Source organism: Gobio gobio (assembly GCF_949357685.1).
Source record: "Gobio gobio genome assembly, chromosome: 25".
Classification (NCBI taxonomy): domain Eukaryota; kingdom Metazoa; phylum Chordata; class Actinopteri; order Cypriniformes; family Gobionidae; genus Gobio; species Gobio gobio.
This window is the reverse complement of record NC_137121.1, coordinates 41,469,929-41,587,285: the sequence shown is the minus strand read 5'-3', so window position 1 is coordinate 41,587,285 and position 117,357 is coordinate 41,469,929. Positions and strand designations below refer to the sequence as shown.

At 41.5% G+C, this 117,357-nt stretch overlaps 3 protein-coding genes across 6 annotated transcripts; 2 read left to right on the top strand and 1 right to left on the bottom strand.

Annotated features, from left to right (window-relative positions):
• The first annotated feature begins 3,526 nt into the window (after positions 1-3,526).
• Positions 3,527-19,792, top strand: trim44 (tripartite motif containing 44). Of its 4 annotated transcripts, none has more exons than XM_079808763.1 (6): positions 3,528-3,992; positions 7,839-8,321; positions 11,472-11,549; positions 14,092-14,406; positions 15,743-15,762; positions 18,206-19,792. In XM_079808763.1, the coding sequence occupies exons 2-6, from the start codon at positions 7,875-7,877 to the stop codon at positions 18,285-18,287; spliced, it is 942 nt and encodes a 313-aa protein (XP_079664889.1). In that variant the 5' UTR covers positions 3,528-3,992; positions 7,839-7,874; the 3' UTR covers positions 18,288-19,792. The 4 variants fall into 4 exon arrangements, with proteins under 4 accessions (XP_079664891.1, XP_079664889.1, XP_079664892.1 ...); XM_079808766.1 differs by having other exon boundaries at positions 18,211-18,383; XM_079808764.1 differs by having other exon boundaries at positions 3,796-3,992; positions 7,842-8,321.
• Positions 19,793-25,520: 5,728 nt separating this feature from the next.
• ldlrad3 (low density lipoprotein receptor class A domain containing 3) lies at positions 25,521-70,994 on the top strand. Its single transcript, XM_079808862.1, has 6 exons — positions 25,521-25,732; positions 54,485-54,631; positions 64,045-64,170; positions 65,487-65,621; positions 66,234-66,618; positions 69,824-70,994. Exons 1-6 carry the CDS (start codon positions 25,678-25,680, stop codon positions 69,999-70,001), a joined length of 1,026 nt encoding a protein of 341 aa, XP_079664988.1. The 5' UTR covers positions 25,521-25,677; the 3' UTR covers positions 70,002-70,994.
• Positions 70,995-82,811: 11,817 nt separating this feature from the next.
• On the bottom strand, positions 82,812-88,356 carry LOC307121308 (histidine N-acetyltransferase-like; the record flags this gene model as incomplete). Its single annotated transcript, XM_079808827.1, has 4 exons — positions 82,812-82,983; positions 83,126-83,229; positions 85,808-86,032; positions 88,168-88,356. The coding sequence occupies 4 exons, from the start codon at positions 88,354-88,356 to the stop codon at positions 82,812-82,814; spliced, it is 690 nt and encodes a 229-aa protein (XP_079664953.1).
• Positions 88,357-117,357: the final 29,001 nt, after the last annotated feature.

Sequence of the window (117,357 nt, the reverse complement as noted above, 5' to 3'; positions counted from 1 at the left end):
GTCAACTGATTGCGCCTGTAGGTGAATGCAGGGATGTTCAAACGGACCCTTCTCTCATCAAGCAAGTCTCGAATGGTGAACCCACGGTCCGCCATGACCTCATCACCAGCCCTCAGATAGTCTAGGAACCCACTGTCCATGGTGATAAACTTATCGCTGCTTCTGCCAGCATAGGCATCAGATATAAACATAATTAGCCCATTAGGGGCCACAGCGACGAGATATTTCACAGTGTTGCGTGATTTGTACTGGCTGAAAGTGTCACTTCTTGAGTCGTGGTTTGTGGCTCTCTGCATGGCACTTTCGGCACAGTCAATGATGCAGGTGGTTCGAGGGTAGTTTTTCTGAAATGACAAGGGCATGGTGGCACGAATGGTCTCTCTTGGAAGCCAGGGGATCAGGACTTTGAACTGTTCACCCATCACGTCAATCCAGTGACTAATCACAATGCTTGCCATGGATGTAGACACATTGAAGCGGTGAGCAATATCTCCTAATATTAGGTTTAGTTTTATCTTCATCAAGGTCATCAGGATTTGGTCAACAACGGGAAGGGTAATTGATGGCTTACTGAAAGGCAACAACACCCTCACCAGGGTGAAAAATTGAACCATACGCACTCCTGTATACAGCCGGGACCTAGCATCATCAATGACCGTTGTGCTAGTCACAGTAGGGCCCATTTCTGCCTCGTACTGTGTGGCCTTGTCTACTTTAACAGACTGTGTTGTTGAACAGTACATGTGGTCAATTTGTGACGGATCCTCCCATTGGGTCTGGGCATCTCGAAATTTTGGTGTAGCAGGCTCGGCCTCACAGGCAGGCTGACAGGTTTCAGGAGCATCTAAAAAAGGGAAGAGAAAACATTGATGGAGCAAAATTAATGCAGGCATATAGTCCTCTCACTACAAATATCACAATGGCAAAATTTGATATGTGCAGGCACCGGCTTCAAACACCACAAGAACTCATCATTCTCCAGGCATTTTTCATTAAACTTGAATTTACCCATTTTAAACTAGCTAGGAGGCTGTTCAGATAGCTAAAGTTCTACTTGCTTTCTGCTACCTTAATTCTCTCTGATACGCAGAAACCAACGCACTGACCGTAGGAAAATAGCAAAATTAAATGTTTAGTCATAGCCTCTTACATTTCAAATTGTAAAACAGTGTCTATGCCAAAGTGTTCTCAATATTTTGGACATACCACACCATAATCATTACCTGGTTTGAGAGGACTATTTACACATGCACATCATGGTATGTAAGGTCATAGTTGTATTCATACACATACACATCATGGTATGTAAGGTCATTTTTTAGAAAATGAAAAAACTTCATATGGGCATTAATTTATGCCAGAAAATAACATATATGACCTCCGAATTACGGGGACACTAGTGTCGTCATAATGCTGGTGAGTAACCTGACATTTTGTCCTTGTAAACCATATATACAAGCACACACACACACACACACACACACACACACACACACACACACACACACACACACACACACACACACACACACACACACACACACACACACACAATTAATGATGTAGCTATCGTGGGCATTGTTTGTCCCATCTCCAAAACAATCTGCCTTAGCAAAATATGGGTAGCAATGTTAGTGTATGACAACTTCTTCATAATTAACAGTATTGTCAGCTTCATTACTAAAGTTGCTGAACTTACCCTCAGATTCAAGTCTGCGTTTTCTTTTGGCAGTGGTCTGCTGGGTGAGTTGACGCCTCTTTGGCTGGGGAGGGCGATTGTATCCCAACCACAACTCTGGGAAAGGATTATCCTTGGTTGGTTTTTGGTCAACAAAGTGATAGGAACAAACAAAAACGTTGCGGGGTGGTTTCTTTAAATTCAATGCCTTCAGCCAGGTCCTTGATTCCGAGTCAGTATCAGGCTTGCGAAAAAATGTAAACAATGGAGCGCATGGACATTGCCTCTTCGTGGCTGGTTTGTGGTCGTAGCACTCTCTGTCTAACCACTCGTTCAGGTGCTTTCTCGAGTTTTTGCAACCAACTACCGCACACGTCGTTCCCGAGCCACTTTTCTTCATGTTGTAATTGTTTAACGTTATATCCTCTTTGTAACTGCGATATCAGTGCTTTGTCGGCACAACGGAGCTAGCTAGCGAAACAAACCCAGCCCGCCAGAACGGAAGTGGATTGCATCGATGGGAGGAGTTTACGATGTTGAGCGGAAACGGCTCAAAAACTTGTGTATTGCTGTGCAGAGGTAATTCACAGACCCAAAATCTCTGTGTCATGATCCTGGCTCTTCTCGCTTTCTCCCTCTGCTGGTCATTCTTAGACTCACGCCCTTCCTCCGGGCACACACACATGCATACACTCACTTGGATTCACCTGCCCCTCATTAGCTGTTGCCATCACGCTCATTCTTTCCACACCTGTTCCCCTTTTCCTCCTGATTGGTTTCTCTACTTCTAGTCCTTGTTGATCCTTTGTTTTCTGGCAGATTATTAACTCTGTTTACAGATGTGTCGGAGCCTGTTTTCACCTTCCCCTGTCTTGTCCCATCTGGTCCACTAGACCTTTATATCTACGAGATCTGTTTATTTGCTTTTGCTTAATTTGTTCATTCAAAATGTATATATTCAAGCCAAAATTAATTAATTTGAAAACAAAACAAAACAATTCTCACTATTAACTAGCTTATTAGCATGCATTTTAGGATATCGGCTGTTTATTGTTGCAAATATTAACGCCTTATTCTGCATGATCACATTGTACATCCCTTATCATACCCAGGAATATAGGCAGGTTTATAATCAAAGTTCAAAATCTAAATTTTTATTTCTGTGATCTACATGCATTTTAAGATGTTCTGAAAGCCAAAAAAATTTATAACAGCTTGGAAACCATGTCAGTGGGCAGACATTTTCATCAGTGAAGAAAGTAGTAAACATATGGTTAACTGATATATGTTTTATTAATCAATTTCGTAGACATGTTAATTTACTGAAGGCTACCAGGAAAGCTAGGTAACTATATATATATATATATATTATAGATGTGTTTCCTAAAAAATATATGCATTTTTTAGGAACATGTCTACAAAAATATGCCTTGCCTGTATTTCAAGTTGATAAAATAATTTCAAATCCATATCACTTTATTTGTAGCCGCGTGCACCCTCCCAGGAGAATCACAACCGCACGATCTGCCTGCACTGCAGTCGTCGAGATGGATTTTGAGGAGTTGAAGAAAAGATTGTATATTGGATAGCCGCAATGTGGAACTTTACCAATTCCCCACTCAGTCAAATGATAGATAGAAAACTGCTTCGTGGTGTTGAGGAATTTTTTTTTAAACTGCTGGTGCCGCCCCCCATGTGTCATGAAAAAATGGCGCCCCGGGCGCCTGCCCGGTTTGCCCGTGCCCAAAACCGCTACTACCCTGGGGGTAAGCAGATAAACATCACATTTTCATTTTGGGTGAACTATCCCTTTAAGCACAAGTTGAAGCTCCGCCTACTCCCAGCAGTCACACACAGAGAGAGAGAGAGAGAGAGAGATAGACAACCAACCAACCAACCAACCATTTTGGAATTAAAGAGAACGTTAATCCAACATTAAATCAACTAAATAACAACACATATTTAGAGAGCCGAGTATCCTTCCATGGTTTTTGTCCTGCTTCCCTGTCTGCTGTAGTTGGTCTCTGGATTTCAGCTTGTTTTGGAGGAACAGGAAGTAGTGAAAAAAAAACCTGCCAAAGCAAAACAAGGAAGTGCAGGCAGTGTGAGCAGCAGCACAAGTCTGAGATCACCATGTTTTGTGTTACAACTCTGTGAAAACAGGGAAGTCAGAAAGAATAGAAGTAAAATTAACAAAACAAAGGGCGAAAGAGCAAAAAGCTGCATTAACAACAACAACAACAACAACACAGCGGGTCAAACGCCTGCAGCACAGAGACAAAGGAAACAGAGAGTCCACTTCAGAAAGACAGAGGTAAGACCGAGGAGAGAGAGAGAGACAGGAAGATAAATGAGTGCACGTCATTAGCCCTCTTTCTCGAGCCTGAGAGGAACGCCGCTGAAGCTAAAGCCTTTTGTGTAGATATCTGTGCAAGTGTCCGGAAGGTTGTTGAATGTTTGTGGCTCCTAACTTCCTCATTGTGCATTTCAGCAAGACAATACCTCCCTCAGGTTGATTTAGAATAATAGCATCTGCTAAATGACTACTTACTAGGACTGGGACTTCATTACCTTGCCTATCAAAATACAAAGTCCTAACAGCTTAAATAAAAGTATTCGTTTCAGTCTCTCTGACCACAGACGTTTGCGCAGTAGTGTATGCTACACAGCTAACCAGTATTGTGTAGGGTTTTTTTCTTCTGAAGCCTGTCTAACAAAGAGTTGCAGAGTTAGTTTTGAGTTGACAAAGCCAAACAGATCCGAGCAACTTGTTATACAACATTCTCTTATAACACTTGCTGTGAGCAATCTCTATCAAGAGTTTGATCCTGAGTGCATGATTACCTCAGGAACATGAGGACATGAAAGTGTGTTGTTTACAGCGACAGCCAAATGTGCGAGGTGGACAACTCCATTACTTGAGTAAAAGTGAAAGTAGTACTGGCCAAATGTTACTCATAACATGTTTAGCCTAACTACGTTTTGGCATGCTAACTAGCGTCATTGTTGAACCTTACCTATATGCGTTAGTGGTGTATCCACAAGGATATTAAAAAAAATGGACTAAATAGAGCTCTCTTTCGCGTTGTAATGCTTCCATATGTTGCTCTTCTCTTTCTCCTATAGGTTTACATTTTTGAGAGTTTTATGAGACATGCATAGCCAACTAATGTAGATTAGCACAATTCATGAGTTTTGACTGGATCTCTTCCCTAACATTTTAATCTTGTTTTTAATTGTTGACAATGTCAATAGATTTTTTTTTTGTAATTCAAAACTGGTTTTTGTCCGTGAAATTTTTTTGCTTATTCGTCAACAAAATTAAATCTGTTTCATACTGAAACTTTAGCTCTAAAAGCAGACAATTTCCATTTCAAGCTTTCACCAGAAATAGTTTAGACACCTGAATATATGCTTCTGGAGGTTGGACGGCAAACAAAGCAAACATTTAAAATGAAAGTAATCTTTTCATCAGTAGTGAGGTGCGCGCAGAAACCGCCGCCGTCTAGTTTCCCATCAACTGGTCGGTGTTCAAATTCTGGGAAATCATTGAACTTCACCTGACCCTACAAAAGAAATTACTGATAGGCTGTGTGCAAAAACACAATCACGTTTAAAAGAAGAAGAAAATCATCCACTTTAAAAGCCGCAACCTGGAAACAAATTTTCGACTTCAAGGATAGAATTGTAGTGGAGTGAAAGTACAATATTTGTCTTTAAAGTCATAAGTTTCCAGAAAAAATAAGTACAGATACGCGAAACGTTTCCTTAAGTACAGTGCTCTGTTACTGTCCACCTCTGTGTGCGAATATTACCCCTTATGCTTTTGAATCACTCATGCAGTGTTTTGATATCATACGCTGATCGGTCTGCACAGCGCCGGTGCATCTCGAACAAGCCTGGTGTGTGTGTGTTTCCTGCTGCCTCGCTAGCGTTGCTGAGAAAGATGAGACGTGTACAGTGACGTAAGACTGGCTCTGTGGCGGCTCTCTAGCATGTGGAAAGCCAAACCGGTTCTTAGAAGGCTTGTCAGTCGAACCAACTCCAAACTGGCACTAGCACTAGCTCTGAACTAGCACCCGGTTCATTCTGGTGGAAATGCAAAGCAATAACACAATTTTAACATATGCCTTAAAATACAGGCAAGTTATATAATGTAAATAATATGTAATGTAATTTCTCAATGTTAAGTGGTCTCTTAATTTTTTCCAGAGCTGTATATATATAATGAATGTAAATTATATAAAGTCAGATCATTTTATCTCAAATGGGTCATTCCATGTCAAATCAATTACATTTTGGAAACTTCCCCGGCTTAAATTTTTGCTTTTGTTAATATTTTTCCTGTAGAAAGACAAACATGAATAGTGATGAAAGCCAGAATAGTAAATGTCTCAGATGTGTATTGACGGAGTAATAACTGTTGTGTAGAGGAGGGTCAGAATGAGTTTCCACCTGAGATCTGGAGCCAAATTACAAGGGTGTAAACATGATGTATAGATGTATTAGTGAAATCTGTTGACTTTATCAATCGTTGTTGCATTATCTGCCAACGGTGACCGTTCAAACATGGGGAAAAAGCACTTCTGGTGTTTCTTTGCCTCAAGTTTGCTCGCCTGTAACTCAAGAAGTATTAAAGATACCTTAATATCCTTGTAGATTCTGATGCTTAACAAACAATTCTGTTGGTATCATAATTTTAAAGGCCCAATATGGGCCAATCCCAGAGATATGGAGATCCTAATGCGGCTCCATGAGTGAATTGTACACATTTTCAGTGGTCAAAAACTAAATCTGGGTCAGTTTGCATACAGCTGATACTTTTTTTTCTGTTAAAGATGAATATCTGAATAACAATTGCAAAGAACACACCTGTCTTAAATGTTCTTTTCCCCAATTTGTCATGCCTGTAACTGTAAATATATTCAAGATATCGTAACATCCTTCTAGATTCTCATTCTTAATGAACGTTTCTTTTGAAATCCTCATTTTTAAGGCCCTTGATAGTTCAATGCCATAGATATTGTGACCCCAATGTGACTCCATGTCCAAAGTTTTGAATTTTACCCATTTTCAATAGTCAAGAATCAAATGTAGGTAACTTTTCAAACGGCTGATAGTCATTGTGTTTAAAGAAGAATGTCTGAAGAACAAATAACACTGTAATTAGAAATGCATTCTGTTTCCCTCTATCAAAACAACTGAATAAAACACACATTTGGATTTAGACCATTGAACATGTACTCATGGATGGACGCGTTGAGATCTCCATATCTCTGGGATTGAACCATCGAGGGCCTTTAAAGTGAAAACACCAAAAGGAAAGTTTATTAAGAATCAGAATCTAAAAGTATATTAAGATATCTGTAATACTTCTTGAGTTACAGGCATGCAAACTTGAGGCAACAAGAAGTGCTTTTTCCCATGTTCGAACGGTCACTGTTGGCATGTAATGCAACAACGATTGATAAAGTCAACAGATTTCTCTAAAAGATCTACCAATCTCTGTGTGAAAGTAATAAAATAATGCTGCCATCTTTCTAAAGTCATTTTTTGGCTCCAAATCTCAGGTGAAATTGTGATCCTCCTCTACAAAACAATGGATTACTTACTTTAATATTTATGTTTGTCTTTATACGGAAAAAACATTAACAAAATAAAAAATTTGAGTCGACAATGACCCAAATGTATTTTCCCGTGAAGTGTGAGTGTTTGAAGCCTTACTATCTGCTGATGTGTATCTGTTAAATGATGCATATAAACAATGGGGTTTATGACTTGGATTACATAGCAGATAACAGAGGATATCTTTAGCCCTCTACTGAGCATGCAAAGGTGACAGAGGAACAAAAACGGCTTTTAATATTTGATAATGGAGAAAACTAACAAAACCCAGAGTGCCAGTTCCCTTCTGGCTCAAATATAACGTCAGTGTAATGAAGTAGATATACAGTATATTACTCTTTACTGTACATAAGCAAAACCCACTCATGGGTACAAGTGGAAAAACATCAAACAGCTGCCAGAGGAAACATGATGGGAAATGGCCCAAACTAATTACAATATACTCCATAGCCCTGCTTTGAGTTGAGTGAACCGTCCACATGTTACTGTCACTGCCCTTTATTTAGTTGCATTGTCCTTTGCCCACTCCACCCAGAAGCTCCCTGTCATCCCGTTCCCGTCTCCCACCGCCATGGACGCATCAGGAGGACGCAGGGACAGCTGCCTGAACGAGGAGAACTTGCCGCAGATGGACGGAACATGTGACGTGTGTGAGCCGGACGAGCCTCAGCCGGCCGCTTTGGTTTGCACGCGCTGTCGCTTCGCCTTCTGCAGCAGCCACGCAGACACACACTCGCAGAGCACAGGACACCCGCTCCACCCGTACTACGCTCCGGAGCCCCAGCCGTCAGAGAGCGCAGCGGAGGGAGCCGCCGCCCCGGAGGAGCCGCAGAGCCACACTGGAGCAGGGAAAAGAGAAACGGTGACAGTGGAGAGGCTGAAGTGTAAGGAGCACGATCAGGAGGGGTCGCTCTACTGTAAACACGACCAGCGGATCATCTGTGTGGTGTGTGCGGTGCAGGGGGATCACAGAGAACACGAGATCATCACCCTCAGAGAGGCATACATGTGGCAGAAGGTCAGTGAACACACACACACACACACACACACACACACACACACACACACACACACACACACACACACACACACACACACACACACACACACTCTCACATTCAATAGGCGTAATGGTTTTTATACCCTAACCCAGTATTTTCTATCCCCCTACACTGCCCCTACCCCTAAACCTACCCATCACACACACACACACACACACACACACACACACACACACACACACACACACACACACACACACACACACACACACACACACACACACACACAGTGCCCCTAAACTATGGGGGTAGATTTGTTGCATTATTCCAAACAAATAGATTGTTATCCACAAATAAATGTAAAGAGATTCACAAAAATGAAATAAATTCACAAATAAATAGAATGAGATCCACAAATATATGCAGGAGTTTCACAAAAATGAATTAGATTCACAAATAAATACAATGACATTTGTGAATAAAAAAAATATCCACACATATGTTTTTATGTCACAAACACAATTCTGCCTTGCATTCATTTGTGAATCTCTTCCTGTGCATTTGTGAATCGCTTCCTCTGCATTTGTGGATCGCTTCTTGCACATTTGTAAATCGCAGCACAGCGCGTGGATTTTGAAACATTTCTAGCGTCTACACTCAAACAAATCCACAAATAGGTAGACTCCACCCACCGTCTACTTGAGCCAATCAGATAACGGCCATATTGTGCTGACCAATCGTAGCACATTCTCGCTCCAACCAATCACGTTTTGTCCAGAGCCGTTAACCACTCCCATAGACTTAAAGAGTGTCATGGAGTGACCAATAATAGTTCCAGCATTGAACCCTGAACCCCATTCATTTCAGTGTAGGTTATCTCAAGCACACTCCTGGCAAACTGATGAAATTACTGCATATTTTGAGATTTTATGACATTAGTTGACCTCTCAGGAATTTTGATAGAAGATGTATTTTGTGAAGCACGTTAGAGGTAATGTTTAGTGTTATATAATATATCGTTAGACTTCAGTTAGATAACGTGAGCACCACTGCAACAGCTACTATATCCAGATGCTATCTGTCATTTCAACAGTTTTTAGATTCTCTGAGATCTTTCAGTCAAAAGCGTCTGAGAGCTCCATGAACCACGTGACCGCGCGTGCCGCTGGGAGATGAGAGCAGGTCGTTTTTCAACGCCTCTGACTTTACTCGTTAGTGCCACACCACTTTTTATTGTTTGAATTGCGTTTTAAAACTTAAAAAAATGTAAACGCTTAGACTTTGTTTCATATCAAAAGCAGGTTTGGCAATTTGAGAGCGAGAGACGCGCGTGAGTGACAGAGAGACGGAGGGAGAGCAGGGAAAGGAAATGCAGCTGAACGTTTTAAATAGCGTTAAAAAAAAAGTTTGTCTATGTGTGGGAAACACTGTGATTGGTTATTATTTTCAACAGAAATGCCCGTGATTGACTACAATACTCAACGATGTAATATCATGTTGTACTGTCATGACCCAAATAAAATGACCAGATCACTCAAAAAAAGATTAACGTTGTCTTTTCTTTATCTCTCCCCAGAATAAAATGCTACTGTAAAGCCTAATCGAAGTCAATGCACATATTGTGTTAATATTCGACAGAAATCGCTGCAAATACAGTGAAAATGCTGTCTATCCTGCTAAATCCTATTAAAACAGACTGACAGCGCGGAGATGTTTAGAACTAGTGAGAGCTCTATGGCTCTAGTCAGCACAATATGGCCGTTATCTGATTGGCTCAAGTAGACGGTGGGTGGAGTCTACCTATTTGTGGATTTGTTTGAGTGTAGCCGCTAGAAATGTTTCAAAATCCACGCGCTGTGCTGCGATTTACAAATGTGCAAGAAGCGATCCACAAATGCAGAGGAAGCGATTCACAAATGCACAGGAAGAGATTCACAAATGAATGCAAGGCAGAGTTGTGTTTGTGACATAAAAACATATGTGTGGATATTTTTTTTATTCACAAATGTCATTGTATTTATTTGTGAATCTAATTCATTTTTGTGAAACTCCTGCATATATTTGTGGATCTCATTCTATTTATTTGTGAATTTATTTCATTTTTGTGAATCTCTTTACATTTATTTGTGGATAACAATCTATTTGTTTGGAATAATGCAACAAATCTACCCCCATACTAAACCTACCCATCACAGGAGACTGTGCAGTTCACTTTCTGTGAAAAAAACCTTGTGTGATTCATAAGCATTTTGAAAAGTGAGGACATGGGGAACGTCCTCATATTTCACCCTCTTTTTGTAATACCTATGTTATACCCATGTCATTATACACATTTGTGTCCTGATATTTCACAAAAACATACACCCCCCCCCCCCCCCCCACACACACACATACACACACAAAGACATTAGGACACAAATACGGTTAGTTTACCAAAGAAATGTAAATTGTGTCATTATTTACTCGCCCTCATGTCATTCCACATCAGGAACACTGTTCTTCAAATTGTTCACAAAAAAATAAAAAATAAAATAAATATGATTGGAGCAGTTTAATTCCAGTCTTCTGAAGAGACGCAATCACTTTACATGATGGACATATTTTATTCACAAATAAACTGATCAGAGAACATACATTCTTGATCGAAAGTCTTACTGGAGTAAATGATGACCGAATGATCATTTCTGGATGAACGAACCCTTTAATGCGTTCAGTTATGAGCTGCATGCGACACATTAAGGTTAATCATGCGCTGCTTATTGAATGTAAGCGTGCAGAAAGACTTGCCTCTCCCTCAGATTCTCACCCTCAAAGGGAAATCCTGTCATCATTTCCTCTGTGGAACTCAACAGAGCACCCAGAAGGACATAAAGATGTGTGAAATTAATTCAAACTGGTATAATTCAAGTGATTTAAAGCAATGCAATTAAATTTTATGATGAACAGTGCATTGTGTACTTTTGTTTTTTTAAAGGTTGAATATCTCCAGCATTAGCTGCGCTTCATCTCCACATTAGTAACTCATTTTAATGTGTTCAAGTAAATGTTGATGCGATGTCTGGTTTATTTATTGAGCCTAAGTGTGCAGGGACCGAGGCCATGGAGAGCGCACACCAGCAGAGGGACAGTGGGCCGCAGTGCTGAGTTCACGTGTGTTTGTGTTTCAGAGCCGGGAAGGCATCGACCTGCTAGAGCACACGCATGAAATATCAGAGCGGATCAAGGCCAAGTGGATCAGCCCAGACGTGAGTCACGCTCATCGCATTATCCTTCTGCACTTAAACCTCCACACCTGTTGCTACTGGAATACGGAAATATTAAGTCATGAAATGGGACTTCTGATGTGTGTCTTTAGTCCGAATGAATTCCATCATAAAAAGAGCATTTGAGTGACGGCAAACGGAGCAGTAAAGATGCCTCTGGTGTGCGTCCTCTCATTGGGAATGGTGGAAGTAGCAGTATATTATGATTGAAGAACAACAGGGAACCAATGTATCAATAATAAAACGGAGTGTCAATTTACACTAAGTGCAAATAGTGTGCCTTGTTGGCAAGTGAGTAGCTCTACCCAACAAGGCCTGGTTGGGCCAAACAAGATAAAAAAATACATGTATTTCAACGTCTTCAGTGGCGTAGTCAGTAAAGAGTGAGGCTCGAGGTTTTGACGCGATCGACATGGGTTCGAATCCGCCTTTTGCGGAGCTCGCTCTTCTCCCTTTCCCCTCACATATCACATCGGAAAGGCATTTACTTTCAATAAGATAATGTTCTAAAAATGGAAATAAAGTGCCTAACGAAATGTTTAATAATAATAAAAGCATTTATTGGGTAGGGTTAGAGGTCGGTGTAGGGAGGGCTTTTATTGTCCCGTTATTGTAACCCCTCCTGTTCGAACCACCCACTCCAAGCGGGACTCAAACCCGGGTCCGCCAGCATGAGAGTCGGACGCTCTAACAAATAGGCTAAAGGCTGCCACCTCTATCGTCAGTCGCTAGAGCGTCTCTTGAGATCAGAGGAGTAAGGTTTACTCGCACAGCAACTACTAGCTGACCTCCGTTAAAAATATAATAATTTACACTCTGTTATTATTACATTCTGTTAATGTACAACAATACTGAGGAGCAAAAAGTGTGTATCTGTCAAAATAAAGTATAAATAGCATCTAATTACTGTTTACACATATTGCAAAGAACTGCTACTTTTACATGGTGCAAATAGAATATTCAACTAATATCACTATTTTCCTATCATCTACAGTTATTTTCACTGTAAATATCATCTATGGCTAAGAAAATGTTATTTTCACTTTTCACGCCCTAATAAAATCTTTTTACACTAGGTGCAAATAGTTCACCATATTGGCAGACGCTATTTACACTAACTCCGCCCACTGATGTCTGATTGGGCCAGACAAAATTACAAAGATTGTCAACAGTAGCAATAGAGTAGAGTTAAGGAGCGTGGTAGAACGTTCATGCAAATCAACCCGAGTTTGAATCCGCCTTTTGCCGAACTCGCTCCCATCACATATCAGATCAGTGGACATTTATTTTCAATAATAATGAAGAAAATATTCGAAAAGTGAAATAATGCGTATAACGTGTGTTTAATAGTAAAGTAAATCGGTTAGGTGTTGGGAGGGCTTTACTGTACCAATAAGGCGGAATCCATTTAATAATTGAAATAAATAAAATCATACTCTCTGTTATTATTGCATATCGTTTAATGTACAGCAACACTGAGGTGCAAATAATACCTGCCACTATAAGTGTGAATAGCATCTAACTACTATCTACAGATATTGCAAAGAAAATCCTTTTTACATAGTGTAAATTAGGGACGCACAATATTTTGTTTGTCTGATATATGTTAATTTTTAATGTTATCGGCCCGATAAGACAATTTGGCCGATATATTAAATAATGTATATTTCCTTGACACTTCTGATGTGCACTGTTCACCATTATGGTTTTGAATCGCTTGAAATATGATTGAAATCACTTCAATAATGAAAACACAGTTCAGTGCTACATGTGCAGTCTGTCATATCGGCTACATAACGTCACGAGAACGTTATTATAACTGTGTGTTTTGGACATGGCTTTAATGCTGAGACTTTTGTTTTGGTAATCAGACTCTCAAAAAGTATACGCAAATTTGGTTTTAGATTTATCTCCAATATATCGGTTATCTGCTATCAAATGTAAAGAATTATCGATTAGCGTATCAGCCAAAATCAGTGCATCATCGACTTTGATTCATATCAATGCATCCCTAGTGTAAAGAGCACATCTCTAAAAACATGCTATCATAGCCGCTGCCTAATAATTGAGCTAATGCAAACAAATCTTCAAACATTTTCAACCACCTACTTGTTTATGGAGACTATGGCAAAGCCAGTGGTCATAATTGTAGTCTTGAGATCAGAAACAGAAAGCAAGTTTCATAACTGACACATATGGTAGGTTAATGCAATACAAACAAATGAGTTCAGAGTTGAGGAGAAGGCTTTATCGGGAGTTGTCTGAATTTGGTTAGTACTTAATTTTAAACAAACTGCAACGTGTTTATGAAGACTATAGGCGTCAAGCCAATAGTAAATATTATAATCTAGTCCTGTGGTCATAAATCTGTGAACACGCTTGTATGTTTCATAACTGAACTCCTTTGGAGAAAGCATAATTTGTCATTCCTGTAGTTGCCTTAGCGCTCCAAATACTAATTCGACTCGTTACCGCTGCAGATGATGAGGCATTGAGTAAACTTCTCCTGCTTGTGTGCTCATAGAGGAGTGCGGAGGAGCTGGAGAAGTTCGTGAACGAGCAGTTCGACGAGCTGCACCGGCTGGTCCGGCGGGAGGAGTGGCGCGTCCTGCACCTGGTGGATCTAAAGGAGGCCTTCCTCACTGCCCAGGCCGGCGAGAAGATTTCTGAGATCAGTGCCCACACGGAAAAGCTCCAGGAGGAAATGGACTCCATCACGCAGCAGCTGAGCAACCTGGATCAGATGGAGCAGGACGGGGTTGCGCCCATGTCCCTCGCCCCGCTGTTGGCCAACGCACCAGCACCTCCACCTGAAGCTCTCCTGGACCCCGTACCACTGGTCAGTCGAGTCCGCTTTACTAGTGTAGAGCTTTTCACAAATCACACACACCGATCAGGCATAACATTATGACTGGGTGAAGTGAATAACACTGATGATCTCCTGTTAGTGGGTGGGATATATTAGGCAGCAAGTGAACATTTTGTCCTCAGAGTTGATGTGTTAGAAGCAGGAAAAATTGGCAAGCGTAAGGATTTGAGCGAGTTTGACAAGGGCCAGATTGTGATGGTTAGACGACTGGGTCAGAGCATCTCCAAAACTGCAGCTCTTGTGGGGTGTTCCCGTCCTGCAGTGGTCAGTATCTATCAAAAGTGCTCCACGGAAGGAACACTGGAGACCCGGCCACAGGGTCATGGGCGGCCAAGGCTCATTGATGCACGTGGGGAGCGAAGGCTGGCCCGTGTGGTCCGATCAAACAGACAAGCTACTGGAGCTCAAATTGCACAAGAATGTTGTTGAAAGAATTGCACAAATGCTTCAGGAATGGTTTGAGGAGCACAACAACGAGTTTGAGGAGTTGACTTGGCCTCCAAATTCCCCAGATCTCAATCCAATCGAGCATCTGTGGGATGTGCTGAACAAACACGCCCCGATCTTTGGAGGCCCCACCTCACAACTTACAGGACTTCAGGGGTCTGCTAATAACATCTTGGTGCCAGATACCACAGCACACCTTCAGGGGTCTAGAGGAGGCCATGCCTCGACGGGTCAGGGGGACCAACACAATATTAGCTCATAATGTTATGCCTGATCGGTGTATATGGAAACTCAGACAAATTTGATAGTCAATGTATCCAAAGGACATTGATCAAACTGTGAAAGCAATATAAGGTCAATTCTGCACAACTAGTTACTCCTGAAACCTGGCATTGTGGGACTAATAAATAATGTTGGCTTTGGTAGAGAGAGGAGCAACTCTGGTTCTGGAGATTCTCTGTCCTGCAGAGTTTGATCAAACACATCTGCCATGGCTAGCAGGCAATGGTAACAGTCTCTCCAGGAACCACTTGTAGAAATCCAGAAGCCCTAAATGGGGAAGAAGAGTGTTAGATAAGGGCTGCAATGTACTTTCACAGAACAGGCATGACCAAAAGCTTCCGTATGGAGATAATAACACACTACTGTATGAATACACACTTTGGACACTGTCACGTGTCATCATAATCGCAGAGCTGGTGTATTTACAGTATGTTGAGTATTACAGCAGGGAAAGGCAACTCTACTAGTCTCAAATGCCATTGTCAGTCAGGACACGCAGGTCCTCGTGTGGAGTGTGTGATAGAGCAGTAGAACAGGGATTGCACATGAATAACTTATTTTCTTTGCTGTTTTTCAGATTCCTGATTTGAGACTAAGGTAAGGGATTTGAATTTATCTGTTTCTGTATAATATATGTGACCTGTGCTGGCACAATGAGTGGGAATGCCCACAGGATAATTATGAGCTGCAGGCAAAATCAGTGGAAAAATGTGGCCGTTTTTAATAAGGTTTCACAGTATCTTTACCTTGTCCTTGTTCTGCCCGCTTCTTGAAGACTGGCCCTTCCTCTCAGAATAAGCGCAGCTTTATGAATATTAATGACATGAGTCTGAACCAATGAAATGTGATGTTCAAACTCATGCTCATGTAAATGAAACCCGCACAAAGACGACTCAGGCAGCTTGCGAACCTGATATACAGAAATACAGCATTTCAAAATATCTGTCACGGCGAGTATTCACACACACATCATGTGTTCTGTCTTAAGTGAACGTTTGGGGAAAAACATCTGATGTGTATCATTATATTAGATCCGTGCATGTCAGTAGCTCTTCATATATAGGCTGTCTGTTTCATTAATGCTAATCAAACAATTGTGGCATCATGGAAATAACACTGAATATATATTTTTCCTTTGTGTGTGCCAAAAGTTAAGGTATGGTTGCTGGTGACTTTGTTTTGGAACCTTTAAAGGTGCAGTGTATAGTATTTAAGAGGCTCTATTAACAAAAATGCAATATAATATACATAACTATGTTCTCAGTGGTGTATAAAGACCGTTATGTGTTTATTACCTTAGAATGAGCTGTTTGTCTCTACACACACCGCGGGTCCCTTACAGTGAAGTCGCCGTGTTGCGCCGTCATGTTTCTACAGTGGCCCTAGAGGGACAAACCTCTCTACAGAGCGCTAGTTACTCTCTGCTGTCTCAGATGACCACATTTTTGTCCTGTGTCGGCCACCGTACCTTCTCTATGTGAGCGGTGGGTGGGTGCAATTCACAACCTCACCACTAGATGCCGCTAAAATTTACACACTGCACCTTTAACTCGATTTTTCTCAAACTTGACTTTGCTGACTCTATCAACTTCAAACAGGTGTAGCTCAATCATATTTTGATTATAATCATACATCATTTTGAAGGTACGAAAATACAATACAATAACTACAAGGCAGTGTGTGAGGCCATTATCTCATCAGAGTCCACAGGATTGACTGTCTGATCAGTCCTTGACCACTGTTATCACAGGGCTCTGTGACTCACCAGTACTTCTGAACATTTCATTGTGAATTTGTGGCCAAGTTTTACCCCTCTGGTGCTCTTCGGTCATTTCTGACTGGAAAATTTAGAAATTTTAAAAATCACTGCTTCATCAGAATGATATGAAACTTGGTGACTTTTCTAGCATTAGGTATGTTAACACAGAAAAAAATTGGGGTCATGATTCAAGCATGCTAATTGGTCATTAAAAAAAAGAAGCGTTCATTGTCTTCGGTCCGACCATAGGAAATTAATGGGAAATCGGCAAAAACACAAAAATTCTCCGAATATTTGTGTGTACAATCTACAAATCGGCCACAATGCTGAAAAAAGTCATCAAGAGTGTGACATTGACACATCCACACACAGACACTCACACACTGTATACATTATTATTATTATTATTATTATCATAATGCATAAACTAACACTTTAAATCACTATTTCTGACAAAAATAAACATCTAAAACTTTAAAATAAAAAGTCTTTGAGATTTTTTAAATATATATTCAAAAATTTATTTGGAAGGCCTAGACATTATTTTAACCTGAAAAAAAAAAAAAAAAAAAAATATATATATATATATATATATATATATATATATATAAATATATATATATTAGGGCTGTCAAAAGATTAGTCGCGATAAATCGCATCCAAAATAAAAGTTTGTGTTTACATAATATATGTGTCGGTACTCTGTTAATTATTATTTATATATAAATACACACACAAGCATTTATATATTTAAGAAAAAAAATGTTTTATATATAAAACATTTTATATAAATATATTATAGATTATATAAATGTATATACAGTATATACATGCAAATATTTTTAAATATATACATGAATGTGTGTGTATTTATATATAATTAATAATTAACAGAGTACACACACATATATTATGTAAACACAAACTTTTATTTTGGATGCGATTAATCGCGATTAATCTTTTGACAGCCCTAATAAATTTATAAAGTGTATTATTTTCAATGGCAAAAAATAGACCATAATTATTGCATAAATATTAATAAGTACCATCAAATAATCTCAAAATACAAAAGTAAATTGAAAAAATATTATTGAAGAAAAATAAATCGCATTGGTTTTACTGGGGTGGAGGAAGTTTAATTTGTAGGTGTCCGGTCACTTATGACCGGGAAGACGACCAATGCAACCCCTAAACGAAGAGCACCAGAGGGTTAAGTTCCTCTGTGTTTTGTTAATGTTTGATTGTAAATGTATAATTCATGAGTCTTCCTTCCGCTTCCAGAGCAGTCAATCACAGGATGGACATGGAAGATCCGTCAGGAGATGAAAAGAGAGGAGATGCATATATCGGACATACTCCCTAAACCCAATGGCGATTGGGTCGCTGTCTCTGGCGCTCCCCTAAGTAAACCATGACTGTAGCTGAATGTAAATATGCTTTATTATAACTGCTTATTTCAAAAAACAGTGTATTTCTTTTTATCAAAGGTAATAAAATAAGACGGGAAGGCAGAAAGAAAGCTGAAACACTACATTCTGAAAGGCTTTTTGTACGTTGTATTGTTTTAAAGAAAACTATCTCTCTTGATAGAATGCCTTTACCCTGTTCTGCTGTAATCTTCAGATTTCCGCTGGTGATTGATGAAGTCCGGTCTCACTCACACACACACACACACACACACACACACACACACACACACACACACACACACACACACACACACACACACACACACACACACACACACACACTCCCCTTCCCCTCATCATTCTGTTCCAGCGTTAACATACAGGATTATATGTGTGGTTCGTTGTTTCATGCATAGTTTCTAGTCCATTTGTCGGCTCCTTTTATGTTCATTTCCCTGGGTCACTGATGTATTCCCTATCCTGACCGTACACTGCTGCTGAACCACGTGTTGCGTTTGCATGTCAGTGTGTTGGTCTGGAGGCGGATGTTGTACATTTTCCTCCCCAGTTTTGCTGCGTCATCTCTATGACAACTAAACCATGCTCTGCTTTGGGAAAACATGGCGTTATATATTTGATGTGGTCAGGAAATGTACTTTTAAAAGTAGTGAAGTACAATACTGAGTTACTTCCTAAAAGTAATTACCGTTGTTTAGTTACTTTTTATGGAAAGTAATACCTTAACATTACTTTTGCTTCTTTTTCACCTGAGCTGGGCTTGCTTGCCTTTTTTTAATAACAACAAAAAAGTTCTCCTTTTGCTTATGTATGGGACCTTTCACACCAGAAGTGAATTACTTAAATTTAACAGTAATGCGTTACTTGAATAAAGTAATATGATTATTTTGTGCGTTGCTTGTAAATAATGTTTCCCCATATGGTCTGTGATATTGACAATGAAATGTGTTCCAAACTTCTGCTTTTGTTCCTGTAAAGAAATGATTAAAATTATTTTGACGTTTGAAGGCTAACGGGTGATTTGAACTATTGCTCACTCATGGAGTCCAAGGCTGAATCTGAAATCACCCCCTATACCCTACATAGGGCACTATTTGAGGGGACAGCCATTTCTAGTGGTGTCTGTTACCATAATGGACGTTATTGAGTGCACTCATTCAATCCCACAATGCACCGCAATAACGAGTGCGATGTACACACAACAGCTGTCCGACTTCACGCACTCGTTTTCATTCACTCCTTCAAGTGAACCGTATTAGTGGACTAATGTAGGGAATAGTGAATGAGGCTTGAGGGGGCGATTTCAGATTCAGCTCATGAATGCGAGTTAGACTCCCAGAAGGAAGGTTTGAGTTCTGGCTCAAAATACACACATTATCTGCTTTATTTCTGTCACAGTTGTAAAATAATAGGCTTTGATGATGTAAAAATAAATAATTTTATATGTATATATATATTTTTTTTTTATCCTGTGCACAGCTTCAAAATAACTTCAGAAAATGAAAAGTGGGACATGCCGAGGTCCTGACTCTCTGTGCTCATTAAAAATCCCAGGATGTCCTTCGGAAAAAGAGTAGGGGTGTAACCCCGGCATCAAATTTGCCCAGTGGCCCCTGTCCATCATGGCCTCCTAATCATCCCCATATACAGTATATATATATGATTGGCTTCATCACTCTGTCTCATCTCCACCATCAACTGGTGTGTGGTGGGTGTTCTGGCACAAAATGTCTGCCGTCGCATCATCAGGTGCTGCTGCACATTGGTGGTGGATGAGGAGATTCCCCTTTTATGTAAAGCGCTTTGAGTTCCTAGAAAAGCGCTATATACATTATATACAAATTATTAATGCATTAGCTAACATGACTTAACAATGAGCAAAACGAAGTAATGTTCGTTTTTGTTCTTGTACTCCAAAAAACTTTGTATAGTGTATAATACTAGATTCTCCAGGGGTTTTAGTGCAAATCATGGTCTAGAATCAGCTTGAAAAAGTACATTTTCAGAATATTAGAATGGTAGATACATTTAATATATAAGATTAAAATTAAGTTATACATGTCATACTGATTGATACAGCAATTCATAGGAAATAACAATGTTAATGCTAGAACATGCCAGGGTTATTAGCAGAAGAGTAATCTGCTAGTTATAGCGCCATCTTGTGGCCTATTATCTAAGCGTCATTTCATGTCATAGTTTAATTATTTTTCAAGTCAAGTCACATTTACTTCTACAGCCCATACAATCCAGACGGATTAAAGCAGCTTCAACAAATGTTAATGTTGAAGAATTCATAAATAATGACTTTAGCTCTACAGAAGACATTAGTGTTAAGACAGGCCTTCCTCACACTTCCTGTCTCCGGTAAGTGAAGCAGTGTATCGCTACTTCCAGTCCCATCGCAGCGCAATCCAAACTAAAGTCTGAATCCTGTCGCCGCTGGTGAAAACAGACTAATGAATGTGCGTTAACGGCCTTAAATAAATGTAACGATGTTAAACATTGAATTAATCTTAAACAGTGATGCGTCGACAGAATTTAGGCATAAACGTGGGAATTACTGTGAAATGACTGTCAATGAAAAATGACAGAATAATAATGATGTTATTGGTCAGGTCTCACACACACACAGTGTCGCGGTCACTATTGAGACAAGCTCTGACACGCGCGCTGAAATAATCCCGTGTGTTGGATTACAAAACGACACGTTCCGTTGAGTTTGGCAAATCCTCATCACTTCATCTCTTCTCCTGCCTCTGATAATGAAATCACACAGACCAGCACATTGAAAATATACATAACCGGAAGAACCGACACACTGCTATGGGAAGTGTTCCCGGTTCCGGTTGGCCTATTCATGCAGCCGAACAATGCTTTAACGGAAATGTGATAGTGTGTTATGTGTGTCTTCGAGAGTGTGTGTGCGTTCTGAACAAGCCTATACTGTCCTAGACTTTGGAGGCTAAATAGGAAATTGATCTACCGCCCACAAGTCAGTTTTGATCTTCTATCAAGTGTTTGATGATATCATTATGTATGTTGGAAAAGTCTGGATGATTTCACACTGAAATGCTATTGGTGTGTTCAGGTAATGCAAATTCCTGGATTATCCTACAAAACATGATGATTATGGAAATTAGGTATTTCAGGTTCTGGAGTCTCGGATGACTGGAGTCATGTGTTTGATTGAGAAGCTGGTTGGGAAACTGGCTGGTTGTTTTTTTAAAATGCAGTATTTGATAGAATATTTCTATGAAACACATGATATAACTTTATACTGAATATACTATACATACTTTATACTAAATACTGAGATTTTTTCTGGTGGCTAAAAAAAATCCATGCCATAAAAACTCAAGAAAGTTACAGAAGTTAGCATGTGAACTGACTGGCCATCTAAAATAATGTTAAAGCTTTTAACCAGGGCCATAACCACCATAGACACTGAGGGAGACTAGGCCAGTGTTAGATAGTTTGTTCAGCTAAGTACTTTCAATATCCCAAATGTTTCCAACTATTTGTAAATCGTGAGAAAGGAACCGGGACGACTGTGGCATAATAAAAGTGAGTCATCTCATTAACAATCGCTCCACAACACTCGGTCCTGCTCTGCTTCAGACTACAGTAACGTTAATAATCACATCCATCAACATGATTTCTGCCCGAGTCCTGTCCCGATTCTTTCCCACCGGCTGTGAGCTGAAGACCACATGTCCCAAGATTCTGCGCTCAAACGTGCCGTCATCAAACTACACCTTTGTTTTGAACAGGCGACCTCTAGTGGACGGAAAACTTACATAGTGCAGCTTTAATGCAGTGTGACAACATGCCCCGCCTGCTCAACTGGGATAACCCTGGCTAAAAATTCACCCAGAGATGAAAAATGAACTTTTACTTTTGCGCTGGTTTAATAAATGTTCAGTGATATAAAACATTTTTTTTTGTACATTTTTGACATATTAGACATACAAACAAGAGTGATTGTGCGCATATTTTTTTAATAAAATATTATTTGCAAAGAGTTTAAATGGATTACTTCTCTAATTACTAAATATGTTATATTACTAAAATTTGAATAAAACCCAAACAAACAAACAAAACAAACTTTGCCCCCAATGTTTTAGACATTGTTACGGCCATGCTTTAACTACTATGTATTAACATTTAAATGAATCATTTGTTAATGCAGTTGTTATGCACAGCATGTACAGCTGTTATTCATTTCTATAATCACATCTATAACTGACCCATCGCAGTAAACCTGAGCTAACCGTACCGTATACTCCTCAATAACAGCACAAGTGTTTATTATACAACATCTACACAATAACACTCAACTCTATTAGTTATGTAATTACATATAGTTAAAGACACCTAAGTGTGACTTTCTATAATAATTCATTTATGGTTCAGGAAAGTAATGCTTTTTTAAAGAGAAAAGTAAGGAAAATACTCCAGATGTTTGAGAATATGAACCAGGACATCTGGACATTAACCCTTAAACATCCTAATGGACATTAACCCTTTAGCATCCTAATGGACATTAACCCTTATACATCCTAATGGACATTAACCCTTATACATCCTAATGGACATTAACCCTTATACATCCTAATGGACATTAACCCTTATACATCCTAGTGGACATTAACCCGTATACATCCTAGTGGACATTAACCCTTATACATCCTAGTGGACATTAACCCTTATACATCATAATGGACATTAACCCTTATACATCCTAATGGACATTAACCCTTATACATCCTAATGGACATTAACCCTTATACATCCTAGTGGACATTAACCCTTATACATCATAATGGACATTAACCCTTATACATCCTACTGGACATTAACCCTTATACATCCTAATGGACATTAACCCTTATACATCCTAATGGACATTAACCCTTATACATCCTAGTGGACATTAACCCTTATACATCCTAGTGGACATTAACCCTTATACATCCTAGTGGACATTAACCCTTATACATCTTAATAGACATTAACCCTTATACATCCTAATGGACATTAACCCTTATACATCTTAATAGACATTAACCCTTATACATCCTTATGGACATTAACCCTTATACATCCTAATGGACATTAACCCTTATACATCCTAATGGACATTAACCCTTATACATCCTAATGGACATTAACCCTTATACATCCTTATATGGACATTAACCCTTATACATCCTACTGGACATTAACCCTTATACATCCTAATGGACATTAACCCTTATACATCCTAGTGGAAATTAACCCTTATATATCCTTATGGACATTAACCCTTATACATCCTAGTGGACATTAACCCTTATACATCCTAGTGGACATTAACCCTTATACATCCTAGTGGACATTAACCTTTATACATCCTAGTGGACATTAACCCTTATACATCCTAGTGGACATTAACCCTTATACATCCTAGTGGACATTAACCCTTATACATCCTAATGGACATTAACCCTTATACATCCTAATGGACATTGTGTTTTTCAGTTTAGTTTTTGTGATCATTCTGCCTGTGTTAATGCTGACTGCATACATTTTGGCACAGGAGTGTATTTTTATTGGAATTTTACTATTTCAGCCTCATTTCCTTTAATAAATCTATTTTACAGTAGTAACACAAACTGGTTCCTTTCAGGACCTTAAGGACAAAAATATCCCCATTCAAACCCATTAAAATGTTTAATACCAGGGCCATTTAACTATAACATCATGCAGTCTTTGTTAATGGGCTTTCATTCTGTTGGCAAGGCTTCAACATTTACATTTTTACTATTTTTTTACCAGATGAAGCCATTTTCTCAGGTTTGGCCTATAAAGCAAATACTCACTCTATATTATAAAGCCGATTCTATAAATGATGCAGCTATAACTGTAGCACTTTACAGTAAGGTTGTATTAGTTATCATTAGTTAATGCATTAGTTAACATGAACTAACCATGAACAACACCTCTGTTCAGCGTTAGTTTATCTTTTTTGTTCACAGTGCATTAACTAATGTTAACAAGATTTTAATAATGCATTAGTAAATGTTGAAATTAACACGAACAAAGATAAATAAATGCTTTATATGTGCAGTTCATGTTAACTAATGATCCTTATTGTAAAGTGTTACCACCATAACTGTGTGTATGTGTGTGTGTGTTGGCATGGATATCAGAGTGTGGTTTGTGTGTGTGTAATAAAAAATGGAGTGTGTGTGCACTTGTAATATTAGAGAGAGAAAAACTCTACTGCAAATATCACACACACACACACACACACACACACACACACATGTTTGTTTTTGTGAAATGTGAGGACATTCCATAGGCGTAATGGTTTTTATACCGTACAAACCATATTTTCTATCCCCTTACACTGCCCCTGTCCCTAAACCTAACCCTCACAGGAGACTGTGCAGTTCACTTTCTGTGAAAAAAAACTTGTTCTGTGTGATTTATAAGCATTTTGAAAAGTGAGGACATGGGGAACGTCCTCATATTTCACCCTCTTTTTGTAATACCCATGTCATTATACACATTTGTGTCCTGATATTTCACAAAAACATGCCCACACATACACACACACACACACACACACACACACACACACACACACACACACACACACACACACACACACACACACGCACGCACGCACGCACGCACACACACACACTCTCTCTCTCTCTCTCTCTCTCTCTCTCTCTCTCTCAAAGTGAGAGCTCATTTCTGGACATATCAACCTCACATCTGGAACACAATTTGTTTAGATTTTTAGATTTAGAGTTCAACATGTTTCATAATATATATATTTATTTTTTATATATAGGCCTACTAGTAATTTTCATAAACTTAAACCTTTATATCTGTTTGTTTGTTTCACTTTTTAAAGTCTTTTCACCACAACAATACTCTGAAGAAGGGTCTTCTTTAAAATGAGACCAAGCTTAAGTTTGTGCTAAGATTACATTTTTTATGACAGTTTTTTGACATGGACGTTTCTGTCCTCAGTGGACCTCTGTGTAACTGTTTAATGTCGCTGCTCCTCGGCCATGTCTCCATGTCTCCGCCTCTTCTGCTGCTCCACACCAGCATGTCCTGACCTCCTCCTCCTCCTCCTCCTCCTCCTCCTCCTCCTCCTCCTCCTCCTCCTTCTCCCTCTGTGATTCAGGGCTGTCCCAGCAACTCGAGCCCACCTCTCGCTCTCCGCACACGGACACACAGACACACTGAAGCGCTGGAGGCTCCGCGCACAGAAGCGTTAGATTCGGCGAGCTGCTGCCCCGCCGCGGGCCGGTCCGTCGGGGAATGATGTGGGTTTGGTACTTTCTGCTCGGTTCGGGCTCGGGCTCTGGATCAGTCGGTGAGTCGCTGGCTTCATCCATTGTTTCTCTGGATCTCCTCCCGTAGCGCCATTAGTGCGGCAGTTGTTGTAGTGTTTCCTGGCAGCTGTTGCGTTCTCCTACACACACAAACACACACACACTTATGAGGCAGCTTGTAACTTTTGTTACATTAAGTAACGGGTTAGTGAAGCCGGCATCAATGTGCGCGCGCCTGCTCGCTCCCGGGGACTTGTTTTCTTCGTTGTGTGAACCGAGAGTTTGTGATTTACTGTGTGGACGCAGGAGTTGACACGCAGCGAACACTTTAATAAAGACACAGTTTCAGTGTTTTCACAGTCGTTTCTGAAGCTCGTTATACGCGTTATGGATCAATGACAGTCCTACCGTATTCATCAACGCCCGTGACGTGTCGTGAATCATGTAGTGTGTGAGCACATAATGGAGTGTGTGTGTGTGTGTGTGTGTGTGTGAGAGTGTTTGTGCGCTGAAGGTCAGCTCAACACCATACTATGGTCAGATAAACACTAACAAAGCTGCTGGTTATTTAGGCTAATCGAGAAGACTAGGAGTTGAACATGTTTTAGGTATTATTACACAGCTGAATCGATCAAGCATGAATCAGAATTGCTTTATCGCAGCTTTCAGAGCTCTGGCAGATCTGTGGGAAATATTCTGGCATGTATTTATTGTTTTCTGAAGTTGCTGTGTTGATGGCAGTGGGACAGCGCTATCACAAACCCAACCCAATCTCCTGCCTCTGAGCATCTGCAGTTCACATGCTCTTCATATGCACAGAAAACACCCTTTATATGCAGGATTTCTCAATTCACCACACACTAACACACACTTTACACGCGTGTGATCCAGTCTCCAGTTACATGTCATTAATCGATTGGCGGGAAGTGGCAGAACTTCTAAACCCACTGAGACACACAAATGGATTTTAAATCAATATAGTTAGAGGAATTATTATTCCATGTTTATTTATTTGTCAGGGACTATGCATAAAAAACTATTATCTCACAAGAGAAATGCCAAAAGGGTTATTCCTCGTCTCTTAATGGGTCATGGGTGTGTTTTGGGCGTAACAAGCAATAAACCAACCGGAGCCTCATCTCCCTTTCCCTTTAAAAGCCAATTGTGCTGCCACATGAGAGGATTCACTATTTACATGAGGAGAGACTGAACACTTCTCCAGAGAGGAATCCTTTTATTTTATTATTTAAACGTGTGTGTGTGTGTGTCCCTGTGTGTGTAATAAGCAGTGTGTGTGTGCTGCTGCTGCCATGTGTGTGTAATAAGCAGAGTGTGTGTGCTGCTGCACGTCCCTGTGTGTAATAAGCAGAGTGTGTGTGTGTGCTGCTGTGCGCCCCTGTGTGTGTAATAAGCAGTATGTGTGTGTGTGTGTGTGTGCTGCGCGTCCCTTTGTGTGTAATAAGCAGTGTGTGTGTGTGTGTGTGTGTGTGTGTGTGTGTGTGTGTATGCTGCTGCCATGTGTGTTTAATAAGCAGTGTGTGTGTAATAAGCAGAGTGTGTGTGTGTGTGTGTGTGTGCTGCTGCGTGTCCTTGTGTGTATAATAAGCAGTGTGTGTGTAATAAGCAGAGTGTGTGTGTGTGTGTGTGTGTGTGTGTGTGTGTGGGCTGCTGTGTGTCCCTGTATGTGTAAATATTCAGAGTGTGTGTGTGTGTTGTGCTCTGCCTATAGGCTCATATCACTAACACACTCTTTAAATAACACACAAACACTGCACTATTGACTTTAGAGCAGGTGTGTGTGTGTGTGTGTGTGACTTTAGAGCAGGTGTGTGTGTGTGTGTGTGTGACTTTAGAGCAGGTGTGTGTGTGTGACTTTAGAGCAGGTGTGTGTTGGTCAGTGGTGTTCAGTTCCTCCAATAGCAACGCTCCAGCAATGCTCCTGATCACACCTGGTGTTCAGACCAGACGCCCATGCGTGAACAGATGAGCAGTGCGTTTGATGTTTAAACAATGTGAACATGAGAACCGGCTGACCCTCGCAGAACACACTTGCATCAGGCCTGCTGTCACAGTGCACCGGGTGTGTGATAGTAAGGGTGTAACAATACAGTACATCAATCTAATGTCAAACATTAATACCTGTAGTATTTATAGATTTAAGAGGCACATTTGTTTTAACACTCTCCACATTTCCATACAATGTCCGTCTGTATTATCGACATGTGAGAGGTCATACTGTAGTGTACAAACATACTGTACGTCTCACAACTCAAAACTTACTCCACTTTTAATGAAACCAAGTGGCCAACACGACTCGTTTTCTACTGTTAGTTATGATGAAAGCATTCATTGCGATAAATCAGAGCGCTCAAATCATGGTAGAAAAGCCCTGCTCTAAATTATAACAGCTTTTCTTTGTAAACATACTAGTAACATTACAAGTGTGCACCTCAGGAAACGTTATAAAATGCAGTCCATGATCCCTTTAGGAAAAAAAAACGATTCTTCACCTTAAAGTTCAATGATGATCATCGGACAGACTTCCCAGCTCTCCAGTGGTCATCTTTAAGAACAGCGCAGGTGATAAGTTAGCACATCGCTACCACTAAAACTTTTCTACAACCCCAAATCAGAAAAAGTTGGGACAGTATGGAAAACACAAATAAAAAAAAAGAAGTGATTTCTAAATTTACTTTGACTTGTATTTCATTGCAGACAAAATGAACAAAAAATATTTCATGTTTTGTCTGGTCAACTTCATGTCATTTGTAAATATGCATCCTTTCCTGTCATTCAGACCTGCAACACATTTCAAAAAAAGTTGGGACAGTAAAGCATTTACCACTTTGTAATGTTGCCATTCCTTTTCACAACACTTAAAAGACGTTTAGGGACTGAAGACACCAAGTGATGAAGTGTTTCAGATGTAATTTTGTCCCATTCTTCCTGCAAACAAGTCTTAAGGTGGGCAACAGTACGGGGTCTTCGTTGTCCACATTCTCTATTGGAGACAGGTCGGGACTGAGGCAGGCCAGTCAAGTACCCGAACCCTCTTCCTCCACAGCCAGGACTGCAGAATGTGTGCAGAATGTGGTTTTGCATTGTCTTGTTGAAATATGCATGGACGTCCCTGGAAAAGATGTCTTCTTGAAGGCAGCATATTATGCTCCAAAATCTCTATGTACTTTTCAGCATTAATGGTGCCTTCACAGAAGTGCAAGTTACCTTTGCCAAGGGCACTGACACAACCCCATACCATGACAGACCCTGGCTTTTGGACTTGTTGCTGGTAATAGTCTGGATGATCCTTTTCTTCTTTGGTCCGGAGCACACGGCGTCCATTCTTCCCAAAAAATACCTCAAATACTGATTTATCTCACCACAGTACACGTTTCCACTGTGTGATGGTCCATCCCAGATGCCTCCGAGCCCAGAGAAGTCGACGGCGCTTCTGGACACTGTTAACATAGGGCTTCCTTTTGGCACAGTACAGTTTTAACTGGCATTTGTGGATGTAACTACGTATTGTGGTACTTGACAAAGGTTTGCCAAAGTAGTCCTGAGCCCATGTGGTGATATGGCTTCTAGATGACGATTCTTGATGCAGTGCCGCCTGAGGGATCGGAGATCACGGTTGTTCAGCTTAGGCTTGCGCCCTTGTCCTTTAAGCACTGAAATTCCTCCAGATTCCTTGAATCTTTTAATTATGTTATGCACTGTTGAATGTGAAATATCCAAATCTCTTCCTATCTTTCTTTGAGGAACATTGTTTTTAAACATTTAAATAATTTTCTCACGTATTTGTTGGCAAACTGGCGATCCTCGGCCCATCTTTGCTCCTAAAAGATTAGACCTTTCTTGGATGCTGCTTTTGTACCAAATCATAATTACAATCACCTGTTGACATCACCTGATTCAAATCACATCATTATTTAACCATTTTACCTCATTACTAGCCCTAAATTGCTCCTGTGCCAACTTTTTTTTTAAATGTGTTGCAGGTCTGAATGACAGGAAAGGATGCATATTTACAAATGACATGAAGTTGACCAGACAAAACATGAAATATTTTGTGTTCATATTGTCTGCAAGGAAATACAAGTCAAAGTAAATTTAGAAATCACTTCCTTTTTTTTTATTTGCGTTTTCCATACTGTCCCAACTTTTTCTTCAAAAATTTGAGTTAATACAATGTAGGAAATGGGTTTAATAAAGAGAAACTCAAAATATTATAGTATCTGAACCACATAAAAAAAAATGTTTGTGATAAATCATGAAAATAGCACAATTTGGCATGTTTGGCACAATTTGGCTTACACTGTGCCGACAGTGGAAGCTCAGTGTGGTTTTGGGCTCAGTGCTCCAGTTCCGAGACTATTAGCCCCGCCCGGCCCGATGGAAGCCCTGGCTCACACTGGTCCGACAGTGGAAACTCAGTGGGGTTTTGGGCTCAGTGCTCCAGGTCCGAGACTATTAGCCCCGCCCGGCCCGATGGAAGCCCTGGCTCGCACTGGTCCGACAGTGGAAACTCAGTGGGGTTTTGGGCTCAGTGCTCCAGGTCCGAGACTATTAGCCCCGCCTGGCCCGGCCCGATGGAAGCCCTGGCTCGCACTGGCCCGACAGTGGAAACTCAGTGGGGTTTTGGGCTCAGTGCTCCAGGTCCGAGACTATTAGCCCCGCCCGGCCCGGCCTGATGGAAGCCCTGACTCACACTGGGCCGACAGTGGAAACGCGGCTAATGACTACCATAGTGGGGGAAAATACTATAGTAGTTATGCTTGGTTACAAACATTCTCTTAAATATCTTCCTTTGTGTTCAGTAAGAAAGAAACTCATACACAAAACTGTGTCAGTGATGCCTCTGAAAACATTATCCTCAAACCCCTATCTGATGACCATACGTCTCTCCTGGAGACTAGCAGGAGCAGTCAAAATGATTCCTTATCCAGTCAAGTTCAGAAGTCTGAACCTCAATGTCTGGAAAGTGTGTCTTAAACTCAGAGTAAAGTTTGTTCACGTGTGTCTGTCCTGTCTGCAGAATCAGCTCCACCGTTTGAACATGTTCAGCTGAGGGAAACTACTGACATCCCTATCCTGACATATCCCACCCCAGAGGTCCATGTTCTTGGCACGAGTGCTCAGAGAGAAAATCCCCAACATGCTCCCGTCTCTGAAGTATTTTTCCGTTTCACGCGTGAGATAAATCCACAGAAAACTATATGTTCGTCGATATCATCCTTAACCTTGTAGTGAACAAATGCAACCAATTGTGATTTGCCACTAATGGCACAATTAGCTCCTCAGCAGTTGAATATGTTTTTTTTAGGATATCTCACATGACGCAAGCAGGGACGAGCTGGACATCTGCGTTGACTCTTCTGTAATTCAGGATGTTTTCTGTGCCGATATCTACACATGGAGAGTGTTTAGTTGTTAGATGTGGATGGTGTCATTGCTTGGTTGGACAGGACCTCAGCACACAGAAAATACAGTCGTTCCGGGAAACCCAAACATTTTAAAAATGTTTTGATATTGAAGCGTCTTTGTGTTGTCCATTTTTCTGAGCTTTTCTGGTGGTAATTTTCTTGGCTTGTGTCAGGCCACCTCTACATATTGTTTGCGCTGTTCTCAACAAGCTGTTACCATGACTGATTAAAATCGGCGACAAATATGAAAATGCACCTGCAGTAACTTGAAATTTAAACTAATATTTTCTGGTTTTGATCATTTTATTAGTGTCAATATATGATAAAATAGCGTATCAGTTTGTGATTTTTGTAATGATTCTACGGACGCCCTGCAGTCATGCCTCGGACCACTATGGGTCTGCGTCCCCCGGTTGAGGAACACTGCCCTGAGACCATACACAGTGGCACCGTCACACTCCACCCTGGATCCTCTCTCTGCTATTGCACAAAGATACCAGAAGAAAATACACAAGAATTTGCAAAGTAGATTTAGTCAAATGAAGTACTAAAGATACTCTGCCAGGTCAAAGGAAACAGTTCAACATGCAGTGAATTGTTTATCTTGGCATTCACATTTGCTTCAAGTCATGTGACAAAAGCACCAGCCTTCAGAGCAGCATGTTACACGTTACAACCTTTGCATTTTTGTTAGGTCTGTGTAGGGCTGGGTATTGACACAAATTCCATGATTCGAATCGATTTCTATTCACAAGCTTTAAATTCGATGTCGATTACTTTTGATATCAGGTACAGTACATGGCACATTTTCTCACCTAATGCTGTAAACTCTACAGGGAGTCAGTGGTACTACATTATATTAACGGTTAAAGTAACTGATTTGTATACAAACATTTAAATTACACTCAAGGATGATTTTTTTAAATAATAATAAAGTTATAATACTAACTTTACAATTACATAATAATTTCTACTACAATTAATTTTTTTAATATAAACATTTAAATGGGTACTGATTTACTGATTTATTCAAACATGCATTACATATTGAAGAACATTAAAAATGATGATGAATATGTAATATGGTGCATATATTTATGAATATGCTCCTCTCTAGAGTTAATTTTTTATAGCTGACTAGAAAAATGTATGGTTTATGGACATTCAGAGTTTATGGACACTGAATATGTTTTTTCTGAGGTAAATGTAAAGTGTTTACAAGCTGTACATGTGACGTGATAAGGATTTCAGTATGTTGTACTCGATCTTTTAACATACAGTGGGGAGAACAAGTATTTGATACACTGCCGATTTTGCAGGTTTTCCTACTTACAAAGCATGTAGAGGTCTGTAATTTTTTATCATTGGTACTCTTCAACTGTGTGTGACAGAATCTAAAACAAAAATCCAGAAAATCTCATTGTGTGATTTTCAAGTAATTCATTGGCATTTTATTGCATGACTTAAGTATTTGATCACCTACCAACCAGTAAGAATTCCAGCTCTCACAGACCTGTTAGTTTTTCTTTAAGAAGCCCTCCTGTTCTCCACTCATTACCTGTATTAACTGCACCTGTTTGAACTCGTTACCTGTATAAAAGACACCTGTCCACACACTCAATCAAACAGACTCCAACCTCTCCACAATGGCCAAGACCAGAGAGCTGTGTAAGGACATCAGGGATAAAATTGTAGACCTGCACAAGGCTGGGATGGGCTACAGGACAATAGGCAAGCAGCTTGGTGAGAAGGCAACAACTGTTGGCACAATTATTAGAAAATGGAAGAAGTTCAAGATGACGGTCAATCTCCCTCGCTCTGGGGCACCATGTAAGATCTCACCTCGTGGGGCATCAATGATCATGAGGAAGGTGAGGGATCAGCTCAGAACTACACGGCAGGACCTGGTCAATGACCTGAAGAGAGCTGGGACCACAGTCTCAAACAAAACCATTTGTAACACACTACGCCGTCATGGATTCAAATCCTCAAGCGCATGCAAGGTCCCCCTGCTCAAGCCAGCGCATGTCCAGGCCCGTCTGAAGTTTGCCAATGACCACCTGGATGATCCAGAGGAGGAATGGGAGAAGGTCATGTGGTCTGATGAGACAAAAACTTGCCGTGTTTGGAGGAAGAAGAAGGACGAGTACAACCCCAAGAACACCATCCCAACCGTGAAGCATGGAGGTGGAAACATCATTCTCTGGGGATGCTTTTCTGCAAAGGGGACAGGACAACTGCACCGTATTGAGGGGAGGATGGATGGGGCCATGTATCGCCAGATCTTGTATCCAGTAAGAGCATTGCAGATGGGTCGTGGCTGGGTCTTCCAGCATGACAACGACCTGAAACACACAGCCAGGGTAACTAAGGAGTGGCTCTGTAAGAAGCATCTCAAGGTCCTGGAGTTGCCTAGCCAGTCTCCAGATCTGAACCCAATAGAAGATCTTTGGAGGGAGCTGAAAGTCCTTATTGCCCAGCGACAGCCCCAAAACCTGAAGGATTTGGAGAAGGTCTGTATGGAGGAGTAGGCCAAAATCCCTGCTGCAGTGTGTGAGAGTGTGTGTGAGAGAGTGTGTGTGCAAACCTCGTCAAGAACTACAGGAAACGTATGATCTCTGTAATTGCAAACAAAGGTTTCTGTTCCAAAGGTTTCTGTTCCAAATATTATGTTCTGCTTTTCTGATGTATCAAATACTTGTCATTAGGGCTGTCAACGAATATTCTAAATTCGAATATATATTTGAATAGTTTTGAAAAAACGAATTTCGAAGGTGAAAATTAATATTCGAATAAATAAAAAAATGTGGGGAAAAAAACGCCCGCGGTAGTAGAGGCGTGGCTGTCTGCTTTGCGAGTGAAGCCTTGTGTACTTTGGCCTGTCTCCGCAGCGCGAGCCCCTGCTGACTGCGCGCGCTCCTCCCCAAATGGACGAGGTGTTTATATTTGACGCGCTCGCCGTTGTGCTTTTCTTTGAAACGACAGTTGGCGACTCGGAGTAATTGTTCTATAAACTATCAGGAAAAGTGTCGAGAAGAAGTGGGCTAATGTACACAGGTGACGATATTTATTTTAGTACACTTCACCGAAAACCACACTACAAAAGAATCATGTAAAACAGATCAAAATAAACCTTGATATTACTTGTGACATGAGAACAAAATGTATGTAGAAATGTAACGTTAACTTATACAACTCAATTTATGATATCTAAATGTTTCCTAATTTCACTAAACACTTTAGTGAGTTTTCACTTAGTTTCGTAAACTTTTCTTTATTAAACGGGCTTTTTTTATGCTTTTGTAGGCTCGTTTTGTAAATATAAATACAAATTAAACTAATTTGCATGTGCAAGCTGGACCAGCCTTACTTTGCATCGCCGCCACAAGCTTCTCTGTCTGCAACACGACAAGAGGCCATAACGGAGAAATTAATTTTGTTCATTTGTAAGGACATGAGAGCGATCAGTGTGGTGGATGGGGCTTCAGGGAGTTCTGTCAAGCAATGGAACCGAGGTACTGACTGAATAGATATTGCTTGAATAAAGGATAAATGCACTGCTTCCACTGGTTTGATTATTTACCGTTTCATGTCAAGGAAAAGTTCCATGTTTACCACAGCACAGCTCGCTCGGAGCGTTCAATAATATGCTGTAAAAAATGTATATTAATATTTGTTTCAATCACTGAATGAAGCCTGCTATATTTGGGACAAGAGTCGCGACCTTAAATTGCTAGCACAAAACTCTTGATCAGCTCTCAAAATGTGTTTGTTCATTTAAACCGTTATGCGCAGAGAGCGTGAGCGCGAGAGAGAGTGAGGTCTGCGGTCTTTAGCCATTAGTTAATTTACTTGTTTTTGTGTAGGTAATACGTTGTCAAATATGTTTAAACTTAACTAGACTACCTATATAAGTAGTTATGCCTCTTTGTATTCATTTGTCCTGTTATTGACGTAAAGAGCGTCATTGATAAAATGCGCAACCAGATGTTCGAATAGTTCGAATTTTCGTGCTTTTTTTAGAGGGAGTATTCAAACGTCATTTTTGAGCAATTTTGACAGCCCTACTTGTCATGCAATAAAATGCTAATGAATTACTTAAAAATCATACAATGTGATTTTCTGGATTTTTGTTTTAGATTTCGTCTCTCACAGTTGAAGTGTACCTATGATAAAAAATTACAGACTTTTTTTTTGGGCAAATCTGCAAAATCGGCAGTGTATCAAATACTTGTTCTCCCCACTGTACCTGTCCTTCAGACATTCATTAATGTTTATTTGGAGCGGAAGAGATGATCAGTTCACGTGAGCTGCGCGCTGCCGCTTCTCTTGAACTGAGGTGCACAGCGATCTGTCACACCACATTAAACAGCTCCAAAATGGTACTTTTTCAAATCTGAGACTTTGTTCCATATCAAAAGTAACATTTACATTTAGTCATTTAGCAGACGCTTTTATCCAAAGCTACTTACAAATGAGGGCAATAGAAGCGGCTAGAGCAGTCCAAGGGCAACAATAGCACAAAGATTACTATGATTTATTGGATGGGAGGCAGAACAATGTTCATTCATTAACTGAAAACAGGATAGACTAATCGATTCTTGGGATTTAAGAATTCATATCAGTTCATAAAATTGAGAATCGACACTTGCTTTCATCAGAAACTGTGACAGTTTGCTACCCTGAAAGAGCGTCTGTAAACTCTAGCAGAGGATCAGGTGCTTTGCTTACGGTCTCTTCATCATCTTGCCATGTTGGCACAAGGTTCCTGTGCTTTCTGTCTACTTTTGTATCTTAAACATACAAACAAACACAAGATTTCACTTCAACTGCATTTCATAGCAGCTCCCAAATTACTGAGCAATGGGAGGACGAAACTTGCAAACATCTACTTCCCAGATGAGCTCACAGGTGACATCATTGGCCAAGGTCTGAAAGATGAGCTGGCATCACGGTCGCTGCTACGACCACATGGTTTGCATGACAGCAGGACTACACATTCACAAGTGGAAGAGGCTTCCTTGTTTTGGACACAGGCTTCACGGATGAAATGGAGAGGTATGGCTCTGAGGTTCTTCTGGACCATTAATCAGTTGTTGTGGCAAAATGTGAAACCTTCCACAGTTTCTTCACCAGATTTTGGTGACATGAATCATACAATTCAGGCAGAGCTGTTTGACTGAAATATTCCCATTTCTTGGGTCTCAAGTCTTCTTCTGCTTGAAACTCTCTCTCTCTCAACCTCTTGAATTGGAAGCATGTCTTCTGATGTAATTGGTGGCAGTCACAGCTTTATGTCTTGCATCTGTTGCTTTGCTTGTCAAAAGGCACTTTTTTGCTGAATGCTCTGATATCAGTTTGCTGCGTGTGTTTCTGTGAGGCTGTTTTGTGAACGGACTCCCGAAGCTTTTCTTATTTATCATATTACGCATGGTGTGTAGCTTGTTTATTCAGTCTATTAATATTGGTATGTTTTAAGACAATCCAAAATTAAATGGAAAATGAAAAATGACCATTGTTACTACTTGCATACCCTCAAAGTTACCTGAGGTTTTGGAACCGAGTACCCGGGTATCACTAGCGTAGCTACGGGTGGGCCTGATTGAGAGCTTGCCCATCCTGTCAGATCCAGGGAAATATATATTTTTTAATAATACTATTTTCTAAAGTTTAACCCTCTAGGCGCCACAGTCGAGTTTACTCGACAAGATGCGGCACTGAATAAAACAGCCGATTTTGTCAAATAGGGTGTCAAATTTCGTTCGACCTCCCCTCCACTAGATGGCAGACATGTCATACTTAATCCCTGACTCAAAAAAACGTCATGCTTCTATACAAAATCTTCGAGCAAGAGCGCATTGAATCAGTGCGAACAAAACCGGAGCTAGTGTGCAAGTGAGCCATTTTATCAGAGCAATATTGTCAACGTCAGCAAGTATTTGCATTAGAATTAGATTATTATTAATTTCTAATGGCATCAATAAAGCTTACCCGCAATGAAGCGTTGGGTCTTCTATTCGCGGACCCTGATTCTGAAGGGGAATATCTGCCTTCAGAAGATTACGTGATTCTGAAAGTGAAAGTATAGCCCTACACCAAGCACAAACGGTGAATCCTTTGCCCAATGTAGATGGTCCTTTGCCCAATGTCAGTGGTGGGAACACAGTGGTGTTTCCCAGGGTCGGAGTGTTCATCGCGAAGTTAGAAGGCGTGTTACGCCGGCTTCACACCGCACGCGCAGGCAGGTGCATTGGCAGGGCAGGAGTGGTGCGTATGTATGGAGAGCGGGAGCCGCGCGTTGTGCATTCACACTGGCAGCTGAACCACGAATCGTGTATTGCAAATACAGTTAGGGGCAACGTGGAGGCAGGCTGGGGAGTCGCAATGACAGTAGTCCGAACTGTGCACACTGCGGCAGGCGCGCGCGTGCGCGTCTGTCTCTCGTCTTGTCTCGTCATCTCACTCATGATCTCTGCCTTGCCGTGGCGAGTGATCTTTTGAACTAAACAGGTCTTGTCTACTTGTGTTTGTGTGTCATATGAATAATATACATGTGCCCCATACATGGAATCAGAGTGCCTACTGTATAAATGGAAAGTCTCTACAGCAAAAGGCCAACCGTTACATGCATTCGGTTTGTTTCTACCATTTATTAGTAACTATTTACACAGTTTGTTTACTATTTACAATTTACCTGAGCATTCAGTATTGTGCAATATAGCATACAGAAGGTGAGGGACATTTTGGGGGAAAGAAGTGCTGCATTTATCATTTAAATATGTGACTTTTCATGAAAATTCCATAATCCAAGATGACCACCACCATATGACGTCATAATATGCAAATTAGAAGGGAAAATGTAATCCCTACATAAACTTTGGGTCATCCTTAATATTTCTCTAATTCACAGAAAGTCTCTATCTTTTATCACTTTTAAGATATAGCCTTTTGAAATTAAGATGTCAAAATCTAACGTTTTAGGAAAAAACCTCTGGCGCCTAAAGGGTTAACAATTTTTCAATAATTATTTTAAATGTGATTTATTTTGTCATGCTTTAGAACTCTATTCTAATATTAATAAAAATATGCAAATTCATCTCTTCAGTTACATCACGCCAGTAGTAATGTTATGTTCTTCTTCACTGCAATATCCGGATTCGATTCCAACTAGCAGCGCCTTTTTTGTTACAAAAAAATGGCTAAACTGCCATCTATGACACATTTAAGTAAGAAACACGTTTTGACAAAGATGTCAGGACGCCATAACACTTTTGTCATTTGAAAGTGAACTAACAGAGATGATGATATTATCAACATCTTCAATTCAAAACCCAGCCAACCCTGTTCCAACTCTTGTTTAGAACAGACATCAGCCATACGAGGTAAGCTATGGGAGGTTTTTAGTCTGGCCCGCCGTGGCATGGTTATGCAATATTTGCATGTAATATTTGTGAGCAAGTTGTTTTCTGAAATCTACATAAGCCACATGTACTGTATTAGCAATGGCCAACATGACATCATGACTTTGCGTAAACATACACAGCACTTTCTAAAGCCAAATGGCGTGTTATCTGTACGCATTTTGAGCTATCCACGTGTATGTCTACGCCGAAACAAACTATATTCTCCGCGTGTATGTCTACGCCGTGTGATTCCGCGTGTATGTCTACGCCGAAACGAACCATCATCTCCGCATGTATGTCTACGCCGTGTGATTCCGCGTGTATGTCTACGCCGAAACGAACCATCATCTCTGCATGTATGTCTACGCCGTGTGATTCCGAGTGAATGTCTACGCCGAAACGAAACATTATGTGTGTGTGTGTGTCCACAATGTAAATGGATTTATAAACATACTAAATTATGTTTTTTGGAAAATGTAAAAATGCAGAATGTTTCTTGTGATGGGTAGGTTTATGGGCAGTGTGTGTGTGATGGGTAGGTTTAGGGGTAGGGGCTGTGTAGGGGATAGAATGAAACGGCTTTGATAAACATGCCAAAAAACCGATTATGCGTCTTGATAGCACGCCAAAATGGCAAACGAATTGGTGTGTCATACATACGCCATTTCATGAGATCAGTCTGCAATGGCAAGTTGTCGATACAGGACACAGACATTGTGATTTCTGATAGTTATCAGGACTCGGGTTGGATCTCTGAATGATTTTTTTCACGTTGCAGCCGCTCACACTTGATCGCACGGAGCTTAGTGCTTACAGTATTTAGTTTCTGTGACTCTAGTAGCACTTAGTGGGATTTAAAAAAATAAAGTAACCCTGCAAACGGTCACGCTCAGACATCACAAACACAGCTGAACGGGGCTTGAGAAGGCATCAACATCATGAAAAGTACTTGAAAACAAATATAGGTCCTTGAAAGTTCTTGAATTAAATTTGAAAGAAATTTAGTTTAGAATGGTGTTATTTCAAATATTGTCCTACAGTATATGTGCTATCAAAGACAGAACGAAACATTGCTTATGTTCGGGGGGTGGAGGGGACGTAGCGGGGAAAAAAACTTGAACCCATGGAGAGCAGTACATACACTTGCTGAAAATGAAAAGTTGCGATTTTCTAGGATGATATGGCTAGCCCAGGAACTATACTCTCATTCCTGCGTAATAATCAAGGAACTTTGTGCCGTACCATGGGTGCAGTGGAGCAATGATAATACACAGCGCATGAAAACTTCTATCTTCTGTCAACATAACCAACATGACAACCTGCTTGAACAGAGAGAGTGCTGGGGACTATTTTCAGGTGCTGTGTAATATCATTGCTCCGCTGCACCCATGGTACGGCAGAAAAGTTCCTTGATCATTACACAGGAATGAGAGTATAGTTCCTAGCCATATTGGTCTAGAAAATCACAACTTTTCATTTTCGGTTGGTCTTAGTACACAATGTAACGATACACATCACAGCATGTAAATAGGAAAATGTTGGCGTTATTTTGTCACTTATTGAGCAGTAGGCTAGCTGGAGCCATATACTTCCAGTCTTTGTGCTAAGATAGGCTAGTGGTGGGTGCGTCAGACGAGAATGGTATGTATGGACTTATCTAACTCTGGGGGATACGGTGAATAAGCTAAATTCCCAAAAAGTTGGCATGTTCCTTTAAGTAGCCTACTTTAAGAGGTCTTTCGTGATGCTACATATGCTGGGTTATGAATCTGATAGGTGCTCAAAATAAAATAAATGGTGTTTGAAAAAGTCCTTGAAAGTCCTTGAATCTGGTGTTCATGAAAGAGTGGGAACCCTGAATTGAGTAATGATGAAATTGACCATTCAATTTAATTGAGTTGACCTAATAGGGTCTCTTCATTGAATTAACTCAAATATTTAAGTACAGAAAACTTAAAAAGGCAAAGAGACTAAACTCAACATTCCAGTTTATTTATTGGTGTTTACTTGTAATAAATAATGTATAAATCATTAAAACAAGTATTGTTTTTCACATCAACAGGTTTATTAGGTTTATACTATGTATAATATTCACATTCAATGCTCATAACGGTAAGCTCATATTTAACAGTCACATTTTCAAAAAGACATGTTAACAGTCACCTAAATGTGAATTTTGAAATTTGCACAGTAACAATGAATGGTAGTGTGCAAAAATTTGAAGTTTTATCCATTTTAACCAAATGTATTTTAGGCTGCAGATCTTTCTGCCCTATAGAGAGTAGAGATTACTTGGGGTAATTCAGGTGTAATGCACAAATTAGTCCGAACAGAAGGCACATTGCTCCAGGAAGGTCATGTATATTGTCCATCACCACTTTTCCCTCAAATACTAATCTAATCGAGGAGGGAGACAAATGTGGAAAGGTTAGGGGCTGAAGAGTTGTCCCATCTTCAACTATTACAATCCCCACTGGCACACCAAGAATCAGACATCCAGTGAGGAAACATTAACAAATTAAAATTAATTCCCATGCATGCAAGCTTATTGAGACTGTGTGAGTGATGGAGAGTGTGAATGTGTATGTGTGAGAGTGTGTGTACAGTATATGTCTTTACATTATTTTCTACTTCAAATACTTACCAGACATGTCTTAAAGAAAGCAGGGGAGTCATCTCCAAACACGAGGGGAAGTCCTTGAAGCTCAAGAGTTTGGACCTCAGTTGTCTCTGATAAAAAATAACATTTTATTAAATTCAACCACTTGTTATTGATAGATTATTTTTATGGAATTCATAACAGTCTTTAAATAGTTCAGCACATTTACACAACAATGAAGTCTATACAGGTTTCATATCAGTTTACTTTCTTCTAAAATAAATAATAAATTATTGGGTCTTCTAACTAACCTTCATTTGCTTCAGAGAGTTTCTTTAAGAGCTGACCAGCAACTTCCGTTTTTGGCTCTGAAAATGTCCAAGAGTGTTGGTCAAGGGTCTCGTAAACCTTTTTAAGGTTCTTGCCAGCAATCCTATAAACTCCATGCAGATCTGAGAAAACATTGCAAGAAGGGGTGGGTAATGGCATGTAGAAAATACACTCACCTAAAGGATTATTAGGAACACCATACTAATACTGTGTTTGACCCCCTTTCGCCTTCAGAACTGTCTTAATTCTACGTGGCATTGATTCAACAAGGTGCTGAAAGCATTCTTTAGAAATGTTGGCCCATATTGATAGGAGAGCATCTTGCAGTTGATGGAGATTTGTGGGATGCACATCCAGGGCACGAAGCTCCCGTTCCACCACGTCCCAAAGATGCTCTATTGGGTTGAGATCTGGTGACTGTGGGGGCCATTTTAGTACAGTGAACTCATTGTCATGTTCAAGAAACCAATTTGAAATGATTCGAGCTTTGTGACATGGTGCATTATCCTGCTGGAAGTAGCCATTAGAGGATGGGTACATGGTGGTCATAAAGGGATGGACATGGTCAGAAACAATGCTCAGGTAGGCCGTGGCATTCAAACGATGCCCAATTGGCACTAAGGGGCCTAAAGTGTGCCAAGAAAACATCCCCCACACCATTACACCACCACCACCAGCCTGCACAGTGGTAACCAGGCATGATGGATCCATGTTCTCCTTCTGTTTACGCCAAATTCTGACTCTACCATCTGAATGTCTCAACAGAAATCGAGACTCATCAGACCAGGCAACATTTTTCCAGTCTTCAACTGTCCAATTTTGGTGAGCTCATGCAAATTGTAGCCTCTTTTTCCTATTTGTAGTGGAGATGAGTGGTACCCGGTGGGGTCTTCTGCTGTTGTAGCCCATCCACCTCAAGGTTGTGTGTGTTGTGGCTTCACAAATGTTTTGCTGCATACCTCGGTTGTAACGAGTGGTTATTTCAGTCAAAGTTGCTCTTCAATCAGCTTGAATCAGTCGACCCATTCTCCTCTGACCTCTAGCATCAACAAGGCATTTTCGAAATTGAACAGGTGTTCCTAATAATCAATTAGGTGAGTGTATATGACAGTATCCATACCTTTGAGAGTCAAAAAAACATATACAAGCTAAACAAAATTAATATTCGTGGCTCCTGACGATACATTCCTGTCTTATGAAACAACACGGCCTGTGCAAGAAACTGAACATTATTTACAACATTATTAACTTTAATCCACAGCCTCTGCAAACAGTCCTCAGTGCGTTCACAACAGTCTGGAGAGCGGCCGATCGTAATGATGTACAGTAGATCAAACCTTGGGAATCTGTGAAAAGTCAATCTTCCCGCTTTGAGATTGTGAAAATGTAATCCTACTTTGTTATACAATTTGTAGCATCCAGGATAGTAGCGAGCACCATTTTAATGAACAAAACAACATACGCATACAGCCTCTCCACACCAGTTCATGTGAGTTTGCGCCCGTGCACATGTCAATGTATGCGTCAGGACAATGCATGCAATCGCTCTTGTAGTTCTGCCAATGGGAGGTCCCAAATTTACAATCTTTTATTGATGAGAATCATGTCTCTATTTTTTTACTAGTCAGTCATCTATACTTTGAGCTTTCAGAAGATTTCTTTACCTTTCTCAAATTAGGAAGGAAGTTTTTTTCCCTACCTCTTTTTGGCCACTTAAAGTTTACTTAGGATTGGATCTACTAATTTTGCCCTGTAGTTATCCATCTTGAAGTGCAGACTGTTTTTCTAGCCATCATATCCCATGTATGAACCAGTCTCTAAAGTCAGGGACACACCAAGCCATCGGGCCTGGCTGCACCACTGGCTCTAGTTGGACGACGTCTGTTTTTTTTTTTGCCGATTCACTGTGTAGAATCGGCGCTGGGCCGTCGGTGAGAGAGAGAGAACTCTGATTGGCTGTTCAGTTTAGCAAACAAGCCAGTGCATGAGAACAAGAGCAAAAGTGATGAAATCAAGCAAAGAAGTCATGACGGTTATAATTTTACGTCATCTTCCCTGAGCAACAATGCACAAATATTTTCTTAATAACATGAGCGGAGTGCAATAAAGAACGTGATCAGCGTGATTGATATTCAAAATGGTGAGCAAGCGCTGCTGTTTATGGTTTGTATACCTGCAGTCTTAGTTTGGCTTTCCCTTTTTGAATGATGTATACAGACAAGTATATCTCCACACACAGGCGCAGAACGCACATGCTAGTTGACAGCAGTCCTTTTGATGTGTTCAGGTGATGTTTTTTCCCAGACGTGAGGCGAAAACACAGTCGAGTTTCATCAGCGTAGTTCTTTGGTGTCGGTTTGGTGTGTCCCTACCTTAGGGGTGCTTTCACGCTAGCTGTTTAGTTTGAAATGGGGCACGGTTTGCGGTTCTGTCTTGTGGACCGGGGATGCGCATGGAGGTACCGAACCCGAGGCAATCCACTGTCTCCTCAAAAGAGTCTGTTTACAAGCAGCAGAAATTCGACGCCCATACAGTAAACTCAGGTGTCGTTTACTCAGATGTGCATAATAGCACCAAATCAATAAAACACAATATATTGACTGTGTTCTGTTTTCTATCATGCACTGTGCACGTTTGTGATGCAACAGTGTTCAATAGAATCAAGTTGAGTGTGAAACCAGACCAGCACGGCGGGGAGCGGCGCAAACAATCACACTCGGACCTCAGCAAATAAGCCCAGTGTGAAGCCCCCTAAAGCAAGGATGCTTGTTCCCAAGAGCCTCTGCTGCTTTACCATTCTGCTTGCCACTAGGGTACGATTTGTGACCATACATTTCAGCCGCCATCTGCTCAAGTACAGCTCTGGAAAATTTTGTATTAAGAGACCACTGCAATTTTTTTCTTAAATCAGCATCTCTACATGTATGGCAGCCATTCCATTCCAGTGTCTGTTGAATTCCAACAATTCTGCTGAATGAGGTGCTGATTAAGTGATCACCTGAACCAAATCTTATTTAATGAGGAAAAGTATAAAAAACACTGCTGTGGTCATCACTATCCTCTTGCAATAGAACCAGCTGGATGGCAAAGAACAGTGCTAGTAGTACCTCAAAAGTAATTGGAATCAAAAAATAACTATTGACCCTGCCAGAAGATTTGAAAAGGAAAGTTTTGAGTGAGGAAAATAAGGGTTCAATTCCGGCTTTACTGGCAGAGGGATACAGTGAGCGTCGGGTTGCTTCCATCCTTAAAATTTCAAAGACGGCGGTTCATAAGAACAAGGTCAAGCAGCAGACATTGGGGCCAACAAAGCTACAGACCGGAAGAGGGCAAAAACAACTTTCAACTGACCTGAATGACCGCCAACTCATTCGAATGGCAAGTGCTAGGCGAGGACGGTTCGAAACAGGCTCCTAGGGGCAGGGCTGAAGTCGTGCAAAGCTAGAAAAAGCTTCATCAATGAAAAGCAAAGAAGAGCCAGGCTGAGGTTTGCAAGAGACCATAAGGATTGGACTGGAGTAAGGTCATCTTCTCTGATGAGTCCAATTTTCAGCTTTGTCCAACACCTGGTCGTCTAATGGTTAGATGGAGACCTGGAAAGGCCTACAACCCAAAGTGTCTCGCACCCACTGTGAAATTTAGTGGAGGATCGGTGATGGTCTGGGGGTGCTTCAGCAAGGCTAGAATCGGGCAGATTTGTCTTTGTGAAGGATGCATGAATCAAGCCACGTTCAAGGTTGTCCAGGAATAAAACTTGCTTCCTTCTGCTCTGACAATGTTCCCCAACTCTGAGGACATTTTCCAGCAGGAAAATGCTCCATGCCACACAGCCAGGTCAATCAAGGTGTGGATGGAGGAACCTGAACCCTATTGAAAACCTCTGGAATATGATCAAGAGGAATATGGATGGTCACAAGCCATCAAACAAAGCCGAGCTGCATGAATTTTTGCACCAGGAGTGGCATAAAGTCACCCAACATCAATGTGAAAGACTGGTGGAGAGCATGCCAAGACACATGAAAGCTGTGATTCAAAATCAGGGTTATTCCACCAAATATTGATTTCTGAACTCTTCCTAAGTTAAAACATTAGTATTGTGTTGTTTAAAAATGAATATTAACTTATTTTCTTTCCATTATTCAAGGTCTGACAACACTGCATCTTTTTTTAGTTATTTTGACCAGTTGTCGTTTTCGGCAAATAAATGCTCTAAATGACAATATTTTCATTTGGAATTTGGGAAAATTTTTAGCCAGTAGTTTATAGAATAAAACAAAAATGTTAATTTTACCCAAACACATACCAATAAATAGTAAAACCAGAGAAACTGATAATTTTGCAGTGGTCGCTTAATTTTTTCCAGAGCTGTATATTGTGTTTCTCTTGAAAAACTTAATGTCTTTAGTTCTCAAATGTGCTGTTGCCCTGCCTTGAAACAAATTATTGACCTATTAAATACTTCTAGACATCTACTAAGGCGCTCAGGTAAATCAACATCTGACTGTAACACTGTGCCATTGGTGCAAGTAGAACTTAGATCTCAATCATTCAGTCCAATAACCTTCACAGTAGCCTTATGGCGGAGGTCTTCTACTGTATGTTAACTAAATTACACAAGGCATGGCCAAATTATGGCTCCTCAAACTATAGGCGAAAATGAAAGTTGAGCTTTTTTTTCACTTCCAGCACGAGTGCATTCACAGTTTAAGGTCGAGAGGATTAGACGAATCTTTCAGCATTAGAATTTTGTAAAACTTTACAATAAGGTTTTTATTTGTAAACATTAATTAACTACATTAGTTAATATGAACTAAAAATGAACAATACCTGCACCTGCATTTAATAATCAATAAGTAAAACTATTGTTAATTTCAACATTTACTAATACATTTTTAAGATAATCTGTTAACGTTAGTTAATACACAGTGAACTAGCATGAACTTTTTTAATAACATAATTTAACATAACATTAACAAAAGTTAATAAATGCTGTAAGAATATATTGCTCATTGTTAGTTCATGTTAGTTAATGTATTAACCAATGTTAACAAATGAGACCTTATTGTAAAGGGGAAAGAATGAGAAAAAAAAAGAAGTTTTTCAATAAAATCAGTTTAGGGGTGTGCAATATCATCCTACATCCCATGAACGTTTGGTTGTAAGAAATAGCCTGCCTGGCACTTTATAATCAGTCAGTGGCATGTGATCTGTTATTTCATGCATATACCTCACAGTATAAACCTTTTGCTGATCTATTCTCCGCTCATAGGAGCGCAGATGTTCAGTGTACAGTAACTCAGAGTTCTTTAAAACAAGAGTTCTTTAAAACAAGAAAGTCATCAGTAATATGCTTTCCATCAAATCTAATGGTCCAGAGATTAACCAGAGGACCAAAGCACTTTATCAGGGGAGCGTAGTGCTCAATGTAATGGTGCTAATTTTAACCTGAAGAAAGTTTATGTGGTATTCAGTCTTGCAGGCCAAGTGCATAGACTCATCAGTTAATTCCACTATATCTTTTACCTCCCATCAGTTTTTCCCAAAACTTGTCTCCATAGAGATGTAGCAGACTCTGCCGCCTCTTGAGGAGCTGTAGCGGACGCCGCCTCGTGAGGAAGTGTTTACGGCCCACACACACAGCATAGTGGTGGCCACTACAGGAAGTACCGTGGACAAAGGGATGATCTCAGGAACTAAGGGACTTGGACTGTGTGGTGTGGTGGTCATGATGTGTGAGGATTCAGGAGTGACGTGATGAGACTCTGGCGTTCCTCATCAGCCACTCCTACAGTAAATGATGAACCACTCATCAGAAGGCCAATATACTGAGCCAAAGTCCAGTGAGCGGAATGGTGAGGTATAAAACATTGACTTTCTGAGTGTGTCCTACTTAAAGCCAGTGCTTTACCTGTTGAAAGTCACATCTTGAGCCTGAATGATGAAAACACTGAACTAACAAAGACAACGAAAACGATCTCGATTACATCGCTGCCAAATATCAGGATCCCACCACTGATGACCTGCTGGGTATGTCTTCGCTTGTTGATCCCAGGTTCAAAACCCAACACATTGACAGTGACAAGATAGAGGGAACACAAGGCAGAGCTGTGTTTGCACTGGAGTCTTGCTGACCTTACAGAGTTCAGCAGCCTACATCTGCCTCCACACCACAGAGCCCTGATGCAGAACAAACGCCACCCAAGAAAGCAAAGAAATCACTTGCCAGCTTTTTGAAAACCTCAGGTTCTGTAAGTGCGTCTGCTTCCTCATCTCTAAAAAGAGACAATTGAAGGGCTACCTGTCCACACAAATGCAGATAGTGAGGTGCATCCTCTGGAATGGTGGAAAGTCCATGAGCCAACTTGCTAGAAAGTATTTGTTCCATTCCAGCAACACATGCTCCCTCAGAAAGAGCCTTCAGCACTGGTGGCAATATTGTCACATGCCAAACGGCAAATCTCAAGCAAGATAAAGTCAATCAACTGGTTTTCCTGGATAAAAATTTGTGATCATGTTCAGTCATACTTTGCATTCTTCCAGAAGCAGATCATTTGTAGGAAGGTGAAAGTTATGTTCTAAAGCTGCCAAGTTTACAAGAGTTAGGATTCAGAAATATTTGTTCATCTTTGGTTGATTACAGAAGGTAGTTTACATTTTGTATTTGACTTTTTTAGGCTATTTAGTGTTTTTACCTTTTAGGAGTTATGCTAAAGTCTCTGACTGTACATTTATTTTACTAGACCAAGCTCAATTATTATTGAATGTTAATACTTTGCAGAATTGCTATTTTAAAATAAAAATGTTAATCTGTTTTTGCTGCATCTGTTTGTTTATTCTATACTTATTCTTGTTGAATGTGACTAGCAGCCATATCACCCTGTAGCCCAAGACTGGTTTCCCACTGAAGCTAAGCAGGGCTGAGCCTGGTCAGTACCTGGATGGGAGACTCCTGGGAAAACCAGGCTTCTGCTTTAGGAGGTGTTAGTGAGGCCAGCAGGGGGTGATCACACTGTGGTCTGTGTGGGTCCTAACACCCCAGTGTAGTGATGGGGACACTATAATGTAACAAGCACCGTCCTCCGGATGAGACGTTAAACCGAGGTCCTGACTCTCTGTGGTCATTAAAATTCCCAGCTATTAGTAGCCAGTGCAGACTGATGAGGAGAGGGGTGACGTGCGCTCTCTTCGGCTCGTTAAAGACCACCCTCGCCGCTGCATTCTGGATCAGTTGCAAGGGTTTGATAGTGCATGCCGGAAGGCCCGCTAGAAGAGCATTACAGTAGTCCAGTCTGGAGAGAACAAGAGCTTGGACCAGGAGTTGTGTGGCCTGTTCTGATAGGAAGGGTCTACTCTTCCTAATGTTGTATAACGCAAATCTGCAGGACCGGGTTGTTTGAAAAAAGGATTTTCTCCTTTGGGTGATTGACAAATGTGCTTCATGTGTTACTGATTGGTGAAGGACATTACATTTGTACACTGACAAACTCTCTGACAACACTATCACTAAAAGTGCAATTATGCTTCTTTTTTAGTAAGAGGCTCAGACAGTAAATTTAAATTACATAAATGCTAAATAATTCTAATACATGGGGCAGTGTTTGCATATTCAAAAAGAAATGAGCCAAACGATATTGCAGTTGCTCTTGTAGTGCATTAGCGCTGCTGCCAGCCGAGGATGAATGACTGTCCTTCAGTGTCACTATTCTGGACATCATAGTCACTCCTTACTGCAACTTGTGGATTGTAGTCTGATGCATTGATATCTGCATGTGTGAGAATTGAATGTTGAGTATATGTTAGTTTTGAATGTGGTCAGTTGTGGACAGAATTATTGGCACCCCTGATAAATATGATCAAAGATGGCTTTAAAAATAAATCTGCATTGTTTATCCTATTAATCTTTCATTAAAAAAAAACTTTGAAGTAAAATAACTGGAATCAGTTATTTTAATAACATTTATTAAAATAAAAGTTTTTCTCCAAAACATGTTTGACACAGTTATTAACCCCCCTAGATTGTATTATGAGTAAAATATCTCTGAAGTATATTCCCATTAATATTTAAATTTTTTAGCACACCAGGGCAACTAGGAACACAAAATTGTCCAGCCATGACTTTCTGTTCAACAGGAGTATAAATTTGAGGAAACAGAAAGGACCAAATTCCCTTAATCATCATCCGAATGAGAAAAAACACAGAATATAGTTCTGATGTTCAGCAAAAGATTGTTGAGCTTCAGAAAACCAAAAGTGTCTGTAAGAAAATAACTAAAGCATTGAAATCCCCATTTCCACCATCAGGACAATAATTAAGAAGTTCAATCAACTAAAGATGTTCTGAATCTGCCTGGAAGAGGACATGTGTCTATATCGTCCTAATGCGGTGAGGAGGAGAGTTTGAGTGGACAAAGACTCTCCAAGGATCACAGATGGAGGATTGCAGAGATTAGTTGAGTCTTGAGGTCAGAAAGCCAAACCCCTGACCCACCACATGTTGTTTGGAGGGTTTCAAGATAAATCCTCCTCACTCTTCAAGAAACAAACTTCTGAATGAACATATTCAGTTCAGACATGCCTGGAGCTTCAGACGGGACCTGGTTCTGTGGTCAGATGACACACAAAAAAGAGCTTTTTGCCCACCAGATGTGTGTTTTGCAAACGGGGATAAAAAGTACCCCACGCCCACGGTTAAATATACCACTGGATCTTTAATGTCGTGGGGCTATTGTTTTGCTGGAGGTCCTGGACATCTTGTTCAGAAACATGGTATCATGGATTCTAGCAAATACAGAATCTTTTACCTCCCATCAGGAAAAAACTGATAAAAAATCAAATTCTGACTGCTTCTGATAGAAATCTTATAATGGGCCATGGTTTCGTTTAGTTTAAATTTTGTACATTGTTTGTCACAGAGCGAAAATTTGTATTTGACACTGGTGACATAAATACTTCAATGTTTAGAAATCACATCACACATTAATAACACAAACACAAAATAATCAAATAAGCCTTGAAGTGAGTGTTGTTTATGTCCAGTGATCTTATTTGCTTGATTAATTATTTGTTAACTGTTAGATTACTGTACCATGAAACAGTATTATATGTAAGAATAGTCTCAATCATTGATCTATATACCATAGCTAGAATGTGAATGCTAACATTAAAACTCCTCAGTTTCCTTAGTCCAAAACGCTGTCTTGCCTTCTTATGAATGGACTCTACATTACTTTCAAAATTAAGTTTATCGTCAATTATTGTTCCTAGATATTTAAAATTTGAGATCTGCTCTACAGTTTTCCCTTTTTATAATGACTGGTTTGTATACAGGGCTAATATTCTTGTTTGGTTCCTCAAACATAGCTCTTTTGTCTTTTCAATATTAAGATGTAAGAATCTACTATCAAACCAACCAATAATACCAATATACCAATACCAATATATATCAATATACTCAAAGTATGAGGAGCAGTTCTCTGATCTCTTGTCAGGTGTTCTCCAAACTCACCAGGCATTATAGAACTGCAAAAAGTATTTAATAAAATGGTGCCAATAATTATGGCAAACAGGGAGAAAAGCATGTATTTCATAATGGGATTTACCCCCACTTTCAATTCTTTTACTTCAATGAAAGTTTTTGTATTTTTGGAATTGCATTGAATGCATATTTATTTTGTACAGCCATATTTGATCATATTTACCAGGGGTGCCAATAATCTGACCACAACTGTATGTCAAACGTCCTCTTAGCTGAAGAAACATACCACGCTCAGAAAACAGATCAGTAAAACTGCACAGGGACGGTAAAAAGCAGAAACATTTGCCACCTCTTGACAAGAATTGGCTCTTCACTTGAATGAAAGCTTGTGAGGTGAATCTTCAGGGAATTCAGAGTGTTAAATGTGCATGCACATGGGCCATTTAAGCATGGAAGAGGAGAAACTGTTGAGCACGGGCCATGCTTGAGCCAATAATGTGCAAGTAAATTAACTTTACTGGAGCCTGTGAAATGGCAAAACTTGCATTTACACATGTCTGGTTTGTGAAAGTGGAAATTTAATTTTACTGGTATGATTACTGCATTAACTGTTTGCTTCACAAACAAGTGAAAACTATTTGGAAGCGCAATAATAATGCGATAACGTCAGAAGCCTAAAATCATAATCTTTCAGCAACACAAACAAAGCAGCTCTCTCCTACTATATTCTAAACCAGGGATGTCAAACTCAGGGTGCGTATACACCACATTGATGTAAATAGAAATGTTTTTCCCTTGCGTTTTGCATACAGACGATAACTTTGTCAAAGTGATCTCCGTTCACAGCGGGAGATCCGTGAGAGCGACTAAAAACACTGTATTCTGCTGTCGGGCCAGTAGTTGGCGATTGTCTTTTTGTAAAGAAACACTATGGTTATAGACTGAACACGCAATATGCGAGCATGGCGTCACCGTTTTCACAAATTCACATTTTTTTAGTTTACACAGAGACGAAAGCGGTATCATTTTCAAAAACTTTTTCAGGCCTCCAAAATGCCATTGTCATGTAGATAGACCACCAAAATGCATAAAAGGTTTTGTTGAATATGGTGTAGAGTAATGGCCCCTCTGTTCCCCGAGGGCCACTGTTTGCAGAGTTTAACTCCGACCCTAATTAAACACACCTGAACCTTCAGGATTAGTGTTTTGTCGCCACACTCTGCAGGACACTGGCCATCCAGGACTGGAGTTTGACATGTGTGGGGGCGCTATGCGAGCTTCCTGAAATGAGTTTTTGCAGGATGGGATGTCTGTAATAAACTTACTGTTTGAACACGTTAAAGGGAGGTGACCAGTTTTGCGGGCAGTTCAAAAGAGCGAATCAGAAAGAGAGAATGCCTTGGCTTTTGCCACCATTCAAATTGAAACACTGCACCCCTTTCTGTGCCATGAGATTACAACAACCTGAAATAAATCAATCAATGAATAAGTAAATAATATTTGTGGGTGACAAAATAATGTCATTAATAAATAACAAGAATGGGTAGTTCAGTTCATACAAAAGTGCATTATGCATGCGTTCTCATACTTTTAAATAGAAAGAACAAAAAAACACTTCAGTCCATAAATAATAAAAAAAACGAATTATTATTTACCAAAATGTGAATGTTTACGGAGCCCCTAAAGGGACGTGATGGTGGAAAAAATTTAGGATGGGAGGAATTTTTTTTCCCCCAATCTTTTGCGTTCCCTCGCAAAAATATTTGCGTTCACACGGAAAACTTTTGCGTTCCCTCGCAAAGATATTTGCGTTCCCACGCGATATTTGCTAATAGTGTCCCGCTGTCAGTGTTTCAAACAGCTCAGTATGTCAACAATGAAGCGGTTAGAGTTTTATTTTGAACTTGGGCTTAAGTATAAATAAATAGGCTACAGTTCATTAGTTGGCAATGTATTCACAGATTTTAACTTCCCGGATCATTAACTTGTGAGCTAAACGTGGTTAAAACACAAATGACACCTCTTTAACGTAGACAACGAGCTGCAACATAATTTTCCTCAAAACGAGCCTTATAATATGAGAGACAAGTAAAAAGGGACCGTCTGCAAAGTGCAAAACCCGAAAAGCATTACTAAAAAATAGGCAATAACAATTCAGTTTACACATCAATGCTCTCCTACTACAATATACAGTATACAGTGTAATGCCATCAAAATCAGTAAGAAATTATCATACAAAAGTTATGGTTGCTGTATTTTAGCTGGGTACCAACATCTTTTGTGTAAAGAATAGGCCTATGGCCATGTGCTATTACTTTTATTATTTTTATGTGCTATTACTTGCCAAACTAAGCGTTGTAGTATAACCAGCAGGAGAGCGTGATGTGTGAACTGAATTTGGTGACAGTAGGCTACAGAGCATTTCAGTGAAGTTAGCTGAATATTTTTCATAATAAAAAAATCCTAACAATTATGCAAAAGCAAAAGCAAGTGTTTTTATCAAACTAAGTTACCATTGATGTGTAAACGTAATTTGGAGACACAGTGTGTAACATTGAAGTTAATGACTTGTAGTACGCTTTTCGGGTTTTGCACTTTGCAGACAGTCCCTTCGGACTTGTCTCTCAGCCGCCTGCTCATATAGCCTAGTCCAATTTATAGTATAAGGATCGTTTTGAGGACAATTAGGTTGCAGCTTGTTGTCTAGGTTAAAGAGACATTGTGTTTTAACAATGTTTAGCTCACCGAACTCATTGAACTAAGCACTGACTGTATTTATTTATAGCCTATAGCCTAAATCCAAGTTCAAAATAACTCTAACCGCTCCATTGTTAACGTACTGAGCTGTTAGAAACGGCCCGTGGGACATCTATCTTTGCGAGGGAACACAAATATCTTTGCGAGGGAACGCAAAACTTTTGCGAGGGAACGCAAATATCTTTGCGTGGGAACGCAAAGTTTCTCGGGGGAACGCAAATATCTTTGCGAGGGAACGCAAAATGTTTGCGTGGGAACGCAAAGTTTCTCGGGGGAACGCAAAAGTTTTGCGAGGGAACGCAAACGATTTGGAAAAAAAATATTCTCCCATCTTAATTTTTTTCCACCACCACGTCCCTTTAGGGGCTCCGCAACATACTGAGCTGTTTGAAACACTGACAGCGGGACATTATTAACAAATATCGCGAGGGAACGCAAAAGTTTTGCGTGGGAACGCAAAGTTTCTCGGGGGAACGCAAATATCGTTGCGAGGGAACACAAAGTTTCTCGGGGGAACGCAAAAGTTTTGCGAGGGAACGCAAACGATTTGGAAAAAAAATAACCTCCCATCCTAATTTTTTTCCACCACTACGTCCCTTTAGGGGCTCCGTAGAATGTTTGAGTTTGGTGAAATTGCTTAAAATGAGTGATGATGACTTTTTCTCTCTTTCTAGTTGGATCAACTTAATTAATTTAACAGACTAAATGACCAACTTTTTTTTTTAACTAATTGTGTCTGGAATCATTTCACCAGTCATATAATCTTCAATAGAAAGATTGTAAAAACTGTCTCTTTTCTTCAGATTGCCAGATTCTTCCTGGAAATAACTTTACGACAGAGTGCAACATTCCAGGAAACTTTATGTGTGGGGATGGCGAGTGTATTCCCGGAGGCTGGCAGTGTGACGGCTTTCCAGACTGCTTCGACAAGAGCGACGAGAAGGGTTGCCGTAAGTCTTGCTGTCACTGCACACAGAGCTGGACAATTCTGAAAGTTTATGTCAGCTTCGGCTCACAAAATCATTGCTTATGTACCAATTAGCTCAGGGGGTTATGTATAATGAATTGTGATAAATATTGGAATTAACTGTAAGAATGAACTGATGAAGAAGAATTAATATTACAATCAAGTATGCTTGTTGCTTCAGTGTAATCAGTTATTCCCCAATAATGACTGTCATCAATAGCAGTGCTGTATAATGACCACTCATCCGGGTATTTGAGTCCGGTGCTTCTTTCTTGTCTCTCGTATCACACCTCGCACCACAATATCTCGCGCATCAGTTACCGACTGGATTTAAAATGAATTTGGTGGATTTGGAGTAAAATGAAATCAGAGGATTTGGAGAAAAACATTTGCATAATGTACAAAAAAAATTGTACTTTATGCAAATTAATTAATTCAACATGCTCATGATTGAACTAAAATAAAGAAAGGAATTAATAAAAGATGATCAAAAATATCTCAGTTCATGGACACATTATTGCAGCTCCACTATTTCCAGTCTGTCTGAAACATGCGGATTTCTACAAAGCCCCTCCTTCCAAAAAGCTCAGAGTGCTCTGATTGGTCAGCTGACCCAGTGCATTGGCAAAACACATCAATCATGTGTCAGAAATGTAACGCCTCTCAATAGCGAGCTTCAGCTTCCAAGGCTTCTAAAGCATTTCTAAACACAGTTAATAATAATGGTGGAGCCTGAGTCGAATTCTGATCACGACTTGGCAGAACGTTTCACAGTGGTAAATACACTTTGTATAGAGCTGGTGTTGTACTGTCTCAGGTTCAGGAAGCTGTCCTCTGTAATACGTGATGTGCACAAGCATACTTTTGGATTGTACTGCTCAGGAAACAGCTTTATAAACCTTTTTGACGAGTGCCGGAGGAGTACTTGAGGACTGGGAGCGATGGCGGTGTGACTGGGGACAGAGGAGAAGGGAAGGAGGATCCTGCTGCAGCCATAGGGGTGGAGGGACGGAGCGCAGTGGACTGCCCATAAGTCCGTGGCGGAAGTAGAGTGATGTCTGACCAAGGGGTAGCTGATGGGATTAGGGAACCCGGTGGAGCCGTAAGGCCGAGGGTCTCTGGTGGAGCCGAAGGTGGGAGGAGCCAAGGCAGAGCTGACAGGTTGATGGGCCGAGATGGAGCGGAGTTATCCGAGGCTGGAGGTGGAGCCGCAGGATCCCCTTGCACCGGCGCTGCTGGTAGTTGTACGACATGAGGCTCGACTTCACGACATGGCATCCCCAGAGATGGCGAAAGGCTGCAAACTTCCAGCAGCTGTGGGACTGGAGGACTGGCTGAGTCTGCAGTGATGGTGGTAACACAAAACTTGACAGGATCAAGGTAAGTATGATACAGGTCGATAAATGGTTGAATCACAGCCCATATCGTTCTTAATGCTGTATTTAAACAGCGATGAAGGTAAAACAGAAAAATCTAAATCCAGGCAGTTCCTAGTGCTGTGCTTAAACAGCGGTAATTCAGAGCTGACAGATCACAATGTTTATTGCTGTCTCGAAACAGCAATGATGAATCAAATACCAGGTGGGATAGGGTGGGAGTCAATGCCTCCTAACTGAAGTCTATCAGCCAGTCCTTGGTTTTCATTCCCTCGGTCGCTGGTCTCTGGGGCTCCTCTTCCGGGGCGGTGGTAAGCGCTGTCCTCTTATCCTCGGGCTCTGACTCACTCATCACGCTGGGCGGTCCCTCTACGTCTGCGGAGGGCTCACGCAAATTCTCTACGGTCGAAGGTGTTAAATCCGGCTCTGGCTATTTGTGATCCGATGTGGATTCTGATCAAGGATTCTGTATGGATTCTGTATTAGGCAGATATATGTATATGCAATGCAAAAGACTATGCGCGCGAACCATTACCATAGAAAAACATGGTAAATACGACTTCTTGAAGAAACCTTTTGTTTATTTTATGTTTATTGTATTCTATTATGAGTTTTAAATAAACTACACATGGGTTCAGTTAACTCGCCTACAGTGGACTTACTTACAGATAAGCACATGAGCAAGAGTGCTGTTTTTCCCTGACATCTGCACAACTGCAAATGTGTTATTGATTTTATACAGCAGTTCAATACTGCGTGGCCTTCAGCTGAATAAAAATAACTCAAACTTTAAATTGATTGCAGCGTTGCAGTAAAGTGAAGTAGATTGCATATTTACGGATGTATTATATGTTGAATTATGTTTTTTTAAAATGATGCTGCAGTGTCATAGAAATGTTGCGGCTTCATTTGCTTTGTTCCCTAATGAATCAGCCGTGCAAATGAATCTGTACAATAAATGACTCAATCACTCACTCATTGATTTTTATTTTTATTTTTCAATATTTAAAATATATATATATAAATCAATCTCGTAGCACTATGTATGTGATTGTAATTGTAGTGTAAATGCGTTTAAGTGCTGATTTTGATGCAGCTTCAGTTCCACTTCTGCAGTGCGAAAATGGATTTTCTTGATACAGATTTAATGTGGTTCGTTAAAGCCTATAGTGTCTTATTCTTCCTGAATTTGTTGATTAAATGTGAGAGTTTACATAAAAGATGACGCACAAATCTAATAAGATTAGAAAAAAATTCCCTTGTAAAGGTAAAAATGCTCCAGTAAATATTTTAAGGAGGCAAATATCATCCCTTAATGAAAAGATACATTTCTGTAATTGCTGACCAATGCGCAGAATAGATGAAAAGCTTTGGGAGACAGGTGTACACACCAGGCCTAAGCCAGCCAGAATTCGCTATTGACAAAATCACAGAATGTAGAGATCAGTGGTTAGACTTTTAGACAGGGTCATAAAAATGATTATTACCCCATCATTTTAATTTTCATATTTTAACGATAAGACATTTAATAGCTTTTGTTTTTGTTCATGAACTTCCAGGATGAGCATATAGGCTAGATTATGCATCTATTGATTTATGAAGAGAACAGATGAACAGAGACTGTGTGTCACACACACACAACTCAATTTTGTGTTAACCGGCCCTTACACCACAGATCACTCAACGAGAAATCTGAGAAATCTGCAGCATCTCTAAACCCATACGCAATGAGAATAGCTCTAAGGTTATGAAGTTCATATATTGTTTTAATGAAGTTATGAACCTTATACATGGCATAAATGCACAGTAAACTTGAAGAAGGTGAAGAAATTGAAAGGGAGTGTGGAGTTAGCAAAGATTCATTTTGTGATATACTAACAGTGAAAATCTTTTTGCTTATAGATATAAAGAAGTTTGAAATACCTCCACAACGCTATACTGTTAAGGAACATCTCGATGCTCACTGATGAGAGCGGCGTTTAGATGAATATGTGCTGTGCACTTTCCTCTCAGTAACAAAAACACACTGTGAAAATAACAGCTGAGACGAAACAGCAATTCAGAAAATATCAGATCATAGTGATGTGGATATGATGGCACAAGCACTATCCAGTCACGTCACGTCATGTTCATTTAGAAAATTATTATTACTTTAAAGCCACAAAAATCATAACTTTTCATATCATATCTATAGGCCTACTGCAACTGAGACATGGACCATGAGCGATTGAGCAGAGCGTTCACTCACAAACTCTAGCACAAGACTCAACTACAAACAATGGGCCCTATCTTGCACCCAGCGCAGTTGACTTTGTACACCGATGCATGTGTCATTCCTATTTTGCACCCGCGCAAAGCGCGCTTTTCCCTCCACAGAAGCACGTCGCTAAACTAGTGAATGAACTTGCGCTACCTGGGCGGTTCAGCGCAAAAAAGGAGGCGTGTTCTGGCGCAAACAATCCCTGGTGCTATTTTGCTGTTCCATTAAACAATTGCGCCACTGACCAGAAAAAACCTAGTCTAAAGTCAGTGGCGCGTTGCGCGTTGTTCATTATGCTATTTTAAGGGCGCATTTGACAGAAGAACTGCTGCATCGTCTATAGTGAGGTAAGCAAATTTATCTCGGTCTAATGTTATACTACATTGCAAAAATATAACAATACTCGTGATTCAGAGAGAACGAGTCCAAAACATTCAAAAGTATTTATTTGTGAAATTTCTTTGTATTTTGTCAAAAAGAAAAATCAATAGCAAACAGTAATTGATAAAAAAAAAAATACTAATGGAAATTGAGGTTAAATATTTAAACAGAAAAAGTTTATTTCTTTTTCCCTCATCTGGTAGTTTTGCGACGCGCGCCACGGCGGGATTGGACACCTGAGGGTCCGGGAATGGCATTGCGCGATGTGCGCCTGGTGGAACGGGTGGATGGAGATGGAGTGGGGGAAGGAGGAAGAGGCACAACAGGAGGTGGTGGTGCAGTTGAAGGGCCACGCTCCATGGCTGCAGCAATCCTCTCCAGGCTTGAGGAGATGCGCCCGAGAGGCCGCAGCAACATCGCCATCCGGTCAAGACGGCCATTCACACTTTGCCGCATCCCAGACAGCTCCCGCTCCAGCATTTCAAATCCGGTTTGCTGTAGCTGCAGGAAGGGGTGGTCCTCCGGTCTAGCAATGCTGCCACTGTGTGTAGTGGGTCTGGACCTTGATGGTTGCGCTGTTCCCTCCTCAGATGGCCCGTGCGCACGGCTCGCGAGGCCAGGGTCTTCCTGCGAAGCTGTTACATTGTTTTTCTTTATTGTGTGGCTGCGTTAAATGTTTTTCATGTAAATAACGATTAAAATATTTTCATAAGAAACCTTGTATGTGAATTTGTGTACCTTGGGGTTGGACTGCTTGCGTTTCTGATTGGGTGCCGATTTCAAAACCCCCAAATCCTTCAACGCTTTCAGCGGTGAGGGTGGACGCAGCGATGTCCTCTGCTGGCGTCAGGTCCTGAGTAGAGGCAGATCCACCTCTCGTTACACGGCGTGCCCGATTGATGCTGGCAAGCTTGGACTTTCCCCGTCTTCTGATGTCATTGTTGCGCTTGCGGCACTGGTGCGACGTCCTGGGGATGCCAGCTGATGAAACAATTGTGGCTATTTCCTCCCACGCCTGTTTAACCGACGCTATTTTGGGTGGGTTTCTCCCATCCCCATACAACACAACTTCTCTGTCTTTCACTGCTCTTACAAGCACATCAGTCTCCTCGGCTGTGAACCGCTCCTGGCGTGCGCCTGGTAAATACGCCATAATAATAGCAATCCATAATGGAACTTGCGCACCTGCTTTTACAGGGAATGTTGGATGACGCTCTGATTGGTTTATTCACGTTACGCCCAAACCACACCTATGAATAATGAAGCTACTTCAGACCAACCCATTTTAGATTTGCGCCGGGCGCAAGAGCCATTTATCCCGCCGGGAAAATAGCAACAGCGCCGAGACCCGCCCACAAAGTTACTTGCGCTTCGCGCTTTGACACTTGCGTTTCAGATCGTTAAAATAGGGCCCAATGTGTCCAAAAGCCAAATAGTCTATACACAGGGTACCCGCGGGACCTTAAAAAGTCTTAAATGTCTTTAAATTTCAAAATCAAAATTTTAGGCCTTAAAAAGTCTTAAATTCGCTGAAGTATTGAGTTCTAGGTCTTAAATAATTTTAAACGGGTCTTAATTTTCCTACGTCCATGTAACACTACGTTACCTCTTGCTCATTGAAATGCTCCCGCAGCGTTTTAGAGAGAGTGTGTGTGTGTGTGTGTGTGTGTGTGTGTGTGTGTGTTGTAGTTCGTTCTTTCGCAAGTCCAACTATAGTTTGCTGTATTACAACTACAAAAGAGACCAGCATGCATCTTATATTGCAGCCAATCAGCTTTGGTGTTTTTGGCGCGAGTCTCTTTCGGATTGTACCACAGACACATCAAACAGATTTTATTCTTCAGCTTCAGTTCTCCAGTTCTAATAGTTCACACGATTGTGAAAGCGATTCTTTCTTACCTGCCATCTGGCATAATGACCAAATAAAAGTATGACATGCCCGATAGCACTAAAAAAAGCGATGTAAACCCCGAACTGATTCGCTACTGCCACACGGACAGATGTCAGACTGGCTGCGGATTCTGTGCACGCGTTTGCCGCCTGTCAGCGCTCGCGCGAGTGTACCGAATGTGTCTATTTCTAGGCGCATTACTGTAGGTCTTAAAGTGAAAGCCACCCAATTTAGCCTAGCCTATACCCACTCCTGTCTGTGTAGTTAATATTAATCAAACCACAACAACGGGGAAAAACAAACAGAAGCCTATCCTTAACTTAAAGCACTGTTTGTATCTGTATATTTAAGTTGTATTTATTTGTCCTTTTGTCAAACAAGATTCATGCATTTTGTTTGTTTTATTGCCATGTGTGACTATTGTGCATCTAACATATGGTAAATGTAGCAATCCTAATAATGAAAGAAAAAAAACATACACATTTCTGAAAATGACCACCACAAAATCAGTAATTTTGATCTCACAAAAAATGATATATACACACACACACACACACACACACACACACACACACACACACACACACACACACACACGGTAAGGTTTTTCAAATGTTTTTAAAGAAGTCTCTTCTGCTCACCAAGGCTGCATTTATTTGATCCAAAATACACCAAAAAAACACTAGGCTACTTTTGATATATTTTTTCAACAGTTTAAAATAATTTGTCTTATATTTGAATATATTTTAAAATGCAAATTATTTCTGTGATTTTTAAGCTGAATTTTCAGCATCATTACTCCAGACTTTAAGCAGAGGTGGACAAAGTACACAACTCCATTACTCAAGTAAAAGTAAAAGTACCACTGGTCAAATATTACTCCGTTACAAGTGAAAGTTGTAAAAAACTATTTTTACTTAAGTAAAAGTACAGAAGTACTTGTTTATAAAAGTACTTAACCCTTTAACTGTCACCGTCCCACAGGTGGGACGCCTGGTGCTCTTTTTTTGATCGCCTTTTTTTCATATCATATATTTAAGTAATTATCACAAATTAGGTATCATTTGAAAGCTTACAAACTCAAAATTCATCCTGTGAAAACCATTTTGAAATCGGACATTGTGTTGCCATGGAAACGTTACTCTAAATTATTCTAGTGGGCTCCTCCCCTAGTGGGCGCTGTCATGTTTCATATTACAACAATTATTTTAACTACTTTATATTCAAAATCTTTTCCAATCTTAACAAAACGCATATTGTCGGAAAGGTCTGAGTCTCAAGGGTCCATATTTGGTGACTGTTTTGTGATGGAAGTAATATTTGGACAGACATTTACAGGAAAATGCATCAAAACAACAATAAATGGAATTTGAATGACACCCGGTGGCTATTTTTGGTACAGCACCCTAAACAAAATCTCATGGGGACTTCAATTTTTGTGATATCAACTTCAAATTTGGAACACAAATTGGTTAGACATATGGCTTTGATTTTATAGTAATTTTAGAGTAAATGCTTTTTTGTAAAATATATATTTTATATGAAATAAAAAATATTTAGTACAGTATTTTTCATTTACAGTAAATTTAAACTTCCATAACTATTTCATACTTTCATATTTTGAATTGCTTTCACTTCAGCAATAATCTGCAGAACGTCGTCTTTAAAACGAGACCAAACTTTGGTCTATATTCCAAAGCATTCTTGAATTACAGCCCTTTAAGTTTGGATAGTGCATTTTCATGTGTATTCTCAAAAAGGGGGGTGACAGTTAAGAGGTTAAGTATCAAAAGTAAATTTCCTTTTTTATGTCAATGCATTATTTTATTATCGTTGCATTGTTGTATGAATGCACGCTATAGCCATCACGGTGGTTTAAGCCAGTCAGTGATGCTCTATCCGACATGCTAGCATATGACTATCTTGAAATAATTTAAATACTTGTATAAAAGTTAGAAAGCTGCTGTCACTTTAAGGCAGAATGCACAAATCCTATACACTGATACACATCCGATATTCCCCCAACCGTTTACGTTCACTTATGACATAATCAACTTTGTTTACGTGAGTACTTTCCAAAATGAACATTTTGACATTTTGTGTGTATTGGTCTGTTTAAGTGCGAAAAAAACACAAAAGAAAGCTCTATTCAGTAAATACTCTGGCATCTCAGAGGCACAAAAAAACAGACTGAACTGAGCTCTTTCATCATCCATATGTCTATGCTTCTCTTTCTCCCTGACATTTACGTTTTTTTAACATTTTATGAGACATTCATCAAGTGTATGTCAACGAAACTAATCTTTAATCTTTTCAGAAAACTGAAACTTACTTTCTAATATGGCCATGGGTGCACACACTGTGCCGAGGAACCGTCTTCCTCCATTTTGCTATAAACTGATCAGTGTTCAAAAATTTTGGTGAAATTATGACCCTACAAAAGTGATTACTTATAGGCTGTTCTCAAAAAAAAAAAAAAATTCATCCACTGACTTGCTACAGAAACGACTTTCGACTTTGAGGACCTTGATAGAAATGTAGTGGAGTAAAAAGTATGATATTTGCCTTTCAAATGTAGTGAAGTAAAAGTAAAAGTTTCCCTAAAAAATAATACTTCAGTAAAGTACAGATACTCAAAAAGTGTACTTAAGTACAGTACTCAAGTAAATGTACTTCGCTACTGTCCACCTCTGCGACTTTAGAGTCACGTAATCCTTCAAAAATCTTTTATTTTTATTTTTTTAATTTACTTTCTATTTCAGATGAATGCTGTTCTTTAGAACTTTCTATTAATCAAAGAATCCCAAAAAATTTTTTCAACACTGATAATCATAAATGTTTGTTGATCATCAGATCCTCATATTAGAATGATTTGTGAAGGATCATGTGACACTGAAGACTGGAGTAATGATGATGAATTCAGCTTTGATCACAGGAATGAATTACACTTTACTATATATTCACATAGAGAACAGTCACAACAGAACTGTCAAAATATTACAGCTTTTTTTTTGTATTTTTAATAACATAAATGCAGCATTGGTGAGCAGAAGAGACTTCTGTAAAAACATAAAAAATCTTACCATTCTCAAACTTTTGACCGGTAGTGTGTTTGTATATTAATCCTGGTAGGATTGAGCTATGAGGAAGTGCAAGTTTACTAATACTTTGTTCAATTTGAATAAATTAATTTGCTACGTTTTTTTGTTTAGTTTTTTGCGTGATATAGGTCTTAAATTTAATTCATAATGGTCTTAAAAAGGTCTTAAAAAGTCTTAAATTTGATTTGGTGAAACCTGCAGATACCCTGTATACAGTTATATCAACAACAGTTGTGTATATATTGTTTGTGACACATTTGTTTGACACAAGTTTTGTCTGTGGGACTTGTCAAACTTAATTATTTGATGTATTAGAATGAATCTTAATACAATGGTGTTTCCCCCAAATGACTGCTCAGCCAAATAATTTCTCTCTCTCCCTCACAGTGAAGGTAAAGTCAAAGTGTGCACCCACATTCTTTGCTTGTGCAAACGGGGTCCACTGCATTATTGGCCGCTTCCAGTGTAATGGCTTCAGGGACTGTCCCGATGGCAGCGATGAAGACAACTGCAGTGAGTATCCAGTGCTCAGCCACGGCAGGTTTGTCCTAACCCTCTATGGCATGAATTTATCCACCATAAAATGCGTCATGAAAGGACTGCTCCACCCCCAAACAAAAGATCACACCCACTTCAGCCCCTCGTTTCACTGAATAGACATGTCAGGTGATATTATATTTAAAAAAATTAAAGGGGCGGTGTGAGGTCCAAAATGGTAGTTTATTGCCTGAGGGCAACACCATGCCATAGAGGGATAATACATAAATTGGCACAGAAACATCAAACATGGTTATAAGTAAAGGTACAAAAACACTTTTAAATGATTATTTTAGAACTATATACACTATATTGTCAAAAGTTTTGGGACGCCTGCCTTTACATGAACTTTAATGCCATCCCATTCTTAATCCGTAGAAGAAGAAGAAGAAGTTTTATTTATATAGCGCCTTTCCATAGGGTTTAATATGGAGTTGCCCACCCTCTGCAGCTCAAGACAATTAGCATATAGCAGTTTAGATTGGCGGTATGGTTGTGTTCTGGGCAGCCTAGTATGGATAAGAGCAGGGAGAGCTGTGATAAACCCCCCTTGGGCAAACACAACAGAAGCAACGATGTATTGCAGATATCCTTAATGTCAATATCAAAATGTACACCATAATTCTGGAATTTAGTCTGATTCAGGGGGAATCCGAATGCCAAATCCTGACTGACGAGAGGAGGAGCTGGGGATGGAGCAGGGTAATTAGCTCCGGAGAACACAATAGCAGCTGATAGTACTGAAGGAGCTTGTATATGTTTGCTGTGATTGACGTCGTATCCCTATAGGTAGAAGTAATCAGCTGACAGTCAGCTGATGCGAGCTTGACTAACGTGACCTGCCAGAACTAACGCTATATGCTAGATTTGTGAGGTCAGGTACTGATGTTGGACGAGAAGGCCTGGCTCTCAGTCTCCGCTCTAATTCATCCCAAAGGTGTTCTATCGGGTTGAGGTCAGGACTCTGTGCAGGCCAGTCCAGTTCCTCCACACCAAACTCGCTCATCCTTGTCTTTATGGAGCGATGCTTTGTGCACTGGAGCGCAGTCATACTGGGACAGGAAGGGGCCGTCCCCAAACTGTTCCCACAAAGTTGGGAGCATGAAATTGTCCAAAATGTCTTGGTGAAGCATTAAGAGTTCCTTTCACTGGAACTAACCCCTGAAAAACAAATTATATTATATTATATGTTATATTTATTTCATTTATTATACCTATTTTATTTATTTATTAAATCTATGAAATTATTGCAGTAAAACTATAAACTAATCTGTAAATCTCCCCCCTCACAGCTGCTAACCCTCTGGTGTGTTCATCCGCACGCTTCCACTGTCATAACGGTCGGTGTGTAGATCGCAGTTTTCTCTGCAATGGCCAGGATAACTGTCAGGATAACAGTGATGAAGAGAACTGCCTTACAACAGCAGGTACAGTCACACACTACACAAACACGTCTGCACTCCTGATTCAATGCAGAATTTCAATCACCTTTAAGGGGATTTTGTAGCTTTGTAGCTAAAAGTACATAGATACCTAAATAATGAGTTTGGATGTGTCCACCAGTGAAAAATCTTCAAGTGCGTAGATGTTCCTGTAACCAAAAGTCATGGGCTCCGTTCCCAGGGAAGGCATGAACTGCTATAATGTATACTTCCGATGCAATATAAGTTGCTTTGAATGCAAGCGTTTGCCAAATGTTTGTACATAAATGTGTAACAATAGTCATGTGTTCACTGAAAGAATCATTTCATATTCACAGTATCTAGAGAACGTTTAAACTGTAAGGACAAACTGTACAACTGTAGACTATTCATACCCACTTTATATTTTATTAAAGAAATGTAGCCTACACAAAAGCATATAAGAAAAGATGATGATTAGCATGGCAATCTGTTACATCAGGGTATATATCTTGAGAATTTATCCAAGGGTATCTCTTTATGGTGTGTTTGTTTGCATGTATGTTTCAGTTTATTTAGTTGTCTATTTATCTAAAATAATCTTTGAAATAATCTAAAATTATTCCCGATTCCTCCCAGAATACCCGGGACAGGACGTTGTGACTCTGGACTATCGGCTACGCTATTACCCCAGTATCACATATGCAGTCATTGGCAGTGCCATCATCTTTGTCCTGGTAGTGGCGCTGCTGGCCCTCGTCCTGCACCATCAGAGAAAGCGAAGTGTCCTGCTGCCACAGGGGGTCTACAGACGCGCCTGCCACCAACCGCTCCTGCTGTCCCGGCTTGTCATAGTGGACAGAGGACACGTTCGTCCTGGAGGCCATGGCCTTTCACCCCAGTGTCCGTCCCCATCAGAGGCATTCAGCTCAGTTCACAGTCTCCAGCTGCTCTCTCATTCACAATATCCGACAACCACCATAGACTTGCCTCCAACATACTCGCAGGCTGTGCTGGATGTTGGGTATGCTTATAAATACTACAAATGAAATGATATGTCAAGCTTTTCTAGTTAAATGTCAAGCTTTTCCCACATCCAACAGGTATCAACTAGTGGTTGACCGATACGGATTTTTGATGCCAGTATCTTACAGAGCAAGGTGGCCAATGGCCGAATATAAAGCTGATACACTATATTGCCAAAAGTTTTGGGATGCCTTACTTTACATGCACATGAACTTTAATGCCATCCCATTCTTAATCCGTAGGGTTTAATATGGAGTTGTCCCACCCTTTGCAGCTCTAACAGCTTTTCACAAGATTTAGGAGTGTGTTTGTGGGAATTTTTGAGGCGCATTTGTGAGGTCAGGCACTGATGTTGGACGAGAAGGCCTGGCTCTCAGTCTCCGCTCTAATTCATCACACAGGTTTTCTATCGGGTTGAGGTCAGGACTCTGTGGAGGCCAGTCCAGTTCCTCCACACCAAACTCGCTCATCCATGTCTTTATGGAGCGACGCTTTGTGCACTTAAGCACAGTCATGTTGGGACAGGAAGGGGCCGTCCCCAAACTGTTCCCACAAAATTGGGAGCATGAAATTGTCCAAAATGTCTTGGTGAAGCATTAAGAGTTCCTTTCACTGGAACTAAGGGGCCAACCCCTGAAAAACAACCCAACCCCATAATCCAAATTTTACACTTGGCACAATGCAGTCAGGCAAGTCCCGTTCTCCTCGTCCATGGGATTGTCAGACAGAGAAGCGTGATTGGTCACCCCACTGCATCCCACGCTTTGCATTGCACTTGGTGATGTAAGGCTTGGATGAGCTGCTCGGCCATGGAAACCCATTCCATGAAGCTCTACACACTGTTCTTGAGCTCATCTGAAGGCCACAGAAGTTTGGAGGTCTGGAGCTCTTGACTCTGCAGAAAGTTGGCCACTTCTGTGACCCTCAGCATGAGCTGACCCCGCTCTTTGTGGCTGAGTTACTGTTGTTCCCAATCACTTCCACTTTGTTATAATCCCACTAACAGTTGAGTGTGGAATATTTAGTAGTGAGGAAATGTCCCGAATGGACTTATTGCACAGGTGTCCACTGATCACGGCCCCACGCTTGAGTTCTCTGAGCTCCTGAGAGCGGCCCATTCTCTCACTAATGTGTGTAGAAGCATTTTTTACTTTATACACATGTGGCCATGGAAGTGAATTGAGTGTCCCAATACTTTTGGCAATATAGTGCATGGGTATCGCGATATTTAATTATAAAGTAGTAAATAACACATGCTGTGCTGAAATGTGTTTATTTGACATATTTACTAAATCAGAAATAAATCATTTGAAATTGAACCTTATGGGGAAAAAACTCTGTAAAATAAGTAAGCAATGATTGACGAGGTGTAATGCGGCCATGACGCAAAGCGGAAAGATAGAGCATATTACAACCCCAAATCAGAAAAAGTTGGGACAGTATGGAAAACGCAAAAAAAAAAAAAAAAAAGTGATTTCTAAATTTACTTTGACTTGTATTTCATTGCAGACAATATGAACACAAAATATTTAATGTTTTGTCTGGTCAACTTCATGTCATTTGTAAATATGCATCCTTTCCTGTCATTCAGACCTGCAACACATTTCAAAAAAAGTTGGGACAGTAAAGCATTTACCACTTTGTAATGTTGCCATTCCTTTTCACAACACTTAAAAGACGTTTAGGGACTGAAGACACCAAGCGATGAAGTGTTTCAGGTGTAATTTTGTCAAGTCTTAAGGTGGGCAACAGTACGGGGTCTTCGTTGTCGCATTTTGCGCTTCAAAATGCGCCACACATTCTCTATTGGAGACAGGTCGGGACTGCAGGCAGGCCAGTCAAGTACCCGTACCCTCTTCCTCCGCAGCCAGGACTTTGTAATGTGTGCAGAATGTGGTTTTGCATCGTGTATGCATGGACATCCCTGGAAAAGATGTCTTCTTGAAGGCAGCATATTATGCTCCCAAATCTCTATGTACTTTTCAGCATTAATGGTGCCTTCACAGAAGTGCAAGTTACCTTTGCCAAGGGCACTGACACAACCCCATACCATGACAGACCCTGGCTTTTGGACTTGTTGCTGGTAACAGTCTGGATGATCCTTTTCTTCTTTGGTCCGGAGCACACGGCGTCCATTCCTCCCAAAAAATACCTCAAATACTGATTCATCTGACCACAGTACACGTTTCCACTGTGTGATGGTCCATCCCAGATGCCTCCGAGCCCAGAGAAGTCGACGGCGCTTCTGCACACTGTTAACATAGGGCTTCCTTTTGGCATAGTACAGTTTTAACTGGCATTTGTGGATGTAACTACGTATTGTGGTACTTGACAAAGGTTTGCCAAAGTAGTCCTGAGCCCATGTGGTGATATGGCTTCTAGATGAATGACGATTCTTGATGCAGTGCCGCCTGAGGGATCGGAGATCACGGTTGTTCAGCTTAGGCTTGCGCCCTTGTCCTTTACGCACTGAAATTCCTTAAGATTCCTTGAATCTTTTAATTATGTTATGCACTGTTGAATGTGAAATATCCAAATCTCTTCCTATCTTTCTTTGTGGAACATTGTTTTTAAACATTTCAATAATTTTCTCATGTATTTGTTGGCAAACTGGCGATCCTCGGCCCATCTTTGCTCCTAAAGGATTAGACCTTTCTTGGATGCTGCTTTTGTACCAAATCATAATTACAATCACCTGTTGACATCACCTGTTTCAAATCACATCATTATTTAACCATTTTACCTCATTACTAGCCCTAAATTGCTCCTGTCCCAACTTTTTTTGAAATGTGTTGCAGGTCTGAATGACAGGAAAGGATGCATATTTACAAATGACATGAAGTTGACCAGACAAAACATGAAATATTTTGTGTTCATATTGTCTGCAATGAAATGTACAGTACATTTAGAAATCACTTCTTCTTCTTTTTTTTGCGTTTTCCATACTGTCCCAACTTTTTCTGATTTGGGGTTGTAAATCAGAACAGCCTGAATGCCTGAACAGAGTTTGGTGGATCTTGAAAGCTCATCAAAGATAGTTTTATTCTTAAAGTGTGTTGGAATTGTTAGGCAACATAGTAAGTTGAAGTAGAATATGTTGAAATAACTGCAATAGTTGGTGATTTCACCTGTTTATTAATAACGTGCTCTGACATAATCTTGTGTTTTGAAGCTCAACACTCTGTCTTTTTTTGTTTCTCCAGCCGCCCCTCATGGTTTGACCTGCCACCTCCTCCTTACCCTCCAGAGACTGCAGCTCAGTCTGAGAGAGAACCGCCGGTCTATGAAGAGATGGTGGAATCCACCCAATCTGATCCGTCTCAAACCCGGAGCAACAACACCAGCACTGACTCCAGCTGTGCAGAGGAGCCACCGCTGTAAACCCAGAGGACGTGGATGGCTTGTGCAATATGCAAATCTTCAGAAAGACAAGCATTGAGGATGGCCGTGTTTACAGGATTCACAAAGCACTTGTTAGTGGCGCCATCTGGTGGCCAGTGAACCGCATTACTCTTATCGTTACCAATGACATTGGCAGTGAAGAAACAGCTCTATACAGATGGTACTCATCCAGCTTTTTACAACTGCTGCAATGACACTCTTGACCACAGTAACGCTATAAGACTTTCACTTCGTGAGAGCTAAAGGCGTCAACGCTCATTCCCGTCACTGACACTTTGAGATGAAGAGGCGCGTTCGATCATTTTCAAGATTGACATAAAGTGGCAGTTGTTATACTATTTAATTATTGGCCGTGTACATAGAGTTCAGTGTTTGCATTTCCTGTGAGTTTGATGTAAATAGAGGAATGCAGAATTAATTTCTTTATGTTTATGAACATGTTGGAAATTCTTCAAGTATTTTATGCTCTAATTCTGTGTTATGCCCTTCACACACAGCACTGGGAACAGTTGTTAAATGTAATGGCTGCTCTCTTCTGTCTCTGATCCAGACAGATTTACAACCAACCTGCAGCCTTTCTAAACACCCTCATTATTAAAGCTTAATAAAACGGTTACAGTGCAATCTAATTCATGCACACTAGTATCCAATAAATACATATATTTATGAATTTTGACCATTTTTAGTGCTTGAACGACTGACTATTTTCATTATTGATACAATGCTCAACTGGGCGTCAGAAATAAAGCTCCCTTCAAGCTCATCTGTAGAAACTCAACCTCACGGACCATAAGGGCAAACAGAATTTGTTCCCATTTTTTCCCATTTTTGGTTGCTATTTCTTTCTGCATGGCAATACATTTGTTGTGAGCACTTGTCAAGCTTTATCAGTTGTAAATTTCATGCAGATACATACATATATTCTTATTGTAATCAGATGTTATAAATAAAACAATCCCAAATGAAATGCATAATAATTTAATGGTCATCTTGCGTAGCAGAAGAAACACAGGCTGCACTCTTCGTGTGTTAAAGTCGTCTGTGATTTACACCTTTGTATAGCATCCTAGGCTGACTCCAAAAGAAAACTCGAAAAAGTTTATGATCAAATATTCAAATATTTAACCGGACAACAGAAGACTGGCATGAATTGAAAAATCTAATTTTACTTGATCTTTTGACATATAAAAGTCATTGTACTATACACAGATCAGGCATAACATTATGTCCTAATATTGTGTTGGTCGCCCTGACCCGTCGAGGCATGGACTTCACTAAGATGTTAGCAGCAGATCCCTCAAGTCCTGTAAGTTGCGAGGTGAGGCCTCCATGGATCTGACTTGTTTGTTCAGCACATCCCACAGATGCTCGATTGGATTGAGATCTGGGGAATTTAGAGGCCGAGTCAACACCTCAAACTCGTTGTTGTGCTCCTCAAAGCATTCCGAAAGCATTTGTGCTTTGTGGCGGCGCATTATCTGCTGAAAGAGCCACAGCCACCAGGGAATACCGTTTCCATGAAAGGCTGGACATGGGCTCAACAATGCTTAGGTAGGTGGGATGTGTCTTATGCCGCGTTCCAGGCAACCCGTAACCCGTGTTTTTCCAACCTTCTACCCGTGAAAGTGGACTGGAACGGCAGTCAAACCCGTGACTTCCCACCCATGAACTCGTACTAGATCGATGTACTCCCAGTTATGAGTTTTGACGTCACATAGCCGCGAAACAACAATGGCAGCCCCTACGGATGCAGTGTTTATGAAAAAATACACAAATAACGTAAAATAAAAGCTATAACAGCTTTTTTTGCCGTCTGCGCTGTTTTTCTCCTCAGTTTCCCTCAAATAAGCAAGGAGTAAGCACCTTTGGCGATAGAAATGATTGTAAATGAGCATACACCCCGTACGGTCTGACATGCTTTGTTTACATCAAACTACCACACAATTCCTTGAGCTCAGGCAGTTTGGCGTGACTTTGCCTGGAACACTACAAAGTCGTGAGTCGTGGTTTGAAGTTGTAATTTACGGGCTCAAAAACCTGCCTGGAACGCAGCAAAAGTCACATCCACATGATGGAGGACCCAAGGTTTCCCAGCAGAACATTGCCCAAAGCATCACTGCCTCCACCGCCAAGCCTTCTTCCCATAGTGCACCTGGTGCCATGTGTTCCCCAGGTGAGCCACGCCTTCTTCCCATAGTGCACCTGGTGCCATGTGTTCCCCAGGTGAGCCACGCCTTCTTCCCATAGTGCACCTGGTTCCATGTGTTCCCCAGGTGAGCCACGCCTTCTTCCCATAGTGCACCTGGTTCCATGTGTTCCCCAGGTAAGCCACGCCTTCTTCCCATATGGCACCTGGTGCCATGTGTTCCCCAGGTAAGCCAAGCGAGTAAGCCAAACACCAGGTGTAAACGGTGTCAACCCAGGAGTAAACCGGACCACAGATGCGTTGAGGAAGGGTGGCCAGACGCAACACAGTCCACAGGAAAGACTAAACGTACAAAATGAGCATAAAAAACATTTTTGTCAATTTAATTAACTTACAAACCCTCCTAGAATGAACACACATATCCCCAGAGCAGGACGTTTCTCAGTGATGCTACTCAGTTTGAGGTACACTGAGATGTTTCAACTGCAATTCCTCACCATCAGCATTAACAGGTGTGCGTCCATCAATAAACCCATGTGTGTGTGTGTTTCTAAATCATTGCGGTACACAAACTGAATCATTTCCATGGGTCTAGTATTTGCACCCGTTTGGTTCAGGTTTGAATCAGGTATCCTCTGATAGAGTATCATTTGCTACAGGCGCTGTCCCTGAAAACTAGGGCCCTCGAACTGCGCTCCTGAAACTGCAATTATTAAACTGTTGGCTCAGAGCACACATTGTAAGAAGAACAATACAGAACACACGGAGTATTTTCAGTGTACAGTAGGTGGCGGTATGCGATTACAACACCAATCCACCTTTAAGCCCAAAGAACAAGTACCTGTTATGGATGGTGACTGTGAGCAAACGTTCAGGAAATATACATTTTGACCTTGATAACATTTATTTATTAGTTTTATTTTTTGTGGGACACGGCAAGCTAATGTTGTCAAGTATCAGTCTGTCAGCAATGGATCTTTGTACAATTTCCACCTTGCTTTAAATACTTCAAGTTTGACTTAACTGCACTGCAAAACTAACATGATGTAGAGTTAAAGGGCAACATTTTCAAAATTAATAACCTTGTGTAACATGGGGATACAATTGGGTACTAGAATAAAATTAGACTTGAGTCAGTAATTGTTACATTTGTTTATTTTCATATTGTATATTGTTCCAGTTCTGTAAAAAGAAAGGCACATTGTTATTGTTATTCGACATGTAACATGTTTATTTACATACATACAGTAGTAGGCTACTGTTAATTAAATAGTATTTTTCCAGAGTTTTAATTTCTAAGTCTTCAATGTCATGGGACCATGTTGTCATTAATTGTCCATTGACTTTTCATGGTAGGTTATTAAGATTGTTCCATTAAGATTATCCAATAAACACATTGTTTATTTATTTTTTTATTTTTTTAACTCTTTATTGGAGGATCAAAGATGTAACATTTTACAGGAAATAATACAGTTCTCCAGTTTCATTTTATCTTAACAACATTAACAACTACACCCCCCCCCCCAAAAAAAATAAATAAAAATAAATAAATAAATTAATTAATTAATTATAATTATATTTAACCACATTCTGGGAGAACAACTTTTTACTCAGTTCTTCAAAAGAGTCAAGGATTTACACATTTAAAAAAAAAACAAGCACAGACCTGCATACCCACATTTCGAAAGCAGTTGGTTAGCCAAGCTTTAAACTTACATTTTCACAGTTGTTGATCAGGCTACTCAGAAAAGTAGAATATAAAATAAAAAGGTGTCTCATACTTCAGGCAATACTTTAAGATTCTCAAAATATGTCACAAAGGGCTGCCATTTTAAGTAAAATTTCTGGACTGACCCTTTCAAAGTGAATTTAACTTTTTCTAGTTTAAGAAAAAATAAAACATCCCTTAACCATTCGGCCACTGCTGGTGGAGTAGCAGATGTCCAAACTAATAAGATTCTACGACGGGCAAGAAGTGATGTAAAAGCAATGATGTCTGATTGGTCCTGGGTTAAAGTTAAGCTCTCACTTGGAATACCAAATATTGCAATCAGTGGACAGGGCTTAATTTGTATTTTTATGACTTCGGATAAAGTTTGAAAGACAGATGACCAGTATTGATCTAGACGGGGGCACAACCAAAAAGTGTGTGTTAAATCAGCTGGAGAGAGAGAACATCTATTACAACTCCCGTCCGTTCCTGGATATATTTTTGCTAACCTGTCCCTACTAAAATGAGCCCTATGCACAACTTTAAACTGAATGAGCCCCAAGCGTGCACAAGATGAAGATGAGTTAATCCTTTGTAGTGCCTCCTCCCAGTGTCTATCTGACAACTCTACCATCAACTCGCCTTCCCAACCATTCTTAATTTTTGAAAGGTCATGATTTTCAAGAGACATTAGTTGAGAATATAACCGTGATATCAGTCCTTTTTTCGGACAGAGGAGGGTCATTTCCTCCCATGCTGCCTCAGTAGGGAGAACCGGAAAACAAGGGAACAGTGCTTTAACACAGTGCCGTATTTGGAGATATCTAAAAAAGTTACTGCGTGAAAGATCATATTTCTGGCATATATTATCAAAACTATCGAACCCTTCTTTACAGTACAAGCTTTTAAAATAGGAAAGCTGCTTCCTGTCCCACTGATTTAATGTTAAGTCAAGAGAGGAGGCTGGAAATAAATGATTCTTGCAAATAGGGCCTAGGGGGGAGGGAGAGGTGAATTTATAATGATTTCGAAACTTATTAGAGGATTAGAGGTAAACTTGGACCACTTTGTGGGCAGGGAGGAGTACACCAATGCAGGGAGGGATGACGAGTGGCAGGAGTGTGCCTCAAGCGTACACCAGTCGGTGTCTGGCACATGGAGCCAGAATAAAATTTTCTGCAGGTTGGCTGCCCAATAGTAGTGAATAAAACTGGGGAGAGCTAGTCCCCCCACATCACGACCCCTCTGAAGTAAACTTTTGTTAACTCTTGGAACTTTATTCTTCCAGATGAAGGAGGTAATGGAAGTATTAACTGATTGAAAAAATGATTTTGTCAGGAATAACGGTAGACATTGAAACAAATACAGATACTTTGGGAGTACACTCATCTTCACCGATTGTACCCTCCCTGCAATAGTCAGAGGCAGGCTGCTCCACCTTTGAAAGTCAGCTTTCATTTGGTTAACTAAAGGTGTAAAATTAGCCCCTAGCAGAGAGGTGAAGGAACGCGTAATGTTTATTCCAAGATATTTGAAACCAGAGTGTGTTAAGTGGAAGGGGATTGCTTCTTGTTTAATTCATATTGCCAAATCGTTAATGGGGAAGCATTCACTTTTCTGATCATTAAGTTTGTAGCCAGAAAAAGACCCAAAATTGTTCAATAGTGATACAATTACGGGACCGCTGGTTTCTAGATTGCTTATATAGATCAAGAGATCGTCTGCATACAGGGAGACGCGATGTTCCTCAGTCCCACGCCTAACCCCCCGTAACACCAACGACGACTTCAATGCATGCGAAAGAGGCTCAATTGCCACTGCAAATAAGAGCGGAGATAAAGGACATCCTTGACGTGTCCCACGTGACAGGGGAAAAAATTTGGAATGGGATTGATTAGTTTGGATACATGCTTGTGGGGACGAATAGAGCAGACGAATCCATGCCAGAAACGTGTCACCAAACCCAAACCTTTCCAATACGGAAAACAAGTATTTCCACTCCACCCGGTCAAAGGCTTTCTCCGCGTCCAGAGAAATTACAGCTTCTGCAGTCGAAGAGGGACCGGGGGAGTAGATCACGTTAGCAAACCGGCGAATATTTGAAAAAGAGTGACGACCCTTTATAAAACCAGTTTGGTCCTCAGAGATTACTTTATATCAACATTTAAGAGGGAAATAGGCCGGTCAGAGCCACAGTTGGTAGGGTCCTTATCCTTTTTGAGGAGTAGTGTAATCTTAGCTTGTGTGAGGGTTGGGGGCAAGTAACCGTCTCCCAGCGATTCCGAGGTTCCACTATCGGCCTAATTCTCCTCTCCAGTACCCTGGCATAGACTTTCCCGGGGAGGCTGAGAAGTGTGATCCCCCTATAGTTGGAACACACCCTCCGGTCCCCCTTCTTAAAAAGAGGGACCACCACCCCGGTCTGCCATCCCAGAGGCACTGTCCCCGACCGCCACGCGATGCTGCAGAGGCGTGTCAGCCAAGACAGCCCCACAGCATCCAGAGACTTGAGGTACTCAGGGCGGATCTCATCCACCCCCGGTGCCTTGCCACCGAGGAGTTTCTTGACCACCTCGGTGACTTCAGCTTGGGTGATGGACGAGTCCTCCTCTGAGTCCCCAGCCTCTGCTTCCTCAATGGAAGACGTGACGATGGGATTGAGGAGATCCTCGAAGTATTCCTTCCACCGTCCGACAACATCCCCAGTTGAGGTCAACAGCCGCCCATCGCCACTGTAAACAGCGTTGGTAGGGCACTGCTTCCCCCTCCTGAGGCGCCGGACGGTTTGCCAGAATCTCTTCGAGGCCAGCCGATAGTCCTTTTCCATGGCCTCACCGAACTCCTCCCAGGCCCGAGTTTTTGCCTCCACAACCACCCGGGCTGCAGTCCGTTTAGCCTGCCGGTACCTGTCAGCTGCCTCAGGAGTCCCACAAGCCAGCCAGGCCCGATAAGACTCCTTCTTCAGCTTGACGGCATCCCTTACTTCTGGTGTCCACCACCGGGTTCGGGGATTGCCGCCTCGACAGGCACCGGAGACCTTGCGTCCACAGCTCCGAGCAGCCGCTTTGACAATGGAGGTGGAGAACATGGTCCACTCGGACTCAATATCTCCAGCCTCCCTCGGGATCCGGTTGAAGCTCTGCTGGAGGCAGGAGTTGAAGATCTCTCTGACAGGAGACTCGGCCAAACGTTGCCAGCAGACCCTCACAGTTCGTTTGGGTCTACCGAGTCTATCCAGCTTCCTCCCCCGCCATCGGATCCAACTCACCACCAGGTGGTGATCAGTTGACAGCTCCGCCCCTCTCTTCACCAGAGTGTCCAAGACATACGGCCGCAGGTCAGATGAAACGACCACAAAGTCGATCATTGACCTACGACCTAGGGTGTCCTGGTGCCATGTGCACTGATGGACACCCTTATGCTTGAACATGGTGTTCGTTATGGACAAACTGTAACTAGCACAGAAGTCCAATAACTGAACACCACTCGGGTTCAGATCAGGGGGGCCGTTCCTCCCAATCACGCCCCTCCAGGTTTCACTGTCATTGCCCACGTGGGCTTTGAAGTCCCCCAGTAGAACGATGGAGTCCCCAGTCGGAGCACTCTCCAGCACCCCTCCCAGGGACACCAAGAAGGTCGGGTACTCTGCACTGCTGTTTGGCCCGTAGGCACACACAACAGTGAGAGACCTATCCCCGAGCCGAAGCCGCAGGGAAACGACCCTCTCGTTCACCGGGGTAAACTCCAACACATGGCGGCAGAGCTGGGGGGCTATAAGCAAACCCACACCAGCCCGCCGCCTCTCACCATGGGCAACTCCAGAGTGGTGAAGAGTCCATCCCCTCTCGAGGAGTGTGGTTCCAGAGCCCAAGCCGTGCGTGGAGGTGATTCCGACTATCTCTAGTTGGAACCTCTCAACCTCACGCACAATCTCAGGCTCCTTCCCCGCCAGCGAGGTGACATTCCATGTCCCAAGAGCCAGTTTCCATGTCCAGGGATCGGGTCGTCTAGGCCCCCGCCTTCGACTGCTGCCCGATTCGCTTTGCACCGGCCCCTTACGGTCCCTCCCGTGAGTGGTGGGCCCACGGGAAGAATGTAATTTAACTAAATACTGTGTATAGACCGTATATCAATTATATATAATAAAATAGTGGAATTAACATCAAAATTTAATGTCTAATTTTAAAATGTATCTTTATGGATCCTTCTCACATTTGTAATACTTTGGTCTGTTAATAAGAATAATTGATGTAGTTTTATATTATCTATTTTAATTAATTATAAGGGCCGTTTCATGTGTATACTTCACACACTTAACTAGATGTTGATATAGGATTTAGAAAGTACTTAGTTAGTAATGCAATACTTTTTGTACAGTAATCTAATTACACTATTGAGGATGTAATTAATAACTAGTAATTAATTACTTTTTAGAACATACTTTTTTAATGGCTGTTAAGTAAATACTTATTCAAAAGAGGAACCCATTTAGAGTATGTGATTTCAGATGAAGCCCAATCCCTGAAATGGATGGATCATGTAAGGGAGACATTCAACATGTATACTGTTGGTGTGCCTCCGGGAAGATGGTTGGGAAACCCTGACATGCATTTGCTTTTAAAACATTCAAATACAGCAAATCTCAACATTTAACTTACCTTCCCCCTCCAGTAGCAAATCTCTCCAGAAAGCAAGAGTTCTGTTCTCAGACCTCCTCCTGTTGTTTCCAACTGGCGAGAAAATTGGTTTGAAAAGATTCACCATGTCGGTTGAAGTGAGAGGCACAACAGATTCAGTGAAGACTGTGGAATATTTCTGGGTTGGCTACAATCTCATCTAGGACCCCCAAAGTCATTAGACCTTCCTTTAGCCTTAGGTAAGACAGCACAGAAAATCAAGGATTATATTTTTTCCCTTTTGAAACTGAATTGCCTAAAGTAAACATTTCCAAATTAAATAAAAAAAATGGAACATACTGTGATATAGCCTGTGAAAGTCTGTCCTGAAGATAAAACGTCAATGCAATCGGTTACCCTCTCTCGCTTTTAAAAACATGGTTTGAAACCGGTGTTTCTTATGTCACAACCAACCTATAACCAATCACATTAACGTGCGGGCGGCTTTAGCATATCATTAACTATGACCGCTCTAAAGTCTCAAGAGAATCCAGCATATTTGGCTTTTTTCTGTTGATATGAACAATCTGGTACATCTAGCAATATAGCATGTGTATGATATATTTTACGATGTTATGATGAACTATATGCCTCTCTCCACTGACATTCTGAGTTGTTCAAAGCATTTCTAAGGATGCTGATATTCAGAAGGCAGCGTCTGAATTTGAGAGGATGAACTGGAACATGGTTTGTGTTACATTAGTAGCACATTATTATCGGTTTGATAACGTATTCAAGCAAAAGGCTAATCATTATTTGCCACTGCTATGTGTCCTACTGTGACAACAATGTTAAAAGTCCAATTTGGCTTTCCTTAGGGTAGTATCTCTAATATCAAGGACCTAAAATCCAAAATAATACATCCTCTGTGGCGACGAAGAAACCATGACACAAAATGGGCTGATGGCACGGCTGTGTGCAGTGTCCTATTTGCCAAGCTCAAGAGTCAATTAAAAAAAAAAGTTCTAAATTAGGCTCTTTACGTCGTATTTCAAGGTCTTAGGTCTGCTTTAACACATACTCTGTGTAGGCCAAAAAAACACATAGTGAAATGGGCTGATGTTACAATAGGTGGCTCAATGTGCTTTGTCCTATATGCTAAGTTTAATGGTTTCTCGTGATAAAAACGGATAAACAGTAGATTGTATTATGTTGTTAGACTTACGTAGTCTCAAACATAAGTATTTACTTTCTCCAACTGGTTCCGGATGTCACAGTCGGCAACTTCCTCCAAAGTAAAGTTGGGTGGCGGCAGGGCACTAATTTGGCTGTACAGCCTCTCTGGAAAAAATGTATCGGCAACCCTCCCTGAACCACAGCCACCAAAATCATTTTCCCAATTGTTCTGTACAGCCCTTCTTGGACAGCTGTAAAGGAAGATTTGTTATAATTAAACCGTACATTAAAGGGTTAGTTCACCCAAAAATGAAAATTCTGTCATTAATTACTTACCCACATGTCGTTCGACACCCGTAAGACCTCCGTTCATCTTCGGAACAGAAATGAAGATATTTCAGTTGAAATCTGATGGCTCTGAAAGGCCTCCATTGGCACAATGGCACTTTACACTCTCAAGACCCTTAAAAGGTACTAAAGACGTCGTTACAAAGTTCATCTCACTTCAGCGGCTCTACAATAACTTTATGAATCGGCGAGAATAGTTTTTGTGCGCAAAAAACCCCTAAATAACGACTTACATAGTGATGATGATTTAAAAAAAAAAGCCATCATGAAGCTTCAAAGCGTTATGAATCAGCGAGTCGAATCAGCGGTTTGAATCGCCAAATTTCAGCAGTTTGGCGGTTTGACACGCGATCCGTGATTCACTGATTCATAACGCTTCGAAGCTTCATGATGCCTTGTTTTGAAATCGTCATCACTATGTAAGTCGTTATTTAGGGTTTTTTTTGCGCACAAAAACTATTCTCGCCGATTCATAAAGTTATTTTAGAACCACTGTAGTGAGATGGACTTTGTAACGACGTCTTTTTCATCAGATTTCAACTAAAATATCTTCATTTCTGTTCCGAAGATGAACGGAGGTCTTACGGGTGTGGAACGACATGAGGGTAAGTAATTAATGACAGAATTTTCATTTTTGGGTGAACTAACCCTTTAACAAAACAATTTTTCCAAATTCTGAAGTAATACAGAAGATTGTGAAACTAACTTACCATCACCAAGAAGTGCTAATGACCTTGATTCCTCTGGCCCTTCAAATATCTTGCAATCTTGCAGTGTCTGGGCCCACCCTCATCAACTGATCCTTCTCCTCTGCCTTGGACATCAACAAAGGCAACATCAATGCGGGCCTTTGCATTGAACCTCTGCCTCTGGAAGACCCGTATGGCACAATCTAATATATCCTCCCTGTACACATTAATAATGTTCGCTCTAGCTGGCTCTCTTTGTTTATTTAGCTGAAGTTGATTTATTAAGTCATTAATATCAGTTGCAGAGTTTGATTCGGGAATTACATTTTCTGGACCTTCTTCAGGAAATTGGGCCAGGACGGGGCTTCTCACAGGCAGTGGTAAATGGACAGAGGGTCTGTCTTCATCCAATTGGGACAGGACGGGGCTTCTCACAGGCAGTGGTGAATGGACAGGGGGTCTGTCTTCATCCAATTGGGACAGGACGGGGCTACTCACAGACAGTGGTGAATGGACAGGGGGACTGTCTTCATCCAATTAGGACAGTACGGGGCTTCTCACAGGCAGAGGTGAATGGACAGGGGCACTGTCTTCATCCAATTGGGACAGGACGGGGTTACTCACAGGCAGTGGTGAATGGATTATTGGCACCCATTTATTAAATACTTTTTTGCAACCTCCTTTTCCCAAGATAACAGCTCTGAGTCTTGTTCTATAATGCCTGATGAGTTTGGAGAACACCTGACAAGAGATCAGAGACCCTTCCTCCGTACAAAATCTCTCCTTATCCTTCAGATTCCCAGATCCATGTTGGTGCTTCTTCTCCTCAGTTCACCCCACTCATTCTCTATAGGGTTCAGGTCAGGTGACTGGGACAACTATGACAGAAGCTTAATTTTGTGTTCAGTGACACATTTTTGTGTTGATTTTGATGTTTGTTTTGGATCGTTGTCCTAAGGGAAGATTCAACCACGGCCCATTATAAGATTTCTAGCAGAGGCCGTCAGGTTTTGATTTTTTATCTGTTGTATTTGCTAGAATCCATGAAAACATGTATCTGAACAAGATGTTCAGGACCTCTAGCAAAAACATAGAAACAACATTAAAGATCCAGCTGTATTTTTAACCATGGGCACGGGGTTCTTTTTATCTATGTTTACACCAAACCCTTATGGTGTGTTTGCTGCTAAAAAGCTCAAACTTCAAACAAAAGCTTCAGTGTCATCTGACCACAGAACCAGGTCCCGTTTTAATTTCTAGTTGCTGAAATTTGTTTTTGGATGAGCGAGGAGGATTTTTCTTGAATCTCTCCCAAACAATATGTGGCGATGAAGGGGTTGTTTGATTTTTTTTTTTTTAAGGCTTTCTGACCAAGACTCAACTAATCTCTGCAATTCTCCATCTGTGATCCTCGGAGAATCTTTGGCCACTGAAACTCTCCTCCTCACCACATTAGGACAATATATACACACGTCCTATTCCAGGCAGATTCAGAACATCTTTAGTTGATTGGAACTTCTTAATTATTGTCCTGATGGTGGAAATAGGGATTTTCAATTCTTAAGCTATTTTCTTACATCCACTTTTTATTTTGTGAAGCTCAACAATCTTTTGCTGCACATCAAAACTATATTCTGTGGTTTTACTCATTGTGATGATGATTAAGGTAATTTGTCCTTTGTGTTTCCTCATATTTATACTCCTGTGGAACAAGATGTCATAGCTAGACAATTTCATGTTCCTAGTTACCCTGGTGTGCTAACATTTTTTAAATATTAATGGGAATATACTTCAGAGATATTTTACTCATAAACAATTCTAGGGGTGCCAATAATGTTTTGGAGAAAAACATTTATTTCGTAATGTGAGTTTCCCCCCACTTAAAACGTTTTTACTTCAAAGAAAGGTTAGGAAAAAGAGCAGGGCGGCCTGTTACAAAGAAACGAGTTCGAGCTCTTTGGACTTGTTGGCTGGTATAGGAAATTTATTCCAAATTTCTCAGCCAGGGCAATAACCCTAACCAACTTGACAAAAAAGAGTCAGCCCAACAAGGTAGTATGGACTGAGGACTGTGAAAAAGCCTTTAAAGACTTGAAGGAGGCACTATGTCAGGAGCCAGTTCTTCAGAGTCCTGATTTCGGGAAGTTGTTTACAGTGCAAACTGATGCTTCGCAACATGGCATTGGTGCTGTACTCCTTCAAGAAGAACAAGGTCAACTCAAGCCAGTTGTGTACATCAGTAGGAAACTCCTGCCCAGAGAGGTCAACTATTCCACTGTTGAAAAGGAGTGCCTTGCTGTTAAGTGGGCCCTGGACTCTTTAAGGTATTATTTGCTGGGACGGAAATTCCAGTTGGAAACTGACCACCGAGCATTGGCTTTGTTAGGCCGCATGAGAGAAACAAATGCTCGCATTACCAGGTGGTTTCTGGCCATGCAGCCGTTTGACTTTGAGGTACTGTACAGGGCAGGATCACAGAATTGCACTGCAGATTTTCTCTCGAGGACACCATAAGTGGTTTCTGGAGAGGGAGGGGGAAATGTCACAGTGAGTCTCTGTGACTAGGGACTCTTATTATGAAGAGGAATCTTATTGTGACACAGGACTGAGAACATGCATACATACACTCCTTTTTGTAACATCATGCACACATTATCTGTTTTGCGCAAACGTGAACACCAGTTAACACAGATGTGTTTGTGTCACTAATTGTGTATTGTTAAGTGTTGTTCCTGTCCTCACCATGCCATTTCTTCTTCAGTTTGACATATGAGTTATACATTTCCCTATGTTGATTTATGTATTGTGTTAAGAAGTAAGACAAGACTGGTAATCATGTTAAATATTTATTGTTTCCATACCCCATACATCTTATAAATAGTCATACTTACGTACTGGAACATTTTCCCACCACAAACAGGCAAAACCCGGTCACAGTAAATGGCACCATTTTGAGTATCCCATTCCCCCAATAGAAGGCACAGTTCATTGTTCTCATGTGTGAGGGGGAGTTTGGTGATCTGTTTGATTCTTGCTTTAGTATTCTTAAATATGAAAAATTAATTGAATTTGTTTTGTTCCCAAATGTTTATCTATGTTGTATTATTATAACGGTCTAACTATTTGTTACTGTTAAATAATTATTTTTCTTGGCTTTCTTAAATTTGTTACCTTTTAATTTCTAAATGGTTTAACCCAAGTAGGAGGGGCTTTTCTTTTTTAAGAGGACCTCTCAGAGTTGTTCGGGGGCTCGTAGAGTGAGTTGGAAATAGATATTTCTGTATTTTGGGCCAATTCATTGGCATAGCCAAAAAGTCTGTTTATAACTTTAGAACAGTTTATTTTTGTTGTTTTTTGTTTTTGATTCTCACTGTAAAATATAATTTCCACTCCATTGGAAAACGTCTCGGTTACGACTGTAACCTTAGTTCCCTGAATAGGGAACGAAAGGCTGTGTCACCACTTTGGGAACGCCTCTGCGTGATTGCATCGTGAAGCACGTATGTAATCAGACCAATAGAGATGGAACGTCATGGGCAGGTGACGTCATAGATCCGGAACTATAAAAGATACCGGCAAACACACGCCTTCAGCTTCTGAAATAGGATGAAACAAGACGCTTGCGGGCATGCGGGGAGTATGGCAGGGTGACGCAGCGTCTCGTTCCCTATTCAGGGAACTAAGGTTACAGTCGTAACCGAGACGTTCCCTTTCAAGGGAACTCGAGCTGCGTCACCGCTTTGGGAACAAGACTATAGAACGGCTGTTCTGAAATTTTCCACAGGGCAGATCTGCGGAATTAGCACCTAGTGCATGAACAGGGCAAACACACTTTCTATACTGCTGTTCATAATCGCCATAGTGTCTCTCTTTTATGTGTCAGTATGTATTGCAAACTTGTTATATGAAAACTAAAAAGTCTGAACCCAGACACAAACATAGAGCTGACAAGGACAATGTTACATAGCGAGCTTGTTGAAGACAACAGAAGCTGAAGGCGTGTATTTGCCGGTATGCTTTATAGTTCCGAGTCTATGACGTCACCTGCCCATGACGTTCCATCTCTCTATTGGACTGATTACATACGTGCTTCACGACGCAATCACGCAGAGGCGTTCCCAAAGCGGTGACGCAGCTCGAGTTCTCTTGAAAGGGAACCTTTATTTGTGCACTTTTTGGAATAAACACTGGATTCTTAACTTCATCATCACGTCACTTCATTTTACGCCTCCATCCACTGGTACATTCAGAGCAGTGGTGCTGCTACTATACAAAACATTGTTGGGCCCCTTTTTGTTGCAGTTGGCACACCTCTGTCTTTGTTACAATCCCCATACCACGCTTTGATTAATGATGAAAATTAAGGTTTCAAAATCGTGATTGTTTGGATTGTTTTTTTCTGCCGTCGAGCCACAGGCGTTCAACTGAATGGCCATATGGATCAATGGCCTAGAGCTTCCCGACCGCTGTTGTAAACTGACGATTATGAATCTGGGATTACAGATACAAACTTACTGTATTTTATTTTTCAATGAGCAGAAATATTTAAAAAAACTCTTTTTATTCACTAAATTCTCTTTCACTTGCCCTTTCAAAAAATCTACTTGTCCCGAACAAGTGGACAAGCATTAATGTCGAGCCCTGTATTAGGTATCTTGACCTAACAATGTAAACAAAAGAGTAGTGTTGTGTTCATTTATAAGTATACTATTTATATAATGTTCATAAAACATCGAAACAACTTGAAATCAGCTATAAAGCAGCTCTACAGAAAACAGTGACGTCATCAGGAACTGAGCTGGATGATGACATCACTGTTTTCTGCAGAGCTGCTTTATAGCTGAATTGAACTTTACACAGTTTTTGAAACAAACTGAATCAACACTGAACTTACTTCAGCTAAACACTACTGTCTTTTTAGAGGTTTTTTTTAGAGAACTGAATTTTGTTGGCATCACTGAATGAATAATTTTTCTGTTTATTCCTGTAAAGCTGCTTTGAAACAATCTATTTTGTATAAAGCACTAATATATAAATAAAGACGACTTTACTTGACTTGGAATATTTTTCACTTTTCAAGTTGTATCAATTCAACTCACCGGTCTGGCCAGCAGTGTGAACTTGCACAGTTTTTCAGGCCCTGGGTCATCTCCTCTGGTGAGGCGCTTGGTCTTCACATTGGGGTAGACCTTCTTTATGTAGCCATCAACAAATGTCTGGATCACTCCAGCCAGGCCACAGCCCCTTTCATTCGGACACACTCTTAATCCCTCAACTATCACAGTTTCACCTCCATCAACCACCAGGCCAGACTCCAGCGCCACCTAAAGGAACACAGGAATAATGATTTTAGGTTCAAAAAGATTTTTTTTAAAAAGGCCTGGTTATAACCCTATCCAGGTAAGCTATTTCCAGTGAATGTCCGATTTGTTAGTCGTTACAGGTAAATAACTAGAAGAATAACAGTCCACAGTAAACAATAAAACTACGTGTGCAACAATTCGTCTGCTTTTCTTGATATTTATATGTTTTCTTAATCGATTTGACACATTTCTTCAAACTCAGATTAACATGGTGATCTGAACACTTTGTAATTGTCGTAAACAGATTGTCAGTTTTCATTCATTTTAATTATAAATCATATGCATTTTCTCAAAGCATTGTGTACAAAATTTTCAAATGTGTTCTCAGCAGTTCACAAAATGTTTTCATGTTTTCAAAATATATCATGAACATTTGCAGCTCTTTTTATTGATTTTACAAAATTTACATTTAAGTACCTGTAATTTGAAAAATCTGTAATTTGTCATATTCTCAATTGCACATGGGTCTGAAAATACTCACTCTGAAAGGAAGGGGACCGCAGGAGGGAAGAGGAGTGAAGAGATGTAGAAGGTACAGACTTTCATAAAAATGGGAGTCATCCTAATTAACAGTTGTCTGGCTATGACCAGACCAAGCTCAATCTTTTAAGATTGAATATTTGCCTGGGGAGTTTGCTCTGTATTTTCTACTGCACAAGAGGTGTGATCAACGGGCATAGTTCAAATGACGCTGTACGAAATTTGGATAGTCCTTCAACCAATCAGACCTACGATCCATCACTTCTCTGTCCGTCATCGTGTTAAACCCGCCAATAGTGCGCCAGGTGGATAAGCCGGTTCGTGATTGGTCCCCACAAATTTTAACAGAAGCAGGATAAAAATATGTACAGGTTTCCAGTCTGAGCTGCAGGGCGAAACCGGCAGATCGGGCTTTGTTTACCCAGTCTAATTTAACAATGTAATAAATAATGGCCTCTTGTTGAGCAAAGCTAGTAAACAGATCCAAAGGGTTACTATGACTTTACAATTCTATATTTATGAGTATTGTACTATAGTATGATTGCTGGTAGTGTACATTTGTAGTTCTGAGACAGGCTTAGAGGGGCAAATAATGTCCTAAACATTTTCAGAATTGAAGTTGAAAAACACTGAGGTGGATGACCAAGTTAGTCAATAGAATAAGCGCATGCCATACTACCAACTACAACGAAAGAGGCACGTGGAGATGCTGAGGCAGAAGAACATTATGTATAATGTATGATAAGAATATATTCTCTGGCCAGATGTAAATTAGAGGTGTGATCAATAAAGTTCAGTGATTGCAGTCCTGTACAATAATACATTTTGGGGGTAGGGGGAAAAGTGTATAACAAAACTTCTCATTGAAGAACTTTACAATAAACATGTATATAGTGTCTATAGCTGAATCTGTCATAAAATCAATAGAGAACACACCTTTACTAAATGCATTATACCAGACAAAAATACAGCACTTCATTATGGAGTAAAGTTGAACTAAAGTTTGGCTAAGTTAAGAGCGTGTTAAGTTGGCTGTGTTAATTGTTTTGAGAGCAGTGACATGAGTTTGGGGAAATGTGTCAAATCAATTGAGGAAAAACTGTAATATGCTAATTAATACTTTTGTAATGATAGTAACAAACAATTACAATGGTGTTGTTGGCCTTACTTGACTGGCCTAGACTAGAGTATGTGAAGAGCAAAGCTGTATAGTGGTATGAATGTTATATCCAAATGTCGTCTTTCTTGAGAACAGCAAGCATTGTATTGCTCAATAGACACATCAGATCATATTTTAACCATTAACTTTTTCATCATACCGGTTAGTGATAACACGCAGATGTTAAATGTTAATATTGCATGTCCCTCAGTAACATTCAGGTTTAGATTGCCAAATAAACAAGCTTTGGTAACACTGTTAATTTCTTGGATATCCTAGTTTTATAATATAATATACTGTAATAAGCTTATATTATATACACTATAATACAGTGTGTGTCAACACTTTGAAGATAAATAACCTACAGCTTAACAACGGCATTTAATATTTTCTCATGGCTACTGTGATATCAGAAAACACGAGGCCTATCAAACCTTTTTACTTGTGTATCACTTACCAGCTTCCTATCTCTCCGTGCTATAATAACCACTCGTCCTGGCTCAGTCATCCAGGAATGATAGCGATGTGGAAGGTAGTCACTTCCATCATATATGTCTTGTGATATGGCCATCACGTCATCATAATCCTCTGGTCTGGCCAGATAGAAGATCAGTCCATCACTTTCACCCACACAATGTGAATTCATCGTTACTTCTGCACGGGGTTACCTAAGACAATATTTTGTGTCTCTCTAGTCTTAGAAACAAATAAAAACAGATTAAAACAACAATAAAATATGTACAAATTAAAATACCTTATTTTAATTGATTGTAATTATTAAATATTTCAATCTAAAATAGATGTAATCTATTTAGCAATTTATGATTCAAACACCATTTGGTGTTACAGATGTGGATAACATAATTCAGCAAAAACTTAATATAATTCAGGATCACTGTCTAATAAGAAGAGAATGGACTTGCTACCATTAATGCTGCTTTCACATGCTATCGGAAATGTCCTACTTCCCACTTCTGAAGTTGTGATTAGACTACGAGCTCATCTCATTCAAATTTCGACTTGAGAGGGCCTTCATGTTACCTTTTTGAACTAAACTAGTATTTACCATAATTCCAATAGCACGTGAATGCAGCATAAAGCAGTGGTCAAAAGCACCATAAAAGCAAAGCATTACTGATCTTAAGTTTATAAGCAATACACCAAAAGCCGTGCAGAAGATTTATTCAGTAATGTGGTGTTTGATGATGGGAAATGTGTCTGATGCTGCCTTCATGTGCTATCAGAAATGTCCTACTTCCCACTTCTGAAGTCGTGATTACGAGCTCATTACATTCAAATTTTGACTTGAGAAGGCGTTCATGTTCCATCTTTTAACTAGGAAACTAGGAAACGATAATTCCGATAGCATGTGAAGGCAGCATTAGTCTGCGGGACTTACCTTGTGACGTTTCGACAGTTGTATGATTTTGACTTTGTGTTCCAGAAGACAATAAGGACGACAAGTTCCTCCCCACACAAACGTAGACTTTACTCTTACAGGCTTGTAAAACATGTTTGGCCGGTTTCTCAGACAAGGCTTAAGCCTAGTCCCAGACTAAAATGTTTGAGCTTTTTTAACTGTAAGCAACTTGGACTGATAGCCTATATCTTAAATTATGTCAGTTCCATTGTTTTGTCTCAAGATGCACACCAGTAATGTTTTTTTCTATGGCACGTTTATAAAATCTACTTAGGCTAAATGTCCTCATTTAACTCGGGCATAATCCTGGTTTATTATAAACCCTGTCTGTGAAAGCATTTTCCAACCTTTACACAATCTGAATCGCTTACTTCAGTTTTGTTAATAAGCATGGTATCTTTAATCATATGTCAATAATTATCCAAGCATAATTATCCAACATTCGATACAGTGGGCACAGAGATCTTCTTTGAGACGTTTAGAGTAAATTATTAATTAATAAAGCAGTTAAATAATAACCATTAGCCTAAAATACACAACCTGAAGACATTTCCTTTTAAAAACAGTATCGTAGCTCCACCAAGCGGGTAGACGGCGACATTGCAGTTTTGTCTAATAGGCCTCAATGAAGAGAAAGCATGTCTAAGGTTGAATCCCAAATGGCACACTTCTAAGCTCCTTCAAAGCTCCTTTGTGGCTGTTATTTGCCCTCGATGTGCACTTCAGCTGAGCCTGCAAGTTTGCGAGCTACGCAGAGGACTTTACCCAGCAGTCAAAGAGGCATTACATCACAAAAGTGCGGACTCAGAGGAAGACTGTGAGGGTTTAGGGTGCCATTCGCTTACTGACGACCAATTCGTAGTAGGCTATATATATCTGAGTGTTGCGGTGTGTTTGGGTTTTGTTTCATGTTCATGTTTTCTGTTTGAGTTTTCCTATCAGTCATGTTTCCTGGTCTTGTCATGTGTTCCTGTTTGTCATGTGATCATTGTCATGTGATTCCCTTGTCCTCAGTGGTATGTTGTCATTGGTTGATTTAGTCATGTGTTCTTAGTTCAGTTCTGTCATTAGGCTTGTTCGACTTCACCCAGCGATGCGCAGACCGATCGGCGGCTGACTTGAAGCAGTGCATGCCGGTTAGAAATTTTGTCCGACTTGAGGCAGCGCCGACGCCACGTGACAGTGACGTATGTCAACAAAGTGCCACGAGAGCGATTCGAGAGCAGCCGGCGATTACAGCCGGTGCAGTTTCTCCAGAGCGGCTGCATGAGGCTGCACGGGCTCTGATGACGACACAGCCGTTCCACGATTGGCCAGATTCACCGCATGACAGCGATCACGTGTGTTTCGTGTTTATTCTTAAACCTTCAGCTCCACTAATGCGCACAAATCTGTTTTTTATAACAGTAAAACCTCCTTTCATGTAGTCGCGATGTTATATTGTCATGTTTATCAAAATATAACTGATTAAAAACATAGACCCCACTTCATTGATAGTGTAGGCTTATATGTTGAACTTTATTCTTGTAAAAACACACGCTGTATTAAGCAGTGCATAAAGTATTACATGACAATAATGTCTCTGAAACATCTGTGTATTGCCAAATATTGCATTTATTTCACTTCAGCTGATAAAGTGTGCAAACACAGCGCGAGCGTCACCGCGGGAAGCAGAAAGTGTCCGACTTCACGTCTGTGTTTGCAGCTCCTCCGCCTGCACGCGGCTACTCTCGCCGATCAGTTGCATCCAGCCGCAGCCGATGTCGAACACACCTACTAGTTCATTGTCTTGATTATTCACAGGTGTGTCTTGTTTAGTCATTAGTCTGTGGCTGCGTTCGAAACCGCATACTTCCCTACTATATAGTATGTAAAAAGCAGTAGGCGAGCGAAGAGTATGCTCGAATCCTTTGTATTCATAAAAGAGTAGGCGAGAACTACCAGGGTTTTGGAGTATTTCTCGCGAGATTCGGACGTGCGTATACTGATGTTGCGTTCGAATATGCCTACTTACCTACTATATAGTAGGCGAAAACAGTACGTGAAAGGAGAAGTATGTTCGAAACCTCAGTAATCATAAATGAGTAGGCGAGAAGTTCCCGGATGGCTTACTGATTCCGCCCAGATTGTGAAGCACCCATCGTCGGATACTTTTCTATCCCTGCCTTCCCATGAGGCCACAGTAAAGGATACGTCAGGCGGAGAAAAGCGAATCAAATGTGAGTATTACAAACCAAAATCACGGTTCCTTGTGTTAAAATCGCATTTGTTGGACTACTGTAGAGTGACGTTAAACTGTTGAATTTGTTGAAAGTGTAAAGACGACAGACAGTATAGTGTAGTTGTGATTGGGCTGTAAAAACACGTTTGATGTATGAGCTCCAGTAGGCTAACACACACACACACACACACACACACACACACACACACACACACACACACACACACACACACACACACACGTCTCCAAAGTGGATTTACATAAACGATATACTTAAAGATAAAGATGCTCAATAAATGTTTATTTAACATCTGACAGGAACATTTTCGATAAGTATTGCAGATGACATCACAGCATGAAATAGACATCTGATCAGAGTGATGTGTGTGCTATAATGTAGAGTTCACTGTGGTCAACACTGCTTACTTTACATGAACGTGAGTAATGTTAATAGATCTACATAAAGTAACTAAACATAAGTTATCTTTTTTATTTGTCCATTATACTGTTGATGAATTGAGGAACATTAACACATCAGCACCTACCTCAACATTTAAGGCTATTGAGCACATAAACTTTTATGCTTTTATCAAGGTGTTGTTTAAGATACAGGTAACGTGAATGTTGTCTGATGTTACAGGGCCAGAAGAGCATGTGTCTGTTTATCTGGTGGAGACTGGAGAGAGGGTGATGAAGGAAGGCTGTCATCAAAGGCTTTGAGGATACTACAGAAATGAATAAAACATACATTTAAATCTTAAGTTGTATTTTATTTTAATTTCAAACAGAGTTATTTAAGCACTTTTCTGATTCTTGATGTCTGTTCATTTGCTGCAGAGCTCCTGTGGTTGAGCCTTGCTCAAGGAAACCTTCTGCTTATCAGTTCAGTGTTTAGCCCACTACACCACAAAAGTCATAAAGCTACAATACAAATAGCATGTAATTGTAAAAAAATATTAAATCAAATATGGCAAGAAATGGGATGCGGACAACATGAATTGTAAAGCGTTTTAAGTAGTCATGCTGATGGAGAGCAGGCACACGGATGTTTGGAGCAGACACATCAGCAGTCAGATTGTCCCGCACATGTTCTCCACTCTTGCTTCAAGGTTGTGGGGTTCAGAAGGGACAGGAGGGACATGATGGACGGCTGGACAGGTGAAGGTGTTTACGGTGGTCAACTGCTTCATCAAGCTGTGTTGAGATGGCAGCAGATGTGGGGTTCACCGTCTGTAAATGTGTGATGGTTTGTTAGAACAATACGTTTGAATAAAGCTTTGTTTCATGGTGACTTATTCATTTGTGATGTTTACTTTTATTCATTCTTTTACTCATTAATTCATGTTTCCTATTGTTGTCAGTAAATAAAATATTTTATTAACTCCTGCATTTATTCATTGCTTGACTGAAAATTGGTATTCACATCGGCTGCATTTGTTCTAGTGTATTTTCATGCATCGCTATGTCATATGACAACAAGTTGCATTTTGCTTGTTTTACTAAAACAATATAATTTTCAGTAAAAAAAAGTAATATAATTAAGTATTGGTCAGCATTTGTTATTATTATTATTGTAAGTGTTTTAGTGGGCAATTTTGAATAGTAATAACTTTTAAGAGTATAAAATCAACAGTGTTCTCCCAAGGTGAGATCTTCGAGCAGCTGAAAGAGGTCCTCGTTGCAGACTCTGAGGGAAACCACACAGGTCGGGCTGTGGAGTTATTTATGCTTTGAACTGTTACTGCACCTGTCACTCATAGGCCTATCTTTTATTTTATAATTACATGGTTGTATCTTTAACAATCCTAATAATAAAACAAATATCATGGGTTTGCATACATTAATACAAAGAAAAAACAATAACAAGGTTAGATATCTTTGAATAAGGGATTGAGGGATAAAACAGGAGTTAAATTTAAAAAGGAAAATATAAAGGAGATTTAGGCCAATTTTGCTTGTGGATGACATGTTTTGCATATAAAATAAAGAAATTAACAACATATTTAAGAGATCACGATTGTGGGTTTTGGTAAGGATGAAACTGGGTCAGAGTAGTAGGGTTAATATCACAAAATAAATGGGCAGCTGTTTCTTCAACAAGCCCACACAATTAGCAAGTTTAATCAATATTAAGATATTTATAGATCGATGAATTAAACCTGTCACTCGTCTTTCAAGTTGTTGCGCTTGAGATAACGTCGTAAGGTCACATGATAACGTCAACATGGCGCATAAAGTGCGGATCGCATTCATACTTAACGAGATCAGGCAATATAGTACCTACTCTTTTAGAGCTCGTTAAGTAAGTACTTATTGAAAATGAGTACCTACTCAATGAGTATGCGGTTTCGAACGCAGCCTTTGTGTATTTATACCCTCATGTTTGCTATGGTCCTTGTTGAGTATTGTTTCCTGTAAACCACTGTTGGTGAGTTCTCTGTTTTCAAGTCAAGTCTGTTTTCAAGTCAAGTCTGTTTGAGTCAAGGTCATTGTTTGTTTTGTTTCTGTTCATGGTTTGCACATTTTGGATTTGTAAATAAACTGCACTTGGGTTCACTTCAACTTGCCACCAGTGGATCATCTGTTACAGAATACTCGACCACCCACCCAGTGTCTAGTGTCACATCAATAAAGCTTTTATTCACAAATGTCTGCTCAGATGCTATAAATATAATACCAGTCAAACGTATTTTTCTTCACATTGATATTTAAATATTATAGCCTAAAGTTCTTTTTTTAATATAATATCAAAGTTTGTTTTATTGAGTTAATATTGAGTTTTGTTTTGTAAAAAGTTTTTTTTTTTTTTTTTGTAGAAAGTGAATTGCTTTCTTTAAAGTGAAAATTTTTATCTTAATTTTAATTATTTTTTAATTTTTTTGCATGAGACCACTTTCAAAAACAAAACAAAAAAATTATAAAAAAATGCTCTTCTTAGTCATTTTATCCTGTTTCTAGTCTAAATATTGAAATTTATATTATTTACTAAATAAGAACAATTTTCAACTAAATAAGAAGAGCATTTTTTTCAGTGTAGTCAAATCTTTTGATCATTTAAAATATAATAGGCATTTATTGACAACATTCTAAATAAACGATTCTGGAGTTTTGTTTTGTAGAAAGTGAATTGCTTTCTTTACAGTGGTTTCCTTTTGTGTAATTTGTATCTTAATTTTAATTATTTATTATTTAATTTTTTAGCATGAGACTACTTTCAAAAACAAAAAATAGTACAAAAATGTAGAAAAAATGCTCTTCGTAATTTTTGTCTTGTTTCTAGTCTAAATATTTAGCAAGCAATCACTAGAGGATATAGTTCCATAAGTTCAATTCAATTCAAATTTATTTGTATAGCGCTTTTCACAATACACATTGTTTCAAAGCAGCTTCACAGAAAGTGCATTTCATAAATGTACATTGAAAAATGTTAGAAAGAGAATGTTAAAGAAAAATGTTAGGATAAGTTAATCAATCATGTATTATTTTAGGCCATAACAACGCTGGCGTCGAGTCGTCTCTTCACAGGCGTCGAGTCGTCTCTTCACAGGCGTCGAGTTGTCTCTTCACAGGGGCATCTGAAGTCTCAATGAGAGGCTGGATACAAACTGGAGCTGACGAACTAGTTACCTCGGGACTAGTGTCCCGAGATAACAACAGAAAAGCAGATGGGAAATAATTAGCATAGCTGCTGTTCAGAATATTAATACTGTTGGTGCGATTTAACTGTAGTATAAAACGTAATTATAATGTGAATGCTTGGCTAAAGAGATGCGTCTTTAATCTTGTTTTAAACTGGGACAGCGAGTCTGAACCTCGAACAATATCAGGAAGACTATTCCAGAGTTTAGGAGCTAAATGTGAAAATGCCCTCCCTCCTTTAGTGGACTTAGATATCCTAGGAATGACCAGAAGCCTCGAGTTTAGTGATCTTAAAGAGCGCGATGGATTGTAGGGCGATAGAAGATCCGTTAAATACACTGGAGCTAAACCATTTAGGGCTTTATAGGTCAGTAGCAATACTTTGTAATTGATACGGAACTTAATAGGTAACCAGTGTAGAGATGATAAAATTGGTGTTATATGATCATATTTTCTTGACCTAGTAAGAACTCTAGCAGCTGCGTTTTGGACTAACTGTAGCTTGTTTATTGATGATGCAGGACAACCAGCTAATAAAGCATTACAGTAATCTAGTCTCGAGGTCATGAATACATGAACTAACTTTTCTGCATCAGAGATAGATAACATGTTACGTAGCTTAGCAATGTTTCTAAGGTGGAAAAATGCCGTTCTTGTAACATGAAATATGATTTTCGAAAGACAAGTTGCGGTCTAATATAACACCCAGGTCTTTTACTGTAGTGGATAAAGTGACAGGACATCCTTCCAAGTTAAAGTTGTATTGTGAGAGGTTTTGTGGGCAGTTTTTTGGACCAATAAGTAATACCTCCGATGCTCCTAAACTACATCACAGGACTTGTCGGCAGGGAGCGTGGATATGGCGGCAGGTGTTTGCAGCAGCTCGGCAGGTACTGCCACACCTCTCCTAAAACAAACTCTCCTAAAACAAACTGGGAGACCGCCTGATCATCATCAAATTGCACGCAAAAACTGGGGCTCATGGCGGTCGGGTTTTAAATGTGCTAAAACCGAGGAGACATCACACCTGATTGTCTTGGCCCTATGCCTGTTGGTTCTCACGGTAACACAAATGTGGGGAAACTGGTCTGCTGCTTATGAACGCTCTTCTCTGCACGTCACCCCATCGGGAAACGGAAATCTCGCTGTCCCACTGGATTCGTGGAGTCAGTATATCCTATATTCCAACTATCTGGATAACGGGCGAGTATCTACCAGGTGTAAGCAGCGTGAACGACGTGGACAGAGAACAGCCCCTTTACCAGCAAAACGGGTTCATTCCATCTTTCTCTGTACTGTCCTTTTGCTATGTGGAGATGTCCATTTAAACCCTGGACCTGCGGATTTTCCGCAACCACATGTGAATATTCGGCAATCAGCTGTTCCCCATGGACCCGCGGCGAGACCGGTGACTGACTTTCGTGACACTCATCTCGCAGGATCACGAGGTAAACATCCTCCGTTAAACTTTGTGTCTGAACATGCCATTACTCAAACGCTGTTAAAAGCTGGACCATGTACTAAGACAAGTGCTTCACAGACTACCACCGTGCTCTTCAAACAACAGCAAACAAAACTCTTTCAGACTGTAAACCACGCGAGCATACTATGGAACCCGAAAACAAAACCGAAAGGCATCTTTGGGGGACATTTAAATATACGTAGCGTCATTTCAAAGACTGAACAACTTGAACATTTATTAATAGACTCAAACCTTGATTACTTGTGTCTTACAGAAACCTGGCTAACTCCAACAACTCCTTTATCTGTATTTAATGTCCCAGGTTATAATATATATAGACGAGACCGATGTAAAGGGAAAGGCGGGGGGGTTCTGATTTATGTTAAAGACAACATTCAAAGCAAACAAATTGATATAAATGAAAATTCCTTGGAGTGTGTAGGGGTCAATATTACTTTATCCCCTCAGATGTCATTTGTTGTTTTTTCAGTCTACCGACCTCCTACTGCTACAAGTGTTTTCTTTGACAATTTATCAGAAATTCTTAAACAACATGAAGGTAAAGAAGTTATACTTATGGGTGACTTCAACTTAAATTGGCTTGATAAAGCACGCAGCAAAAAGCTCAAGGATATTGCCAAAACATATCAGATGATACAAATGATAAATAAACCTACAAGAATAACAAAATCTTCTCAAACACTACTGGATCTAATTTTTACAAATAAACCGGATAGGATAACTAAAACATATAACTTGATTACTGGCTTATCGGATCATAATTTCACTCTAGCTGCTAGAAAGCTAACTAGATCACGGTATAGGAATCAAATCTCACTGAAAAATAACCCCAATATATCTTTTATTTCAAAGAAAGTTATTTATTATTGAAAATTAAATAAAACAAACTAATTGGAACGATACTATTGAAAATAAATCCTGTGAGCAAGCATGCAATGATCTAATGTCAGCTTTTAAAGATATTTTAATAAAATATACCAAAACAAGGGCCAGGAAACCTAATGCAAAACAGAATCTGCCTTGGTTAAATAGCAATCTCTGGAACTTAATGAAAAAAAGAGATGCCTCCCTAAAAAAAATTTTAAAGTCTGGATTGACTACTGATCATTTAATATATAAAGGTCTGAGAAATAAAGTCATAATGCAACTTAGAAAGGCAAAAGCAGATTTCTTCCTTGAAATTATTAGAGATGCCAAAGGGAACAGTAAAAGACTATGGAAAAGCATTGACAAACTAACTGGAAAGGAAAAGCCCAAATATGAAAGCATACATCTTAAAATAAATGGAAATATTCTAGATGATAGCCTCGCTGTCGCTACAAATTTTAATAATTATTTTTTAAATTCTGTGCAAGCATTGGGTTCGAATTTTCCAAAGATCCACCCTCAGCACTCCTTAGTTTGTGATAATTCGGCCTTTTGTATAACACCAATAAATGATATAAAGGTTGGAAAGGTCATCTCAACCCTGTCAAATAGCAAGGCAAAAGACATATATGGTCTTGATACTGTCTTTCTAAAAAATCATAAAGAATCTATAACCTCCGCTTTAACTAAACTAATAAACATATCTATTAATGAGAGTACTTTTCCCAGTGCCCTGAAATCTGCTATAGTAACCCCTGTGTATAAATCTGGTGACAAACTGGAAGTTAGTAACTATCGACCTATTAGCATCCTGCCAGCCATTTCAAAGGTCATTGAAAAGGTTGTAGCAGAACAACTGATTGCTCACCTTGATTCCAGGGCTTTTTTACATCCTATGCAGTTTGGGTTTAGGAAAAAACATTCAACAGAAACAGCATGCTGCTACTTCCTTGAAGTAATTAAAACAAACTTAGATCAGGGTGGAGTGGTGGGTGCAGTTTTTCTTGATTTGCGCAAGGCTTTTGACACGGTTAATTATGACATACTATTAAACAAACTGGCAAATTATGACCTTTCCATAGACACACAAAATTGGATCAAATCTTACCTGAGTGGCCGAAATCAGTGTGTGTGGGTGAACAATACTCTGTCCTCATTTAAAGCATGCACCCTGGGAGTGCCACAAGGGTCAATTTTAGGGCCACTGCTTTTCAGCATATATATTAATGACCTTCCATCTGTGTGTAATACTGTTGATTTAATAATGTATGCTGATGATACTGTGTTATATACTCATGGGAAAAATGCAACTGAGGTTGCAATGAAATTAACTAAGGAAATGCAGAAGGTTGCAGAATGGCTAGATAACTCCTGTTTGACCATAAACGTTGAAAAGACAGTAACCATGTTCTTTACAAACAGGAGCAAACTCAGGGATTGTCCTGAAATATCAGTAAATGGGCAAAAAATAAAAAATGTGGATGAATTCAAATATTTAGGGGTTACCCTTGATAATACTCTTAGTTTTAAAAATCATGTTAAAAAGTTGAGTAACACACTGAAATTTAACCTCATAAACTACAGACACATAAGAAACTCTCTTACTGTTGAAGCATCACATACATATTTTAATGCAATGATTCTCCCACATTTTTTCTATTGTATGACAAGTTGGTCTCAGGCATGTAAAACAGCCTTAAAACCACTTGAATCATTATATAAAAGTGCCCTTAAGATTCATGACAAAAAAACACGTCAATATCATCACTGTCAGATACTCACCAAATATAGTATTTTAAATCTTGAAAATCTAATAATGCACACAAATGTATGTCTATTGTTTAAAATCCTTCATAATGCTACTGCTCCTCCGTTGAAAAAAATGGTGACACTCTGCTCAGAAAAAACAACAAGAGCTACCCGATCATGTACCAGGGGAGAATGCAGTATTCCTAAACGCAGGACTGCATTTGGTAAATCATCTTTTTCTTTTGTTGCCATAAATCAATGGAACACACTTCCAACGGAGTTGATTACATGTACGGATTTTAAAAAATTTTCATGTCACACAAAACATTGGATCCTGTCACAACAAATTTGTGGCCATTTGTGAGTTGGTGTGTGTGAGAGATGGGGGGGGGGGGGGGGGGGGGGGGTTATTAATTTATAAAAGGTGATGGGAGGGGGGTAAAATTGTTTTAATTATGTGGAAATGAGTCTATTGATAATTTTGTACTTGACATTTTGCACAACTGTGAATTTAGTAACTGTTAATTTATTGTATGTTTTATTTACCTGCCCAGGGACTACGGGTGGAAAATAGCAATTTGCTAAAACCCGGTGCAATGCATCTCTCCTTGTTATATACAGGGTTAATGTTTTTATTGTGCACTGTCCCTGTTCAAATAAAAGAAATAATAAATAATAAATAAATCTGAATTCAATAGCAGAAAATTACACGTCATCCAGTGTTTAATATCATCAACACACGCTGTCAGTTTAGATAATTTAGCGTTTTCATCTGGTCGTGATGAAATATATAATTGAGTGTCATCAGCATAACAGTGGAAATTAATTCCATGTTTTCTTATAATATTACCAAGTGGCAGCATATATATAGAGAATAGCAGATGGCCTAGCACGAATCCTTGCGGCACCCCATAGTCTACTGATGTTATCTTTGATTTTTCCCTATTTAGACAGACAAAATGGTAGCGGTCTGATAAGTACGATCTAAACCAGTTTAATGCCTGTCCCTGAACACCAGTGTAATTTTGAAGTCGATCTAATAGTATTTTATGATCTATAGTATCGAACGCAGCACTAAGATCGAGTAGAACTAGTATTAAGATACAGCCTTGGTCAGAAGCTAGAAGTAAATCATTTGTGATTTTAACGAGCGCGGTTTCTGTGCTGTGATGCGGCCTGAATCCTGATTGAAATTTTTCATAGATATCCTTTTCTTGCAAGAAAGAGCACAATTGAGTGGACACAACTTTTTCTAGTATTTTAGACATGAATGGAAGATTTGAAATTGGTCTGTAATTTGATAGGTTATTATGATCTAATTGTGGCTTCTTAATGAGAGGTTTTATGACTGCCAACTTGAATATTCTTGGAACATGACCTAAAGATAAAGATGAGTTAATAATATTGAGAAGATGCTCTTCCACTACAGGTAACAACTCTTTCAGTAGTTTAGTGGGTATTGGATCTAATAAACATGTTGTTGGTTTAGATGCAATGATAAGTTTATTTAGCTCTTCCTGTCCTATGGTTGTAAAGCGGTGTAGTAGTTCTTGAGGGGCGATAATTGCGGTTGAATCATAAGACATCATTAAAGATTGTACATTTACAATTTTGTTTCTGATGCTTTCTATTTTGTCAGCGAAGAAGTTCATAAAATCATTACTACTAAAATGTAACGGAATATTTTGTTCAGGCGATGCTTGTTTATTTGTTAGTCTAGCCACAGTGTTAAATAAAAACCTTGGATTATTTTGGTTATTTTCTATTAGTTTGCGGAGATGCTCAGCCCTGGCTGCTTTTAGGGCCTTTTTATAACGTGACATACTATCTTTCCACGCGATTCTAAAGACCTCTAAATTAGTTTGTTTCCATTTACGCTCTAAGTTACGAGTTTCTCTCTTGATAACATGTGTAGCACTGTTGTACCATGGTGCTTTAGTTTTCCCTCTAACCTTTTTTAATCTAATTGGTGCTACAATTTCTAATGTACTAGAGAAAATGGTGCTCATACTGCTAGTCATTTTCCTCTAGTTCATCTGTTTGTTTGGGTTCACTTAGCAGCTGAGACAGATCAGGTAAGCTATTTGAGAATCTATCTATAGTGGTTGGAAGGATTGTTCTGCCTGGTCGATAACGTGGCGCAACATGACAGATTTCAGCAGTACGCAGTATGCAAGTTACCATGTAATGGTCAGTGACATCATCACTTTGCGGTATAATATCTATATCGGTTGGGTTGGTTCCATGTGATATAATTAAATCTAGTGTGTGATTAAGACGATGAGTGGGACCAGTGACATTTTGCTTGACCCCAAAGGAATTTAATAGATTTGTAAACGCAGCCCCTAACGCATCATTTGTGTTATCTACGTGTATGTTAAAATCTCCAACAATTAATGCTTTATCGACGTTGACCAATAGATTTGAGAGAAAGTCTGCAAACTCTTTTAGGAAATCAGCATAGGGCCCTGGAGGTCTATATACAGTAGCCAGGGCTAGAGATAATACGGATTTCTTTCTTACATCTACGAGCGTAACATTTAGCACTAGTACTTCAAACGAATTAAACCTGTGACCTGTTTTCTGAGTAACATTAAGAATATCTCTATAGATTGTTGCAACACCCCCGCCACGACCAATCAGACGGGGCTCATGCTTATAACAGTATCCTGGTGGAGTAGACTCATTAAGACCGAAATAATCATTTGGCTTAAGCCAGGTTTCAGTAAGGCAAAGTACATCGAAACTATTATCTGTGACCATTTCATTTACAATAACCGCCTTAGGTGTGAGCGATCTAATGTTTAGAAGACCTAGTTTTAGAAATTGTTTTTGTTCACTAATATTGCGATTTTCTGGTTTAATCACAATTAGATTTCTCCTAGATCCTACAGTAGATTTAATGTTTGACCTCACTAAACGAGGAATAGACACAGTTTCTATATAATGTTCTACATTGGTACTTATGTCAATTAAGTTAGGACAAAATTGGTTTTGTTCACTAATATTGAGATTTTCTAGTTTAATCACAATTAGATTTTTCCTAGATCCTACAGTAGATTTAATGTTTGACCTCACTAAACGAGGAATAGACACAGTTTCTATATAATGTTCAACATTGGTACTTATGTCAATTAAGTTAGGACAGCAAATACTGTGATTTGGACTTTGACTTACTAGTCATATGATGGTGTGCAGCGCTCTGGAGATGTTGTCCGACAGAAGAGCCGCTCCGATTCTGCTGGGGTGAAGGCCATCAGGACGGAAGAGCCTAGGTCGCTCCCAAAACAGATTCCAATTATTTACAAAGAGCAGCTTCTGTTCATTACACCATTTTGATTTGATTTGATTTGATTTATTTAACAATTAAATTTTAAAACAAGTACAATCAGGCCCAAAAGACCATTTCATACATATAAAAAAAACAAAATTGTCGAGGATAAAATACACAAAAAAGCCATAGGCTTATTTCCATTGTGGTCCTCAGAGTTCAAGATAGACGAGCAGTTCATAATGGGAATGATATCAACACAACACACAATCACATACACATATAATACCTCAAACATCATTAAAAAGACATTTTTTGACTTCACTTCTAAAAGGACCTTCTTCTTGAATTTGTTTTAAGCAATCAGGCAATTTATTCCAAGCAACTGCACTGGAATATAAAAACGAATTTTTCCCATTTATACCCCTATACCGACACACATATATATTGTTAATCCTTGACCTTGTAGAAAAACAATGAACATCTCTTATGAAAACATAGTAATCACACAAATACTTGGGAACATTTCTCTGTAATATTTTATACACCATCATCAGCTTAAGAAAAATTACCCTCTTATCCACTTTTAACAACCCTATTTCCTTAAAATGATTAATATTTAAATGCATTAGTGGATGAAGGCCTAAAATAATTCTACACATTTTGTTCTGAGCAGTCTGTAATTTAATTTTCACTCGTTTGGTAGAGCCACTATACCAAAAAGCTGCTGCATAATCAAAATGTGTTTGTACTAATGCACCAGCTAACATTTTTAAGGTTTGTGTATCTAGGTAAGCAGCCTGTCTTGCTAAGAATTTAATTTGTTTACAAACGTTAGAATGCACTTGAACAGCCATACTATCCCCAGTCAGTTTATTATCTAAAGTACATCCTAAATATTTCACTTCTTGCTTAGCATTAATCATCAAATCTCCTACCCTCACTTCTAATTTGGAACATTTTCTCAATTTAGCCGCAGAACCAAATAAAATAGCTTCTGTTTTACCCAAATGTAAAAACGTCTCGGTTACGTATGTAACCCTCGTTCCCTGAAGAGGGAACGGAGACGTACGTTAGTGACTAACGAATGGGGGTTTCGCTTAGAAGCCAATCATCTTCTTCGTATTCAACAGCGCCCAATGGCAGTGCCAATGCCATGGGCATGCGGAATTTGCATGCGTAACTCCGCCCCACCTCGTGGGTATATCAGGAAGTACGCTGGCAACATCGCATTATGTTACTGCTGCAGGAGCCAAGACTGAACTCCGCGTTCCAGGCAGCACAGCTGACGTGGCAAAGGAAACGTACGTCTCCGTTCCCTCCTCAGGGAACGAGGGTTACATACGTAACCGAGACGTTCCCTTTCGTTCAGTCACTACGACGTACGTTAGTGACTAACGAATGGGGGATCCTATACAACAACGCCACTCAGCTGTCATCCAGTGCCCTGCGTAAGTGTGAGACCCGCCACTTAAGGCCGAAGGACTCCCACTTATCACAGGAATACCAAGGTACACTGGGAAGCATATCCCAGTGAGGGAATGCCAAGATGCCTACCGTAGGGAGGACTTAGAGAATACACACATATGACCCGCTGAGGGCTGCATATGGAAGATCAATAGGGTACCAGCCGAAGGTGGATTTTTAACCCTAGGGGTGGCAGGGACTTGCCAAGGGAAAGACACCTGCTCACTGAGGAGGCTTACGGTGGGAATACTCGTGTGGGGGTCGCCGGAGGGGAACCATGCACACGGAGCACCTGGCCGGACATGAGGGTCTGGGCTCAAAAGGGCAGACTGAACTGATGTCGGTGTAAGCAGTGCTGGAGGAGCTCAGGGCTCTCGGGGAGCTCACCTGAGGAAAATATCGCACGTATCCAGTCCTGGGAGTGGAATGGCGAGCAAGCGAAGACACCTGAGCCTGGCCCATTACCGGCCACCCGTAGGGGCGAGTACATAGTCGGACACTGGCTCCACTCGGAGATTGTAGAATCTGGCGAATGTGTTGGGTGTCGCCCAGCCTGCAGCTCTGCAGATGTCTGTTAGCGAGGCGCCATGCGCTAGAGCCCAAGAGGAGGCCACACTCCGGGTGGAGTGTGCCCTCACACCAAGGGGACATGGTCGGCCTTGCTGCTGGTAAGCCAAAATAATGGTGTCCACTATCCAGTGAGACAACCTCTGCTTTGAGAGAGCACTTCCCTTCCGCTCTCCACCATAACAGACAAAGAGCTGGTCTGAGGTCCTGAAACACTGCGTCATGTCTACGTAGGCGCGGAGAGCGCGTACTGGACAGAGCAATGCCAAGGCTGGGTCTGCCTCCTCCAAAGGCAGCGCTTGCAGGTTCACCACCTGATCTCGGAACGGAGTGGTAGGAACCTTGGGCACATATCCGGGCCGGGGTCTCAGGATCACGTGAGAGTTAGCCGGCCCGAACTCAAGGCGCGCTTCGTCAACCGAAAATGCTTGCAGGTCCCCGACCCTCTTAAGCGAGGCCAATGCGGTCAGCAGAGCCGTCTTCATAGACAAGAACTTAATCTCGGCCGACCGCAAAGGCTCAAAGGGAGGCCTCTGCAGAGCACTTAAGACTACTGAGAGGTCCCAAGAGGGAACGAGAGGAGAGCGAGGAGGATTCAGTCTCCTCGCCCCCCTCAGGAACCTGATGATCAGGTCGTGCTGACTTACCTTTTTGTCCCCCAGGAGATCGTGGTAGGCAGATATTGCGGCCACATATACTTTAAGGGTGGAGGGAGACAGCCTTCGCTCCACCCCCTCCTGGAGAAACGATAGCACGGACCCGATCAGGCATTTCCAGGGGTCTTCTTGGCGGGAAGAACACCATGTGACGAAGAGGTTCCACGTCAACGCATAGAGACGTCGTGTAGACTCAGCTCTAGCGGAAGTGATGGTAGCGACCACCGCAGGTGGAAGGCTACTCAAACCTACCGTGTCCCGTCCAGAAGCCACACATGGAGCTTCCAGAACGCTGGACGCGGGTGCCAAAAGGTGCCCCGTCTCTGAGTAAGGAGGTCCGGTCTCAGAGGAATAGGCCAGGGAGGGGCTGTCGCAAGGAGTAAGAGTTTTGGGAACCAGGTCTGGCCGTGCCAAAGCGGGGCGACCAACATGACCTGCTCCTTGTCCTCCCTGATCTTGCACAGTACCCGTGCAAGAAGGCTCACTGGGGGAAACGCATACTTGCGTAGCCCTGACGGCCAGCTGTGCGCCAGTGCATCCGTGCCGAGGGTGCCCTCGGTCAGGGAATAATACAGGGAGCAATGGGAAGAGTCCTGGGAGGCAAACAGATCTACCTGTGCGTCGCCGAACCGTTCCCATATCAGCTGGACCGTCTGGGGGTGGAGTCTCCACTCTCCGGGGAGAGGCTGAAACCTTGAGAGCTCGTCGGCTGCACAGTTCAGGTCTCCAGGGATGTGGACAGCACGAAGGGACCTCAGGCGCTTCTGACTCCACAAAACGAGATGGCGGGCGAGTTGAGACATACGGTGGGAGCGTAGACCGCCCTGGTGGTTGATGTACGCTACTACGGCCGTGTTGTCTGTCCTGACTAGCACATGTTGACCCCTCAGCAACGCTCGGAAGCGGTGCAGGGCGAACCGTACTGCCAGTAACTCGAGGCAATTGACATGCAGAAGGCGCTGGGGTCCTGTCCAGGAGCCCGCGGCTGCTTGTCCATTGCACATGGCACCCCAGCCCGTGGATGATGCATCTGTTGTCACAACAACATGCCTGGAAGCTCGTTCTAAGGACACTCCGGTCCGTAGAAAACTGAGGTTCGACCACGGGGTGAGTGTCTGTAAGCAGGCCCGAGTCACTGGTACCCGGAGCGTGCCAGACCGCCATGCCCATCTCGGGACTCGATCGCGTAGCCAGTGCTGAAGCGGTCTCATATGAAGCAATCCGAGCGGCGTTACCGCGGCTGCAGATGCCATATGCCCCAGGAGCCTCTGAAACAGTTTCAGTGGAACCGCACTCTTGCCCTCGACTTGTCGAAGGGAAGTCAGCAGAGACTGCGCGCGCTCGCTCGAAAGCTGCGCGCACATGGCGACCGAGTCGATATCCATACCGAGAAAAGAGATCCTCTGCGCGGGGCAAAGTTTGCTCTTCTCCCAGTTGACCCGAAGGCCCAGACGGGCTAGGTGATGTAGCACCAAATCTCTGTGTCCGCAAACCTGCTCTCGAGAGTGACCCAGTATGAGCCAGTCGTCGAGGTAGTTCAGGATGCGAACCCCGTGCTGCCGAAGGGGCGCAAGGGCTGCCTCGGCAATCGTCGTAAAGACGCGAGGGGACAGAGATAGCCCGAATGGTAGAACTGCGTACTGATATGCCCGCCCCTCGAAAGCAAACCGTAGGAACGGTCTGTGTCGAGGCAAAATGGAGACATGGAAGTAGGCGTCCTTCAGGTCGATCGCTGCAAACCAATCTTGTGGACGAACGCATTCGAAAAGGCGTTTCGCTGTCAACATCTTGAACGGAAACCGGTGAAGGTAACGGTTCAAGACGCGCAGGTCCAGGATTGGCCGTAGCCCACCGGTCTTTTTGGGTACAATGAAGTACGGGCTGTAAAACCCGCAATTCATCTCGGCTGGAGGGACAGGTTCGATCGCACCCTTCGCCAGTAGGGTGGCAATCTCCGCTCGCATGACGGGGGCGTTGGCCCCGATCATGGTGGAACGGACTCCCCGGAAGCAGGGAGGAACCTGCGCGAACTGAATCGCGTAGCCGCGCCTGACGGTCCGCTCGACCCAGCGGGACAGCCCTGGAAGCTGAAGCCAGACATCCAGAAACTGCACCAGCGGGGTCATACGGTGTACAGACGTACCCGGTGTGGGCTTGCAGCGATGCAGCGTCACCGGCCCGGACATGGGAGGCTGTGGGGCGTCCCGGTGCGGGGGCACGGTTGACAGCTGCGTCCTGACAGAGGAGACCAGGGAAGGACGCACGTTCCACTGGGGTCTGCTCTGCCAGGAGGCTGGCGACAGAGTGGGATGCGAGTGGCGGGACCCGTGGGTGGCGCGCACCGTCATCACCGGACTCTGTGGGCTCAGGGATGTGAGTGTTAATTCTTTCTTTGACCAACATAGGGTGCTGCTGACCCGGGGGCCAGCAGCTGAACAAAGGATTCTCCCCCGGCCCTCCACCGGGGGAAGGAGTGGTCCTGCAACCATCTCCTTGAAAGAATTTCCCATCCCTGAGCCATCCGTCTCAGGAGCGCCGCTTGGCCTGGCGTTTAGCGGGGCGCGGGGCGGCCTGAGGGGACTTGGACGCCTTCCTACGGCTTCCTCCGCGACCCGGCCCGGGTGAAGGCTGCTGCTTGGACCGGGAGCCTTAGGAGGGCGTCCTCGGTGTGGAGCAGACTGAGGCGACTGTGCCGGCGGCTGGGTGGAGGCAGCAGCTGGCCGCCGGGGCAGTACGTGTTTTATAGCCTCAGTCTGCTTCTGTGCGATTGAGAACTGTTGTACGAAGTCCTCAACCGCCCCGCCGAAGAGGCCGGCCTGGGATATGGGGGCATCGAGGAACCGGGTCCGCTCGGTGTCCCGCATATCGGCCAGGTTCAGCCATAAGTGACGCTCCTGGACCACATTTGTGGACATCACTTGACCCAGGGAGCGTGCGGTCACCTTAGTCGCCCGGAGAGCGAGGTCGGTGGCGGCACGCAGCTCATTTAAGAGCCCCGGATCAACTCCACCCTCGTGCATGTCCTTGAGGATCCTGGCCTGGTAGACCTGGAGGATCGCCATGGCATTCAGCGAAGCGGCAGCCTGCCCCGCGGCTCTGTGCGATTTCGACACCAAGGTTGATGTGAACCGACAGGCTTTGGAGGGGTGCTTAGGATCACCACGCCAGGTTGAAGCGCTCTGAGGACACAGTAGCATCGCAACAGAACGTTCAACTGGAGGGATCCCAGTGTACCCTTTAGCTGCCGCCCCATCGAGGACGGAGAAGGCGGAGGAAGTCACCGAACGGTCGCGGGAAGACAACGGGGACTTCCAGGACCGCGTGAGTTCCTCATGCAGCTCGGGAAAGAAAGGTATTGAGGGCGGGGACTGACGGTTGTCAGCGCGGGCCCCCAAAAACCAATCATCGAGCCTTGAACGTTCGGGACAGGGCGGAGGGTTCCACTCTATCCCTAAGCTCATGGCTGCCCGAGACAACATGGCTGTCAGCTCTGGATCTGACTCGGGCAATGCTGGCACGCCCGAAGGCGGCAGCACAGCCGAGTCATCATCTCCAGAGGACTCGAGCCCACCTTGTGATGCGGTGATCGACATCGCATCCTCCTCCGGAGCGCCAAACGAGATGCGCGGGGGGGCCGGAGCCGGCCCCGCGATTTGCGACGATAGCAAATACCAACCAAAATGGGTCTACTCTTTGGCAGCAGAACATCCAGCCAAACCGCCTCAACTGCTGTATTTACAAAGTCTTTTCTCTCTTTAAACATTAAATCAGACCTTATGTATGCACATACACCACCTCCTCTTCGATTTCGATCTTTTCTCAGTAAGCAATAATTGTCTATATGAATCTCTGCATCCAGTATCGAGTCATCAAGCCATGTTTCGCTACAGCTGAACAACGCCACATTAGATTCATGACATAAGTAACGAAGTTCACTTATCTTTGGAAGCAAACTCCTGACATTGAGATGAACCATGTGCAGACCTTTCATTGACCCAATAGACCGAAGATCGCCGATTTTGAACTTTGATAAGCTTGGAAGAAACTGTTCATCATTCACAGTAGAATTACTCGACCGAGTCCTCAGCATCCTGTCTCCATTATCCGTCATAGAAAACATATCCGACACACCATAATCCTTTCGACATAAGTCTCTTGTTTCATTACAAGGACGTAAATCGCTCCACTGATCCGCCATCAGGCTCCATTCGACACCAATTTCCAACCGCTGACATCGCTCCACACCCAAAGCCCGACGGCCATCGGCGGCAAAAGTTGGGCAAACTCCTTCACCACCATTGCATGAACCAGGCCCAGGACATTGATGTATGTCTCCCGACACAAGAAGACACAATAATATGATTAATAAGTCACTTAAATGTCTTTTATGGCCGCGTCTTTGGCCGCTTCTTTGTTTCTTTGAACATGTAACCCATGGACGAAAAATCAGCGAATAGATAACATTCTTTCCAAAACCGAGATGCTTACATCCACATCTAAGTTGCTTAATTTCAATATTAAAATCAAAATTAATATTGTCCACCTCATTAAAATGCCATAAAAACGTGTAAAATAATGAGAAGAGGAGTAGCGTGATTAACACTCCACATCTGCCTGCCGCCATCTTGTATGACTCCTTAGTTCGCTTATCCATAGTATCGCTTATCCATGACATTAACCATTCATTTAGAGCAAATAATCTACCAAACTTTTCATGTCCTAGACGGTACGTGGGAAGCGGTCCAGAAACGACGATCGTTGCTTCAGGCGATGTTCTGCGCACCGTCTCGATCAGGCTCCTGTAGTCCCTCTTCAGAACCTCCATCTGTCGCAGCCTGGTGTCGTTCGTTCCCGCGTGCAGCACGACAGCTCCGATGCGCTCGTCACCGTTCAGGATCTCGGGAACCTGCGCAGCGACATCGAGAACACGAGCACCAGGAAAGCAGTGAGTGATAACCTTGCCTTTACCTGAGGTAGCGTGGACATGCCGGACGATGGAAGTACCGATGACCACAGCGTCGTGTTCCGTCTCGCGAAGAGGGGAGAAGCGGTTCCGGGTGGAGATCTCGAAGACCGGGAGGGGCGGAGAGGTCCTCGCTCTGGTCCTGGCTCGCGTCTTCCGCTGTGGAAACACCCAGGGTCCATGGTGCTGTGTCGGTGCCGGAGTGAACGAAACCAGGGATGATGATCGCGTCCTGGGTGCTTGGGTCCTGTGCAGAGAAACACGCGGAGTAGACGAGGTCGGAGTCAAAATGTTACTATCCACTGACTTGAGAGCATCGGCGCGTGATGTTTCAAGCGCCGTTCGCCGCTCTCTCAGCACAGCTTGTCTGTCTAGAAGGCCGCGAATCTGCTTCTCCAACGACTCCAACTCCAACTGCACCGAATGCAGCTCGAACGTGTCCTCACCTGCACTCAAAGGTAACATTAGACACACATCCGAGTTATTCGCCATTGTAGCAGAAGTGCTACGAATTGATGGCGAATTGTAGCTATCAGTGTTTACCGGGTGTAACGTTAAACAAGTTACCACGCGTGCAAGGCTAGCGGGCTACGGCTAGTAGCGGAAGTTCGGATATAAGTAGCAATATCAAAGCAATCCGATTGTTTTTTATAGAGAATCGTATCGGAGATATGTTCACACGCTGTAAATAATAGAAAGTATTCGTTCGTAAGCGAGTATTAAGAAGAAAATCAAGGATTATGAATCAATTTGACGGAGCTCAAACACAAACAACGCGCTCACAACCCGCGCATGCGCACGATAAGTGCTGTAGATTGGATTGAGGGAGCTAGTTCCTTAAGTTCTTTTGGCCTATCCCTCCGAACTCGATGGATGGAGCTGCGTCGCTGAACAATTGTAGTTTAACTGAGGTTTCTATATCATCTTCGTAGAAAAAGGAAATACCGTTCCAGTTATTGCATAGTTGTGACCAGAATATTAAATCGGACCTGCAGCCCTCATCTAGCATGACCGTGTCTTGCATTTTCTCAACTGTTTTAGCCAAATCCAAAAGTCTGGAAATAAAGGAACGGCCTTGGGGAATAATCCTCATAGCAAAATTAAGATGGCCCAGCAGAGAAAGGTTACATACGTAACCAAGACATTCCCATTCAGTCAGTCACTCTCAACTCCACGTCGGAGTACCGACGAATAGGAATCCCTACCAAAGCGCCATGGCTTCTGCCCCCATCCAGTGCCCTGTGTGAGCCACCTGAGCTCTCTTACCTGATGAGACGGGGCTCACACCGGGAAGTCCATCACTGCTGTTCCGCATGACCCGCTCAGTGATTATTGGATTACACTGGGAAAGCGTGCCCTAGATAAGGGATGCTGCGGAGCCCACATCGTACACCGAAGGAGTTATGTAGAGTACAATGCTGAGGCGTAGCACGCAACGGAGGAGGGGGCTCAGTCCCACTGACGGGAAGGCTCTCCCAAGGGAAAGACACGGGCTTCCCGTAGGAGCGACCATGGAAAGATATATGGGATCCCAGAGGGTCACTCATATAACCCGAGCCCAATACCGGTTCTCAAGGATTCAGCGGCAAGGGGCCTGATGCCAGACGTTCCACCATGTCCGGCACCGAGGGTGATGGATGACTCACAGAGTTTGCTTCTGGAGAATAAGAGCGCCGGAGCGCAGCAAGCCGACAATAGCCGGGGCCTCTCAATGCTTCTACCCGTTTGAGGTGAGAACTCAGGAGGAGACCGGCTCTACACGTAGGCTATAGAATCTAGCGAATGTGTTGGGTGTCACCCAGCCCGCAGCTCTACAGATGTCTGACAGCGAGGCGCCACGTCCCAGGAGGATGCAACACTTCTAGTAGAGTGTGCTCGCACCCTGAGCGGACAGGGCACACCTTGTGCTTGGTAAGCCAAGGTGATGGCATCCACTATCCAGTGGGCCATCCTCTGCTTGGAGACAGCCTTTCCCTTCTGCTGGCCTCCGTGACAGACAAAGAGCTGATCTGAGGTTCTGAAGCTTTGAGTTCTATCCACGTAAATCCGCAGAGCGCGGACGGGACAGAGCAAAGCAAGGGCTGGGTCTGCCTCCTCCTCCTTGTGCTTCCCAACCGTCTTACCTTCTACGGATATTGCAGCAACATAAACCTTGAGGGTGGAGGGCGACAGCCTACGCTCCAACCCCTGTTGCAGGAAGGAAAGCACAGACGCGATCGAACATCTTTGGGGGTCTTCTCGGCGAGAAGAACACCACTCGACGAACAGGTTCCACTTCAAGGCGTAAGCCTGTCTTGTAGACGTTGCCGTACCGAAGTGATGGTGTTACTTACCTCTTTGGGTAAGTCACCTAGAACCTTCGCGTCCCGTCCAGGGGCCAGACATGAAGCTTCCACAGGTCTGGACGCGGGTGCAAAAGGGTGCCCCGTCTCTGAGTCAGAAGGTCCTTCCTCAGAGGAATCGGCCAAGGAGGGGCTGTTGCGAGGAGGATAAGTTCTGGGAACCAGGTCCGGTTGGGCCAGTATGGCACCACCAGCAGGACCTGCTCCTCGTGCTCCCTGACCTTGCACAGAGTCTGTGCAAGTAGGCTCACTGGGGGAAACGCATATTTGCGCAGCCCCTGGGGCCAGCTGTGCGCAAGGGCATCCGTCACTTCTGACTCCAGAGGAGGAGATGGCGGGCCTCTATGAGGCGCGCTGTCCGTTCGACCGAATCCAACTCCATACCGAGAAAAGAAATCCTCTGCACGGGGGCGAATTTGCTCTTTTCCCAGTTGACCTGAAGACCCAACTGGCTGAGGTGTCTGAGCACCAGGTCCCTGTGTTCGCACAACTGATCCCTGGACTTTGCTAGAATGAGCCAGTCGTCGAGATAGTTGAGGATGCGAACGCCCTGTTCTCTCATGGGCACAAGGGCCCCCTCAGTGACTTCCGGGGGGACAGGGACAGCCCGAAGGGCAGGACTCTGTACTGATATGCTCGCACCTCGAACGCAAAGCGCAGAAACGACCTGTGTTGAGGAAGAATCGAGACATGAAAGTAAGCGTCCTTCAGGTCGAACACTGCTAACCAATCTTGGGGACGGATGCATTCGAAAATGCGTTTCTGCGTGAGCATCTAGCCCACCGGTTTTCTTGGGTGCAATGAAGTACGGGCTGTAGAAGCCGGTCTTCATATCGGCTGGAGGGACCGGCTCTATCGCATCCTTCGCCAGTAGGACAGCGATCTCTGCACGCAGGACATGGACATCTGCGGCATTCATCGAGGTGAAGTGGACGCCCTTGAACCTGGGGGGGGGGGGGGGGGTGGCGCCAGGCAAACTGAATCGCATAGCCGAGCCTGATGGTCCGAATGAGCCAGCGAGACCGACTTGGGAGCTCTAGCGATTACCACTACCTGATAGTCTATTTAATATTCAATGGGTTATGTTTTTCACCGCTGTAGTGACTGAGGCGAAATCAGACACATAATTGCAGCTTACATTTACTAATATGTTAAAAATGCATTGTGCTTAGTAACAGACCCTCCTCCAACACAACAGAGAAAGATCCTCAGTTACCAACTGATAAGACGTTTTACGGCCCAAAAGAATGTAGCCATGGAAAGTCCACAGTTAGACACAAAGCCTGTAAAACGCACTCTTTTGCCGCAAGTTATAGACAAACCGTCTATAAATGAACAGGCACCCTAGGACCTTGTATGTACACACATAACTGTCTTGTAAAGTGACCGTTGCAATGTATGTCATTTTTGCATGTCTTATGAACAACCTCATATATGTCTCCTATCAAATTAATGCTTGCATTACTACTTACACTTTCATGTATGTCACATCCTCGTAGGAGGCAATATTTGTTTGTTGCATTAATTAGAGTATAAATTGGCACAGCCCCTTTGATTTCATGCTTGAAACAAAGAGCCATAAAATTTCCAGAGGAACTTCCAGCTTGGAAATCCCAACAATCTCATATTGGTCAATTCTACCTCAGGAGGCGGTGACCTCCTGCAGACCTTTTAAGGAGCGATGCACTCTCTTCCCTCTCTTTTCTCTTCTTCCTGGCTGAAACTGTTGTGTCTTGTAAATAAAGACTCTGGATTCTTACTGTGTTTTACGTGCTTTTACTGAGAACTCTAGAACAACATTACAGGCATTACATTACAGGTATTTTTCCTCTGGTTCCCCACTCCCTCTAGTGGCATCCAATCGCCATAGCCAGCCTACAGTTACACAGCAATAACCCCACATCTCCCCTTTCTAGAGAACAAAGGGTAGACTACCTTTGTCTCAACAGATCTTAGAGGATTATTCTGCCTCTTTTCCTGGAAGATCTGATCCTATCTAACTTCTTGAACAACCAGGTAGTTTCACCGTTGATGCGTGGATCTTCAACATTCTTCCTTAATTATTTACATTAAGTGGTAGGAGACCTATACCCCCAACACACAACTCACAGGTTTAGTCTTACTGGCTTCACCATTCGCCTCCCATACTTGGTTCTAGGAGTGAATGACAAATCTGGAATGTCCTGCTTTTCTGATTCCTGAGTGACAGGAAGTGATTCAGAGTTTGCAACCAAAAGCTGCTCTGATGTTTAGCTGTTGTCCACTGTAGCTTCTGCTTGCATTGGAACCAGATGGTGACGGTTACGTCTCACAGTCCCTTGCTGTGTGTTAACAAGCTAAGACCTCAGAGCAGAGTGACTGGCAACAATTGTTCCTGAATCCTTAGCATCAGATACCCAGACTTGATCTCCTGGTTGCAGTATGCTGAGTTTGAAGAAACAACCACAGTATCAGGGAGTACTGAGTTTAGCAACGATGGCAGCATAGGCCCAGTTGTCCGGAGCCTCCTACCCATAAGAAGTTGAGCTGGACTGTACCCATTCTGCAAGGGGGTAGCTCTATAAGCTAAAAGAGCAAGATATGGATCGTTGGCATTCTTGAAAAGAGCCTTCAATGTCTTTACTGCACGCTAGGCCTCACCAATACTTTGGGGAAATCTTGGGCTACTAGTTACATGAACAAATCCATATGAAGCTGCAAAGGATGCAAATGAACGGCCAGAGAACTGTGGCCCATTGTCCGTAACCAGTGTCTCTGGAACTCCATGACACACGAATATGGACTTCATGTGAACAATGACGTCAGTAGACCTGGTAGGGGATAACTGAGCCACCTCCACATATCTGGAGTAGTAGTCTACCACAAGCAGGTACGTCTTGTTTCCCAACATGAACAAATCTGCCCCAAGCCTTTGCCATGGCCTGTCGGGAAATTGAGTGGGCATAAGAGGTTATTTTGGGTTTTATCTTTCTTTAAGGCATGTCCTGCAATTGAGCACTATTTCCTTCAGCTGATGACTTAACCCTGGCCACCACACTGACTGCCTTGCCCGCTCTCTGCATTTCACAAGTCCCAAGTGACCCTCATGCAATTTGTTTAGAACGCTGCTTCTCATGGCAGCTGGTATAACCAGCCTTGTGCCTCTAAACAACAAACCATCTTGCACAGTCAAGACAGCATGTTCTACCCAATATCGTTTTAGTATTGGGTCACTCTTGCTGCACTCTGTCCACCCTTCCATGCACATCTTCATCACACTGGAGCAGACATTGTCACTCTTTAATTCCTCTCTCAGCTGTTCCAGGTAAATTTTCCAAGAGTGAGTCTACATATATGTTTGTGTCCTCCCAGAACTCTCTTTCTTCTTTTGTCTCGCTCTGTTTTACCGGAGTGCGTGACAGAGTGTCAGCTACCCACAAACTCTTTCCCGGCACGTGAACAATGGAGTAGGAGTACCGCATCAACCGCATTTTAAACCTCTGGATCCGAGGGGGAAGTGCATCCAGAGCTTGTGCTCCTAAAAGACTCAGTAATGGCTTGTGATCGGTCTGGCTTCGTCGCATTCCCTAGGGCAGGTGCGTGCTCTTTAAAAATGTCTTTGAACATTTCTGCTGGAATGACAGACATCCGCCCCCGTATCGATCTTAAACGACTTGTTTGTGACCAAAGTCTATGTCCACCATCCATGGTTCTCCAAGTCCTTTGATGCTGCCCAGGAATATGGAGTCACCCTCACACACTTCACGCACAGCTTTAGATGATGCACACACTTGCTTGTAATGGCCTTTTTTTCCACAGGAGTGACATTTTACGTCATTAGCTGGACAATCTCGCTTTGCGTGAGCATGGGAGCCACCACACTTATGGCATTGAATGCTATTCGTTTTGCCGAAGAGTGATACATGAGGCTTCAGTTTAGAATTATTCCCTTTCTGGGGTCTACCACCATCACGCCTCCCTTTGAAGACTCTATTGACAGAGCCAGCATCAGCAGCTACACTGTCCGATGTGCTTCTCAACGCCACTTGCTGTCGTTTCACCTCTTCGCTTTGTCTTGCCATTGCAATTGCTTTATCCAGCGTCAGCTCATTATCCAGCTGCATGCGTTCAGAAAGGCGTTTGTCCGCCAACCCCACAACGAGTCGGTCTCTAATCAGCTCGTCATGTAATGCTGAATAATTGCAATATTCAGCCAGTGCATACAAAGCTGTCACAAATGAATCCACAGTGTCATTTTCCTCCTGCTTACGCATATTGAAACGAGCACATTCATAAATCACGTTTCTCTTTCCCACGAAGTGTGTCTCAAAGCCTGCTTTTACTGCACTATACTTTGTTTTATCTGCGTCTGCCAGCGGTAATCCCCAAAGAATATCATCGGCCTCATCCCCATGCAGTAAATGAAAGTATTCACCTGGTTTTCATCCGAGTTTTGATGGAAGTTGCTCGCCAATCAAAACCGTTCAAATCTTCGGATCCATTTTGCCAATTCCTGTGGTTTAGAAAAGTCGCAAGGTTCAGGCAGGCGTATGCTGAATGTTGCGCTTGGTCCCGCTGCTCTCAGCGCAGCGCATTATCTCCGCCGTCCATCTCAGCTCGAGCTTTCTTCCCAGCGTATCCGGGCTGTTACTAGCTAACTGCTGACACGTTAAACTACAGCACTTCTGATACCATGTCGTGTCTTGTAAATAAAGACTCTGGATTCTTACTGTGTTTTACGTGCTTTTACTGAAAACTCTAGAACAACATTACAGGCATTACATCTAGCTGGCATTCCATCTAGCTGGTATTTTTCCTCTGGTTCCCCACTCCCTCTAGTGGCATCCAATCGCCATAGCTAGCCTACAGTTACACAGCAATAAATGATGTTTTATAAACAAGGTTCGGGAGAAGCACGTTCAGATAATTGACACAGGTGGAGAGCACTCAGCTAATCAACAATGGAGGTATATATACATGGAGCAGTCCTACCTCCGTTTGTTGACAGTTATCAGCAACCCTT

What these genes read in the sequence shown, in the direction of transcription:
- trim44 (XM_079808763.1), top strand. Translation starts at nt 7,875, where the DNA reads ATGGACGCATCAGGAGGACGCAGGGACAGCTGCCTGAACGAGGAGAAC. An exon ending in TCCTGGACCCCGTACCACTG is followed by an intron (nt 14,407 to 15,742) that starts GTCAGTCGAGTC and finishes GCTGTTTTTCAG; the next exon opens with ATTCCTGATTTGAGACTAAG. An exon ending in ATTCCTGATTTGAGACTAAG is followed by an intron (nt 15,763 to 18,205) that starts GTAAGGGATTTG and finishes TTCCGCTTCCAG; the next exon opens with AGCAGTCAATCACAGGATGG.
- ldlrad3 (XM_079808862.1), top strand. Translation starts at nt 25,678, where the DNA reads ATGATGTGGGTTTGGTACTTTCTGCTCGGTTCGGGCTCGGGCTCTGGA. An exon ending in GAGCGACGAGAAGGGTTGCC is followed by an intron (nt 54,632 to 64,044) that starts GTAAGTCTTGCT and finishes TCTCCCTCACAG; the next exon opens with TGAAGGTAAAGTCAAAGTGT. An exon ending in CAGGCTGTGCTGGATGTTGG is followed by an intron (nt 66,619 to 69,823) that starts GTATGCTTATAA and finishes TTGTTTCTCCAG; the next exon opens with CCGCCCCTCATGGTTTGACC.